Source organism: Python bivittatus, unplaced genomic scaffold (assembly GCF_059951505.1).
Source record: "Python bivittatus isolate LINGU-HERP-01145 unplaced genomic scaffold, Pbiv_v1 ctg000700_np1212, whole genome shotgun sequence".
NCBI classification, from domain to species: Eukaryota; Metazoa; Chordata; class Lepidosauria; order Squamata; family Pythonidae; genus Python; species Python bivittatus.
In genome coordinates, this window is record NW_028277098.1 from 37,552,163 (window position 1) to 37,677,581 (window position 125,419).

General features: G+C 36.6%; 1 protein-coding gene across 1 annotated transcript; it reads right to left on the reverse strand.

Moving 5' to 3' along the window:
• Positions 1–559: 559 nt before the first annotated feature.
• On the reverse strand, positions 560–89,788 carry SGIP1 (SH3GL interacting endocytic adaptor 1; the record flags this gene model as incomplete). The annotated part of the gene is made up of 24 exons (XM_088153400.1): positions 560–1,009; positions 2,055–2,219; positions 3,322–3,386; positions 6,705–6,907; positions 7,081–7,213; positions 7,669–7,824; positions 8,806–8,917; positions 37,144–37,203; positions 43,839–43,965; positions 45,382–45,506; positions 51,949–52,404; positions 54,560–54,634; positions 57,372–57,464; positions 58,385–58,470; positions 60,964–61,015; positions 62,158–62,182; positions 63,195–63,206; positions 65,918–65,929; positions 72,871–73,046; positions 73,559–73,613; positions 76,514–76,570; positions 80,326–80,403; positions 84,452–84,476; positions 89,718–89,788. Coding segments are annotated over 24 exons (2,442 nt in total), but the record flags the coding sequence as incomplete, so codon positions are not given.
• Between the last annotated feature and the right edge of the window lie 35,631 nt (positions 89,789–125,419).

Below are 125,419 nucleotides of genomic sequence, written 5' to 3' on the forward strand. Positions count from 1 at the left end.
TAGTCAGCTTCCTCTTGCACCAACTTTAGTGAAAATAATGGGAAGTGCCGTGTTGCCTTTTCTGTGCTTTCCTTCCTTTCTCTAGGCCAGTCTCCCCCAAACTGGTGCCCACATGGCAGCTGATGTCCAGCATATCTGCAGGGCACCAGGATGGAGAAGGCCGCACAGAGCTTGCATAGCAGGAGGATTTCTAATCCATTGTGCTCTTCCTTTATCTTCATGTTCACTCATGTTAGACTAACAAAAAGAAACAGCTATCTCAGTACAAGCTTTATCTCAGCCAAAGTTTCTAATAGTTATCCAAAACTATTATTTTTTAAATCTTGTTCAGACATAATGGGAATATGTAAAAGTGTTTAAAGTGAAAAAATACATTTGTACCATAAACACCTCAACATTTACTGTGAAATGTTCTGAAGTTAAACCAATTAAATATTTAAAGACAGATCTGTTTATTTATGTAACTATACTTGAATGACATATGCTGTGGACTGAAGAAATAATCAGTGACTTTGCAGGTCAGCTAACTTTTATGTTCTTTTTGAGGCACTCCCTTTCTCACAGCTGTTAGCATTGTGTTCAAATGGTATACATTGACAAAATGCATCTGCCTCTGAAACTTTGTCTCATTCAACATTACTACTGTTAAATTTATATACCACAGTTTAAATTGCGCCCATTTCTTGAACGATAAAATGCTAAAACTCAAGTGTCTAACTGCCAAAATACAGCCTTACTAGAATGAGTACAATTTACAAATACAATAATTACAATTTAAAACATGAACAATATTACATCTAGAAGTAAATACTGTAGGACTGATCAAATGGCATTTTCTGAGGGAGAAATGTTGAATTGCTGATGCTTCCAACAGAAATGTCCTGAATACAGGATTCAATTAGTTTCCCCTCAGCAGCATATAAAAGCCATCCAACCATGGCTGTCCTCAGCTATATGGATTTTGAACATACTTGCATATACTTCGGTTAGTTATCTGCCAGGTATTTTCCTGTAAAATATTAAAGACATGTAAAAATTAAAGTTTATGGCATTTGTAATGCTTAGATTTATTTTTATAAACCCATCGGTGTCAACTAAATATAGTACTAATTAAATTATGAGAATCAAACTGAGGCCTAAATAGTTGATGAGACCATTATGAAATGTGAACTTCATTGCACAGTTTTGTGGTACAAACTGAACAATTATGGATTTAGACTTTTATTTATTTTTTATTTATATGGTTTGGAGGCTGTCCAACTCCAGATATCTCTGGACGTCTTACACTTTAGAAAAGAAAGAAGCAAACAGTAGAAAAGCAGATCATATGTGTCCACTGGGGTGTGTGTGAAATGATACACATCAAGCAAAAAACAATCCAATGATAAAAAGTACATTTTTTGCACTAATAAATGTCTTAAATAAAAATTGCCAAGATGTGACCTAAGTCTGCATTTCTCCATATGGGGTCCTTCCCATGTGCTGTAGCTGACAAAGTTGTAGTGCCCACATAACTGTAACTATAGTGGAGAACATTGGCCTGGTTCTTGATTCAACAAATTATATAAAATTAATCTATTAAACTCCTGGTCATGGTTGAAACATATAATCAACCGTCTAACAATACGTTGTAATTTAAATCTTTAGTTGGCTACTTCACCTGCTTAACAGGCTTGGGACAAAGTGCGCAAGAAGACAAAGTGGAAAATAACCAGGAAAGAGAAGTTGTACTGTTTGCCTGCACATGTGCTCTTCAGTGGAGTTTGGCTGACTTGCTTTTCCTGGTTGAATTATAAACTAAAATATGTGGCTGGCATTATCCCTGAAATCCTTAGTTGGTAGATTGATCATGCATCTTCTAACGCCTGGAAGACTAGGTGCAAATAAGACTGAAACCACATTTGTCACATCTAGTAATCCAGTTCTTCATTTTGTTGATACACAGTATTATTATTATTATTATTATTATTATTATTATTATTATTACTACTACTACTACTACTACTATTACCACCACCACCACCTTAGGAAAAGAGAATTTAGGTTGTCCTTACCTGCTGCAAATCTCTTTTTAATAAGTGAAAAACGATACCCAGCTCCAACAAGTTCAATATCGCAGCTGGACAGAGTGCTCCCTTCGCTGGTGAACTGCACAACCAGGGGTGAAGGTTTACTTGGTCCATCAGATAATTGGAACCGTGCAAGCAAGGAACCCACCCCTTCAGACAGAAAATTCATCAAAGTACATTAATATAGAAAACTATGCAAGCCTGTACTTGTACTATGGAAGGCTCATTATTAGCAAGATACCAGTGTAGCATTTTGTTAGGTTTGGATTGCATCCTATTCCTTTCACATGACAAACTTATACTCTGAGATAACTGAAGTTTGAAAATTTCTGGTAAACTTTTTTTTGAGGGGAAGACATGGGTCACTTAAAGTACTCAGACTTTAAATCAGCTTATTGCATCAGGCTTTAAGTCATCTGAGCCACTATTTGAGAAGTTTAAACTATTCTAAATTGGAAAACGGCAGTATATTCAATTAATGCATCTTTTGGATTCACAATTTGTCCCAGATGTGCTGGCTGAATCTAAAACTTTTGTATTAGTATAACTTTTAGAACATGTTTTAGTTACATCCAAACCTATATCAAATTTTACAATCAATAAAAATTATGTAAATTTAGCTATCTTTGAGAACTATGGAATGAGCTAGAATATTCAGTATCATGGAATCAGTGCATGGTTCAAAAATAATATATCTCCTGTGATGTTATCTGTAATTCAATGAAAGTTTATTTTTCATGTCTATTTAGGCACTCACATAATATTGGCTTGTTCAATTAGGGTTCCATTTTGGTTTAATATTCACAAAATTGTTAATTCATGTTATAAAAATAATTGTTTAAATATGTAAATATGTTCTTTAATTATACAATAACAATTTGGAATCTATTATTATATAATGAACTATGGCTATATTATGCATGAAGTTTGATGTTGGAAAGAGAGTTATTTCAGACTTACAATCTTGCCTTGGAGTTCTGTTCTCCCTTTCCAGTAATGAATTGATCCTCTATGAACACAGTGGAAGGACTGATAAATGTTATTTCATGTGAATACATTTAATGATTTATTGCAAAATTTGTTTGATGTATATTGTTTGTATGTAAAATATATGTTTCTATATTTTCTATTCGAATCTATTTCTAGTTGAATGCCTTAATTACTAGTTGGACCTTGAAAAGATATGTGTGATTATTCAAGGAAAGATGAAAGGGAAGAAAGTTTTACAGGGAATATAAACTTGTATTATTACCTCCATTTTCAGATTTTTGTGAAATATCAGGAATTCTCCACAATATCCTTTGTTGTTCAGCATTCCTAAAAAAATGAAAAAATTGCTCAAGATAAAGAACAATGAGGAACCCAGTGAAATTCTAGAATACACAGTAGGCAAATTTAATGTCACCCATCTAACTCAATTCTATTTATGTCATATCTTTAGTTAATCTTTGCCTGAATAAGAGGATAGGGTAGAGCTATGCAAAATGTTTTGAATGTGAAATGTTTCAAGCTTGAAACTTGATTGTTCTAAGTATTCCGGAAGTGTTCCATGCTCAAAATGGCCCTGTTTCAAACTCAAAATAGAGCTGTTTTCATCTTAAAATATGTCCAGAATGATCAGAGCTACTTATTTAAAACTTAAAACATTTGAACTGTTTAGGAAGCCCATATTCTAAAATGAGTATGTTACACTTCTATACAAATTATTTCCTGTATTTTAAGCTTAATATTAAAATGTTGGATTAAGAATTCAGGAAGTTCCATACCCATTTGCATTCTGTGCATACTATATATCTGAATCAATAACTCCTAATATAAATAGTACCATAGCAGATATGACAATAGACCCATTCTTGCCTATTACTTTCCTGCAATTAAGCCTACAGTGAGATTTGCCAAGAGAAATCTAAAAAGGAAAGAGATGGATAGGCTGATATTCCCTTCGGTTTCCACCCTGGCAAATCCTATCTTATTTCTCTGCAATTTGTCTGCTAATGTGTTTTTTTCCCTTGCTGAGGCATTGAGGGAAGCATTTTTAAAACAGAGACTTGGAAGAAGACTCATCACTGTTACTAACTGTAAACTCTATAAAGCTGGGGAGGAATTTACAAATTCATATTTTTTAAAAATGGGGTTACCATTGGAACCTCTAATTTGGCCCTAAGTTGCCTCATTTACCAACACTGGTGATAATCAAAGTTAAATTATCGTTACTACAGCAGGCAGAAACCCAGCCCCATGTTGCTGAACTGGAGTTCCCAGGAGCCCCAGCCAACAGGCCTAGTCGCAGGATGCTAGGGGTTGCATTTCACCAAATCATGGTTCTGCATCATTCAAATCTAAGGAATGGGAATATCTTGCTTGCTATCTGTACTAAATATTAGGGCAGTCTTCTCATATTGAAGCCTTTTAGAAATATTTGGCTATAGTTCCCATCATTCCTAACTCACAGGCATTTGGACAGATAGGAAAAGTTATATATTTAACACACCTGGAGACCACCAAGTAGGGGACAGCTTTCTCCAAGCGGAGAAAATACTGGTTTTATGATTAAGAATTTGGTGGGAAAAAGCCTATTAACCTAGCTCAGACTTCACTTAGCATTAGTTAGCCATTTAAACCTGGTGATACTTGCTGATGAAATCACTAAGATCACTAAGTGATCTTCGCTTTTAAAATCTTCAGACTTTGATGATGAACATATAAGGCATCACTTCTGAACGTTTGTCCCCCTTTTCATATAAATGTTACATAATTTGTTCTCCTAAGCTTTGCCATATTTAGAGAAAAAAGACATCAGTTTGCTTTTGTAAGATTCTTGCTGTATTTACAAAAAAGGGACTTTCCTGTTTTCTCTTAATTACATTATTTATCCATACAGCAGATACCTACTATTTCTAGACATAGGGGTTATTCAAAAATGAGGAAGCAACTCAACAAGGTAAAGTCCTAAGCAGGACATATGAGTCTCAGGATTTCATGTAATAAGGAAGCACTGATTTATATCCAAATGCAGGGATTTCAGAACAAAGGCCTTTTAAGTTACTACAAGTGCAGAATAAGTGATTTTAAGTGTCCCTTCTATCCCCCCAGCATGCTGACTTGCAGTATATATAATACAGTATTATGAAAGTGTACTCGCTTAGTCTTAGTCTGTCCTGTTTGTTTTAACTGCAGCATTGTAATTTAGCAGTATTTTAAACTTGTAATGTGATGACAGCAATCTATTGACTCATTTACATATAAATTAAGCTAAGTTGCATTATTACCTCATCTGGTGTGGAGTACTGAATAATGTTGAACTGGCAGTGGGGGGCGGGATTCTGGTTCAAATCTCCCTCAGCCACAGAAGATCACTGCCTGACTTTGCACAGTCACGGTAAACCCAACCTATCTCACAGAATTGTTGTGGGGGAAATGGGAGGAGGGAGAGCTACATATTCTGCCTTAAACTCCTGAAGGGAAGGTAGGATATAATAGAACAAGTTCTCATAAAGGTGTCTTGTGTTGAAGGTATCGGTTTTGCCTTATCAGGAAATATTGGAGCCTCTGGCCAAAGATTTCAGTAGACTGGAAACCAGTAGGTGTAGTTGCATAAAATTTTCCACTATAAAGCATCTTTCAATAGGCTGTGCATGCTCTGAGCATGATTTGGAAAAAGTGCCTCAGATCTCACACAAGCATGAGCATGGCATCTCGTTTTTATTCATTAAAGCAGTGTTTCTTAAACTTTTTCTCTCAGGACCCTTTCCCACTTTTAAAAATTATGGAGGATCCCAAAAGACCTTTTGTTTGTATAGGTTATATTTATTCATTTACTGTACTAAAAATTAAAATTGACACATTCACTGCTGCTACCACTTCTCATGATTGTTTGATGGGATTTTAATATGGTATTATTTTTCAACATAGGCCAGCAAATAATTTTTATTTCACGGACCTCTGAGAGGGTCTTGGAGGACTCCTGGGAGTCCTCGGACCACGCTTTGAGAAACACTGCATTAAAGCAACCATGCATCTTTGAGACTTCTGCACAAATCTGAAAAAAAGAGGTGGCTGTTTAAAAGTTGCCTTAAGGAGTTGACTCACTGAAGGGGTAGCATTCCCCCCCCCCCCCCGCTTGTGGAGAAGCCTGAAAAAAGGCATGGCTGCACTAATGAACTGCAGAGAGATGCTGCATTTGCACAAAGTCTGAAGCACTTAATAATTTATTAAATGTATATGCCACCCAATCCCTATTCAGTGGGTGGCTGGGGAATTCTGGGAGTTGAAGTCCATACGTCTTAAAGTTCCCAAGGTTGAGAAACACTGTCCTAGTGACTCTGGGCAGTTTACAATTCTAAAAAAAACATTTAAAACAAGTAATGCAAACAACACATCAAACACATAAACCATCCCCCCCAAAAGGAACAGAGTTATCCTACCTCTCTTTCTCATCACACACAAAAGTATACTTGAAAAGCTAAATACTTATACAAAGTTGTGCCAAGGTTTTAATAAGCATATGGCTCTTAATGGCTATACAGTAGTTTGCTAATACTATTTCAGTCTCTCCAAAGATTTTGCTTAAGCTCAGTTACCAAGAAAGTACATTGATGGAATAAGGAAGGATCAAGGACCACCTCTGGTTCATACCAAATAGCAGGTGGAAGCACAGCTTGTAGTTTTGTCACTCCACCATCAATGGGAACAAGGAACTGCACGTTGTTTAAAGCTACTGGTGTAGTCATTGCCTCTATATTATATTTGTAGTCAATGCGTAAGTCTGTGCTCGTAGGTTCACACCGCCAGTTCACTGCAAGATTCAGTGGAGTAGATTGAATACCCTGGGCTGATACCTTGTAAGACAGAAAGAACATTTAGTATCTGTAAGAGCCAACAGAGAGAGAGAGAAAAAAAGAGTGAAAAAATATCTAACATTTTCATGAACACCTGAAAGGTTTATGATCAAGCTGTGACTATAGACTCTGTATTAGGTTCCCTTTCTGCAAGATTAGAAAGGAGCTTATACCTGGTATTTAAGCATATCCACATTATAGTATGTTGCTTGTGGTTTCTGTTCAGACACTTTCTTCAAGTGAGCCATCAAATTTGGCATGTTTACCCAGAACTCCTTTGTGTTGGCATCGGCTTGGGTGCTGTCACTGCATTCATTTAAAACAGGAGGAACACATGCCATTTTCATCAATATAAAATATTTGTTAGTTATGTATTTAAAATTATACTTAATTCCAGCTGTACAATTTCTCTTTAGGTCAGGGGAGATAAATGCCACAATGTGTGATCCAGTGGTATAAAGAAGATGGGCCTATGTCACAGACTCTTGAGGGGAGAGACTGTTTGTTTTCTTCTGGGTTTTGAAATGGGGTTCATGCTTTTTGAAAACTAGATTTTAACTTATCCTAAGTCTTACTTACTTACTCCCTAGAGCCAGTTTGGTCTAGTAGCCTTTTCAAAGAACAGCAGAAGAAAAAGGGTTAAATACAACTTAAAAATCAATAAATAAATCAGTGATTTAAGTCATAAACATTTCTCATGCAAAAGTTGCACAAATTACTATTTCTTGTAAATTTATAAATATTTTTACAATGATATTTACCAGCAAAGAAGTTGAGGATTTGGCAAAACATGTTCCAATCTGTTGTAATTTGTCACACGAAATGTTAGAACAGCAGGAGCGGGATTATTGGCAAAATGTCTAGTAATTCCCGCAGGAAATGACAGCACCATTTCTCCAGTAATCTTTACTATGCATCTTCAAAATCAAAAGAAAGGCAGACAGAGGAAAAGAGCACACAAGTTATGCACAACTACCCAATTTTGAATCAAATCATATGTATATGTAATTTGATATCTTATTTTCAGCATATTCTATTCCACCTTCAAGCAGCCATATATAATTAATTTATCATGCACTCATTTGGGACCATGAAAAGTGGTGTTCAAACAAAAAATGTTTGTGATATCGTTAAAAAGAATGCAAGGACTTCAAATATGTCAGAAATAGAAACTGAGTTATGTCCACAATTTTCATCTTTAAAACTTGTCTACTACAAAGTGTTTTAGAAAGCAACTTTTAGAAAGCAAGTTCAATGGGTAGGAAAAATGTATGAGGCTATACTCTTTGATTTATTATGTTCCTCTGAATTACATAGCTACCCACCTTAGCATGATGTATTTATGCTGATTTTAGTGATTCTGAAAATGTGGTACAAAATTTAGGAAACTATCTCTGGGTTGAATCTAGAGTTGCATAGAGTAGAATGTCATTAAATATACTTCTGAGGGCAGAAGACAGAAGGAGAAATATGTCACTTATTGACCCCTTCCACTTGCTACTCCTACGCATTATAAATTTGCTCTGGAAGATTTTCTGGAGTCTCTGATAGTATTGGGGGGGGGGGTAAGAGAAAATCTCTAGAACTGTTCATTCTCTCCTTCCACTCATGGGGAACTTCTATAAAGTATATTAGATCCTAATCTGTCATCTCTGGACATTGTTATTGTATATTAAGAATTCTGACACCACGGGTAGCATTAGAAAGAATATAAACACCAATGTCCCATTACCATTCCACATTTATTCACCAACATATGTGTCAGCTGAAAGTAAATATTTTCTCTAGATTTGTTGTTATTTGTTAACACACACTATTGCAGAGGAAATGGATAGTATAAGACCAGTCCTGAATTGCCAACTAAATGGGAAAAGGAGAACAAATGGTACGACACTTACTTGTTAGGATCAGCTCCTTTGAAGTAGGCATTAACAGTTTCGGTGAAAGCTGCAGCTACAGGGAGAGTGTCTTGTGCACCCATTGTTAATGGACTGGGTCCTCGAGAAGAGCCTGCAACCAATGAAACCCAGACAGTCTTTCTCTCACTGAAACCTTTTTTACTTCCTTCAAATCAACATTAAAAAAGATAGAGGTGGAATTGAAAGGTAAAAGCAAACTAGTTGTTTTATCAAAGAAGCAGTCTACAGATACAGACAATACTTACACATTTCTTTAAACAGCAAAAAACAATGTGATTTAAACAATCAAAACGAGGAATGTTTGACTGAAACATTTTAATTAAAACAACGTTTTTTGTGTGGCTGTACAGCATGACTATGAACATTTGGGCCATTCATTTGAGGATCCATGTAATTGCCGTCTAGTGGTAGTTTAATTTAAGATCATAATGATCTACTTATAATGAAGAGTAGAATAGTAAAGCAGTGTTGCTTAAAGGACAATGTATATGGAGGAAAAAAGGGGGAGTCAACAAGAAAAAACTGAAGGGACAAATTGTGTTGATGGCTCAATGTGATTAGCCCAAGAAGACTGGGTGTTTAACTGACCTGATTATGATGTTGCTAAACATGTGAGAATGACAGAAGAAGAACAGGAGGGAACCTTGGCTGGAAGGAGGAACAACCACACTAAGAAAGGTAGCCTTTATTGCCCCTCCTTCCCCCTCCCCCAATTTAATACAAGTGCAGCAGCAAAGAGGCTGAGTTTAGTATATGAGTTCTCTGAAAAAGGGAGAATATATTCCGGGGGAAGTTACTTTGAGGCCTGCAATTGTGCTGGTGTTTGCTATGGTTAGTTTTTGGTTCTGTGAATCTCCGAAATAGCTTGAGAGACATAAAGAGCTCAGAGCTGCCTTCAGCAATCTAGTGTTATTCAGTTTATGGCTAGAAATCTAGAAATTGAAGTCCTAGCATATCTGGAGGGTTTCCAGTTTGGGAAAAGCTGATTAAAGAATTACTCATGTATATTATACTAAAAGGACATGTATCAGAAGCATTATACATATTGTGGAACTTTTTAGTAATAGTGTCTAAGCTATAAGCAATTGTTGGCTCCTAATTCTGGGAGTTGAAGTCCACTCGTCTTAAAGGTGCCAAGGTTGAGAAACACTGGTTTAAACTAAAGCTAGAGGAAGAAGATGTGATGCTTTCTCTAGGTTGAGTTCAGTTAAATTGACATGGCAGAGAAATAGACTTGAATATATTATCCAGTTGTGAGCAGGTGTTTTCTGTGGAAGAGACCACATTTAGTAGTCAAAGAGCTTCGAGATTCAACCCAATATTTAATTGCTCAAGACATTTTAAAAACTATAATAAACTTTAGATTTCAGCAAGCCTAGGCTGCACAGAAAAATGAAAAATCTATATGAATGCCTATAAGAATGAAGAATAAAGCAAGATTGCTCATTTTTCATAGGAATAACTCTTCTCTACAAGTTGGAAATGCTTCATGCTAGCTACCTATTAGAGTTGAGCATCAGATAGCGCTGAGGAGTACTGAGCACAAAAGGGATGCACAGATTATACCTGCGGTTGTGTGAACAGGCCACAGGTATCTCTCAAAGCAACCCTCCAAAATCTGGAAACTATGAATCCTTCAATTTTACACAGTAATGCAGAAAGGCAGTCACTGAAAGCTTTCTAGATCACCATCTGTTTGACAAGCATACAGTTTAAATGAATTCAGAATACTTATTTTTCTTTACCGTTCTCAGATCTATAGGTAGTCCTTGCTTAAGGACCCTAATCAGGATTGGAATTTCCATGGCTAACCAAAGTGGTCATTAGGTGAAACATCACGTGACCGCACCACTTACTAATGGCAGTTCTGGTAGTCCTGGTTGTGGTCGTTTGGCGAGAACCGCACCATCCTTAGGTGAGGATCTCACACTTCTCCTGCCCTGCTGCGCTCACCTCTGCTTCAACTCCCCCCCACCTATCTGCCCCCTATTTCTGCCCTTTTGGCTGCTCTGCAGTCCATTGCCACCGCTTACCCCTGCTGCCCCCCACCGGCCCCTGCTGCCTTTTGTCATCTTCTTCCTCCTATTGTTGACGAAGTATGCCCAGCTGAGGCAGTTGCTGGTCCTTCATGAGGCCTTCACAAGGCTTCATGAGGTCTCCCCAGGTCTCCTTGAGACCTTATGAGGCCTCCGTGACACCATGTGACACCTTGGGGAGGCCTTGTGAGACTTTGTGAAGGGCCAGCAGCTGCCTTGACCAGGCACACCTTGTCAGCAGTTGGAGGAAGGAGACAGTGAAGGTGAGCAGGGGCTGGCAGGGGGCGGTGTTGTTCAGAATAGCCAAAAGATAGGGGGAGATAGGCAGGTGAGGGGAGTTGAAGTGCACACTGTGGTTGTAAATGCGGGAGGGCTGCCAAGCACCCAAATTTTGATCACATGACTACGGTGGCACTGCAACAGCCATAACTTCGAGAACTGGCCATAATACCATTCATTCAGTGCCATCATAACTTTGAGCGGTTGCTGAATGAATGGTAGTTAAGTGTCAGGTTCAGCCCAAAGAACTCCACGAGACAATGCAAATACAGTTCTGTTGCGTTTATTAGCTTCCACCTCAAGACAGAATCTCACCAGACTGAACCCAAGTTCCCAAGCCAGCCAGCCACAACACTGTGAATTCCTTAGGGAGGTGCCAGCCTCATCTTGTTGAACTTCCCATGCTCCTGTTGGGGGCTAAGAACACACTTATCTCCCTGAGCATGGCCTTCATAAGTCCATTCCATCACAGTAAGCAAGGACTATCTGTATACACCTTATAGTCAGCAGAAATATTCCAGGGCCATGCTTTGGAAAAGGATTTGCCTTAAACAAACAGGACATACTAAAAAAAATACATCAAGTGTTCATTGTAATGTATTTGCTCATTCTGAATGGCCAAAGGAAGCCATTGGAGCTATCTGTAAATCAAAATAATTTGCCATAAATGAAGTTCAGCTGGTTTACATTTTTAAGGAACTGTCCTCAAATTAAAATATTTACTTACTGTAAATATTGCTCTTTTCAGCAAAAACCATTTACTTCAGCAAAACCCATCCATTTACTTCTCTAAGCGCATTGTTAAGTAGCTTTGTAGGGCTTCTGCCCATCCCTCTCTAGGAAATCCTGCTTGATGAGTGCTAGGTGCAGGAAAGTAGAAACCCTACTCCACACCTTCTCACAGACTGTCCTTTGGAGATTATACATGTAACTTTTTATACCCCTCAGTTTGTAAGTATCCCATTTTAAAAAAGTGCTTCATCACCCCTGCCTAAAATGTGTATGCCCACTATACAGAGAATAGTCTAAACCTATTTTTTCTAGGCATTCTTCTAAAACAAATAAATACATACATACGTAAATTAAGATATAATTTAAAATAACTTATTCATTCCCTTTTTTATAATAGTAGTAAAAATCATTCTTCCCAAGCTGTCGGTTAGAACCCAAATCATCAGAAAAGACCCAGTCTAAAGACTTTCTTTGTTGGGCAGGTAGATAATAATAATACTGTACTGATTTGTATTGTCATGCAAGTAAATGGAACAACTGGACCTCAACAGGCGTTAAGCCTAAAGTAAAAACCTCTGATTCAGAATTTGGCCAGATCCTTGTCCCATCACAACTAAGGGCCACCCGCTACTTCTTGAAGGCAGGAACAGACATCATCCACCACCAACTCTCAGCCCATCACAAATACATGCCCAGGTTTTGATGCTTTGCTTCAAAGGCACTATTTCTATCCTGAGCAACCTTTAGGTCTTCCAAGTGGTTGGTCCATCACACTTCATTCCAATCTAAGAAATCCCTAGCACCATTTGGCTACAGCATCTTGCATGCTCCCAATCCCCAAGACCTAGTCTCTGCCCTGTGTGGCCATTTCATCCTTCAGCTTTATTCCTGTTCTTCTTCCAGTTGATTCAATGATGGCCCATAAAGGGCATGAAGTCCAGTAAAGTCTTCTGGCCACCATGTTTTCCCTATCTGTGCAAGGTACCTTTGATCCATCCTTACATTTCCAAATGACCATAATTTGGTTTTTGCCCAGGCTGGTTGAATCATACCTTTATTTCTTTCCCACCCTGTGTCTGCTGTATTGCAATGGCTCCCTCCCCCCATCTTTTTAAAAAAAACTCATTAAGTTGCAGTGTAGGATGTTGGAATAAAGCTTCAAAGTTTCAATGAATGGCATTCCTTTCCTTCCATGCATCTGAATCATTGGTTCTTCAACGCCACAAAGTTTATATGGCCCTATATGGAAGGAATCACTTGGTATAGAGAGTCAGGGAGATGACCTTGAGGGAAGTAGGCAGGAACTGTTATATAAGCAAGGAGGGCTGAAACGTTCCTTAAGACTTGAAACAAGATAGTATTTGGAAAAGACTCAGCCAGGCTCCTCCCTGATTCTTTGGGAAATAACAGGGTGGGGTGGAAAAGGACAATCAAGCTTGCACAATTCTGTTATTATAGCCTATCTCAATAAAGTGTTCATGGTTGCTAGGAGTCAAAAATGACTTGATGGACATAATCAATCAAGTGTAATTCTAGTCTTCTTGCAGAGTTGATTTTCTGGTCTGATCTACCCCAAAAGACTGACACTTGTTCCGGTTGCTTATTTACTGTAGCATCAGAGCAACAATGGTACAATAAGGGCAGGGGGAGGAGAGAATAGGTCTGTGTTAGTGTCAACTAACAGAGCATGGAAAGGGTTTTGAAAATATCTGTGTGCAGACATCTGGGAAAGCACAAGAATAGAACAGGGGCCAGTAAAGAGGAAGCAAGGGAAAAGGTACGCACGGGTAGACCCACCCCCAAAGGGCCAGACAGTGAGGCCTTACCTGCACAAATGGAGAGGGCAAGAAGGAGAAGAACAACCAATCAGGTTCTGTGGTACCCCTAGACTGGCCTAAGCACCAGCCTGACCCCATTGCCAAACCGCTGCAATACAGAATGGAATTTGTTAAGCTGGGTTCAGGAATGGCCAGGAGCAGTGCAGGAGACAAGCAGCTTAGACTGCAATGTGGAATTTTGCCTAGTTCATGACAAACTACAGCAAGCAGCGATGGATTGATAGAAGTTGGTACATTATAAATTCATAAACACTTAACACATGCAGCAAGCAAGGAGTTAAACCTTTTCATTTAATTTCCTATGGGTTGTCTTTGTCCTGTTGAATAAACTCCAGTTTACAGATATTCTATATTCAGTTTTCTGAGGGTTTTTTTTAACTTTATTTTTGACTTTAATAATAACGAACATTAAGAATTGTAATAAGTTTTTATTAGCTGAGCACTCTTTTTGTATTATTAAGTGTATTCCTATTTATTGTCTGTATTTTTAATTACATATGAAAAGGAGAGGACATATTTATTCAAGACTTTTATAGAGGACAGAGGAATGTCAGATTATGAAACTGAAATAAGCAGGTCTATACAGGGGAACAGTTCTTTTAAATAAGGGGAAAAATAGCAAATATTGAGGGCTTAAATTATAATAACTCATAGTTCATAAAAAGGTTACAACTGCCTGGGCCAGTCATTTTCTCTCAGCCCTAGGAAGGAGGCAATGACAAACCACTTCTGAAAATCTTGCCAAAAAACCTGCAGGGACTGGTCCAGGCAGTTGCCAGGAGTCAAGACTAACTGGGGGGGGGGGGGGGGGGAATCTTTACCTGCCTAACGGCACATAGTACATTAAATAGAATATATTTATCTTAAGGAGAAAATAGTAATGAAGTTTTGGAATGCACTGAGTTGTGTTGGCTTTGTCCTGACTTGAACATAGTGTGAAAATATGGCATAATTGATTCATGCCATATTTGTTAATGTTTTAATGTTTTTCTTGATACATATGCAGACAACAAATTTTAAATAACATGTATTTAATGCAATACTCATATAAAAACCAACATTCTACCAGTTTATCAACATTTGGATCTAAACACCTTGTTGAATAAGCTACTTGCAAATAGAATCAGGACTTTTTTTTCAGAAGATAAAAATGTTCTGAATATATTTCTGTGTAGAAATCATGAGTAATAGCATATGAATATATCTATTATGTAAATCAGTTTCTAGTCTGTGTCACTCTTCTCACACAGATGCACAGATGTGTCTCAGAAGAGAAAAGCTTCATTTTCCAGAATAAATGCATGCAGAATTGGCATTCAGTTCAGTGCATTTATTTTTCAGGATAAATATTACTGTCTACTTAATTAGCATTAGTACACAAAATATTTTATTATATATCATACTGCAGAGATTTCTTGAGAGCCAGTTTGGTATACAGGTAGTCCTTGCTTAACGACCACTCATTTAACAATGGTTTGAAGTTACGATGGGCTCAGAAAAAGTGCTTTATGACCTGTACTTGCACTTACAACTGTTGCAAACCATTGCACCACCCCTGTGGTCACGTGATCGCGATTTGTGATTTTTTTTACAACAGTCATAAAATGAATCACTATGTCATTAAGCAAATCACATGGTCATTAAGCGAATTACGTGATTGTTAAGCAAATTTCAGCAAAAAAGTCCATTGGGGAAGCTGCATTCACTTAATGACCACATGATTTGCTCAATGTCGATGTGATTCACTTAATGGCTACAATGATTTGCTATGACCATAATAAAAATGGTCATAAAATTGGGTCCGGTCACATGGTGACTTGTTTAACAACTGCCCTGCTTAACCACCAATTTTCCGGTCCCTATTGTGGTTGTTAAGCAAGGACTACCTGTAGTGGTTAAGGCACTCTAGAAACTAGGAGACTATGACTGCTATTCCTGCTTTGGTTATGAAGCCAGCTGCTGACTTTGAGCCAGTCACTTTCTCTCTTAGCCCTAGGAAGAAGGCAATGGCAAACCACTTCTGAAAACTGCAGGAGCTTGTCCAGGAAGTTGCTAGGAATCAAGACTGGCTTAAAGGCACATAAAAAAGAGGGATTTGTTCCTGCTTCTCCCAAACACCTATGAAGCACTGGTGTTAACATAATTTAATAGGCAGTTGGCTATGGGTTATTTATTGCATATGTAAGAGCAAGGAAGCTAGTAATATAAATAATAATAATCCTGATGCTGCAGAGAACAGCTTTTTTCTCAACAATTCTCATTGTGTCATGATCACTCTTGCATTTTAATCAGAAGTGGGCCTGCTTAATTGAAAAATAACATAAAATGGCCGAGTGAATCCTTCATTTCAGCCCTAACAGTCTTGGGAAAAAAATCCATCTTTAGATGCACATGTCTGCAGAGGTGGCTGTATTTATGAGAACTTCAAATTTGCTGATATTACCAAGATAATCATCTCCTAATGTATGATGGAAGCCTTCCTAAGGCAGGAAACACATTCTTATCTCCCCAAGCTCATTCCTGATTGAACCAAACATTTCCTCTTTTCCTATTTCTCATTGTCCTATTTTTTTTTTATTTTTTCCCCCTTGCAAAGTGGAGAGATTGCTTAAACAAGCTATCTCTTCCTGAGTGTGGCTCTGCGCTTCCCGATAAGTGCTAACCACAACTTAACAAGCTCTCCTAATGTGACCTTAGGTAGTTAATCAGTACCCTCTAGTGCAGCTGTGCTGCTACCTGAAATTGACAAGACCTTAGTAAGTTACTTGCTGAGTAGTTCATGGCTCACAACTGCAAGCACACTAAAGCAAACATTCCTTTCCATGTGAAACCTCTACTGTGTGCCTATTTACTCATGTGTAATCCTTTCCTCTTCAATGAATGTACATTCCAACATAAATTTCCTTTTTCTTAATCACCCCAGTGTCAGGATGAGCATTCCAAAGGGGAGTGGGAAAAAGAGCTATAAGTTTTGCTCTGCAAAACTGATTTCCTCATGAGTTGAATTCTGGAGAACATCCTTGCTGCTCAGGCGCACCACGGCAGATCGGGAAGGACCCTTGGCGCAGTAAGTATATTTGGGGACAATTTATTAATGAACTTTCTTCAAAGTTTGTTGCCATCCTGGCATCTCCCTTGGTGTTTTTGTTCTTTGTATCCATCTTGCAAATTCTAAATGAAGCACTGACGCACAACTTAGCGGCAATGCTCATCATGTTCAGTTTTCATTCAACTGTCAGGGAGATGGTACACTAGATTGTACAGGGTGTTTCAACCTTGAAATGTTCTTGCCATTTTAATATTCTGAGCTTGAAATAAAGCATGACTTTGGAACAAAACCTTGGTTATTTTGTGGGTTTCATTTCAAATGTTCTGACTGTTCCAAGTGTTACTGTTGTCTTGTGGTCTGTGATAAGTTTCTATTTTTCTAACCTCTTTTCAGCCTTGATAGTCTATTAGCAGGGGCTGGCTATACCACTGCAACCATTGGCTTAGGAAGAAGGGAACACTGTGGGACTGCAATGCTGAGAGGAAAGCAGCAGTTAAGTGCATAGACAGAAGAAATCATTGTTTGCAGGTATCTGGAAAGTTACTGCTGTTCTTTCAAAAATCATGGCTCTGGGGATACTTTTAATGTATTCACTTGTTAGATTATTATCCTGTTTTTCCTTCAGGAACTCAAGGTAGTTTTTCTATACAAGAACAACCCTGGGAAGGAGAGGAGGTAAGAGACAGTGAAAGGCCCAAAGTACCCTGGAACTTCCATGGCTGAGGGTAGATTTTAATTTGAGTTTCCTGTGGGTCAGGGCAGGTTGAAGTTAGAATTTATCTGGATCAGAGGGTATAATGCATGTGCCACAGTTAATTTTGCAGACAGGTAATACAAAGATATATGTGCATGGGCTTGCTTTAATTATTAATTATTGTTATTGCTTTAATTATTATTAATAAGCTTAATAAACGAGTGTGGCTAATGGTTGAAATAACTTGTCTGATGTTGGTTGATCTGAGTTTTGGTGTGTGCGGGTGCATTCTGACTGCGCTCTTTGGTCTTGTTGACGTTGTTTCAGAGCATGTTTAAAACTGCAAAGTTTCTGTCTTGTTTGTGCTGATTTGATGTGATTTGCGATGTGTTTATGTACCTTGTGCAGGCTTTTGAGGCCAGCCGAGTTTCAAGACTATTCGTTCTATGTTATTTTGGCTCTCTTTTCCCCGTGCTGTGTTCAGCTTCTGTTTTTCAACTTTTGCTGAATCACCTCTGAGTTAGTGGCTTTGCTGCTTTTCTTGCTCACTATTGGCTATATCCATCATTTCTGTTTATTAATACAACCGTTACACCAGAATCGTTAACACTAATACTATTAAATACTAACACTATTTAAAAGCTTATATTTATTAATACAAAATAATTATTAAAAGGAATTTTGCACTGGGGCACGGATGCTTATGCCCCCATGCAAAATTACTTTTAATAATTCTTCGAAAACTGAAAGAAAAGTCCATAGCACAGAGTGTAATTTAGCTGACTTGGCGACTTCTGCTTGTTTTTTTCAGGGAGAGATGCGAATTGCCTGCTCCTGCTAAGTTGTTACAGCTGCGAAGTAAATTGCAATTTAAAATATGTTTGTTAAATAGATTAGCTTTTTTTGTTTGTGTGCCTATATACTGTGTTGGCTAAGTGCCATGGGGATTAATTTAACATACTGAAACACTGTGCTGAGAAAGAGAGGGGGCTTTTCTGATTACTGTTTCAATCAATTCTATCCCTCAATGGATTTTTAAAATGTTTTGAAACAATTTTTTTAAAAAATCAACTAATTGACATTATTATTATTTTGCAATCTGGGCATTGGGTACTAGTCAACATGAACTGTTCCTTATCTATTTTTGCAGTACTGAGGCGAAAAACAAGCTAGCCAATACCTTGTTTTGAGAATCTATTGCTTCCAGTGGTTAGACTATTCAGATATTTCCAAGTTTTGTTCCAGTGTGAGCTATTTTGGTACATTTTGAAGTGGGTCTGTATTGTACTGAGTTCAACAGAAGATCAAAACATTTTATGCTGATCTGTATTCTAGAGATGTTATACCTACTTATTTGGGACAACAGATTTAAAATTAATAATGGTTTCGTGTCCAGAAGGATGGTGCAAAAGAAGAGATTTCTATTTTTCCTGTGTCCAAAACCAGTATTTGCAATTATTTTTCAATTCATCCTGTATAAAATAATTTTGAGCGTAATAATTCTGATGATTTTTTTTTAACTTCTCTTTTCTGGAAATCCTCTTGTCCTTTGATGATTATGGAATATAATGCAACCTGAACAAATCCTCCCACATCTAAGGAAATAGTAGAAGGTATCTTTTTTGTCTTTTTCCTTTCAGATAACTTCCCCAAATGCACACAATGTAATTATTTAGATTGGAATATAGAAATACTGTATGTTTGAAATCTTGAGATTCTTGATCACTTATTATTCTAGATCCAGATTTCTGTTTTATTTCTCTCTCTCTCTCTCAGATTCTGTTCTACTAGAAGTGCAGCTACTGTATGTATTTGTGGATAAATTGAGAATTTTAGGTGCCAAAATACACCCCCCCAAAAAATAAAATAAAATTTAAGATTATTTGGTGCCTCTCCTGTCTGACAAATATGTGATACACTGTTAAACCCATTGTTACAGTGTGATTGACTTTCTTAAACTTTTCTATTGCAAATTTATGTACAAACAGTTGGTATAAAGGACGTTAATGCAGTGGAAAATAGCCCCAAATCAGTTGAACAAATGGCTCATAGCCTTGTTTCAAAATTGATTGAACCAAGAACACCTTTATATATTAAATGTTATTCGGTTCTTGTATGAAATAAATTCTGAACTTATATATAATGTATTTAACTTATATGAACTTACATGTAATTTATTTAACAGCAAAATAATATTTGATTATTCAAATGTTTTAAAAATTAACTTCTATTTTTTAAAATAATAAATTCAAAAACTATTCAAAATCAATACACCACTGCAGATGCTTTAAAATATTATAATAAGATAATAAGATATATTATGGCCAGGTCTGATTTTTTCAAGAACAAATGGAATTGAAATACAAACTTAAGTTGAATAAAAGCATTTATTTGTATAACATCCAAGTACAAACCTGAGTGTGGAAGTACTTCCAGACTGAAAATCTGATTTTTGGGGGAGTACTACCTATCCCAAAGACTCTGGACTTAAATTTCAGAGTCTACCTGAGTATGAGTATTTCTGTCTTGTATTGATTAAATTTCAATTTATTAAATATTATCCAGCCTATTGCTGAGTTCAAGTCATAAAAACTACTTTGAATAATTCATGGGTCATTAGCTACACACACAGGTCTTGGCTCAGTGAAAACAGCACCATTTACACATGCCACATACAGATAATATACAATGTTCTCAAGCCCTTAATGCTGCTTTTGAATAGGGCTTGTAGTTCTATTCTCCAAAATTCTTCTGCTGTGTGTGTATATGTGTTCCTGATTCCAACTCAATGGCTGCTTTGTTTAAAAGTGCTATGCAGAGGCACTCAGAATGTGATTGTATGTCACTGTTAGGGTAAGAAGTGTGTATGTATGTGCATCTGGTGCTGGTGGGAGATAGTGATCATCAGCACAGCATCTGAAAGGTATTTTTACTTCATGGAAATCTACTTAAAATCCATTCATGTAACTTATATACAGTATTTCAGATAAGAAGATGGCAGTCAATATATTTATACCTGCTTTTCTATTAAAACACTCAACGTGATTTACACTGAATAATAAAAGTTTATGATATAACAGTCATGATACAAAGGGATGAGAATGAAAGAGGGGAAAAATAAATATGATTCATTTACCAACTATTTTATACTGTTACATAATGGCAATGTGGAACTATCAGCACAGGAAGAATGTTGGGGAGAGAAAAAGCTAATGGGGGATTTTTCTAGCAGGTTAGATGGAAGAAATCCTCGTAGGCTAATTGCTAAGAGAGGAAGTTCTGGGATAGCATATAGGTATGCCATTTTTTAAATGGGTACCCTGGGTACCTAACTTTCATAATTCCTAGTTAGAGAGGCCAATAAACATGATGGATTCCAACCCATCTGGAAGGCATAATTATGAAATGGTTGGTCCTCTCTCTTTCATTAAAGTAGTTTTTAAGGAGAAGCAATCTGGATAAGCTCCATATATCTCTTTGTAAAAGCCTGATTTTGCCCTGCTTAAGGCATTGCATCTAGTCTGAACACAATTAAGGTAATAGTTATGTCCTGAGTAGTCTTTGAAATTCCAATCTTTTTCATTTTAGGGGATTTCAGTGCTAATTGCCCAGCCATGAGATCTAAATAATCTTTCCAGAGTCTGCTATTGCATCCCCATAACAAAAATTTTCAAAGATTTGACATAGGTAGTAGCTTTTACGATGTTTAATGTTAAAAAGAAATATTTTCAATCTTGGCACAGTCTTGTATGTGACTGAGATAGCTTGGGAAATTTTTATTTTCAGATCCATAGGAGAACTGTTTTCTTGTGTATCTATTGGATCTCTCAGACAGAGATGATATTATTTGTATGCCTTTTAGTTAAAAGCTCTTAGTTTGTCTGGGTAACCCTTTTAATTTCACTTATTTTGGAGAGAGGACAAGCCACAAAGTGTGATTAGTGGGAGTGGCACTTTAGCTTCACAGGATCTGACCTGTGGATATTGCTGCCTCCAGAGAGACAGGCTAGAACCTAATTACTTCACGAATTGATGGATCATGTCTTATGTCTAAACTGGTATATGACAACTGTGGATAAATGTATTTGGAAGCTTCCTTGTTCTGGTAAAAGTCAAATATCTTTACCAGCTGCTCTCTAATTAATGGGAATCTTGTTACAAATGTAGGAATATATATGCTGAGTCAAACCATTGGTTAAATCAAGCACAGTACTGACTACAATGTATAGATTCTACAGAGAATGTGTGTAGTTCTGAAGGATTTTGGAGCCAAAAGTAGCTAACTGAGGATGCCAAGCACTGAATCTGAGACTGTCTGAATAGAAATAAGAACTAAAACAGTAAGCTACTATTCTTCCTTAAATTATTCTGTAACCTTTAAACTACTTCAAGAAATGGGCAGTGTGGGAACCTCCAAAAGCTGAAGTCTGATTCTCATCAGTTTTATGACATGGCATGCTGAGATGGAGAAACTAACTTCTTTGATTAGAGAAAAGACACTATCTACATTTCTTGGTGGCTGGAAACCTCTTATGGATTTTTTGCATAAAAATGAAAAAAATGAACTTGTGGATTTATGGCTTTGATGATTAGACAGGATAGATTATGGAAAAAAGTGTTATGTAACTTTAGGGAGAGAGGTTAAAATATAATGGAACTTATAACTGTTGCGAAGAATATTGGAAGCCACTGCTTTATATCTTTTTTCTTTCTATTTTTCTTTAACTTTTTTCCCTTTTCTTGCACTTTTTGCTTTCTCTTTGCTTTCTTTCTTTTTCTCTTTTCTTCTTTTCCTTTCTTTATATTAGTTTGTATTAGTTTTTATCTTCTCTTTTAAACGTTTAAATGAAAATTATATATACATATAAATTCTATGACGAGGCATGATGGGAGCTGCAATACAACTCTACGTATATATTGCTAATATTGCTCACTGTGATTTAGCACAATGCATTGTATATGATACTGAATGTAATTTATAAGCTGTGGTTTACTCAGTATGTTGCTGCTTTCCTTCTAATGAATGTTGGAAAGTGATGGCACATTCAGACAGCTTTGGGTCACAGCAGCACTGGCTGCCAATGAACTTTTATATTTTTTCAGCTTGGGACTAATGTACTATAGAAAGAGTATATTTATATTGAATTTGGGCCATCATGCTTTTTAGGAGGACCATAAAGGTATTTATTTTGGTTAGCATTTAATCTTTTGTATTAATTGAATGACTTCCAGTATTTTTTTAGAATGCGTTCTATAATTTTAATCATGTTATTCAGTTTGAAGTGTCAGCTACTCATTTACTGTGCTTTACTGTATTTCAAATGAGCTGATTTAGGCATCAGAAAAACAATCTGAAAATAATTTGCATTCAGCATTTGAAATCCATGCATTTTATACATTTAGTGCTTATTTATGGAATATGATTAATTTATTAGAAATTTATCTACTATGCTTAATTAAAAATATAATATTTTCTTTAGAATTTACTACAATTTTAAGTAGATTGCTTTAGGAATACAAAATTCATGATGAAGTTGCTCTCTTGTTTCGTCTCTCTCTTTTGAAAATATCTGAAATATTTGGGTTTTGTTTGTTTTGTTTTGTATGTTGGGGGTGGGTGGATTTTGGCAGAGAATAGAAAGATTGCCACTGGAAATAACAGATACTATTTTGTTAACCTATAGCCTGCAACAAAACCACCAGTGGTTATGCTGCCTGAGAGGAATCCCAGTCCAACAAAAAGGCTGCAATGATTTAGGCATCAGAAAAACAATCTGAAAATAATTCCCATTCAGCATTTGAAATCCACACATTTTATACATTTCTCAACCTTGGCAGTGTTTCTCAACCTTGGCAACTTGAAGATATGTGAACCTCATGCTGGCTGGGGAATTCTGGGAGCTGAAATCCACACATCTTCAGGTTGCCAAGGTTGGGAAACACTGGTGTAAGGAAATGGAAAGGGTCCTCATTTGTCAAATTATTTGGTTTTCCCTCTTTGACTACTGATGATTACCCAACCATTTATTCTACAACATTAATTGCAAAGACAAAATTATCTTCATCATCCCACCAGAGACTGACTTGTCATTGTTTATTGCTCAAGTTCATTCATTCCATTATGCTGCAGTGCATTCTTGAGCATCTCTTCTCTAAGTGTTCAAGCTTAACTGTGCCCAAATAATTGATTTGTTTCCAGTTATGAAAACAGCCCGTCAAATAATTTCATCATGCCTTTAATTCAGCATTTGATCTAAATAGTTTTGGACACTATGGCTTTAAAGAGAGGACCTTCTGGACCATAGAAGAAAGGATCCAGGATATAACCCTCCTCTATTTATTAAGTCAACATCTTCCTCCAAACCTGAAGATGTCAGAATAGCTTAAGTACAGTAGAATAAATTAAGTACTATAGAATTGCCATATATAACTGGAGAAGGCACCTTGATATAATTGTCATTATTATATGTAGCATAAATAAATAATAAAAAATACAAGACTGTAAAGAGAAACAGTGAAAAAATCCCAATCTTAGCAAGACCAAATCTATGCATAACCAGCGATTCCATTACTCTTCCTCTCATTTTTTTTCCTGAATAGAAAGTAGCTTTGGTAAGCTAACACTGGATGAGAAGAGAGAAGTTTATTCTTGCCCAGCCTGACCCTCTCTCTGCATACCCCATACCTGGGCAATAAAGCAGCTGTGGGAAGATTTGAATATATAAATACAGGTAGTCCTCACTTAGTGACCATAATTGTGAATGGCAACTCCATTGCTAAGCGATGTGGTCACTAAGTGAAACATCACACGACTGCGATGGACTTACAACATCACTTCTCATTCAGTTGTTAAGCAAGTCACCGTGGGTTATTAAGCGAGACATCATGTGGTCGCAGCTTGTGATTTTACTGCCAGCTTCTCCATTGACTCAGCATGTTGGAAGCCATCTGTGAAGCACTCAAATGGCGATCATTTGACCGTGGGATGCTGTGACAGTTGTAAATGCCTGCTGGTTGTGAAGCACCCAAATGTCAATCACGTGACCTCAGAGATGCTGTGATGGTCGTAAATGTGAGGACTGGTCATAAATTTACTTTTTCAGCACCGTTGTAACTTCAAACGGTCGCTAAACAGGGCAGTCATTAAGCAAGGTCTACTTGTAATTCAAAAATTAAGACACCCTAAATGTTGCCTATCTGCTATTAACTCCAAGTTCTCATTATCATTGATTAATTTTGGTTTACAACAAAATGTAATTTAAGGAGAAGAATGACAGAACTGTCCATTTACATAGTTTTGACTTTAGGCAACTAACACACAGCATAATATAATCTACTTCTATATATTCTGTTTTTCAGAATATATTATTAACTTCATCTCTGATGATGCTAAAACTTTTATATGTGAACAAATTTAATTAATTATAGCAATCAAAATGTTCTCCTCTAAACCTATCGATATAGAAAGTACGACACCAGTAGCTAGCTAAAACTGAAATAGCTGAACTAAATAGCTCATTAACTACTAACAAATATCATAAACCAAAACTCTCTAAAGAAAGTATTTCAACAAATAAGAAAAAGCAATCAGCTAAATGTACTTTAGGTACACAGTCCGAATCATTCAGCATATCAGCTACTGAAAATGAAGCTAACGAAAAATTTTTTAAAAAAGAAAAACATATTTGAGGCCATGTATTCTTCTAATAACACAAATTTGAAATTTTATTTTTTTACATTAGTATGTTTTCATTGCCAGTGGCCCAACTAATTAAGAAAAAAAATGATAAAATATCACAAGCTAAATTTTAAATACTTTTAAACCTCAAATCATTTTCTTATCATTACTGCTTGAGCTGTGCACAAGGGGAGAAGAACATACCAAATAAGGTTAATTTCTATATCTCCCCAAATCCAAAAATGGAGGATGCTTTTCTCCCAATTTAAAGCTCCTAAACAATTTCTGTACACATCTATTTCCTCTGTACACATCTATTATAATAAGCTTCCTTTAGCTTATTATAAGCTAAAGAAGGCTCCAATTGTTAACTAAAACATATTTTTATCTTGTTTTGAACAAGTACATAAAAAAATGATCTGCAATTACACCAGGATTCTTATTCCTGAGACAAACAATTTCAGTACTTTCATCTATGCAATCAGTGCCAGGTAACACATGTCTATGGATTGAAACTTCTAAATATGAAGAATCAGGAGTGAAAAAAGCACGGAGCTAACATTTTAAACACAAGGAAAACCTGGTTATCATAATTTCTAAAGATTATGGAATTACACACAGCAAATGAAAACCAATATTTCTAAATAAATGAATCAGTAGCTACTTGGTATAAAATGCACCTAATATATAGAAAACTGCCATTTACATTAACAATTTTTGAATAATTTGGATGGTCTAATATCTACATTTAGTAAGATTAACAATCATAGCAAAACAAGAGGTATCAGAAGCATAACTTTTTGAAATGGAGGAATAAAATTCGGATGAAAAAGAAATCCTATAATATACTTTCGGATGATATACAGTAGCATGTGAACAGCCATGCTCCTAATGGATAGAACTGCCAAAATATAAAACTGTTTTTGCACTAGCATGCTATTTACAGTCACAAATAACATAATCTCCATTTAATGGGATTATAATTTAATACTTGTAAGGACTAAGGATTCATGAGGAAGAGAACAAAGATAATTTAAGACAAGATTTTCGAAACCAGCAAAGTAGGCATTCAAAACGGAGAGCAAGCGCTACGACTCACATTTTCTTTAAACCAAATAAAATCCATCTCATCCTATGTATAATAGTGCTTTCTTTCCTGAGAATACACTTTGTACAGAGATTAAAATCATAGTTGTGGATTCTCCCACTCTCTCTTAGCTTCTGTTGAACAGATACTGTTATCTGTTAGTGACAGCAAGTTCTTCCAATGTTGTAATATACATGTAAATAGAATGGAAGAAAATGAAAACTTGTAACAAAGCACAAAAGAACGTGCAAACAATGAAACAAATTCTGTCAATACACTTTTTCCATCATTCCTGATGGGACATATAGGACAATTACAACATGCTACCTCCAGTTCCCAATCTTGTTAGGCTATGCAGAAGATTCCTCTGATCAATGGTGTCAAAGAATGCAAATTATTTAGGAGAATTAAAAGGGGTGTATTCTGATCATCTGTCCTCCAGTATAGCAGATAATGAGAGAAGGCAGCTATAAAAAGAGTTTTATAGTACACTTTATAGTTCTTCTCTCCCCATCGGCTGGCCTCCGAATAAGACTAGGCATAGCCTTCCTTCATGGCCCCCAGTCTCCCACTCAAAGATGCTGAAACCAATAAATCACTTGAACGATGGGAAAGCCCCTGGCAGCCCCCAATACCTCTTGAGTTGCTGAAGGAAAATGCTGACTGGTGGGCTCCTGGCCTGGTCTTCCTTTTTACCCACATCAACAACACATCTCAAAAGCCAAGTGAGTGGAACCAGTCCATAACTATTCCTATTCCTAAGGCAGCCAACAGTACCAGTCCCCTACATTACCGTCCGGTCAGTCTATTGAGGTGTAGCCAACAAGCTATAAGCCTACTGTTTGCATTACAAGCTGCTGGACTGGCTGGAACAGGAGAAATTCCTGGCAGATGAGCAAGTGGGATTTAGAGAGGCCAGATCTAAAATGAAGCAGTGCGCCATCTTACAATTCTTAATAGAAAAATACACACAGGGATAGCAACACTCTTTATACGTTGCTTTTTACTGATCTAAAATTAGCCTTAGAATTCCATCCAAAAAGACAGGCCCTAGTGGAAGATTGCCCTGACATCTATTGACTGATGGCTACTTTCACTAATCAGGATGCTTGCATGAAAACACAGTCACCAAAATTAGGTACAATAAAGCTGGCTATCTTACTGCAGACAACCCAATCTGTCAAGGAGGGAAACAGGGATGCATTTTATCTCCCTGTTGTTTAATATCTATGTAAACTCTGGTCACTGCTCTTTCACTCTAAGCTCAGGGACAGACCTTTGGTGATGCTGCTGTAGACTGACAACACAGCAATTCTCTCACTTATATCACTTATATAGGTAGGCCTTAGGAGAAGTTCACAGACCTTAGCATAATTCTGTGAGGAAGAAAGGCTTACAATTAATTACTCCAAGACTAATATTATGGTTTTCTTGGGAAGACCTAGCTGCCATAAACATCAGTGAGAAATAAGAACTAACAAAATAGACCAAGTTCCAACTTTTCAGTATTTTGGGGTAATTTTTCAAGGCTTTGAAAGTTGGCAGGAAGAATCTAGAGTAATTTCTCCCAAAAGCCAATAATAATGTCAAGGCAATGCTGGGCTGTTTTTATTCTAAGGATGGTAGATGCCTACCTGCTGCCATTGAGCTAATTGATTAATTAATTAAAGCTAATTCTATATACCAAATGGTGCACACTGCAGAGATATGCACCTACAATGATTTAAAGCCCCTGGATACTATTACCTCTTAAGTTTTTGCAAGCGCTCTTCCAGGTCCCATGTTGTGTTCCAGATGTTCTAATTTGCATGGAATCAGGAATGGAGGCTGGAGGCAAGATTTTGTGTTTGCCAACTCTCTTATTGCCTCAAACTTCTATTTCCTCATGGCCCACTGGCCCCACTAATTCTTCTTGATGACTTTCCATCAAGATGGAAGATAAAAATTGCAGCTGACTCTTGTCATTGTGGTCTTTCTATCCACTCTTTGCTAACCCTAGGCCTAGAGAAGGCAAAAGCCAAGATTCGCCAAAGAATCTTTGATATTCCATATCACACAGACTTGAGCGCTACAGGCAATCTGCAACTATGGGTTGTTTCCTGGAAGTCTTTCAGACCTGCAAACTACCTGTTCAATCTGGTTTGCTCAGCACACTGTAGGAAACCCCCCCCCACACCTTTTTTTTTGGACCCACTTTAATGTTTGACCGTCAGCAGTCTTGGAGCAAAAGTTTCATAAAATCCCATTTAATAAGAGAAATTGTCCCTGTGGTCAGAATGAACCCAAGACCTTACTACATTTAGTACTACATTATTTCTTCACTGTCCCTTCTAGGAGAACTTATGTGCTGGTATACCTGTAACACCTCCTAGCAGAGATCAAGCTTTCAACAAGGGAGAGGTGTTTGTTTTCTACTCTCAGATCAGAACCCTGCTATTATGAACAGTGTTGCCGAGTTTTATCGGCAGCTATTGCCATAAGAAGGCTTAATGTGTTTCAATCTAGGAAATATTTATTCTTTATTCTTTATTTTTTAATCTGTTTTGTTTTGTTCTCTTTTGTTTACTTATGCTTGAAAATTTGAACTGGCAGGTCTGTAAGGTGGTTTTATTAATGTATTTGACTCTGCTTTTATGTGTTATTTTTCTTCTTGTAGTTATTTCGCTGCTCATTGTTCGTAGATAAATACAATTTCTATCATTCCCAAATCTAGCCTGGAATTGACTTGATTAAATCACATAATGCCTTCAGCTAAAGAACCACCATTCAATTATGTTACCCAAGTATTTTATAGTAGCAGCCAGCCTATAACAATTAAAAGTAGATGAAATTAACAATGGCTTCTCGGCCATTGTTCAGCTTTCTACAACCTATGCAGCTCATATTCTAGTATTTCCCCTTGAGCCTTATGATACACTCCAGTAGCCTCTATGCACAGAAATGCAGTCCTAGACTATCCTGAGACAGACCTTCTCAAGGGTACTCCCACTGGAGGCCTACACGATTGTCTTCATTATATTTTCAAATATAGTTTTATTAATTCAGGTCTTTTAAATTTCAACTTTACTCTTACTACTGCAACATGGCTTGCTGTTTTAATCTCTGCTGTTTAGTAACTATAAATGTTTGTTTTTCTTTTTGTTTTGTTTGTTTGGATTTTTATACGTGCATTTTAGAAGTAAATTATCCTGAGAGCCATTGCTATAGGGTTAATTACAGAAAAAGAGAGAGGAATAGAGAGAAACGTATAAATATATTCCCATACAATGACCATAAGAAGTCCAATTTATCTGGCTGATACTAGGTCAAGAAGTTGTATCTTGTAGACTGATGTTATTGAAGACCTCCTTCTAGCAACCTTAACAATGGGTCATACCAACTAAAGGTAATGGGCAGTGAATTTCAACAACATGATATTATTTGCCTTCACAATAATTTAAAACATTTAATGTATTTATAACATTTAATCTGAACAGGGTCATGGGTGTGAAGAATCCAAGTTTAAATCTCAAATGAACTTGTGTTCATTTCTGTGCCATAATTTATAAAATTTGTGAACAGTTAAAAGTCAATGCAAGTGACAGCATACAGCTGACCTTGGCTGATGTTGAAAAAAATTCTAAACAGAATCAGAATGCCTGGAGGAACCACTACCAGGAAATCTCAGGGATGTAGACAAGATGGGAAGTAAAAAAAAAAAAAAAGTGACCATGTGGTCACTAGGAGACAAGTCAAAATCATTATATGTATCTGCAGATTAGGTGGTGGCATTGTTCTCAGGATTAACTGGAGAAAAGTAAGAGACAGCTATAGCCAAGGAAAAGTGAAAAGATGCAATAGAAGCAGAAGCTAAGAGAAATAATTGTGTTAGAAATGATCCTGGTTGTGGGAAGAATAAATATTCAATTTTTAATGTTCTATAGTATGTTCTACCCATGAAAATCAGTACTTTTGGCTTAATATTGAACATTTCAAAATATCTGTATATCCTTATCATACATTATGTTAAAAGTTAATTATCAAAGAGATTGCTAAAGGACTTACTGATAAGATTTATACAATCCATGTGAAAGAAAGAGTGTAGATATATATGATGTGTTAAATTTTTCCATATACTAGTAGGCATAAATGGACAGGAATGGGTGAATTTAATTCGGGTGACCATTATATCTACTACTGTGGGCAAGAAACCCTTAGAAGAAATGGAGTTGCACTCATAGTCAATAAGAGAGTGGGAAAGGCAGTAATGGGGTACAACCTCAAAAATGACAGAATGATCTCAGTGCGTATCCAAGGCAAACCATTCAATATCACAGTCATCCAAGTCTATGCCCCAACCACTGATGCTGAAGAAGCTGAGGTTGACCGCTTCTATGAAGACCTACAACATCTTCTAGAACTAGCACCAAAAAAAGATGTCCTTTTCATCATAGGGGATTGGAATGCTAAAGTAGGAAGTCAAGGAGTAATCGGAATAACAGGCAAGTTTGGCCTTGGAGTACAAAATGAAGCAGGGCAAAGGCTAATAGAGTTCTGTCAAGAGAACAAGCTAGTCATAGCAAACACTTTTTTCCAACAACACAAGAGACGACTCTACACATGGACATCACCAGATGGTCAATACCGAAACCAGATTGATTATATACTTTGCAGCCAAAGATGGAGAAGCTCTATACAGACAGCAAAAACAAGACCAGGAGCTGACTGTGGCTCAGATCATGAGCTTCTTACTGCAAAATTTAGGCTTAAATTGAAGAATGTAGGGAAAATCACTAGACCACTCAGGTATGACTTAGATCATATTCCTTGTGAGTACACAGTGAAGGTGATGAATAGATTTAGAGGATTAGATTTGGTAGACAGAGTGCCTGAAGAACTATGGACGGAGGTCCGTAACATTGTACAGGAGGCAGCAACTAAAACCATCCCAAGGAAAAAGAAATGCAAGAAAGCAAAATGGCTGTCTGATGAGGCATTACAAATAGCTGTGGAAAGAAGGAATGCAAAAAGCAAGGGTGAAAGGGAAAAATATAAGCAACTGAATGCAGATTTCCAGAGAATAGCAAGGAGAGATAAGAAGGACTTCTTAAATGAACAATGCAAAGAAATTGAGGAAAACAATAGAATGGGGAAGACTAGAGATCTCTTCAAGAAAATTGGAGATATCAAAGGAACGTTTAGTGCAAAGATGGGCATGATAAAGGACAAAAAGGCAGGGACCTAACAGAAGCAGAAGAGATTAAGAAGAGGTGGCAAGAATACACAGAAGAACTATACAAGAAAGATCTTAATGTCCCTGATGTCCACGCTGGTGTGATTGCTGACCTTGAGCCAGACATCCTAGAGAGTGAAGTCAAGTGGGCCTTAGGAAGCATTGCTAACAACAAAGCTAGTCGAGATGACAGTATTCCAGCTGAGTTATTTAAAATACTAAAAGACGATGGTGTTAAAGTGCTGCACTCAATATGCCAGCAAGTTTGGAAAACGCAACAGTGGCCACGGGATTGGAAAAGGTCAGTTTACGTTCCAATTCCAAAGAAGGGCAATGCCAAAGAATGCTCAAACTATCGCACAATTGCACTCATTTCACATGCTAGCAAGGTTATGCTCAAAATCCTACAAGCTAGGCTTCAGCAATACATGAACCAAGAACTACCGGATGTACAAGCTGGGTTTCGAAGAGGCAGAGGAACTAGAGATCAAATCGCCAACATTCGCTGGATCATGGAGAAAGCACGAGAGTTCCAGAAAAATATCTACTTCTGCTTCATTGACTATGCAAAAGCCTTTGATTGTGTGGATCACAACAAACTGTGGCAAATTCTTAAAGAGATGGGAGTACCAGACCACCTTACCTGTCTCCTGAGAAATCTGTATGCGGGCCAAGAAGCAACAGTTAGAACTGGTCATGGAACAACCGATTGGTTCAAAATAGGGAAAGGTGTACGACAAGGCTGTATACTGTCACCCTGCTTATTTAACCTATATGCAGAGTACATCATGAGAAATGCCAGGCTGGAAGAATCACAAGCCGGAATTAAGATTGCAGGGAGAATCATCAACAACCTCAGATATGCGGACGATACCACCCTAATGGCAGAAAGTGAAGAAGAACTAAAGAGCCTCTTGATGAGGGTGAAAGAGGAGAGTGCAAAAGCTGGCTTGAAACTCAACATTAAAAAAACTAAGATCATGGCATCTGGACCCATCAATTCCTGGCAAATAGAAGGGGTAGAAATGGAAGCAGTAACAGACTTCATTTATTTGGGCTCCAAGATCACCACAGACGGAGACTGCAGCCATGAAATTAAAAGACGCTTGCTCCTTGGGAGGAAAGCTATGGCAAGCCTAGATAGCATATTAAAAAGCAGAGACGTCACCTTGCCGACAAAGATCCGCATAGTCAAAGCTATGGTTTTTCCAGTAGTAATGTATGGCTGTGAGAGCTGGACCATAAAGAAGGCCAAGCGCCGAAGAATTGATGCCTTTGAACTGTGGTGCTGGAGAAGACTTTTGAGAGTCCCCTGGACTGCTAGGAGGTCAAACCAGTCAATCTTAAAGGAAATCAACCCTGATTGCTCATTGGAAGGATCGATAATGAAGCTCAAGCTCAGATATTTTGGTCACCTAATGCGAAGAGAGATCTCTTTGGAGAAGACCCTGATGCTGGGAAAGATTGAAGGCAAAAGGAGAAGAGGACAGCAGAGGATGAGATGGTTAGATAGCATCACTGAAGCAATGAGCATGAAACTGAGCAAACTCAGGGAGGCAGTGAAGGACAGGAAGGCCTGGCGCAATATGGTTCATGGGGTCATGAAGAGTCAGACACGACTTAACGACTAAACAACAACAATGTGCTTCACTGATTATAGAAAGGCCTTCAGTTGTGTTGATCATGTCAACGTACTCAGAAAAATGGGAATCCCAGAACATCTCATTGTCCTCATGAGAAATTTATATACAAGTCACAATACCGACAGAAAATGGTGAAACAGACTGGCTCCAGGTCAGCAAAGGAGTGAGACAAGGCTGCATACTCTCCCCTTATTTATTCAACCTCTATGCTGAATATACAATAAGGGAAGCTGGATTGGAAGAAGGTGAGCATGGTTTTAAAACTGGAGGAAGAAACATCAATAACTTGTGCTATGCTGATGACATTACCATGATAGCCAAAATGCAAAGGAACTGCAAGCTCTAGTAATAAAAGTTAAGCAAAGTGAAAAAAATGTGACTAAAATTAAATATAAAGAAGACCAAATTAATGACAACAGGTACAGCAACCAGCCTTAGAACTGACAATGAAGATACTGAAATGGTAGATAGCTTCTGCCTTTTAGGATCAACCATCAAGAATAAAGGAAAAAGGCTCAAGAAATACAGTGTAGATTAGCACTTGGTAGAATAGCCATGAAGGTCTTGGAAAAGAGATTCAGATGCTGTGATGTGTCTATACCTTCAAAGAATAATGCAGACAACAGTATACCCTGTGACACTTTATGGAAACAAATGTTGGACTTTAAAGAAGCCCGATAGAAAGAATATTGACACTTTTGAACTTTGGTGTTGGAGAAGACTCCTGAGAATACCAACCTAACAAACAAATGGATCATCAAACAAATCCAAACAGAGTTCTCACTTATCATACTTTGGACACATTATGTGAAGACCCAGCTGCTGGAGAAGGATCTAATGCTGGGAAAGGTGGAAGGAAAGAGGAGGACAATCAGCACCAAGGTGGAGTGACATAGTTACAGTTATAGAAACATTCAAACCAGATTCATCCTACCTTTGATTAGTAGATATCCTGGTTACCCAGACTCAGCCTACGCCCAGATGCTGCTCATAAATGAACTGTCTTCTGTTGCATGGTGGCTAGGTTTTGTGCAGCAGCATGGAAGATCTGCTGGACCCTGATGGGCCAATTTTCCACTAGCTAAACACACTCTATTTGAAATTCACTTAAATTTTAGATATCACTTTTCTGTAATTTTAGATGTTATTATATTTTATATAATTTTAGTGTCTATTTTATCATTTAAATATAGACTGTATCAAGGACCTCACTCATAGATGCTAGTTAGACTGTTTTATAAATGTATTTTAACTTTGTCTTAAATTTTATTTTGTTTATTATCTATTTATAAATTTCTAAATATATATATTCACAGCGCACTCTGTACTGGTCTACAACTACAATAAATTGAATTAATTAATTAACAGTTACAGTGGTGATAAGCACACCGTTGGATGACCTGACAGAACAGGTTAGGGACAGATCGTCATGGAGAAAATCTATCAGTGTGGTCACTAAAAGTTGACACCAAGTTGATGGCACAATCTATCAACCAAAGCACCTCAGTTTTTGCCTGGTTGTAAAATTGCTTACTTTTCCATAATGTTCAAGGCAATTAACAACTGTATCATTATATAAAATTCACTTACAGACATTTTCAGATGTGATGTCAAGGACACTGTCCTGTATATTTTATATTGTATTCTACTGTATTTGTAGCACTAACACACTTTATAATTATTAAGCAAGTTGGTGAAATGTTATCAAAATTTCAACAGTTCAGGAAGCTAAGTTATCATCAAGTAACATGTTCTCAGCCCAGCTTCTGTGAAGAGAGTTATAAAGGAAAAGTAAATGAAAATCTTACCCTGAAAGCTATGTGTATATGTGATGCTATTGTTTTGAAAATACAGTAGGAAATCCCAGAAAGAAAGAGCTGATGAGCACAGGGAGAAGAAGGAATACAGTGATATTGTAATTTTTTTAATGATGGTATATGCATTGCAAATTCCTGTTAGAAAATTTAACCCCAATCTTTAGTAAAAAAAAAAAAAAAATGTTTTATGAGAATCTGAGATTGCCTGCAACCACTACTAGCATGAATTATTAAACATAATTCAAGATAAGTGAGGAGGCAAATATGGATACTTGGATATACTCTAATTTGCAAAATGTTGAAACACTCTCAAAAGATCAACCACGCAAATGCACGCACAGGAACCAATTTTTATATTAAGATCAGCTGGAACAAGAATACATGGAACACTGTACCGCTTCTAGCAATCTGTTTCTGCCCCTATCTTGAAGGCTGAAGCCTTGAACATCTGCTAAAACAAAATGAGAATGTGAGCATTTTAAAGTTAGGTAGGGAACAATGTGATGAGAAGCAAAGATATGGGTGCAGATTGACTCAACGTTTGAGTGATTGGGAAAAATGCATGCATTAGGCAACTAAAGTTCCTGTTCCATAGCTGTTTCCTAGATCGGCACAACCACTTTATTCTGAGTGGTTTCCAACCATATAAACTACTGATTGCAGAAGGGATATGACATTTATGGTTAGAATAGCTGTACTATGTCTAGGCCTCTAAAACACTGAGATGGTTTCCTGTAAGTCATAAGACTGAAAGTAAGAAACAGTATCTGCAATCAGCTTGACTTCTTAGGACAAGTTTAGGCAGAGGCTTATTAACTAGGGAAAAAAACTAGGGGGGGAAAAAAAGTACATATGCTATATCCAATGCATAAATGAAAGAGAAAAGTTTTATTCCTAAAGCAATCAAACTGAGTTACTTTTCTTATAAGTGCATCATAAATAGCAAAGTAGATGTAGCACATACATGGAATTACTCAATATTACATTTAATTCATCTTACGTCATGAGTTATTTTTCCTTTATGTCGATATATATTAATTGAATTTTAAAAAGAAAGCACAGAAGAATTACAAGATTTGTCACCAAGGTGACATTCCTCTGTAAAAATTAATTGGCTTGATACTAAAGGTTCATGGAAGCAACTGGATCCAACAGAACTTCTGCAGGCAGTCAAGGGAAAGTAGTTTTGTCAGTTTCCCTTCAGGCAACTTCTTCTATGCCATCTAAGAGAAGCTCCAACATTCTAGAGCAGGGTTTTGTGGAGCTGCAAGATAAAAAAGGATTGGAGATCCACCAGTACCAAATATCATGGGTGAAATCCTGAATTTTGAACTGTGGATCCAACCTACAGTGTACACTTGTCTAAGGTTTTTTTTAGTATAGATTGAGAAAGCACGCAGAGCTAGTATAAATTCCCATAGATATGGTGAGTATATAAGTACAAGATGTCATAGATTAAAGTTAGATGATTCCTATTCCAGCTACAACAAAAAGAAATAGATTCATGAAATGAAATATTTGTTATAGGCAAGATGTAAATCTCATTAACAGCAAAGCTGGAAAAAGTCATACATAGATTAAAATGATGAGACTCATTGGACAATGCTAAAGTATAGATGGGGAATACATGATTTTTATAAACTGAACAACACTTAGATTGCAGTAAAAGAAAAATTTATAATTTTTACTCTCTGAAGAAAATGCTAATGTACAATTCGAGCAGTTAATTAGAATCTGGGGAAATATATATATATATATATATATATATATATATATATATATACACACATATTCATATTATTCTGAAATATTTTATTAATTGTTTGGGAGATTTTCAATATGGTGAGGAAAATTCTACAAGTAGTAATAGAAAAATTATATCTATGTATATATAGTGTAATTAGTATAAAATGCAGAATTGCTTGCAAAGCATACTAGAAGCCCTGGTTGACAGAGTCAAGTTCCTTGGTAATCAGTAACTGAAGGTGTTGTTTTTTTAAAAGAGCTGTATAAATAGCCTCCCTTTTTAACCTTTGTATGAAAATAATTATAACAATTGAATGGACATTGTAGTATAAACCCAATTTAAAAATTATTCTGATTGAGCCTATCATGTCATCTAAGTAGCCATAGCATTAACTATACTGAAAAGTAGAATGGGTTTCTTTACTTGGAAGAAGCCAATGGGCTTCTATTAAATTATAAGAAGAAGGATGTTAAAGTTCCAAGCCAATATGCTATGTACTACTTACCTTCAAAAGTCAAATAAAACTTTCCTCTGTCAAACCAGACGAGAGAAGGCTGTTCATTCTCTGTATGGCCGGGAGTTGAAGCGGAATGGGAAAGGTTAAGGAGAGGGAGAGAGAAGGACATAAGTGTGAGTCACAAAGGCAGGTTATTAATCTCACTACAGGGGAAGAAGAGGTGCTGCAAGTTGTTAATGTGCAAGGAAAATTGGAAAGGATTTTTACTGACAGTGTTCTTGTTTTGTTTTGGGAAGAAACAAAATAAGCAAGAATGGAATCCTACCAGATTGGGATAACTGTGAACTTGAGCCTTTTTTCTCGCTTGGTTAGGGTATAATATCAATGTCTGGTATCAGTTTAATATAGTTTAGTTCCAACAGCTTTGTGTGGAATTTGCCGTTTATGCATCCTTTCCCTTTGAAAGACGTTGCTGTCATCTTAGAAGGTTCTTCAAGCACGAAACATTTGAAAATGCAGCACCAAATAATATTACACACATGACTTAAAGCAAAGATCAATCAAGGGGACACCTAAAGAAGTTTCTGGAGCGACATGCCCAATTCTTGAAGCTAACATACAGTATAATTCTGATATTATGGATCTTCAAAATAAGTGGCTTTTCAAAGGGACATTAATATCTGGCTCAGAGTTTTTCCTTGTAGTGGTGCATAATTGGGATTAAAGCGGTGGGCAGAATTTCTGTAATGCCGGTTAAGTGCATGGTTTTATTCATCCTTTTACTTTATTAAAATTCCAAACTAAGAAACTTTTTAACACTACATGTCAAAAATTAACAGTTTCTTTGATTTACACCATTTAAGGATCCAGGGAACATGACTAACAACTGGAACGACATGATTAATTTCTACTACTGAAGTTAAGGCATATCTGGCCCTGAAATTCCTGGAAACAATATGTCTGTGTGTGTGTGTGTTTGTGTGTGTGTGTGTGTGTGTGTCTGAGCTCTTTGAAAGAAGAGCAGGGTATATATAATTAATTTTTTGTGCATAGTAGTTCTTAATAAGTTTTGTTATTCCTGACATATTAAAATGTTATAATTCAAACAGTATGTCACCACTCATAAACTCATTATGGAGAAACTATCATGCAAAATACTGCATTTTCCTCTATATCAGCTATGCATTTAATGTATTTGACACACATGGCAGTGAGGGTGGTAGTGAAGAAAGCATTCAGATGGTAATGGCTTGCATTTTTAATCCAGTTTAAAAAAAAAAAAACCCAGCTATGCTCGTACAGTACCTGCAGGCGTTTCACAATGCCTTGCAAAAATGGGCAATTTGTCATTTTAAGCATCATCTTCCGAAACCCACAAGCAAAAGAAATGCAAAAGAAAAACAATGAAAACACAAATTCTAATTGAAAATCAAGTAGCTCCTTATTAACCAAATCCACAAATATTGCAATGAAAAAGAAAAGATCTTACATAGAAATGGTGGATATCTCTCTTTTATTATCAAAATAATATTCAATACTACTACCAACACAAAAAACAAATACAGGAAAGGACAAATTAATGAATGAAATCTGTGCTACATTCTTTTGGAGAAAGTGTAAATATATGGGATAATCTTTAGAAACAAAGAGAACAATACTTGAGAAAATAATATAAGATTGATAAGCATAAAGTCTCTGGGTTACTAAATATTACTCTTCATTTCAAATGAATGTGTTGGCAAAACCTTCAATTTTTTAGATTTGTAGAAATTAAAATCTTGCCCTTCCCATCTACTCCGGCCTATTGCAATCATACCTGATGAAGTGTTATTTATTTTTATCCAAAACTTTAATAAAATTGGATTTGTCTGTTTTCATATGTAATGTATTATATTTCATTCAGTGTAATGAAGGAATGTATTATATTTCATTCAATGTAATTGAAGAATGTATTATATTTCATTTAGTCATTCTTACAGTTTGAAGGTATTTCCCAGTGCATATCCCCCCAAATCAGTTTTGCTGTAACTGGGAGTAGCTTGCCTGCTTGTGATCCTACTGTGGTGAAGACCCAGCAAGAGGGGGAACTGCTCCAAGGGACAAGTTCCCAGCATGTACTTTTGAACCCTACATTGATTGTTCAAATGAAAGGCCCAAACTAATCTTTGTACAACCAAGTTTGGCTCAACAGTAATTGCCACTTCATCCCCACAATAGAAGCTGCACATCATGTTTTGCCTTGAGCTAGAAACTATTATATGCTAAGCCATTCAGGATATTCAACACACCTCGTGACATTATATGCAATTGGCTAAGCCCGTCCCACCTCATCCAATACCAGACTGCATTATCAATTTTGACAGCAATTTTGACAGCATCAACAGGCTTTTTGAGTAAATTAAGTTTTCAAACAGACATGGTAAATATATAATCTTGTTTTTAGAAGATAGGGGACTAAATTCCATTTATTTTCTTCCAAAGCCAATACATTCTGAGGAATTCCCTGTTTTTTTCTTCTTCTTCTCATCTTATAGGAAAAATTGAAGGGAGATTGTTAAAATTAGGATACCTGTGGGAAATACGGTCCTTCCCTCCGTCCCTATTCAGGGAGAGCATGGGGAGAACACAGAATTTGAAAATTTAATGATTGTTTTCTTCATTTGTAACAAGGAAACAATTTTTTGAGCATGGTCACAGACATCCAACAATACCAAATGGACAAAACAGCTTGCTTTAATAGAAAGAAAAAACCTTATACGCTTGCATTCAATAACACATTAAAAATAGTCTTAAAAATAGTTTGCCTAGAATGTGATCATTCCTATGGCTCTCTCTAGAAGAGAAATACAGATTCAACATATTTCAAATGTAGAAGTTGAGAAAATAAATTATATTGTGTTAAATATATCTAGTTGGAGTCTTATTTTAATATTCTAAGCATAAACAATGCTTAACTACTTATTCATAACACATAAGTAATCATTAAACACAACAATGATGATGAAATAGAAGCCAATATAATTTCTTAGCCATTTTTCTTGTGTAATATTTCCAGTCATGTGTGCTACAGCCTATCTATATCCCATTATATATTTGACAAAATCTCTAAGTCCATCCATCTACTGTAAATACAACCACTATATTTTGGTAATTTTAATTTCTATAGAAGGTTTCATTAAAGATACCTCAGCAGTTCCACTAAACATAGTAATTACTCTAAGCTAAATTGTATATAATTAATTCATCACGCTTTTGTTTTAACTTTATCAAGGTCCTGCACGTTATTATACAATTAACAACAACAACAACAAAAGTAGCCTTCAGGGAACTCCACATTTTTTACTTATTGTGACTAAAGATTGGAGTTTGCAAGTCCAGTGAAAAGCTTTAAAAGATCAAAAGTGTACAGAGTTTTAAATAGACTGTAAACATTTTGATATTAGACAACCCTTTCAAGTATTGCTTGATTTATATTTTAATTGTTGCTTGAGCAATCAGGATTTTTTCAAGTATGGAACTTACAAGCTGAATAGACTCATAAAAAACTTGTAACTTGAAAAAATGCAGAATATACTTATTTCTGCAGTTTCCATTTCTCCACATAACAATTTAAAAATTAATCAGTTGGGTAACCATGTTCCATAACAGTCCAAGAATCTAATTCTGATATAGAAGATTCATTTTCCCTACAAAAGCTACAATCCAAAATCAGTAGAAACTAAATTATATTTTTTAAAAGTAAAAGTATAACATTTTATGTTATATTTTTCTGAAATGTTTCACCCTATCAGAAATAGAATTTCAAAGAAACATAAGCAGAGCCATACTTCTAATAATAAAAGTATATGACAAACTAAATGTTTTTCTTTAAATGATGTCTGTGTTTAAATAAAGGAAAATAATTATTTCAGTGGAAAATAGGTTCCTTCCTTATAATCTGCTATACTTTCACAGAACAAGACAAATTCCAAATTAGAGTTTTCACAAATCAGTCTGCAAGACTGATTTGCAACTGTAATGTTTAAAATACACTTACTGTCTGAAGATTTGACAGCATGCTCTTTAAAAACTAAGTTGAGTAACATCAGTTTCTGACAAAATGCACTAATCCATGGAACATTCAATTTCACGTACAGTACAAGGATTTGAGTCACTGATGACACAGCCTATTAAAAGACCTGTTTACAACATTACAGCATTAAATGAAATGCTACTCATTCCAGTGATTGATATACATCAATAAAATGCTCGCCATTCTGTTTACCAACAGCAAATAAAAACAAAGGAGATAAATATGAATTAGGAAGGAAGTCAGAAAAGTGCCTCATAGGCCTCCCCAATCTTACATTATACATAATAAGCAGAAGTAAATGAAATTGAATTTCGATTTTTCAGAAAGGCAACAAAGATTTAGAAGCACCTGATTAAATGTTTAACAAGTTATTAGTTGAATGCATGCTCTAGCTGAAAGTAAATTCATTTCCTAATAACAAAAACATATACATAAAATAATATTTTAGAGTTAAAAGATACCCTGATTTCCCTTTTACAGAAATTGTTTATCATATATTCATAATTTAAAGAGAAATACAAACATTTCAGTTCATTCTGATTTCTCATATTGTCAAGTTTGGTTTATTTTGAAAGAATATTCAAACTGTTGCCCTTCTGACTTCAGTCAGAAGAGTCAGGTAGACAATCAGAATGCCTTTTCTGTCCACACAGACTAGAAAATTGTTGAGAGAAAATTGAGATAAGAGGGGCATAACAGGGATGCTGATAAAGCAGTTTAGATTAATAGTAGAACGGGTCCAGAAGTATGTAGTAACAGCAAAGAAAAGGAATCAGCCTAGCAATAAACGAGAATTAAACGTCACAAAATTGATGCATAGAAGAGCCCAAATATTGATGAAATGAGAAGAGCAAATCTGAAATCTGCAGCAGAATGAACTACGTCAGACAGAAGAATTTTTAAAACAGAAAGTTTGCAAACGAAATCAAGCATGGCAGTGGGAATCGGAAGATATGATCCAAGAAGATGAGAATGAAGACAAAGTGAAAGAAGCAGCAGTAGAAGAGGGCAGGAGAACACAAAAAAATGAATACAACAAAAGGAAAGGTTAAGTAGAGTATTTATGATTTCAACAAGTGCAGTCTAGCTTCTACTTAGGGAAGAATAACATTTTTAGTAAAGCTGTTCACATTTCAAATTCTTAGAAGGTTCATATCAGAAATATTTTCAACTGCTTTTAAAGTTTTGTTGTTATTCAGTTTCTGCAGTTTAAAATAAAAAAAAATTGTTCATAACATCACTTTTTGATAATGTTAATATATAGCTACTTCCTGCTTTCTCTACTACTAATAATTATGCATTATATTTTCTTTTTATTGCCTTTATTTAGCATAGTTATATCTAATTTTGCAATGATTCCTACAATTATCAAATGGTCAAGCTGCTGTTCTTCTTTTATAGCCTCTTGAACAAGTATAAGCCTGGCACATTCCAGATGTTTTCAAGTAGAAGTACTACTACTCCTTTGCCATTAAAACTACAATAACTAAGGCAGAGGAGAGATAAAGTCAACAAAAATATCTAGAAGGCACCAAGTTGTCCATCTTTACCATTGCTATCAATCAATGGAACAGATTGTAACCTACACCAAACAAATAAGCTCACTGCTGATGAATTGCTATTTACTTAGATTGGGCTTCCTCTACCTGTGGTCATGATGGTCTATGAAAATGAGGAGTCTCTCCCTGCAGGCAGCAAATAACTGGGCACCCCATGTGGCCATAAGGGGAAATGCCTGGCAACTCCCCACCTGTCAATTTCTACATTTTCAGTAAGGTGGCAGGGTTGAAGGACATGATAAAAAGACCAAAACCAGAAGTAGCCTGCCAAGGTATGTGCCACCATGACGAGATGAGAGACTTCTTTTTTGGTTTTGGGGGTGGGGGGGGAAAGATTTCTTTGATGGCTTACAACTAAGGGCAAGAAAAAGGCTCTTGGATACTGGCCATCATATTGACCAGAACGGGCATGTTCTGATATGCTGTTAGATTTCTGCAAATGCTATAGACCTGTACCAGAGAGGAGCTTATAGCGTGGTAACATTAATAAACAGAACAGCCCTTTCAAGTTCTGTTTCCTTTCAAATGTAAAATCAGAATATTTGGGTGATACAAAGCTAGTTTCCCTTTGTTCCTCCCTCCCTCTCTATTAAATTGCCAAGATATTAAGGGATATACATTGCAGTTCTATACATTTTCTGAACAGCTTATTAGAAAGCATTTCATTCAATCCATAAACAGTTTCTTCAGTTTAAAAGCATGTTGGTTTTTAATGTAAAAATCTGACACTGCATGAGCCTATTCCTCTCCTGCTCTGATTTCTGGAAAAACTCAGACATAATTTAAAATGTAACTTTCTGAACTTAATGTAATTTGTATGTTGTTTAAGAGGATGTTCTGTCTATATAACTAAGAAAAAAATGGATGTGTAAGTAGGATATGACTTTAGATCCTACTGCCATCTAAAGATATGTAAAGAATGTGTGGTCTAAAGAGAATCACAGCTGCAATTCTCTGTTATGGAGAACGTTTTTCTCTGCTTTCGTGCAACACAATCATGACACTGAAACAAAGAAAACATAACCAAAATAAAAGGTTTCAGAAACCAAAGGATTTAAGCCATTCTTCTAATGGAAATTCTAGTTCAAAAGAAAAAAAAAAACTTTTGTTACCAATTGTAGGAGTAGTAGCTGCACTCAAGGAATTGGTGGATGAAATAGAAGAGGTGCTTTCAGCACGTGCTAAAGGTGCTATTGGAGGAGGACTAGATGAGTGAACTGGAGGGCTGAAAGGTCTGGACTATAGATAAACACAAACAACATTAAAAATATATACAATAATCACTTAGTAAACCCCCTGAAAAATATTCATAACTCTACACAGTCTTAGATTTGGGGGATATTGAGAATTAATCCATACATATTAAATAGATGCTTACTCTGATTTCTCAGCAGCCATTTCCTGACTACAATTGATTGCAAGTTTCGTCTTTAATGAGTATAATCTTTCGTTTGCCAGCTCCCAATCTTTGTTGAAGAAGAGTGTGAAGCCACAGATCTGGGCCGCTTTTGAATTTTTTTTGTTTTGAAGCCTGGGGAGAAGGCTGAAGAAGCACAACGGAGGGCAAAACCCTGCATCCATCCTTAAAATCCCTAAACCAACCCCAAAAGCATGTCTGATCTTATCCGCTTATGAGAGGACAATAGCTGACCAAAGTTAGATATTCCAACCTGATCTATAGGTTCTGGATTCAGACCTGCCATTCAGTAAATGGGATTGATAAGGACTCACCTGATAGGAGCTAGGACTAAATTGTTAGGTGATTTCTCTTTTCTCCCACAGACTTAAACCCCATCTCCCAGGTTCTCTAGTCAGAGAACAGTTTTTCAAAGGACCATAGTCTCCCGACCTGCTGACTTTCAGCAAGTTGTAAATTAACTAGGCATTTTCAGTTAATTTGCAAGGCAAGCTGGCAATTTAATTCAATCTAAGTTCAGGCCCAGAGTTCCATCCTAGCAAACTGGATTCAAAGAGCAAGGCAGGAAATGAAGAATTCCAACAGAGAAGAGTAATACACTTAGGGGCCCATGAGAATAGGTTGTAATAGGAAATTGTTACAGCTTTAACTATACTTGGACAAAGCCTTCAGATGCCTATCAGTTCTAATTTGAAGGGCATATATTATTTGAAGGGCATATATTATTTATAAAAAACCTTGCTCATACTATGAGCTTCTCCCCACAGATATGGACTTTTCTGTCTATCTTCTAGCTCTGTGCCCAAAGCTGATGATGCTCCTGTGGGCCAGGTGGTCTCATTTTTGGTGTCTCTGGGCGCAGAGGCTAGAGTAGTACAATCTAAAGTAAACCTTATAACGTACTGAATTCTGAACTCTTTGTATCAGTACTGCTACTTGGGCTGAACTTCTCCGTATTATCTATTAACCAATTAATTAATTAATTAATTACCTAGTCGGGTAATGAAACATCTGCAATCAGACCATCAAGCTCAGAGAGCACCAAGGACTCCACAGTTCGTTATATATTTTATTTACTTACTGAATTATCACACTCATATACTGCATACTCACAATAAAGCCAGCCCACAGTGGTTAATATCGTACTTGTTCACATCTACAGCATTTAGCTGCTCCATAGTAGGCAGAAGACATCCTAATTCAGTGCAGTTAGCAATTTGTAAAAAAGCTGAACATACCACATCAACACCTGGCTTTCCTGGAGGAAACTTTGGACGTGACAGGGGTCGAGGTGGTGGTGGTGGTGGTGTAGTGCTGCTGCAAGTTGTCAGTGGGGTTGCAGGGCGAGCAGGTGATGATGACCCTGGAAGAAATGTCCCTTGTAAGTATGGTATTAAGGTGTTCTCATGGCAGTTCCCTCCTACCTTTGAAGAATATCCCACAGCATGGAGTAGTCAATCAAGCTAAACAACTGCAAAACCAGCTTTGGATTCATATATGGGGACAGAAATTGGATGAAGTCAGAAAGTTGCTAACCAGATAGGTAACCCAGTGCAGTTTTCACAGGTATGTGACAATTAACATACTTTGGCTAAATTTGCTTCTGCATAAACCTTGTGAAGTTTAATTAGAAAGGAACACTGGTTGAACTGCACCCATTTTAGATCAATTGTGGCTACTCAACATTCCAAAATATTGCCTTCTTTCTTTAATATTAACTTGTGGACAATATGTTCTTGTTCTGAAAATATAATAGGGGACACTGCAAAAAGTAACCATGATGAAACTAGATACAGTGCAAAACCTATGTACAGTGGTACCTCGGGTTATGAACGCCTCTGCTTACGAACTTTTCGGGTTGCGACCAGCTCCGGCTGCAAAAATTTACCTTGGTTTGCAAACTCTGCCTCGGGGTACAAACCGGATCCGCGGCCATTTTCTGCCGTGACACGTGGTCCGCGGCCATTTTCTGCCCGTGCCACGTGGTCCGCGGCCATTTTTCCGCCCGTGCACGTGGTCCACGGCCATTTTTCCGCCCATGCCATGTGGTCCGCGGCCGTTTTTCCACCCTGCCGCGTGGTCTGCAGCCGTTTTTCTGCCCTGCCATGCGGTCCGCGGCTGTTTTTCTGCCCTGCTGCATGGTCCGCGGCTGTTTTTCCGCCCTTGACGCGTGGTCCACGGACGCCGGAACGGATTAACAGTAATTACATTGAACCTTATGGGAAAATTTGCTTCGGGCTGTGAACAAATCGGGTTGCGACCAGAGTCACGGAACGGATTAAATTCGTAACCCGAGGTACCACTGTATATTTATTTAGAAATAAATCCAAATGTGTTCAGTTGTATATACTCCCATGTAAATGGATTTGCAACCTTTGTGAATGGTAACTCACAGTGGAAAGGAAGTATAAAAAGCTGGCAAATCAGAAAACAACCAAGGATGACTAAAATTGTGAAAATCTGATGTTACTCTTTGGAGAAAAATGCATGTATTTAAGAAACTGATGTAATTCTTACTCCTTCAAGGTAATTTTTACCAAAATGTTGAACAAGTTGTCTACATTGCCACTGACAATTGTTAAGCAAGCTGTGTCATTTATAAAAGTATAATACTGAAACTGATTAAGTCACATGCCAATGTAAATCCAGCTACCATACAATTTCTTACTTTTTTTTGCCAACAGACTAGAATGTCTTTTTTGAAACTTAAGAATATGAGGGATCTTTAAAAATGGGCCTAACAGAACTACAATACCATGTCCCAGATGTCTGTCAGTGACATCTGAGCTATTACTTGTGTTTGGTAACATCAAAAGTTTATTTTAATTGGAAGAATCCATGCTGTGCCTTCTTTCTACCCTATCAGTATTCTTCCTGGAAACGAGAACAGTTGTAGCCTGGAAGGAATCCACAGCATGGACTCCTTGTCTGCACGGTGAGCAGACAGTACTGATTAGTGAGCATCACAGAAGGAGTTGTGCTGCAGTTGCTCTTATGCTGCTAAAGGGAACAATAAAAACGGCCCATAAAACTTGTAAGTATATATATTATTAGTATACTTATTATATTATCCATTCCAGTGGATAGTACAATCTTTTTCCCCTTTCTGCCAAGATGAAAAACACATACATCAACAATGGCTGAATGATAGGGCTGGGCAAAGCATTTGAAAGGGATGCTTTGTCAAACGTGGTGTGAATGAAGCACCCTTCCTTGGAGAGTTAAAGCAGCCACATCCACCGGAAGGCTTGGAGTAACTGCTCGGAAGGATTTGCCTTCTTGTCTGCATGGATGGTATGTGTGCATGCAATGTCACTTTGGGGCCAGTCTCTCTAGAAGTATTGTCTGTACATGCATGCAAATACACAGGCAGCTAAGAAAGCCTTCAGGAGGAGGAGGAGGAGGTTACTTTAATGCTTTGAGGAGGAATACTTGGCTTATGTAACATACTTTGCAAAGAGCCCATTTTAAATGTTTGGCACAGCCCAATTAAATGGCAAAGATTCAGTTCAAGTGAATAAAGAAAGGAGGTCCAATCAGATTTTAGTTGTGTTGTACTTTCATAAGTCCTAAAGTGAACACTTTAGTGTCAAACAAGACATTCTTGTCAGGAGGGTTGATTTATCTTATCAGTATTAGTGAGACTTATAAGCACTGACTGATCACATGCTTCATGCAGTCAGTAAAACACTCAGCTGCAAGGAGAGGGTGGATGGATGGAGCTTTAAAATACAGCACCAAAAATTATTATGGAATGTTTGTTGCGTTAATAATGTCCCATTTGCTAGGCATGCTCTGAATATTTTGCCTACCCAAGATAAGGTTTTGGAAAAACTTTGACAATTCAGTTTATTTTTAAGTGATCCTGTACTGCTGGAGTAGGACATTCTTTGCTCTGAAACTACCCTCCCTTCCTTCCTTCCTTCCTTCCTTCCTTCCTTCCTTCCTTCCTTCCTTCCTTCCTTCCTTCCTTCCTTCCTTCCTTCCTTCCTTCTCATATCATAAAAAGTATTTCTGAAAAATGATGACACAAATATTAATTCTGTACTGCTGTACAACTCATAATTTCTAATAATTTCTCTATTAGTGATAAATGAAAGAAAGAGGGAATGTATAGTGATGAACTATGCTATGAAACTGATGGAACTTTTGTAAGAATACATCTATCTTCCAGAAGCACCAACAGAGCTTTATATTTAAGGGATGATATACAATGTTGAAAATGTTCTTACAAAATCTTCAGATAGCTCAACAATTTTCTAAAATGTAATATTTAGGGTAGAAATCACTAGATAGCTCTGTCTCAAAATTAGAACAAGAAATTGACACTTTTTAATAGAACTATCAAATCAGTGCCCATGTAATATGTTGAGGTTGATTTGATTGACAACAGAAAAGGCATTATTTTGAAGCTTCTGATCCAATTCCAATCAATACTTATGATAATTTTGGTGGTAACTGGTATTTCAAAGGGCTAGGATGGTCATTCACACATACACACCTTTTTTTTTTTTTTTTTGGTTATACTGGATGTGCTTGGTTCTTTTTTGGGGGGGGGAGGGGGCTTGGCTTTATAGTTGTTTCCTATTTTTAATTGTAAGCTGCCCAGAGTTCTCTGGAGTTGTGCAGCCTCTATATAAAATAAAACAATAAAATAAAATAAATCAATCCCTCTCTTTCCCTCTAATTATTAAGCAAATGTATTCATTCTTTATGAGTTCTTAACATATATTGCAGAATTCAGAATCATTGGATTAAGCTGCATTATTTTTAGTAGGACTGGTGTCTGAAAATGCACTCCTTTTCTCCAATTTAATCCACACATGAAAACTTCATGCAAATCCGTTGTGGTAAGTACACAAGAAGAAACTTCCTTAATAGCCATCAACTGTGTCCTTAAAAGTGTCCAAACAAACAAAAACACAACAGCCCCAAAATATATTGTGAGAATTGATTTTAGTTACACAAGAAATGAATTTTGAGATAGGAAGGAGTATCTGTCTATAGACGCATACTTCCCTTAACTGTATATATAAAAACTGTAAGAAATGCTAAAAGCCTGATTAACTTCAATCTTCCGGTTCCAGTTGCTCGTGGGAATAACAAGCCAAACAGATAATGCAAAATCTACTTTTTCACTTGCTTTTTTAAAAAAATATGAATCCTAGATTGCTGTAAATAGATAATGCTGCAGATATATTGCAAATACATCCCAGGGCTAACTTGTATTTTTCAGAGAGAACAACTTAGTCTGAATCCACTGTCAACCTTCAGGGAAATAAAACAGTTCAAGGGATAAGAGAAGTCTTTTCTCCCAAATGAATTTAACTTTGAAAGGCTGATTACTGATTTTTAGTAAAAAACAGTTTAAATAAAAAAAAATGTATTTCTTTCATCTAGGGCATTTCAAACTTTGCATTACTGTTTTTTTTTTTATTACAATGATAAGCAATATAAAATTGTTTGCACTTAGACCAGTAGTTATTCATTTCATCATCCCTCAGTTGGTAGAGTCTGCAAGCTTTAAACTATTCCATTAGTCATATCTGGAACATACAATGCCATTCCTTGCTTTAAAAGAAAATGATAATTTTAAAGAATAATAATAGCATTTATTTTGTTTGCTAAAAATAGTAATGATGAAATTTGCTATTAAGGAAAAATTTATAACATTGGAGGATAAGTTCTAAGACCTCTATTAATTTTTTTGCCTCAAAATAGGAGTTGAATATACTCCCTCTTTCTGTTCCCCTCTCTAAGATCCCCCTTTTGCCACAAAAGTCATTTTCTTTGAAAATAGGGATTAAGTAAGTATCAGCAGGGAGAGGTTATCTAAGACAAGAGAGAATTGTTCAGTCTCAACTTAGCTGAATACATTGTTGATTTCCTATCAGTAATTTTGCAATATATAGTTTCACTTCCTTCCAAAATTGAATTGGGAGCCAGAGAAAAATACAAAGCATATGTTGCCCAAAAGAAGTTACTGACTTGACATGGTCAAGAAATTATTCCCATATAAGTAGAGACATAGTCTTTTTCAGTCTTTGGACAGTGACCTTTGTTTCTAGTGACAATGGGAGATGAGTTTAGCTTGTTGCTTGTAGAAATAATAGGATGCATGTTTCACTCCCATCCTTCCTTTTTTTTTTTTTTGGTAAGTTACTTAGAGAATACATTAGGAAATATTATAAAGTTTTTAAAGTATTTGCACAAAAGCAGCCCAAAATATATTTTTTTCCCAAGGGAAGCTTGTGCATTGTAGATCTGAAGACTATAGAGGACTGTACCAAGAGTCTGTCATTTGGCTATTACATTCAAACTTAAATGCAGCACCTAAAATTGTATGCATTATTTAAAAAAAAAAAAAGTCACTGTAAGGGAAGCAATTTTCTTTGTGAGGACAAGGGGAGATTTAAATCCTTTTTTGTCCTGATAAATTCCTATGGAGCTCCTATTAATCATAAAATAGTTAAAGGTATTTTCTTGTCATTGCAAAGAACAGGAGTTTTCACTGATGTCATTTGGGGCTCCTTAGAGTCCATGGTACACAACAGCTTCAGAAGTAGTCGAATATGCTACCCATCTTTGTTTCTTAGGCCACTACAATAGTCTGCTATATCCACACTCTTACCTCCAATGAAACAGCATTTTGTAGTATTGCTGTTGGGATCATTAAGATTAAAGTATGATCTCTCTTAAATTGAGCTCAACTCCTGATGACTATATGGACATGTCCATGTTTGTTTGTTTTTCAAATTTCATATCTAGATGCACAGTGGAGCAGGAAAGACAGAACTGGCTCTTTCTCTGTTGATTAACAGTATAACTCTTTCCATATCCCTTAGCTGATGCTTGGGCTACTTTTCATGAAGGGTTTAGTGCTATTCTGGAATAGCACTAAACCCACTTTTTTAAAAAAAGAGCCTATCAGCTGATATAAGCTAATTGCCAGGCTCCTTTTGAATGCCAATCAAAATTTGCATGTTTTTCCATTGGTTGATGATGTTTGATGGGAGGAGAGGAAAACAAAGCCAGGGGAGTCCACCAATCCCTGTTCTTAATATTTCCTGTACCATTTGCTGACACCATTCTGTGATGGGACAAGGATCACTTCAGTGGATATAAGACTTGAGAGAAAGAAATATTCTTTCATTTAAGGGTTTAATAGATACATATGTGCTTATAGTTATGCTTTCCATAAGAAGCACAGGAAGCATTTCCTGGACAAATGTGATCCTTCCTGTTACTGTTTAAGTGATATCAAATTGTTTTTTAATGACGACTGATCATAGAAATAACCAGTCCTGAATCATAGATGAAGGGGGGGGAAAGCTTATTAAACTTCTTTTTTCTGCAAAAAGGTCAAGAAGAATCTGTGGTAACTTGACAAAATATGAGGTATTTTGTTATGCTTTCCTCCTGAGGAAAGATCACCGAGTGAAGTAAAATAAAATACTACATTTCTTGATTCAGAGCTTTGATAAATTTAGAGCATTCCTGATGAAGATAATTTCTACCTTTACCTGGTACTTAAGACATAAAGCTCTCCCATCAACAATTAGACATTCAGCAATGATAGGAAAATAAAACATACTATCAAGGATTCACAGTTAAGTTGGATCACAAGAGCACGGAATTAAAAAAAAAAAAAAGGCCACTGGGCACAGTACAATCAAACAAAAGGGAATGATTGATGCTAAAAGCCAAAAAAAAAAAAAAACTAACAGTAGCTAAAAAGGTTTTTTTGGTTCACACGGCAGCATTCATGGCCACACCGAAGCACACTCAAAGCTGTTTAGACATACCACTGGTGCTTCCTGTGCCACCGCCAGAGCTGGGTCCGGGTGATGACACCACTGTCCTGTAGGTAGGAGGTGGAGGGGGAGGCGGTGTTGCTCTCTGTCCCACCCCAAAATCTTTAGGAGATGCTGCTGGTGCTAAGTTATCATCTTTAACGTGGGTCTGCTCTGAAACTTTCTTCTGAACCTCTTCTAAATTGAGTGGAGATGGAACATTGCGAGAGATTTCAGCCTCTGGAGGCTCATCTGGGATTTCTGATGCCACAGGTGGGGACACCACTTTTTCCCTTGAAGTCACCTCTGGAGTTACGTTTTCCGGGGACTGATCAGAAAAACTGATCCATTTATCCTCCACGTTATCAGCAACAGACGTGGGGGATAATACTGGGCCAAAAATGCTGTCCAAGTCATTGATTGATGGTAGTTTGTCACTTTTGACCTCTGTTGCTGTCTGGTCATTTCCTGTGGTTAAAGTAGTTGATTTCAAACTTTAACATCAACTTGTACAGTTAAGTTGTATTAATGCTCTACTTATGTATGGGGCTTTGAAAATTAGACATTTTGATAACATATTTAAAAGGTGCTTTTGAGAACATAGCTCATGCACAGGTATCCATATAACATGTGAAAAGTATGGTATACTTATCTTTGAAGTACAATCCGTGTAAATTACATTCTTCTTTCAAAATCAAATATTATATATTGATAGAGAAAATTATCTAGACAACTCAACTGACACTGATTTTATTACTAAATATTAGAAGAAAAATGGCAAAAGAATCCATAATTTAAACATGGTGATGTATATGCACATATGAACATGTATACTGAAAATACTTGAATAATGCACTGGATTATGTGATATGCATTGTGACATTATTTTAGCAAATCAAAATATCATTCATAATACATTTCTATTCTTGAGCTGAACAATCATTAATGCCCAATAAATTTTAATAAATGTAGCAGAACATTTCACAACAGATGTGTTATGGGACAGGAAAAGATTCTTGCTGAAAAAGAGTTTTGTAAAACATTTTTTAAATTAATGGATGCTATATTCAATTAATTGTTGCATTACTAATTTGCAGTGTTTTGGATACCCTGAAATTAAATAAACGTTTTCTAAATTCTTTTCCTTCTGTGAAAGAAAATTCAGTATGTGTGTTAAGCTCTGTGATTAGTTGCTATCCAACAAAAGTCAAGCAAATTTAATTTCCAATGACAACAATAGATATCCCCCTCTGTTTTATCTGAAATGGTCAGAATTTTGCAAATCTGCATACATAATAGAAAACAATCCTAGAACTATTTTCTTTTCATAGAAAAGAGGAAGAATATTCCATATGTGCAGAGCTCTAGATCTCAGCTAATATGTTCATTATTGGAACATAACTTTTGCAATTATGACTGTAGGATATATAACCAAAATGCCCAGTTTCTTTAGGAAAGCAAAATTATATTAACTTTTCATTCAATCCCCTAACCCCATTACAGTATTCCAGATTAAAGAAGGCTGCATTTGAGAAACATGATCATTCTATATTTTATTATATTTGTACTCTACCTTTCTATCAAAGTGTGGCACACAAGGGAGGTAACCACCTAACACAGGCCATGGATATATAGATGAAATACTGATGAACACAGAAAAAATTCTAATCCAAAATGTTATATATGTTTATAAAGAAATGTTGAAAAATTGAGTTTGTATGCATGGCAAAAAGTAAACATTATGCTCCTTATGGTATCATGTGTTCAGAAGCCATCTTTGGAATCTATATATAGGTATAAAACTCTACCTGTGAATCCCAGATAATCTCAATTGGCACCCATTGTTTCCCAGTGAGAACATATAGCTAAATGTTCATTTGCAGTATTTCTTTGAGCCACAATGGCTGAGATCCTTAGTTTTTATCTAAGATTCTTATTCATAAAATAGGACTTTCCCATCCTTCTTTTGCTCTGCAGCTTCATGATTTCCCAGGGATGGGGACACTTTGGAAATAGTCTGAGGAAGAATTTGTAAAGATTAGTTCCTCCCTTATGTTATAGAGAAACAGCTTATGATCTTTCTTCTTCCCATCAGATCCCAGTATCTTAATTACGTTCAGATACAGTTTTATATGAACTCCATAATTCAGTGCTATTTCCATCGTACAGCAGGACCTCTTGTTGATAACAGAAGAATCCCTAAATGTATTGAGATTCAAGACAAACTTATTTAAGGCTCCCAACTTCTTTTCTTATACAAACTGAGTCTACTAAACAAAGGCCTACTGATAAAATTATCAAAAAACATTCAAATTAAGTTTAAGACCTTAATACAGCACAGGTAACAGAAGCATTTCAAAATTTCAAGGGTTTTAGAAGATAATCCATAAAGCTTCATCAGATTTTTTTATATCTAAAAAGGAAAATCTGCTTAGACTATTTGGTGAATGGAAATATTAAATGCATAGGATTACATATGCATAATATTATTAAGAAATGGTTATGACATTCAGATTCAGTTCATATTAAAGGTTCATAATATATACTAAAAAAGTTTATCATTATTGTGCAGCATAATATACAGGTATTACACATAGTGACCATTTGGGTCAAATATTCTTACCTACTCCAATTGTTAAAGGAGAACCAGTGTGGGGAGGTGTAGCTGGAATGTTTTTGGGTGGAAGTGGTGGAGGTGCTGAAAGATAAAAGGAATATTTTAAAGAAAAGGATGGACAAAGCTCAACCACAAGTACATTGATAACTCAATCTCATCTAGAGATAGCTGCAATCCAGAGAGTTCATTGTACAAGCAGAACACACTTCCACTTGTGCAAGACCACCAATTGTTACCTTCAGCTTCTGCCCCTTAAAGTACATCCCATAATTTCATACAGACTATCTCTACCATCAGAAGTGGTTCTTTGTGGGGGAACAAGGGGAGCAGATGTGAAGCAAAAAAGTTATGTTCATTAGTAGAGTACTATTCATGCTTCTACATATGAACATTTTTTTTTCTTCCTAGCGTTTTTCCCACAGGTGCAGGGCCTGTTTTTTCTGATCGACCTGACATTGTGGGCTGAGAGAGAGTGACTGGCCAGCCAGCTTTCATGCCTAAGGTGGGACTAGAACTCACAGTCTCCTGGTTTCTAGCCTGGAGCCTTAACCACTAGACTAAACTGGCTCTCCTTCTACATATGAACATAGGGAGTCCATAAAGCTAAGTGTTGTGCAAATTCATTCTTTATGTCTAAGGCAACTTTCTATAATTTAATTGGCATTTAGATCTGCTTGGATCACAACATCTAGAAATCCCAACCTGTATGGTTGAGAATTCTGATGTTGCAGTCCCAACGTGTTGAAGGGCTACCAACTGTGGAAAGCTTTATGAAAGTCAGAAGGAGAGAAGCAATACATTCAACCTGATATCTTTTCAATGAATCCAAGAAGAGAAGTTAAGTCTTGTCCTCTCTGTCATTCTGGGACAGCAGAGTTGGAATTATGGAAATAATAAAGCATATTGGTCTATGAATTTTATTTTGAAAAGAGAAATTAGTTGAATTGTTTTCTTAAATTGGGAATATACATTAATAATGTACAGAACATTATACATTTTACAATGAATATAGCCATTTTTTAAGATAAATTTCTCCTATTTTCCAGTGAATTTATCTTCTGCTTAACTACCTAATACGCAATATTGGTAGTGTATTAAGAAAAAACTTTGATTGAAATTGTACAGTGGCATGGCATGTAGAGATAAAGTCTTAGTGATTTTGCAGTATATGGCAAGAAAGGATAGCCTTATCAGGCACAAATTAAAGAAATTAGGTGGGATTTAAGATTCCTGATCTTCAGTTTCTTCCTTGGTACTTTTTTTATATTACTACTCCACACTCCTTTTAAGGTTTTAATGAATGAATGAATTAACTAGGCTTATATGCAGCTCCAACTGTCAGCTGACTGTGCAATTTACAGTCCTACCATATGTAAAACAATGAAAAATAACCAACCAAATAAATAACATTCCAAAATAAAATATTCCTATGCTGAGGAATCATAAAGACCCATACAAATCATATGCATTTACACAGAAGGAATTTCTCTTGATTCATCTTCCCCTTAAAGGCCTGCTTAAATCGTTAGGTTTTAACTGACATCCTATTCCCAATAATATTGGAGCAAGTGAAATCTCTGGTGAAGATTTAGTTTCAGAAAAGGGGGTTAATAATTGAGAAGCCCTGCCTTCATAATTCTTGTAATAATTTTTAAGTCTTTACAGTAAAAGCTTTTAACCAACAGCATAAAGTGCTTTTTTAAGCACTTCAAAAGGACATACTTAAGTGTGTAATCATAGTCTTATTTATTACAATATTTCTATATTGCCCCCTTCCAAAGCTACTCAAGGCAGGCTTGTGGAAAGAATGAATGCCCCGAAAAGAATTAGCGGATGTCAATCTCACTGTGTGCGCTTGCTGCAATCTAAACGATGCTTAGGATATGTTTGGCTGTGGATTATTTCAACCACAAGTTATATATCCTCTACTTGTATGTAAAAAGAGAATAACTCAATTTTGCATCCATTCATTGTGATATATGAAACACATAGGATAGTTCTCTTTGGAACTGTTGTTATTTGGAATGGAAAAATGGCGTGTATTGGGTTTGCTTACAGTTAACATGGTGTTTAAGCTTTTTTCTCTACAATTACTCTAGAAGTAAGGGATATTTGTGAACTTTTTTTTCAAAGGAGAAATGTTCCCTCTTTGTCATGTTACATTGTAGTTCTTTGTTTACATTAGGATATCGGGACCACTTTATGTCTTTTAAATGTGATTTTACTTACAACTAAGAGTTGAGACGTAGAATGTTGAGTTTTACATTAATTAATGTTATTATTTTAGGGCTCTGTTTGGACTTTTTGCTGACACCTGTATTGGAGCAGATGTTACTTATTGGATTTGCCTATAGTTAGTAGAGGAGTTATGGGAGGAAGAGTTTTATATCTGTTAATTAAGAGGAGGTAAAGAGATTATGAAATTGTTTATACTTGTCATGATGAGGTGGGAAGTTGCTTTCTTAGGGTTTTTTCCCCTCTTTTTTTTTTTTTTTTTTTTGCACCTTTCTTTTCTTTTCTTTAGTTTGTATTACCTTTTACTGTTGTAACTAAAACTTTTAATAAACATTATAACAAATGAAGATAAAAAAGATGGTGTTTGTTCTCTCCTGCAAATAAAAATAATATATTTCCCCATACTGGAAGGTGAGTTTTCACTGCACAATTGAATTAATATCTCTGTTTAAACAACAGTATAATGAACCACAATCCCTAATAGATTTACTGCTATCTTATATTTCTGTATTTTAGAATTTTTGAATTATAAGACCCTAACAAATTAAACTATTTTTTTCTGCCAAGAGTTATTTTAACTTACTTCCAGATGGGAAGGGTCGTGATGGATTTGGAGATTCTACATTTGAATCTTCTGGCTGCACAGAACCCCAAACTTCAGGTTGATCTATGGGAACTGAAGCCACAGATATATAACAAAATGCATATAAATCCAGAAGAACAAAAGAGCTTGATTCTTGTTTTTTTCCAGTAGCAGTTTAATCTAATTGTGAACTTTAGGAATTACTGAATTACAGCAGCTACTTAAGTAAAACAAAAACAGATTCATCCAAATACTTGTAAGTACTATTTTGAGTGTTTTGCCATGAACACGTGCAGTACAATATTGGGGCTAATGGCTTTCTGATGCATGCATTGCTCATTCATCTAATATGGCACACATTTTAAAAAACAACAAAATACTTCTGAATAAAAGGATTCAGATAGGAGCAAAAAAGAAACTTAGCACAGATTCCATGTTTTCTTAGGTTAGCATTTCAGCACCCCACGTGAGCATCGATATACTCACAGTAAGAAAGCAACAATCAGCTGCATCTGCAAGGGGAGCATGGGGACAGCATGATGAAAGCAGCGTTGCAACACAAACCCCACCCTTTCCATACCTGCAGCAAGTTGTTGCATGCATGTACAAAAGGGGCAGAGTTTGGGGTAAAACTCTGTTTTTGTTATTCTGAATAAAGCAGCAAACTCCCATGGACACCCATGGACACAGGTCACCTGCTTTGTATTTATCTTTTTCAGTTTTTGTAATCTATTGCACATCAGACACTTTGGCTAGGTCACAGTATATTAAACAATGCACGTACTGATTATTTCAGGTGAAGCAGCCTGACACAAAGACTGCATAGAGTATGGTGTGGGGTTAAGATATTGAACTGGAACAGGTGAGACCCAAGTTCAAATCAGTCCAAAATAACGTAAGAGATATAGGAACAATTGAAGTAGAGAGATGGCTAGGTATTCCACCTTGAGCTCCTGGAGAAAAGGCAACATATAAATCTAATAAATAAATGCAATTAAATAATTAATATTTACCTTCCAACTTCTCTTCCTCAAATGCAGATTCTAAGGGTGGACCAAATAATGGTGCTAGGATGGCAGGGTCTTCTGAAGCTTTTTTGCTACAGGACAATTAATTACTTGATATCAGTAGACATGACAAATGGATTTTTTTAAAATCTTCTTTTCCAAGACAAGATACCAAACTTTAAAATGTCACCCCATATATTTACATAAGAATTGAGATATATAGCTGTTTTGACATTGCTTTTTATAGATCTGCTAATATATTAAACATTGCCATATCTACATAAGGAAAATATTATGTACAGTAGCAACTGTACAGTTTCAAGGTTATACTGGAATGTTGTCAACGTGGCCATTCAATCTTCAAAATTTTATATATGAACAATTCTATAAAATCTTATATACTAAAAATAAATTGGGTTTTTGAGCGCTAATCCTTAGGGAATCAAAGAATGCCATCCATATTACCAGGACTGAATAGTACCATGATTTGCACAAGTGCAAATATAGCCACTGAAGACTAGGAATGCAGAGTGAAAGAAAAGTCTAAGTGTTGGGAGAATGGAATAGAATATGTCTATAAAAAGTGGCTCCCTGGACAGGAGTACTGTTTACTGCATTTTATTTCATGTTATACATGTTACTTTCTATAGTTGTAAAGGGAAGTTTGGGAACCAGCTTTTGAAGTGCTTAATTTTTAGACAAATGGGGCTCAATTTGCCTGAAAATACCATTGTGACTTTCTGGTTCCTCAACAGAAGCAGAGAATCACTCTGAGATAGTCAAGGATACTTTGAGAAATCTACCTTAATATTTATAAAATTGCGCCCACCTTAGTTTCAATTCTGGAGAGCTTACCCTGAACCTTTGGAATACTGTTCTGTTTCTTTAAACATAAAAACACACATTTACACATACCAACCAAAGATAAAAAAAAGAAATCTTATTATTAGTAAAAACCCAAAGGCTAGAAAAGAAAGAAATACTGGAAGCAGCATTTCACAACTGGTAGTGAAAGTGACTATCTTAAAAAAAGAGAACCCTATTCAGTTTGTTTGTTTGTTTACAACATGACAAATATGATTTGTTATTAAAAAAAATCAGAAATCAGACCACTCAAAACATAACATTCAGATATATGAATATTTTATCCAAATAATATCATGTGCATAATATTCCACCTATCTTTTTGTATGATAATTTCCATCAGGATTACAGACATTAAAAGGCGTTTTGTTACATTTTCCATTTAAGGATATCAGGATGATAGCATAATAGAAGCAAGATATCCTCTAAAATATATCCCAGTATAATCTAATAAAACAAGAAAACATCATAAAACAAATCAAATGCCTTAAACCTCTATAAGATACTAAAGAAATCTGCCTGATATTTAAAAATGCCTGAGTGCAAATAACATTTCAACAGATAATGGCACTAATAACAGTCAAGCTTCAATTCCCACTGATATTGTCACTTCTGCTCTACATAAAAAAGAAATGTTTTACTACCCAAAAAAAAAAAAGATTTCTGCCCAGCTCCTCTACAATGAGCTTATACTGGCAAAAGAATCTGGAACAAAGTCCTCAGAAGATCTACACCCATGGTGGCATAGAAGAGGAATTTAGGGGATAAAAAACTATCCTTACAATTACTATTGCTTAAACTGAAAAATATAGAATTTGAAGGTATAATGCATCGACCACCTGAAAGGATTAAGGCAACTTTTTAAAAAAACCAAGATATATGTTAACAGTTAGTATCAAGTCCCAATGTTTAGCTCTAGTCACTATCTACCTATTGTGGTAGTTTGGGTTAATCATCATCTCTATATATATCTGTGAATTTAAGATTGTTCATGCATTTGGTCTACCACAGCAGACTGGGATAGGACTATTGATCAATAGCACTTTTCCTTTTGTAAAACATTGCTGGTTCTTCTGATGTAATTTATTTCTTCTCTCTCCAATTTTCTGTCTTAATCAATAGTTAATAAATTACACATTTTAGGATAAACAGAAAACATGTACTGTAATCCAGTAAAATAATAGATCAACTATATTTTGAATCCATTTTATTTATTCTATTCGCAGGGATCACCCCAGTGGTACTAGATTTTCAATCTTTGGAGTGTTATGAGTATTAATAATAAACATAAATAGTTGACAAGAACTGGGCCCCATTATGGTAAGTTTTGTGTACACATTTCTACTGATAGACTGTCTTAATTCGATAATATTATCTGGTAATCATGCTATCATATCTGTGTAAATTCACATCTGATACAGGTGGATGTCCTCCCCAGATCTGAAAAAGCTAGAGAAAAAAGTGCATTACAGTATTCTTTTCACATTCTAGAGTCCATACTCCAGATCTTTGTTACAAATAGAAAGGGAATGCCATTCTGCATATAGAGGAATATTCAGAGTTGAAAATTGGTCTTAAATTAGCTGAGAGATTATAATTTTTATATATTTTTTAAAGAAACAAATGTAGAGGCAATCAAGAATAAAGATAATAATCTCTCAGCACATGTCCATTTTGGATATAAGAATTCTGCATCTTTGGGGTCTCAGTTTTACACTAACCTCAGAAGCTCTGGAGTAGGTGTTGAACGCCTGGGTCTTGCTATCTCTTCACCTAGCACAAAATATACATTTAAAATAGTTTTCTCAGAGTACAGTGTAGACAAATTGCCTGCATAATATTAAATAGAGTCAGCTGAACAGTGGGCCCCTGAACATGTGGTGTTTGTGCTGATCTGGGATCAGAGGTATACTCCTTTTCCTATAATGTTGTGGCTTTGGTAACCTTTGTGCAGGTTACCAGTTAATTTTGGCTCAGTTGTGGTGCAGGAGTTATTACTGCAAGAACAGTTTGGCAATGTTAACTCCTGAGCTGTGGGACAATTCTTCTTTCAACGGGAACTCTCGACTTTCCTGCCTCCTGGCTCCCCAGCACTCCTCCTATTCTTCACTCAAGTCGCCCTTCACCCATACCACCTTGCCACCATTTCATTGACTTCAAATTGAACAAAGGGGTGTTTTCTTTCTTTGCTCATAAGGCAAGGCTAAGGATGGGAAGCAGGGACTGAATGAAAGCCAATATGTAGGCCCCATGGTTGGACAACTGGGAGGAGCACTAGTAAAACTGCTGCCTGTGTGAAAGGCTATAATAGCCTTGGAGAATATTATGTTACAATTTAATATCTCTTTTTAAGATATGATCATGTGATCAACATCTGCACAATATAAACATACTAATGAAAAGTTAGGCAATGTACACTTTTCTACTTAATGCATACTAACACATAATAAATCAGGTAGAAACCTAACTGTTATCTCTCAACATAATAAAAGATTTCATAAATCATTTCAAGTGAGATTAATTATGCCCCCAATCTTGGACAGTACTCCATGAGTTCTGATTAATATTTCACTTATATCCAGAGAAGTATATATATTTTTAGGGCCTATTGATCTGGCTTGTGCAATCAGTTAACTGCAAATTCTCCATGTGCATTTTGATTTAAATGCATCATTTTAATGAGACCATCAAAGACTATTAATTATATTTATGCATTCATACAAAATTTCATAACAGCATGTAGAAAAGTGTCCTCAATCTGTTTTGAGGACTATATTACTAACATTGTGAATACAATCTTTCTTGTGAATTAGCTGTTGCAGTTATTTTAGCATGTGAAAATTATGAAAGAATTCCATCCTATCTAATGCATATTCACCAGTTTAAGTCCAACATGTTTTTAAAATGATACTTACTAGATAAGTTCCTCTTAATTGTACCCTAAAATTAAATACAGAAAACTACAGTTTAGAATTAAAGGATTATATTTACATAAATGGAACACTGCTTTGTTTTGAAATACTGAAAAGCCATAGGAAAATAACATTTGTAAAATAAAATATACATTAAATTGGGTTCATACAGTACACTTTGTGTGTTGGTGCAATTCCTTTGCCAGTTTATTCATTCACCCATATTCACACAAACATGCATTTTGAACAGAGGTGAACAGTAAATGTTACAAATGTACTACATAACCATTTCTAGTTGTTTTAGAACAATTACCATACACACTCAATTTGCTAAAAAATCCTGATCCTGGACAACCTGTTTACTGCCCTAGAGCTAGTTGATACATTCACAAAATCTCATTTGCTTGTACATTGGCTTATGTCTAAATTTTTTAAAATAAAAACCTAGACTGTAATACTGAAGAAGATAGAAAGAAACCATCAAAACAGAAAATAGAACACTCTGAAAGTATGAAAAAGAAACCGTGTGTGTGTGTGTGTGTGTGTGTGTGTGTGTGTGTGTGTACTTTTGCATATGCAAAAGGTGTTCTTACATGCCCTTCTGTTACCTTCTGATATCAGGATAAATGGTGACAATGGATTGGATCCAAATTGATTATTCTGTGACACATACTGTACATTCCTGCGTGTGTTTTTCAAGACAGCTCTTTTCTGGCTTCCTATTCTTTTCAAATCATATTCCATGGAATATTTTAACCCCAGAAAATGAGGCAATAACATCACATTTCAAGGAAGAAGGATGATCAAGAAGAACAGAATGACCATGAGTGCAGTAGAGAAAGTTTTAAAGAGAATGAAAATGGGAAATACTATATTTCTTAGCCAACCTGATCTGTAAAGTCTGGCAAGAATTGTTATCTCCCAAACACTCTCTTCAGGATATGGGAGGCATATTCCTCAAATAAATGTAAACTAATCCTATCTTAAATAATCTGTAATCATTTCTGCCATTCATGTTTCAGCATGAATACATGACTTACCGGGCTGCGTCTCTGTGATCAGCAAAAAGGAAGAGAGAACAGATACCTAGTCAGAGAGTGAAAGATCAGTAGTAAAATGGCTTTGGATGATATGAGGTCTTCTAGCTTCACAAAATGACAGTTTCAAAACTATTTTTCCTCAGATAGTTCTCTTCCCAATTCCATTTAAGTTCTTGAGCCTGTCTAAAGTTCATTTTAAAAATAAACCTACACTATAAAGCTGTTTGCAGGAACAACATCAAGAGAAAATCCACATTTGCTTATTTTATTCCACATTTTTATTGTTAAAAGCAGTTACAGATCTTAAATTAATTAAAATTAATTAAAAGTCAGATTAATTAATCAAGAACCATATCTTCATTCTTTACAGAATAGGCCTTTATAGGTCTTGGGAAGCTCAGGAGACTGGCCTTTTGAAATTTGCAATTACTCCAAGTACTTTTTTGGAAATACAAAAATATGTGCATTAACTTAAAAAATGTCTCTGGTTTTTGCTTCCTTTTCATTATCATTGGGGACAGGGAAAAACTTTACTGATGAGGGAGACATATATTTTCAGCTTCTTGTCTTTTTAATAAATTGGCAAGTATTCCTTGTGTTGGAAAAGGCCAAACTATGGAGTTAAATATTCTACCTTTTTCCCCCCCCCGAAAAACAGAGAACACACTTCGGATGCTGGCAATACTCATGTAACCATACTATTTTCTCTGGGCTCCATTTAACAGTATAGTAGCTATGCTCAGTAAATAATTTATATAAAACATTGAATATTTTGAAAAGCTTAAACCTACAGCAAATAATTCTTAGATGACTGATGGTTGGCAACACTGAAACTTTTACTATATTGTTTTCCCTTCAGAAACCCTGTTTCAAAGAAGCTATGTTCTCACTGGAAGGGTAAAGTATCTATTCTTATTTTTCTCTTCCAACAAAGCCATTAACAGGTTCAAGACCGCAGGTTCATTTCTATTTGAAAACTGTAGAATAAGCTTTTTTTTTTCATGCTAGTGAAGGCCATGCAACAATGTCTGAGAATCTGCAAAATTGAAAAGGCTATCAAATCTCATAACTGAATCTTTCCAAAGTGCTTTACCTGATTAAACCAAATTTGAAAATAAGAATGGGGACTGTGTTAATCAAAGTGACTGGAGTGGATGGCTCAGATAATTCTGAGATTTGATAGACTTTTTGATTTTGCAGATGCTCAAACATTGTTGCAGCTTTCTTTCCATATATGATTAAAACTGAGAGGGCTTGCATAGTGGAATTGGGTGCCTAATACCAACAGGAATAATCAGTGAGATTTATACAGAACTATCAGAATGCTTAGGGACTACTGTTCTGCTTTTGATGTGTTCTGTTAGAATTTGTTTAGGCAGGTCCAGGCTTGTTTTGAAGAAGAGAAACAGAAAGAAAGGAGTTTTATTGTAAAACTCAATAAAAGTTGAAATTTAAAAATCTAGGTTGCTCTTTGTTATGTGATTTTTCTTTTCCCCAATACATAACGCTTACATTATCTTTCCTTATGTCTCATTCTATTTATTATATCTGTAGTTAAGTTCTTGTTAGTCTCTATGTCCAGTCTGTCTGTAATTCTTCAGCTCACTGAGACCCCTATTCTCCCAAAATAGGGAGGATCTGTTATTTCTGTTTCTTCACTGTGTGAGTGGTTTGAGACAGTGTGCTTTGCTTTTATATTATTCCATATAATACAAACTATTCTTTATACCATATATGTTATTTACAAAAGAGTGATAATACATATTTCTTATACCTTTTTAATATTGCTGCATAAGCTACATCTAATGTGTTCCTGGAAGAGTCTAACTTTGCCACTGAGGCATGCTAACACGTCTCCTAGTCTAGAAGAGCATGTGTTTACAACAGTAGTAAATTCTTAAATCTTTAGTAACAGCTTTTTTAAAAAAAAAATAATTTGGAATAGGACACTTGATGAATTCAGTGCAATTTCTCTATAGGTTCTTTGCTGGACAATTTTGAAGCTTCTGTGCCTTTTCATTTCCTATCCCTGCTACCTCTGCCTTTAAAGACATTCAGTAAGAATATTTCAACACTTCAGTGTGTTGAACCTTTGAACTTATCTGGTGAAACTTTGCAGGCTTAATATTTTCTAAAACATCTTCTATTTGTGCTATTTTCTCTCATACTCAAAGGGAGACTGATGATTCTTTGATGCTTCCCCATCATACTGAATGATCTTTTATCTTCAAATCTTTTATCAAGCTGAACCTCAAAAGTTCAAAATGAATTTTGTTGCCTTTGAATCTCACATCTCAGATTTGAATCTGATCTTGCCAACTACAAATCTTCCCCAACCTCCAATTTATTCCGACAACTCTATAAGGAGGTTAGCTGGAGAGGTGACACCTGGCCCAAGTGACCAATAGGTCTGCATGGATGACATGGTTCCTGTTTCTTCAGGGAAAGCAAGTGGTTCAAGTAACATGCAGCCATTCTCTACTCTTAAATTCCCATTAGTGCTGCTGACAATGTGTAGGGAAGAACTGTGCTTACTATTCAGAGCCTATCTTCCCAAACCTATCCTTGGTTTCTTCCTTCTTGTGAAATGATGTGAAGATGAACAACCAGACAGCACTACCCTCCCAGATACTACAAAGTCTGTGTGTATGTGTGTGTTCATGTGTATAATATTATTGTTTACATCCAATAAAATTAGAGTATTAGGGAATAAGACTTCTTACCGGACTTTTCCTCTGCAAAATGCATTAAGATAAAGAAGAGAAAAAAATAGGCATTTTCCACTGTACATAAAGCCATGGAAAAAATAATGAAGAGTTCATGAAATGACACATTAAATATTTTACAGATCAGTCCTAAAGACATTTGTTCAGAAATCTTTCAAAATTAATTTTAGTTAAACTTACTTCCAAAATTCCAATGAAGATAAATGTGTAACTATGAAAAAACTAGAAGTTTTATTACCAAATACAAAAGAGAAATTCAAACAGAAATGGGCATTAGTAATATGCATAGACTCTGCATACTTATTCAGAAATACATTGCAATAGGATTAAAGAGGTTTGCTATAAAGTAGCCTTCCCTAGCCTGGACATTTTCTGAATTTATGGTCCTCAACTTCCAGGATGCCCAGCAGTGGCCAAGGTTGCTGGAGAATTGTGTAAGAAGATGTTCACACCTCCGGATAATACCCAGAATGGAGAAGACCATTTTAACATAAGTTTGTATAGAATTATAGCATTAAAACATTGCAAACCCCCAATTTCTCATTACTGACATACACTATAATATTTCTCAATTAATGTGTAATTAATTAGCTTAATTACTAATTAAAAACAAGTAAATGTGATGGACACTAATGATCTTCTGTAACTTATCAAAGAGACTGAACACATTTTCATTATTTTTGTGTTATCTTATTTGCCTCTGATCAATCAGAAAAATTTTAAATTTAAAATGAGTTCCACCATTATCCATGCACATTTTTAAAGAAAAAATGGTGCTATAGCTGCTTTGTTAAACTGCCAATTACTCCAACTTCCTGCTAATATTGTTGACTTGACAAAAGTAAATGTTTAAGAAATACCAGTCATAGGTTATTATCCTGAGCAAGATTTATCCTGGCTAAGAAGTACAATAAAATAGAAGACGTATTGGTTCCAGATAACATGGGATGATAAATATAGTCCTAAATAAAGCTGTCAGATTTTTCTCAGCTTAAGCAGGCTCAGATCTTACGCATATCTACTCAGATGCAAGACGTACTGAATTCAATGAGACTTGCTTGCAAGTAACGCTGCAGTTTGGCAGTCAGAATCTATTACACAATTTAATCGAGAAGAAAACTTACTGATTACGTATTAGAACAGCACATTTCCTTTGGCCATCAAACAGAATCCAATTACAATTCAACAGAAAGCTATAAATACTAATTCCGCCACTAGATACAACAAAATGAAACCTCTGCTGCGGTCTCATTTTCAGTCCACAACTGTTTGCCATCTGCTTAAGCCAGTGTTGTCCAAACTTGGCCACTTTAAGATGAGTGGACTTCAACTCCCAGAATTCCCCAGCCAGCATGGCTGGCTGGGGAATTCTGGGAGTTGAAGTCCACTCATCTTAAAGTGGCCAAGTTTGGACAACACTGGCTTAAGATATGAGAGGAGTTAGTTGAGAAGATAGTTCTTCTTTGCCAAAACACCACAAAAGGGTTTAAACTAAACTGTTCTTTTCTGTCATATTTCAATTCCTAGCTATTTCCCCCATTCTTTTTACTTTTAGATACTGCAGTAGGTTAAAAATGTTACTTGCTCCCAAGTGCAACCTCCTCATATTTTTCTACATTTGAGCAGATGGCCATTGTTTAAAGTAGACTAAGGGGTACAGCAAGGCATTGCTAAGTCTATTAGAGTAAGTAGGAAGAAGGGAGGGAGAGAAGAAGAAATGACTAGCATAGTCACAGGTAAAAATAGGGCACATTGGTCTTTTCTTCTTAATCTATCAGTGTTGAATGAAAAGAATTCTCAATGATGAGGTGATTTTTTTCTAAAGGTTGGCAAGAAGACCCTCTCACAAAGATTATTTTGTTAACAAATCACCTTGAAGAACCTATCCATGCCTCAGATTAAACAAACAAAAAACCCTAAGAACATAAAAATCCACTAATCACGTGAAATACATGAACAGCCCCTCCTCATACACACTCACCACACAGAAACACACCCCATCATCAAGTTTTCTTGGTAGAAGAAATAATACATCCCCTCATCCCATAAGACAAAAATCCAGTTGCTTATAATACATTATTGTTGGGCTAATCCGAATGTGACAAAGGAGAGCAAATAGTTGCTATTATTGCTGTATTTAACAATTTCTTTGGTAACATTTAAAGTAACATAAGGGGACTGGTGAAATATTGAGATGGCTCCTGTGTAATTAACACCTCCTCTTCGCCTAATCTCTTTTTTATTCTGTTTTTAGTTTTGTGCCTTTTATAATTGAAAAGTTTTTAATATTAATATTAATTTGTATATTTTGTTTTTAATTTGTTGTACGCCGCCCAGAGTCACTTGATTGTGAGATGGGCGGCTATATAAATATGATAAATAAAGAAACAAACTGTACAAGTGCTACAGCCAGTGATTCATGATATTACAACAATGTATGTTCGAGGCAAAATTTTAAAATAGGTTATATTTCTTGTAAAATAAATTCAATAGCAAAATGCCTGAAAATGGCTTGAAAATACTGTAGCTCTTCTGCTTTCTTAATGAGGATTAAAGAAAGACATGAAAAAAATCCATTTTAGAAAGATTTACAGCTAACTGATACGATACAACCATCATCCATATGTCCACCCCTAACTCATATAAAGTGGGAATGGCTTCTTGTTTAATAACAAAAGGAATATATAGAAGAAACGCTTTGTACCAGCCTTTCCTTTTAGGTTTAACAGGGCAAATTTTCTCCATTCCTGTCTGGACAAAATACTGGACAAAAGTAGCTGGAGTAATTTCAGTCCTGATGTTGGTTTGGCTCTGCTTCTTTTCAGATGCTGCTTTCCGGCAAGAAACAGAGACTGGCAGTGGGTTTTCAGCTCATGGGCCATCTAAACCCTGGTAGCAGCACTAATAGTCATATATTCAGGAGCAAGAGAAGAAAATGCTAGTTATCTAATCAACATTTCATATTTCCCCTACTGTATTGTTCTTATGCTGGTTTAGATAGCCTTTCAACTCCCTGGAGCAGTTTTAGAGGCGGCTGCAGGGAAAGGAGAAATCAGCAAAAAAGTCTTCCTTTTTCCAAATGTTTGAAATTCTATTTAATGTACACCTGGGTCTAAATTCATTACATATGCAAGCACATTCTCCCATATATATATTCAATAAGTATAATTCTCCCTTGCTAAATCAACTAAAAGTAAGCTGGCTATTAGAGAAGGAGAGAATCTTTAGACCACCATAATAATATTGCAATTACTATTTACTTCTGTAATACTACCTGAGCAAACAAACCTCTTTTGAAATATTTTTTAAAAGATGTCCTTTCTCATGAATTATATTGCAATGGTTAGAATCAACATCTATGCTCATACATCTGTGAAGGAGAAAACTCCTCTAAGAAACAAAACAAGTTTTTGAAAAAGCCAATCATATTCTAACTGAAAATACCAAAAAATATAAGGATTTCAAACGATCATATCAGTTTAGTGCTTGCCACTTTTTCTCATATGATCTAAATTTTAGCCAAGAAACTAAAGGACATTCATCAAAGCGTTATCAGTGATTTGGGGGAGTAACCAATCTAATTATTAATTAATTAATTAATTTGAATTCATTAGCCACCCAACTCCAATGGACTCTAATTATGGATTGATCACATTTTCTTACAAACAGTGCAATAGAAAATGGAAAAAGTGGTGCCAGTCAGAGGATTTCTTATACAGAATGCCCAGTTATGACAATATAATATTGTCACAGTGAATTTTCAGTATGACAAATTCTCTGATCAAGGTAGCATGATGGAGTACAACTCACAGGAACTTTAGAAAAATCCTCTTTTTTGCCAAAAGCAGAATTCCAAAATAAATATACAATGTTTTTGCCCATAAGATTGAATTCAAATGCTGCTAACCAAGGGATGTTACTTCTATTAGTCAAGAGAATGCAGCATTTTATTTAAATGTTCCAGAGATTTTAACTTATCATACAAACAGATATACACACAATACATCTCACCAATATAAAGTGTAGCCCCACTCAATTTAAAGGAATGACATTAGGTTTTCTAGGTTTTCTTTTGCATAGTATAGTTATAAAGCTATTTAAATGATTCTTCTCAGCATCCTGTGTTCATGAAAAGCACTAGAAGTTCCTTAAATTGTATGGCATCAGTTGATGAGGAAGTTGTATTCTCTTAAATGCAACAAAGTCATCATTCTGATTAACAGCTTCCATGTCTTCCACAGTCCAGGAAATGAGTGTTACAAATCACCTCTTGAACTTGATTTCCATATACTACAATATAACACACTGTTGTCTCCAAACCCAGCTGCATTAGCCTGGTGACTTCATAATGACTGCAATACTCATTTATTGAAATAAAGACCAGCACACTACACATATACACAAAGCATAAAAGTTGGACCTTCGTGCAGCAGTAAATTACAAAGGCATAGATGTTATCCCAAACACTAGGTTTCAAACAATTTGCATGATTTGGTTTAGCCAAATTTGTTTCCAGCTCTGTGTTACAAGAATGTTGCTGGATTCCATGTTGTTAAAGTCAAATGATAGAAGAAATGCAACTGCTAAAACAAAGCCATATCTTTTGTTCAACTGGAAATTCAAAAGCTTTATGCAATTATGTCAAGTAGAACACTATTATTTACTACTAATCATTTCTTAAAAATTGTATTAGTAATAGTTACTTGGGGACCATTTGGGGGAATGTTGCAATTATCCTCTTTTTATACTGCAGTATGCATTTTGTCGTGGCTTTTCCACACAGAATGGCAAGGATACTACTATTATGAAAGTGATAAACTTGTAGAGTTGCAATTCATTTACATAATTTTTGAGAAGGGGGAATGATATTAAAATGATTCATGTCTAAAGTAAATATATAAGTATCTACCTGATGAAAAAAATCACCCCAATGAGACACTTTTGAGACAATTAGAAGTTAACTACCTGTATGGGGTGAAAATAAGAACTACTTAGCGTTTAATGAATTAATCATCATACTAAGCAGAAACAAATCCCAATGAAAAATCCTGTGTTGATATACTGTTCTACTAGCTCTATTTGGACAGAGAAACCTTGACTGGCTGTAATATAGTTCATCCTTAGGTATCTGCCAAGAGCAAAGTCTCTGCAAGAGGGTGTTCTGACATAAGACCACTGGACCTACTGTATACCTCCTGTTCACAACTGAATCATACTTATTCACATTGCCTTTTTCCAGGATGTCAGCTATGTGCTACATTGGAGAAAGAGGGCATTACTTTGAGGAAGAGGAAAAATTTCTTAGGATGATAAGCAGATATGCATTTCTGAAGATGGGGTTCTTGGTAGAAATAGAGTTATTACAAATTCAGAAAGCTGGGTTTATGAGGAGCGTGTGGATCACATGGTGACTTGGCTACCCAATGTAAGGGTTGGAAGACTATCATATGTCATCTAGATAACTTGACAGTGTTCAGAAGCAGTGATCATGCTCCACAACTCTATTAATGACACTGACACACCTCCAATGTTTTCACGCAATTCTGGAAGCCAAGCGTGGAGAGGTAATTGCAAGGTGAAAGGCAGGAGCTCTAAAGTTGCTTTCTCTGAAATGCTACTTATTCCACATGCAAGACTAACCAGATTTTTTTTAAAAAATTAAGAAATACCAATGTTTTGATAAGAAAATAATGTATGGTTTTGGATATTAAATTTGTTAGGGACAGAGAACATTGTGGAATAAGCAGTAACTGTGCAAAAGGGACAGTTTTCACCTGCACCAAAATGGAATAAGTTCATTTGTGTTTAACATGAAAAAGGTGACACTGTAGCAGCTTTTAAATTGCCCCCTACAGGGGTGGGGTGGGGTAGAGAGAAATAAATAGCTGCTAAGAAGCATGCAGTCTGAAATGAATCTCTTTGGAATCTAAGGGGGAAAACTGATCACCCACATGGGATCAGTAGGTAATAAGCCACAAACACAAAACACATTAGTCAGACAGATTCCTAAACATACTGAGAGAGAGACAAAGCTAGAATGGGGACACTAATGGTCTCTATCTCAAGCCAAGATGGGAAAACTGAATGCTTAATTTTAAAGGAGAACAGAGATACAGAAATCGTAACAAAAACCACAGAACCCAGTCATCTCTGAACACAGAGGCTACAGAGAGGACCTACTGAGACAGTGCTATAATAGAGAACACCATGTCAGTCTAGACATTTCCAACAAATTGGACTTCTCACAGAATTTCTGTGGCTAAAAATATCAGGTCTTGAGAATTCTTAAATTTGTAGGTTTGCTTTGCACTATTGAGAGTGAAAGGTATTATTGAGTTCCAAGGGACAGAGTGATGCTAATCATCACTCCTGCATCTTATAAAGACTTAGATCTCTTATTCTGACTTCTGGAGATTTCTAATGACGTTCTTCATTTTCCTATCCCTGGATCCCTTTTGGGTTCACCCCTGATTTCCAATAACTGATATAAAAGGGGGAGAGCAAAGAATTCAGCCCAGTGTAAAAAAATTTAAAAATCTCTGAATTGTGGCCATTGCAAGACTATTCTGAATACATAAGTCATTGATAAGTGACCTCTTACTTCTCATGCAAATGCTTTTCAAAATGCTTTTTAAAGTATAGATCACATCCATGTCATTTATTCATTTCAAAAACCATAACAGCAGAATGCATAGAAAATTGCTGCAAGTTCTTTAAAATGTTCTTTAAAAGATCTGTCAAAAATGCCAAGCGGCTGTAGAAGCCATGATGTTTTTTACCGTATCTTAAACCTAAAATAGTTTCTAGGAAGCCCTGATGCTGTGAAATACTTGACAAAACCAAGTTTTGAGGAAATGAATACCATAAATGATTGTATGACCACCTGGAAAATGAGCAAAATACAGTATGGGAATTCTTATGAAGTAACAAATTAAAAATACTCTGCTTACCACTGGAGAAGGTGAAAGTGCAATATTGCCTATAGAAGCTTTCAGTTCATCAACAGTTGCTGCACTCTTAAGAGTATCTTTAGATTGCAAAGGTTTAATCTTAATATTGAATTTCTTGTGTGCCTCCTCTTCCTCTTCAGATTCACTTGAAGAATAAAAGTGCTTTCCTTTGGTAGGTAGATCACAGTTAAAGAGAAATGCAACCAATCCATAGACTACAATGTAAGCTTATTCAGTTTCAAGATAGACCTACAAGGCACAAGTTCTAAATGAATGGCACCATTCCAGAGGTCTTAATATACATTTCAATTCCACCTACTGAAATTGGAAGCAAAGCTCTAAACTTAGAAGGGGAAATCTGACAGTGCTAAGGAGCCCCAGAGAGCCTTGTATATGGCCCATTGTGGAGAGCAGATGGCGGCTGGAATCAGGCAACCTCTTGCCTGTAGCACAATACACATTTGCAGGGAACCCAGGACTAAAAATGATGGTGACATTGGATTCCCACTCTTCTCTCCCTGTTGGCCTTTAAGGTTAATTTTTCTCAATATCAGAGAATTCAGACATTGGGAATATCACATGACTGAGTTTTGAGAAGGAAGGGGCTGGGAATTCTGGAAGTTGTAGCTAGCTCATCTGGGGGCCACAAACCTGAGAAAGGAAATTGCAAATTAAAAATAAAGGATATAACCTGGTTCTTCTGGTCTGATGCTGTAGCCTTCTTCATCAAGTTCAGGTGAGTTCTGGTACAGCAAATACAGTGAAGGAGTTAGAATTTGCAAACATTCTTTTCTTTTTCCCCTTTTTCTCAAAATCTCATTAATGAGGCCATTTATTTATTTATTTATTTATTTATTTATTTATTTATTTATTTCGAGCATTTATAAGGCCACCTAATTCAAACAATTGTGCACAACAAAAATAAACATTATCAGAAAAGAAACCAACCATATATCATTAAAAAGTAGTCCAATATATAAAATGGTGAAGCAATTTTTTCTATTAAACATTTGATGTATGTAATAGCCTCCCTGTAGTGAAAGCTTATCCAGGAAGCTTTTTGTGGCCATATTATAAAATAGCTCTATTAACTGCTCTAGTTTCTGCATGGAAGGAGGAAGGTGAACATGAATCCTTTAATTACATAAAGAATTAATCAATAAAAGAGAATTGCATTTGTAGATTTTGGGGCTACCCAGTTATAGACTTTGCATTTCTAGTTCTTAATGGAATTGCATTTCCCTTGACAGAACTAGAATGCAGTTTGAGGGTCTTCCTAGACTCCTGGCTCCTACTTGAAGAACACCTCTGCACACTTTCTTCTTATGTACTCATTACACCCATTTCTGGTCTAGGACAGTTTACGCACAATCATTCATGCCTTAGTGACTCTTATGTGGACTGTTGCAATGAACTCTATATGAGACTGCCCTTGAAGACCATTCAGAAGCTACAGCTGGTGCAGAATGTGGCAGCAAATAGTTATTGGTCCACCTCAATAAGTCCATGTAACACCACTACTGTGTAAGGTGCACTGGATACCAGTGGGTTTCCAGATGCAAATCAAGTTGTGGTGATTATCTATAAAGCCCTACATGGCACAGGAATTGGCTATTTGAGGGACCATTTGACTCCAATTATTTCTGCCCAACCTACAAGATCTGAGAGGGTTGGCATATTCCAAATCCCATCAATTAAACAACGTCACCTGATGGAACCCAGAAGCCATGTGCTATGGAACAGCATCCCTTCCCTCACCAAGATTTAGCTGGTCCCAACCTTGTTGGTCTTTAAAGACCTGGATCTTCCTCTGGCACTGGACCAGGTAGACATATGAGTCTGCTAGTAATGTAATTTTATTATTCTGTTTTGTTCCCGACAGGGTATTTTATTTCTTTACTATTGTTTTTGTATTATAATTTTTTGAAACCCTGTTAGCCATCCAGAGTCACTCTGTAAGTGACCACATACATTAAATACATACATACACACATACATACATTTTACTATATGTCATTTAGTTTACAGACAGTAAACATAAAAATAATATTTTAATCCAATCACCTAATCTCCTAAAGGATATCTTGCAAAATAGTATTAATATGTATCTATGGTGTTTGTGACACACAGATATTTCTCTACCTAACAAAATAAAGAATACACAGAGGGATAAAGACATACAGTATATGATGAGGGATTAAACAAAGAGACATACTGTATCTTGCCTGATTCAGCTCTGCAAGTACTAAAGCAAAAATTATAAGCATGTGTATATAAATGCTTAACTTCTTTTCAATTTAAGTTAAAATGATTTCAGGGAAAATTTTAATTTCTTCTATGTGGATGTCTTTCATACTAGCAATATAATCTGTCTGAAACTGAGCTCTCTATAATTGCTTTTTAATGTTTTATAGATTTTATTTTCAATTTGTCTGAGACAAATTTGTACAATCTAATTAACGCAATGATGTAAATATATTCTAGCATAGAGATGGAGCCACTGTTCAAAGCAAGGAGGCTTAAACATGCAAGCTCTTCTGCTTCTGCATAAGTGCACAGAATCAAGATAGATTCTCACAGACACTTACAGCAACACAACATGAGTGGAACAATCCAAATGGATGTGAATGGAAAACACCACTTCAGAGCCTTGCTGGTTTACTCCAGCCAGGACAAGGGTGGATGTATGGATTTTCTCTGCATAATTAGGAAAAGGAGCCCAGCTACACAATTGTCAGTACATCAGCATCAGGAATTTGGAGGACAACTGAGGATTGCTGTCATGGTGAGTGGGAAGGCTTTGAAATTTTTCAAGTGCACTTGTTTATAATTTTTAGCAATGCACCTCCCCTCGTGCAGCTTCCCCCCAAACAAATGTTTTGCAGTATTTTTTGTTTCCAAATCAGTGAGTAGTGATCAGTTGGCAGTTTTCTTTGCTCAGCTCTTGGCCAGAGGTGAAGCAACAGTTGGGTGTTGACTCACAAAGATATAAACATGACTGCACTTGTACTGCCCTGATGTCACAATAGATACTAAATCAGTGAATACAGCTCAAATCAACCTTAGGTACATTTTAAACTGAATTGAGTAGGGATGGGAGACAGAAATCTGGTTATCTGGAAAAGTCCTAAATTTTTGCTCAGGTGAAGCCAGATTTATTTATTTATTTGGTAAATATATATAGCTGCCCATCTCACATGTGTGAGTAACTGAACTCTCATTGGCCAGCAGTTTGGGAAAGATAATAAAGTTCATTGTTATTTCTTCACTTCTCAATGTTCCAGGATAATCAGCAGAAATACATTCAGTTCCGCATCCTCTCAGTATGTTAACAAGTGGAGATTATTAGCAAGGGCAAAAATAGACATGGCTGATCTCTTCTGTACATAACCTATTATTTTCATGGGACAAAAATTCAATCCAGGCCAACTGTAGGGATGCATCAGGTAAGTGGATGTCTCAGCAGCATCCTTTATATTCAGGTATCGTTACTAATTTTGTGCTGATATGATAGGATAAGCTAAAAATATAATTCATAGTATCTGTGACACAATAATAAACATGCAAATAAGTAACCAGGTCTCACTGAGAACAAAGAATGTCTTAAAAGACTACTGTCAACAGTTTTTTTTTTTTTACTTACATATCTTTCCCAGTCAATCTCTGAATAAAATCCATTTGGAGCACCATTTGTTCTCTTCTGTAATACACAGTTAAAAAAAAGTTTTTGTTTTTGTTGTTGTTAGAAGAAAAACATCAAAATGCTCTAATTTCCTAGAAGTCATGAAAAAGTCAATGTTTTCAATGGGGGATGCCCCAAGACCTATCACTCCATTATTAATAAATAGAAAGGTAATTCCAGGTTCCTTACTTCTCTTTTGGAAAGTAACTTCCCATACTTGTACTCTTGAATATTCCACAGTTGAGAACCAGAGTAGGAATTGCAAGAAAATACAGTAATTTTCATTGGGAAAGTACAGTATTGTGGTATAAAGACAACTATGCAGGGGATGATAACTCAGTGGCAAAAAACCTAGATTTAATCCCTGGCACCTCCAGTTGTAGGATCATATAGCAGCCTTGTAGATGTCTTAGCCTAAGACACTGAAGAGCTGAAGTCATTGAGAGAAAGAATGCTGTGTTAAATGGACAAATAGCATGGCTTCGAATACAGCAGTTTCCTAGGTAGCAAATAACAAAGTTGAACAGATAAAAGCAAAAAATAAAATGAATATTCTGTATTTAAATTTAAACATTAAATTTTAACATTAAAATAGAAAACTCTTGATGTGTTTTATTTCCAGTGCCTTGAAAAGCAAAGCTGTCATTTGACTTAATCATATCATGAATCATTCACAAAATCCAACAAATCACAAAAATCACAAAATCATTGGGAAAAAAGGCTTCATAATGAAATCATAGAATCACTGATTGGGTGAGTTGGAAGAGATGTGTTGGTTGTTGAATTGTTTCATATATCCCTCTAGTTTGATACAGAACTATTGATGAGCACCCTTTGGATGTAGTGGTTCAATCAGTTGCAAGGCCACTTGACTGAGATAGTGTCTAGCCCATATTCATCTATTTAGCATTGTCAAAGGCACACTGCATCCACAACATTCCCTTGGTCTACCATACTATTCACTATAAAACAAATAAATTTAGTCTGCCCCAGTTTGTTTTTGACAAATCCATGCCGACTACTGGTGATGGTAGCATTCTTCTCTAAGTGGTCACAAAGATGCTGCTTGACAGTCTGTTGTTGTACCTTGCCCAGTACAGATGTAGTTTCCTGGGTCCTCTCTCTACCCCTTTTTGAACATTGGTTTTATCTTGGTTCTTTTCCAGTCTTAAAGCAGTGGTTCTCCAGGAATTAGAGTCAGCAGTTCTCTGCTGTCTTGGCCCTGAGACTTGAATTCACTTAAGTTAGCAGTTCAGATGGGATTCTTATTATGACTTTATTTATCTTAAATTGCATCCTCCCCTCTTTCCCCAATCATATTAGAAATGGCTCTCTCCCTCTTCTGAAGGAAAACAGATGCAGAAAGAAGATATTAAGCAGTTTGCCTTCTTATTCCCATGATTATTTCCCCACCTTTCCCATGAAACAGATCAACAGCTTACTTGACTATTCCTTTAATTCAGACATATCTGGAAAATTCATCTGAGTATATTTTGTATTATTGGCACCCTCATTTCATTCTGAGATTTTGTCTTTCTGGTTTCATCTCTACAGTCTCAAGCTACCACTTGGTACTCCTTTGTTACAAGCCTTAGCTTCCACTTCCTACACATCTCCTTTTTGTTTTTCAGCTTGTCACTGAGCTATTTACCCATAGAGGCCTCTTAAAAATTTCCCATTTTTCTTTTTCATCAGGTTTGTTTGGGTATGTGCTTTCTGTAATTTGCTTTTCAAAATATCCCATCCCTCTTCAACTTGTTAATCCTTTAAGATTTCAAGCCACAATATGTTGTCCACCTTTGCCTGAGTTCATGATAGTCTGCCTTCCAAAAGTCCATTGTATGGACTGACTTCTCTCACATGTTTCTCTCCTAAATGTCTCGTACTCCAATATAAGGTGGTCACTTTTCCCAAGGGGCATGACATCTTTAGTCCACTGACCAATTCCTCTCTATTGGTCAAGCATGCATACAAGATAGTAGAGCCCCTTCCAATTTCCAAAAAATGAAATTCTTAGCAAAAGAGCTCAGAAAAATATTATGTGGAAACTCTATTCCTATACAAGTTAGTTTTCCAGTAAAGATCACAATAGTTGAAGTCTTCCTCTTCTCAGCATTCTCTTCTGAGAACTCAATAAGTTGATCTAAAAAGGTATAATCCACATCTTCTGCCTGGATCAATAGCCCATAGTAAAATCCCATAACAGTGTCACGTTTGTTTGTTATGGAAATATTTTCAACTTCCATATTCAGGGAGATAACTGTCTTCCCAGACCTAGGGTTTCTCACACAGGAAGCCAGTCTGCCTGCTTTCTTTGAACCTATGACTCTTATTTGACCATGTCTCTTTTATACCTATCAAAGAAATATTTGCTTTCCCATGTTAAGATTCCCAGATCCTCCTGTTTGCTACATATCTCTATGCACTATGTACTACATACTGATATACAGACTCTGGAAACCAGGGATGTCTCAGTTCTGTGGTCGTCTTCTTGCCATGTGCTGAAGATTTCTGAGTAGCCTTTCCTGAGTAGTCTGTGCCTGTCTCCTAGTTCCAGTCTAGTTTAAAGCTCTCTTGATAAGGTTAGCAAGGCTTTTGCCAGACAATTTTTCTTGCTCTTCAGAGGTATGGCCCATCCCTTTCCAAGAGTCCCCTAAATTGGTGATATAAAATATGGCCTGGAAATCTAATACTTTTTTTTAACAGCACCATCTTTTTTGTCAGCTTTTCACTTCCAGGATCCTGCTTTCCCTTCTTGTCCCTTGACCTTCAAAAGTGGTTGCAAAGTGATTGCATACTTATACAGATACAGGTAGTCCCTGGGTTAAGAACACCTGGTTTAAGAATGATCCATAGTTAAGAACAGAGTCTTTTGTAGCAAAATTTCAGTTAAATACACAGTGATTCGCAATAAATACACAATGGTTCAAGTTCATTACACAATACTACTTACACAGTATTATACAGCTTACATACAAATTCAACTTAAAGACAGACATTGGTATGAAACTCGTTCTTAAACTGGGGACTACTTGTACATACATTTCAACATGTTGTTATTGTTCAGAGTTTAAGATATAAACTAGATATCCCATAATATTTACAGCACAAGTATCTTTAAGAAATGAGAGCCAGTTTGGTGTAGTAATTAAGGTGCTGGGCTAGAAACTGGGAAACTATGAGCTCTAGGCCAGCCTTAGGCATGAAAACCAGCTGGGTGATTTTAGGCCAGATACTCACTCTCTCACAGCCCAACCCATCTCACAAGGTTGATGTTGTGAGGAAAATAGGTGGGATTAGATAACAACAACAACAACAACAACATCCTATAATACTTAATTTTTTTGCATATAATGTGTGGAATCGACATGCATAATTTCATTTCAGAATATGTATTATTTACATAATATAGCTAGGTTTTTTTTTAATGAATATCATTTTTAAGCCAAGTTTCAGAGAAAAAGATGGTGTACTTGAATCAACATCAGTTAATTCCCCCTTCCCCAAAACACTAATTAGTATCTAAACAAATTAGGTGTGTATATGAACATGCAGTAGAAACACATAAGAACTGTACCTGTGTGTGTGTTTGTGTAAAAGTGAAGAGTTAGGCTTTCTATCTGGAGCACCAGTGGTGAGAGTACATTGAAATAAGTAACGTGAAGAATATCAAACATGCATTTGTGTATTTTAAAGAAAAGCAAAAGTCCTGCAGCTTAAACATTGTTTCAACCAACCCACTCGAAGCTTTAAGCCAATATTCACGTTCTTACCGAAACCGGTTTTCCGCCTTCCTGTGCACATTCTGGTTTGCTATTGAAGGATGGATCATGAGGATGAGGGCTGGGTGGCTGGAATGGATTTTGTTTTTTATAGAAAAAGGGTTAAAGTGTTTGGTGGTTTAACTTAAAAAAAAACACATGAAACTACATGGAGTAAGCAAGCTGAGAATGCACTTTATGAAGGCATTATTTGCCAAATTAATGTGGCTATCAGCAGACTATTTTGGAACATATAGTAGCACTCCATTCAGCAGAAATTAGGCCTTGTAAGGGAATTCAGCTGACAGATACCATGATTTTAAAGACCATCTCATGGACCATTAACAGAACATTATATTGCTATATATTTTAAAACCACACCTCCCCCCCCCCTCTTTTTCATCTGTCAGCAACCTTTTCAAGTTTTGAATTTCAATGCAATATACCTTTTGCAATTAAACTGGGCAGACCAATCTTAAGAATAGTTTAATTAAGCAAAATTTTAACTACCTAAAAGGAATGTGATCCTAAATTTATCCTGTTTTTATACATGAAAAATCAGTGGCATTTTTAAGTTAAATAATTTTGAATAGTTAGTTGCAGGAAAGATGGTATTTGAGGAAATGAAGTCTCTGTTTATTACCCAGTTTCTTATGACTATGATCATAAAAATGTTTTGCAATGGATTGTATTGGGTGACTCCTAGGTGGGATAGAAACTCTCAAAAATGTTGAGAGTTTGTTTTGTAAAAAAACAAAAAACAAAACTTGCTATCCTTACCTAAGGTCTTGCATAATTCTTTCTTATTTTCCTATAGAAATGCCCCACCTGCTCACAGCAGCACTGGGCTCATCATTCATGGGCCACTTCTCCTGCAGTGCTTCTTGGAATGACCATGCAATTACATGATCAATTAGGGAGCACTAAGGGAGAAGCCACCTCCAGAAACTTGCAATTAATCCTTGATTTACAAAATAAACAACCCTCCCTAGATTTAGGATTATGCACAGTATCAAACTTTCAATCTATGGACAAAATTCAGCCTTCCAGGGCTCTCCATCCTGCCACCATGAGCTCTGCAAAGATTCTGTATGTTCAAATAACAGAGCGTTCCTTTGGGGGCCACCCTAAAGACGTCCAACCTCACTTACCATTATATGTAAGTATGTGTGGGTATATGGATGGGTGACAGGAAAGCAGGGAGTCCACTGACTTTGGAATGACTCCATCATTATAGTCAGAGTAAACGTGTCCCACAAAGGAAGAAAAGTTCTTATACCACTTTAAGAGAGCTGACATTTAACACATATTCCATAACCATGGAATAGCAAATAATGTCATTTGAAATTGCAAAATTATTATATGAGAATATTCTTCCATGTCAGTACTAAAAGCCAGAAAAAAATAATTAGGTGTCACAGTGAACACACCAGGCTAAGGGTAGTAATGGTGAAGCCAGAACCAGAAAATAGAAGGCAGAAGTTATAAGGAAGCTGCATACTGTACTTGATAGCTCCCCTTGTTATTTTAAGCTTTCCAAAAATAGGATTTTGCTTGAAAATGGAAAGATGGGAGGAACAGAAAACTATACAAACACATTGTCAGTATGGCTGGTTCAATGGAAACCGTAATTGTGTGAGTCTATGCTGGTCTATGACTGTAATAAAGGTTTGATTTGATTTGAACTGTGTGAGTCAAACTCTAAATCATATGGAAAAACGATGATCAGGTTTCCATTTTTTAATTTTTTTGTTGCTGTTGTTAAAAATCATCTAATAAGCAAAATTGCAGAAAGTGGGAAGGAAAATGGATCAAGACAGCAGAGGAGATTTAATCTTTCCCCCCTTTTATTTCCTTAATATAAACTGCTTCTGCCCCCACGCTGCTAATAAGACATGGAAAGGGCAAAACACAGGTACTAGGGTATGTATCTGTAGGGGGATAAGGAGGGCAAAGACAACATATCTGTCATGACAGCATCATGTAAATGATCTGGCTTATGTATTTGCATCATACATTGAGATCCAAGAACACAACTGTGTCATTTGTGTGACAATGTCGTGCACATGCTATTTTTGATGTCACTATGGATTGTTACAAAGCCTATGGGTTCCACTTTCAGAATGACATAGGCAAGCTGGAATGTGTTTAAAGAAGGAAGGGCTGTATTTTGTCTCTTCCATGTCTAATAGCAGGTCTAGGAAACCAATCAACTCTTCCTTGTGTTTAGACCAGTGATTCTTAAACTGGGGGTAGTTACCCAAGTGGGTAATCTGGCATAGCCTGGGGATAATGGAGCAGTAATTGCTTGTTTGGGAGTTAAGGATTTGGATTGGGACTGCTACTGCTGAGATGGTTGTTTAAAATAACAGAGCCTGGTTTTTGGGGGGAGGCAATGGCATTATTTGAGACTGGGAAAAGGGGTAATTGGGCCAAATAGTTCAGGAACCACACTGGTTTAGACTATCGGTACAGAGTAGACTACCATACAAATGGGATCTGAGGCCTGCAAATTTGGAAAGTCTGTGTCTTTTTTTCTTCTGCTGAACAGAGCTTTGACCAATTTGTTAAACAGAAGTGTTCCAAGTGTGGTCTGCTTTTGTTTAAAAACAAAAAGAAACCAAACAAAAAATTAAAAGCGCTTGACCAGACACAATGGGGATGCAAGAGGGTGTGTAGATGCTAGCATTTTTCAATCTATGGTTGCAACTACAAGCTTTTCTACACAATTCAGTTCTTCTAGAAATCATTGCTACTGGGCTGGAAAGGAATTATGTTAAGGTTGGAGGATTAAGGATCTTGGGTCAGATATTCAAAAAGTTAGGCTAGCAAAAATGTGCATTAGGGCCTTTCCAGAAGACAAAGTTAGCTCTAATCCAAGAGCAGTAGTGTGAAGTGTAGCTGTGAGGGAGCAGAGAGTATCTTGCCTCACAGAAGACACTTTTTAAAAAGCAGTTAGGAGGCATAATTCTTTTAAATTAATAAAACCTTATAAACGAAGAACTAAATTAAAATAAACCCTTTTTATAATAGAACATTACTTGAAAAAATGAAATAAAAACTTTATTTATGTTTACCACTTCTTAAAAAGGCTGAATACATGGAATTATGTAGAAGGGATTACACAAACTTTTTTTTAAAAAGGGGAAAAAAGCTTTCAATCAGAAATCATAATAAAAGAATAGGTGGAATATGCTGGTCATTAATGATGACCCAGATTATATATCACTCAGTCCACAGTTCAACCAATACAGCATTTCCAAAAAAGCAAGAAGGACATGCCAGTTAGAAGAACCCACATTCTCGAGTGACACACAGTATGCTGGAAAACGCTTTTTTCTGGACACCAGTTGGACTTCATGAATCCAGCTTATAACCAGTGTAATAGAAGTTCATTCACTCTTCAAAAAAGTATCATCTGGAAAGGCCCTTATGACTCATAATTTCTGGGTCTTCATTCTATTTGTGAAAATCTATTAAAGAACACTAGTCAACAATTACCCCCATTTTTTCTTAGCTTTTTCACCAGATAAATTTAAGGAAGTCTTCTAAAAGCAGGAATCAATATAAAACAAAGCTAAATTTGTATCTGAGCCCAACATTCTTTATTGCAAACGTAAAGTCTAATAGCCAAGAGGTAAGTTTCTTTCTAAAATTAGTTCTAGCAGAGATGAAAATCCTGAAACCATAAATAAAAGCAACAATAATTTAAGAGCAGCCCATTTCTCCTATTTCTATTTTCTCCTGGTTGTGATTACCTTCAGTTCATTTCCTCAATTGCAGAAACTGATTTTCCAATTTTAAATCTTGATCTGATAAATATTTTGAACTTTTTGTATAGTTGTTCAATGTGGTAATTCTTATTATTTTATATAGGAAGCATTTTGTGAAGAAAAAAAATACTGCAAGAAAAAGATTTGTCTTTTCACAGTCTGTGAGTTTGAGAAGAGGGGGTAAAGGGCTTAGACTGGATTCAAGTAAAATCAGGGATATATTGAAAATGATAATGTTAATATATTCAAAGTATTAAAATAGAAATAGGACAGAGGATTTAAGAATGCTTAAGGCATCTTTCCTGTTGGACACATCTAATTTAAAATTAGGCCTAATTTCAGAAAGAAATATCTTTAAAACTTACAGTTCCATCTCGGTCTGGTGATCCTCTGTAATAAAATGAAAATATATTCCATTACTATAAAGAATCCAAAAACCTACATTAGTTTTTTTTTTAATTACCACCACTGCTTGATAAAATAGCTGCACTCAAAATGAATATACTTCTTAAAATCATATTTTTGTTTCAAATATTTCCAATTTCTTTGCCTATTACTTGGTTCCATACACTATATAAATGAAGATAAAGTGTATATAAAAATTTATAATTGATAAATACTATAAAAAATTAGAATTGAGAAAACCACATAATACAAACAAAAGCATGATAGAGGCTTAGGGGTACCAAATTTGAAATGCTACTTTTAAACTTTTCACTTAAAATGATTAGTTCATATTATTAGGACTTAAATACTATCCAATTCATACAACCCGAATGGATTTTTTTGCATAATTCAACTATCTCTCTTTAACAACATTTTCTAGCTGTTGATACAGATTTTTTCTCTCTCTTCCTTTCAGAGGCATAAGCAATAACATAACCTCACATACAGGCCTTATATGTGCAATACAGTCTGTAGAGTGGATGAATCACAACTAATTCAAAAAATTGTAAGGTTAATCTGATGGAGTGAGCTGCAGCTCATGAAAAGATGATGTCTTTTAATAACTTTTGTTATCAGAAAATGTGCTACCAGATTCCTGATTTTTTTCAGCATTTTATAAAACTCTTACATCAAATATAATAGTCTCTATGGAAAGAGGATTTGGGATCTGAACTCAATGACTGTGTTTAAACAAAGATGCTAATCCCTGAGCTCAGGTTTATGGAATACAACAGCAGTCTTCAAGGAACTTGCTGTGTCTTTCAGAAATCTTTATTTGGTCAATGACCAGGACAAAATAAATGAAGAGATAGGTAAATAAAAAACACAAAGCAATAACCCCAGTCCAAAAACATCTCAAGCAGCAGAGGGAAGTAGCATACATAATAGCATATTATGACATTAAAGTGTATCTCTAAAACTGGAGAAGTTCTTAAGAATGTATATTTTTAACATTTAAACTATAATCTATGAAACTAAAGCATAATGAAACTAAAACCCTTCTAAGATAGTCCCTAAAACCAAAAAGATAGTATTCTAATAGTATCACTATAATCTACAAAAGAACAGCACTATGGAACTGAAAAAAAGGTCAATAAAAATTATCCCCGTCCCAGCTTTTGCCTTATTTCCATTACTGTACAGCAACACAAACTTTAGCTACTGAGCGAGTGATAGATGATTTCAAGTCTTCTAAAAGAAACATCACGTGGTGCTTGCCCAATCTTCCAGCATGTTTGCGTAATGGGGTAAGATAAGATTGGTCCAACCAACCTGCTATGCCCAAACACATAAATCATATTGTCACATAAGGTAATATCTGGATTCCCATGATGCCAATTTAGCTTAATGTTGAACATAGATAAATTTAGCCAATGAGCCATTTTGGAATTCTATATGGCACAGCATTCCCTTTACGTCTATCTCAGTGTGCCATATAAAATGTATTATTTAAAAAATTCATAGATGATAGTACATCCCTTTAAAATTATATTATTTACTATGGCCAGTCCAGCAACCGAAAATCTATTTAGTAGTCTTTTCTGTAAAAATTATGCCAACTGAAATATTTCTAGAATGCGGACTTGTTAAATTAATACATATCACCACTTCTGGTGGCAAAAGTTAAAAATTAATTAATTTTTATCAAATGTTTTGGAGGAAGTTGGTAATTAATTTTGCTGTTTGGTTTATACATATGGTCATTGCAATAGAATATTTTTTTTTTCTAGATGCCAGAGTTACTATTGTAAAATAATGGGTAAGACCAAAGCACATACAGTATTTCCTTCAATTAGTATATGCAAAATCCCTCAACTAAGGACTTGTTTATTCATATCTGGTCTCCCCCTTTGATAAATAAAGACAATCTGTTAGAAAATACTTTACTGACCTAACTAAAAAGTCCTCCTAGACAGAAATACTAAATATGAGTGGTTAAGATAATTGTATCTTTCTTAAGATTACAAACATATTTTATATACTCTGAAATTATGCAATTTCTTTAACATTTGCTTCTGCATAGTTGTTTGATCTGGTCTGTTTTCCGTCCCCCTGGATTTTTAAAAATATCTCTGTTGCTAATGAAACACTATTCTAAGAAAGAAAAGAAGCAACAAACAACCAAAAGAAAATCAAATTATTAGGCTGTATAGCTCCTTCCATGCATAAATCACATGAAAGGATATCAACATAGGATTCTTCCACACTGCCATCTTAACATGCGTTCCTCCCATCCTTAATTGGCAAAAAAGTATACCAACATAAATTCTGCCATACGTGCCTTAGCATCTTCACTAAGTCCATATCAGCCTTGTTCAACCTGAACCTTTCCAGTGGACATCAGCTTCCAGAATTTCCACTGAATGTCAACACTGTTAGGAGGTCTGTGTAGGTGAGTGTGACCATTAGGCAAACATCTTGATAACTGATAACACAAGCTGACTCGTGTTTACATCTTCTATCTAGATGTTTTCCTGTTCAGGTATAGTCCACATTCCCCTTTAACATAGTTCAACCAAATCCAATTTGGTTCCCTGCCAGATCTTGGATTACAATTTCAACAATTCTCAGTGAGCATGGCCACTGTTGGTGAATATGTCAGCTAAAGGACTTTTCATGGCCACATCAATATGTATTCTTCCAGCCCTTGAAAAAACATATACCAGCATAACTTGCACTGCCCTGAAGTCTGAACTCTAATCTGTCTCACTAAGGCTTGTAAATGGATCTATCCTTACAGGGTTTCTCTAAGATAATTGAAGGGCAGTGATTGGTCAGTTCCATTGGCTTTGTTTCTCATCCCATCTAGTGTCAGCAGCCACCAGGAAAGAACACCAAAATTGCTCTCCTTTAAGTGTGACAGGCAGGCATGGGTGAGTGTGGGCAGTGACCAGGATGGAGACTTTGCCTTTCAAGTTGCGTCAATGCCAGGTCACTGGTGCAGAGATGTTCTGAGTTGGTAACTTGTCACCTATGCTGGTGCTGAGCACAGATCTACCAGACTTCTGGAAAAGTGGTTGATGTCCAAAACTAGCCCAGCTGACAAGTTGGTGGGACAAGGGACATTTAAATAATGAATATTTACATTCATTACAGACATTCATTTAGATAATTTCAGCTGAGTGCCCCAGGCCACAATCTGTATTAGGGATGCAGATAACCTTCAATTCAATTCAAACCTTTATTGGCATTACAGATAACCTGTCCCCAACTGTTTTGTGAGCCTCCCAAAAGTGATGCTAAGAAATGGCCTGTGTCCTAACCCCAACTGGACATTTGACTTCTGAGTTGATTTCCCCCCATTGGTTTCCTTTTCGAGTTCACATTCATACACATGCAAACATACAAACACATACCCACTTTCTGTCTCTAACTTACTGCCCCGTATGTTCAGTAAGCTGGAAAGTATAGAAGTTTCAGTGCACTGAATGGGGCTCCTTGTCACTTTAAGTGGATCTTATGAAGAGCTGCAAGCATCTTCCTCTAGCCTATTACTATTACTAAGGAACCCAGTAGAGCCAAGTCTGTGGCAGAGTATTACCTCTTAGGTGAAACTTGGCTTCACATTTTGGGCAGGACATAAAAGTACTGCTGGTAAATGATCTGCTTTTTTCTCTTTGTCTTTAAACTTCTTCTGCTTCCTGCTTCCTTTCTTCTCCTTCCAGTTTAGTTTGCACTCAGCACATTCCCAGTCAATCCCTTTATCCAGATCAGAGCAAGCACATCTGCCACTCAGTTCAGCTAGCAAAAATATAGCTTGAGATATATGTATATACACTAGCAAACATCTAAAACAGTTAACTGGCAAAAAGGCAGGCAAAAGCAAGGAGGGAAGGAGAGAAATGAACTATAGGCAAGAATTTACATTATCTATAGCTATCCATCTCTAAATCAAAAAGTCATAGAACTTTCCAGAGCCATTGAAAACAATACTGTGGGTGGTTAGCATGGACAGTCCTAAAGGGATTATTCCAGCCTTTGGTTATTCCAGCTTTAACCCTTGTATGTACTTAACATAGCAGAATTGAGATGGAAAGTAGCACACCAGGTGATTCCTTCTCTATTCTTCACGTGAAAGAAACAATTTAGTGGGTGGGGGTGATGTATCCAACAGACCTGATAAGCTACTTCACAGTTCAAATCTACAGAAATTACTTTATTTTAAACATTCAAGTACATTATTTAAATTCTCTCAAATAAACACAATTTAAAGGAGAGGCACTTGATCAGCAGTAATCACAAGCACCCCAAAAGGTTAGTATAGGGTGATCAAAGTCATTTTCACACATGTCAAAAGTTCTTGTACATTTCGTTGACCTCCCCACTTTCCAATTTTTTAGCTTTTCTGATGCTGATATTTGCTATGAAACTTTCCAGGGAAGAAAAAAGGAATTCTACTTATATGGGGGGAAAGGTCTCCCAGAAACAGAAAGCAGCAAGATACTTAAAATATTTTTTCTCACACATCATCCAGGAACTGTTAAGCACCTCATCTTGGAAAATAGTTTCATTTCAATAATCGTTCACCAATTCCATTACGTTCTAAACCAACAATGAAATCCTGACACTGTGAAGTATAACTGAAAAACCAAGACAATTCTTGACGGACATCTAACATCAGAAAAGCTTTCGTTTTTGAAGATTTGAACTCCACCTCCAGTGAGTCTCTGTATTCACACGGAGTTGAATGAGTTCAATCAAACCTGCAAGCCCCATCTCTCTGGCAGTTTAGACAAAATATTCCATTTTCATCCTAACAGAGAATCAGCTTTTTGAGAAATGAGCCACTGATTTTTCATTGCTTGTGTAAAACAGCATCGTTCATGAAACAGCTTTATTTATGTATTTGTTTGTTTGTTTATAAATCATATTTATAGGGCATCTGACACAAAATGACTGGGTGACAAACAATTAAAAACAAATCCAGTACAATATAATCCCAAAAAGAAAAGAACAACCAGCAACTAAAATAACCCATACCATAATAAAACTCCCATCAAGGGACATACTCCCAGCCCAGCACCCTGGGTCAGCTCAAATACTGTTCCTGTGGCCAGGTACCACGCGAGAGAAGGCACCCCACCAAGGTCCCATCAGATGGCACTGTTTTAAGGATGGGACTGGAATCAGGCCGAATCTCTCTGACTAAATCTTCAGCCTTTTCATTCACTTGTACATACTTACGTGGAATCGGTATCCTTTTCTTTCTTCCGTATTCCAAAGGCTTTCCTTGTACGTTTTTTCAATCCTGTGGAGACAGAAGGAAAAAAAATAAAAGATTGGGTACATCAGGCAGCTTTAAACTGGTAATAATTGGGTTAAGTAATGCAGTAGACAGCTTAGGGGCAATCCAATAAAACATACTTGGAAGTAAGTCTCACTGAACCATATAGAGAGTTGTGTTTTAAAAAATAAACAATATTGTCATATAATGAATAAAGAACTACAGAAGGCTTTATATTCCAATGTACAATTAAAGCTTAGAATATAAAAGATTTCCCCCCCACAAATGGAATTACGGTATAGTTTATTGTTACTAGCTTAATAGACAACTACAAGTGAATAATGGTTCTTTTAGGACTACATTATAAATGACAAACTCTCCCAGCAGAATAAAAAAACCCTAAATATTTCAAGAGATATAAAAGATATATTTTTGCTATGTTTTTACAAGCTGTTTAGAAAATGTTATTTTGATATACCTGTCATAATTTTCTACAGTAATAAATTCTGACACACAACCACACATCCATTACAAAGGCAAACAGTTTTGATTCATTGACATATGCTTTAAATCGGGGTTCCTCAACCTTGGCAACTTTAAGACAGGTGGACTTCAACTCCCAGAATTCCCTAGCCAGCCTTGCTGGCTGGGAAATTCTGGGAGTTGAAGTCCACCTGTCTTAAAGTTGCCAAGGTTGAGGAACCCTGCCTTAAATGCTGAAGAGAACAATATCCAATACCTCTCCTCAAAGAAGGTAGGAAAATACATAAAATGGGCAATAGGAGAAGGAAATCTATAAGTGGTATATCCTAGACAAATTTGGGGGGAAATTCTTGTATTTCTCAGCATTCTAAAACAGTTCCATCTACTGCATTGGACTCAATTTCAGCTGTACACCAATTTCTGCTTGCAGAACAAGGCATACGAAGAGCACAAGGGAAGTAAGCTCTGCTACAACTATCTCTTTATGCACTGACACCAATAGTGATCCTATTACTACAGAGGAGACAGTCTCCTTTTTAAACCATGCTGAAGTTTTTGTCTATTTCCTAAGACAACAAAGGGAAAAGTTATTACCATGAGTAATGTATATGCAGGACCTTTCAGAAACTGGTTACATATGCCCCAAAATACTTTGTTCCATTTCCTGAAGGTTTTCTTCCCCCACAAATGGGGTGTCAACTTTTTTTTTAACTTCATCTTCAGTATGCTTTAGGTTCTTTGATTATGATAAATCCAAGAAGCAAGAACCACACAGAATTCAGAAAGGCATCTTTAACATTAGTCAGAGATAAAAGCATCATCTTGAAAACTCTAAAAGTCAGTCCCCAGGCAGCTTTATAGCAAGTAAATTAAGGCAGAGTCTCTTGGAAACATGTCCTTCCCATGGTCCCTGAATCTGGGCTGGGCTGCTTCTTCTCACACCGGTCTAGCTTCCTCACCTGCTTCTCACAGCTACTTACATGTTGTGAGGTGGGAGGTTTCTGTTCGATCCCTCTCTAACACCCTGCAGCCTCCACGGCTGTCCCTGTTTTACGATCTGGAAAAGGCCCCTGAGAAGAAATCCTGTGTGCCTTTCTTAGGATTTAAGAAAAATGTTGAAAGCCAGGGAGGCTGCAGTTCTGCATAGTGGCATCTGTGGGATGTGTGTATGTGTGGGTCTGGGTCTGTGGGTGTGTCTAAAAACTCAAGATGGTGGTTGCAGCCATGCAATTGAAACCTTGCCCCTTGATCTATGTACAAAAGGAGTGGACCTTTCATTATACAGTCACACCACCAACTTGACTTTTTAAAACCTACCCCCAAACACCCCTAGTTTTAGTTCTGGGTAGAAATCATCCACTTGACTGTAATAAACTTTATCTGCCTATCAACCAAGTTTGTGGGCAGAGGAATTGGGTGGATGATTGCACTGACTTTTTCCACAGGAAAGACAATTCTCTAACTATTTTTCAAAAGTAGGACTCCCTCTGATCATACTATTACTGAGAAAGCCACCGGAAGAGATTGCTAAGATCTTCCCTTGGGGTTTAATTGAAACTTGGGTACTCAAAGAGGCTGTAGATGGTTGGAGAGATTATTGTACAATTAAAGACAGGATATTCGGGCATACCCTTTTGGCAGCCTCAACCACTGAGAGTCCTTTGGGACTGTGTTGGTCTATAAATGTGATTAATAAATGAATAACAGATAATTAAAGAAGTGCATGAGTATTTCTTGAATTTCTATACTCCTGGGAAATAATTTCTAAAACAAATTCCTTCCTCAGCAAGTAACTAGCAAGAAAAAATGCAGAAGAATTTCTTGGCCTGGTATTAATTATACAATGAAAGATAGGATGCTCTCTTTTAAAAAAAAGATAAACAATCGGATAAGAATAATACAAACAAAATACAGAAGACATCCTCAGCATGTCACTCTCCTACAGCTAAAAAGTTTCATAGATCTGTAATGCTGTAGGTTTTTTTAAAAAAAATCTGCCTGTAGCAGATTGTTAGTTAGTCCCTTTTCCTATAGATCTATTTAGCTACTATCTGTACTGCTTTCATTGCAAGACAAGGCTGGGAGAAGAAACATTTCACCTGTCTCCACAGAGTTTAGGACTGCAAGCTATGCTGTACGCTTTCCCTGTGGTACAATCCATCTTCTATTTCAATCCTTAGATGCAAATGGAAGCCCTAACCGAAGCCCCCTTAAGCATGATTATATGAACATTACATACGTCTGAATAGGATGGCTCTTATGCTTTCCCGAACTAGCTCACAACTTGTTGCTACAGTGATGTCCACCCGTTGAACCTCCAGAGGCCAAACTAATAATTGTCTTGCTACAAAAACACACCTTCATTTCCTGATAGTATCTTTAGAGAGTAGAGTCTGCACAGCTATGTTATTTTGCTGGGGCAACAGAGTCATCAGAAGGACAGATACCTGAGGACTGAGAGGTGAGGCCGAGAAAATACATTTGATATCCTAGGCATTGCATAAACAGGCCAGGCTGCTGCAAAAGTAAAACGGAAATACGCATTTTGAACAGTCCTTCCTTCCAGCTACAGGCTACATCACAGATTATGAGGAGACAAATCTGTCTGCGTAGAATTGGCTATTCATGGCAGCCAGCAACAGCAGTTCTGAGTCTTTGGTATATAATAAGTGTTTACACACTTGTCACAGTCACACTAAGCATATTTAGGATGAATAACAACAACAACAATAATTACATCTAAATATAAGGGAGAGTCGTATTCCATATGAGATCTTTTACTATAAAATGCAGTTGCATGACAAATTCCTACTAGAAACCTAATATATAATAATAGTCTCTCTCACATACTTCCATTCATTAAGGATACTTAAATGACAATCCTAAGCTTGCAGTAAGATAGGCAGTCTAGGTAGAAAATACATCAGAAGCCAGAAGGAAAGCTTAAGACTAAAACTGAAAATTCTAAAATAAAAATTATCTTGTCAAAAAGAATCCTGAAATGTCTGTACTTCTCTGTTTTATATGTAAGGTATTGATGTGTAAATAGGCAGAAACACGTGTGTATGTTCTACACACCATGTTAGTATCCACAGTTAAAATTAAACAAACTAATATATGATCCCATCATTCCCAGTCATCTCTGGCGCTACCGTTGGGGAAAGCTGATGGAATTTTACAAGAATCTTTCCACCCACATAATCGAGAGCTGCCCTTCGTTATAGAGTCTTATCAGCCTTTTTATCTTAACAGAGAACAGTAGTTATATGAATTTATACACATTTTCTGTTCTGCCCATTTTGAAAGATAAAACTGGAGAAAGCCGAGTATGTCCTGTATAATTCATTCGTCTTTTTAGGAATAAAAATCACTGAGTTTCAATCTCCATTGCACAAGGTGAAAATATACATGGAATGCTTTTTACTCTTTGAAAACATCACTGTAGATGCTGATCATTCAGCTTAGGAAAGTCTGAAAAAGATAACAAAAGGTTTTTAGAGTAAATGATTTCTGATTCCAAAGAGCACTCTAACATTATGTGCCTACACGAAATAGTTCCATTTATGCCATTCTGTATGGCATAATAATAGTGGCATAGCTACTGTAACCCCAACAGAGTTTTATGGTCTTGAAAGCACATTGATTATAGTTATTACTTTGAATATCCACAGTTAACTATAAACAGGAAGCAGAAATTAACCATACTAATTCTGGAATAAGCTTTGGACACATGGGCACTTTTTTCCCCCTTCACTTTTATCTATAGTGCAATTTCATTCTTCCTTACCTTGTGTGACAAACAACACTTTGCAGTTATCACGGTTTGCTAGTTCAGTAACATTAAACTTTGCTGCAACCCAGAAAGGAGACGATGGAGAATATCTGGCCCATTTCACCTTATTAATTAAATATATTTTACCTTTTGTACAAGGTACTATATCAGCTTGAATTGCATACAGTAATCCAGGTATTGAAAGCGTTCCCAACGTTTTTAGAACTTGAATGACACAAATTTCTTGATGAAAATTTAATGTGAAATCTAATAATGCTTTGTATTTTTCTGACTTCTTCAATATATTTCACTGTTGGAAAAGGAGGAGGAAAGAGAAATATCTTCAAAGATACAAGAACAATTTGATTGGTTGGCATGACAATTTGATATGCTCATCAATATTTTACTGAATTCATTTTCAAGAAAGAATTGCAGGTGTCACACAGAGGGAACCAAAACTAAAATGATTAGAAATGCTGGCATGAGACAATCGCTTTCCTAGCATAAAGTATAAGGTACATAACTCTGAATTTAGGTTAGAATATTGGAAAGCATGGGTAACTGGATGGCAAGTAGTTTAAATATTGAGATCAGGGATTTTAAAAAATTGTAAGTAAACGCAACGAGAGCCAGGTTGGTGTAGTGGTTAAGGTACCAGGCTAGAAACTGGGAGAATGTGAGTTCTAGTCCCACCTTAGGTACAAAGCCAGCTGGGTGACCTTGGGCCAGTCATTTTCTCCCAGCCCTAGGAAGCAGGCAATGGCAAGCCACTTCCAAAATCTTGCCAAGAAAACTGCAGGGACTTGTCCAAGCAGTCGCCAGCAATCAACACTGACTTGAAGGTACCAAAAAAAAAAACCCTAACAAAAACAAAAAACAGTAGAGACAACATATTTGCAATAGAACATTCAAATTAATCACAAGTATCATACCCCCTCCAGACCTATCAGATAATTTATTTGATATTATCAAGTTGTCAAAGATACTATCAATAGTGAGACATTATCACTATCTCTGTGTTTCCATAAAGCAGATGGTCAATTTGCAATGGATTCTCACTTGCTTATAAGAGGAAAATTGTTAGACTGAAAATTATTTGAAAGAAAAGTGATAAATTATTATTTTTAAGTTATCAGGCAACCACTCCTCAACTAAAATATTGTAGCAGAGCTGTAAAATACAGAAAAAAGAAGTACAGATGTTCAAAAATTCTCCCAAACAGTGATTTGCAACCCACTCATGATGGATTGCAGCAATATTGCCACATTTTTCTTTAGAGTCAGAAAAAGCTAGGACAGCTAATTTGTAGGCAGCTTATTATTATTATTATTATTTTTACTGTATTATGCAGTTGTAGGTCCACATTAATTATTCCATATTATTTCAGGCTGGAGATAGAGGAAAACATTTTTATGATATTCAAGTGAAAGCATTAAAAGAGATACCATGGTTTACAGTACATATAGTTATTAGTCTGTTCTCTGCAGACTGTTTTACATTTTTATATTGCTTCCAGAACTGCTGAATAAGAGATGAGATATGGAAATAACCTCTCCCCTCAGAAGGGTATCCCTCTCTCTTGTGATTCAATTCCAGAACGTACAGGTTGAACTCTCTGGAAGACCTGTCATTGTTCAGGGCAACTGGAGGTATAGAAAATGCATATCTTAATTTTCTATCTTTTCCTCTGCAGATGCTGTACAAATCATGCATTTTTTAAAGAAGCTGTCTTACCTTCCCAATCAATTGAAAGGCAATGAATACATTGCCTTTTTCAGGATTAATTTATCTTTACTGCACTGCTTTGTAGTTTTTCTTATAATATGCATACACAGATTACTCATCTTGCTAAATATTTGCTAGGTCTATGATAGACACACCAGTAATTGTCTGAGGCAATTTTCTCTGCAGAACATAGAATTATGGCCTTTTCTGATCAAGTAAACCAGAGCTTTCATGCTTGCTGATTAAATACAATTATACAAGAGAAATAACACTTGACTTGATAGCTACATATCACAGCATTAGACTTCAGACTGGTTTCCTCCGATACTGATGTGTTGGGTAGTGTAGACAGTAAAGAAGATGACCTTGATGCAGATATGCAGGATTTGTTGCCTAGGCAAAAGGGGCTGAAACATTTTAAAGTCCAGAGTGAAATAACATTTCATTAGGTTTGAAGTAACATTTCAGGCAGACACCTCCTTAATTTACTGAACTATAAGGAGGAAGAGGAGGAGCACAATCAGACTTGCAATATTATTTTATTATAGACAATTTCAATAAAAGTAGTTTTAGTTTTCCTATGGAGTTGATTTCCTGGTTTGGCTTACCTAGTGGAGCTGACAAGTAGCTTATACTCATAGCTCTATATCAGATAAATAAAATATACCTTGAGCTATAAAGTCACCAATTCAAACCTTAGCTCAGCTCAGCCTCATAAAGATATTATATACCAAAGGGCATCTCATTTTCAATCAAATCTCCTCCATCTGATTTATGAACAAGATACAAAACAATCCAAAGAAGTATAAACAGCCCCAATGTTAAATTAGCACATATTTAGAATTGTTCTTATAAGGGCAGTGGTGCTCTTATAGAAATGGTACAAGCGCATGCAACACGTAACTTGAAAGCTTGGCTTTCGTTCAAGATGGCCCTGTAGTCAGATGGTCAATGGCTTGTACTTCCAGGAGATTTATTAATAACATCGTAATACTGTAAATGGATGATTATCTTTTGTTATTGGAGGGAATCTCTGTGTTGAGTGCTTAAATAGCTCCTGAGAAAGTGCTGGCACAAAGGTGACAGCCACAGACATTGAGAAAGATGTAAAATCTGTCCATATAGAGCAGAGGGGGATAAACAACAAATGAAAACTATCATTAACTTTGTAAGAACCAAACTGGAGGTGGCTGAGAACTGACTATCTCAGCTGCAAGATCACAAGAAACCTGTTAACACAGCTATAAGTGATTTAATGAAGTCTAATAATATCTTTCAGGACACGTCAAATACTTAAAATGTCTTGAGTCCAATATATGCATGGTAGGAATTCACAAACAAGAGAAGAGTTATTTTGCCTTTTTTATGGAAGCACTACTGTGTGAAGTATTAGTTTTGTCAGATTATTAGATAGAAACTGGGAAGGGCCGTCCTGTTCTAGCTTTTCTTTTTCTTTAGTAGGTGAAATATCTTGGCTATTTATTGTGAAGTTTCTCAATTTTGCTGTGAAAGAGTCAATCTTAAATCCAATCTATGGTCACTGAGCAAGGAAAGAATAAATCTCACATTCTCTTTTCCCTAGATACCAAACATATATATATGTTCAATTACTCAATACTATAATGTGATTATTTTGTACACACAGTGCTAATGTACACTGTGTTTAAAGTGGACTAGCTATTGAATCATCAAACCACAGAGTTGGAAAGTATCATTTAGGTCACTGAATCCAACGCCCTGACAGGGCCTAGCTGAACATATTATCTTCCTCACAAGATGAACAAGCTGATGAACCTATTAACTCATAAACTGAAGAACTGAGCTGCAGTGCCAGTGGAGGAAAGGTAAATGTAGGCTTTGCTCTTCCTGACCCAAGATAAAGTATTCTGACCTCAAACTGGAGGCAAGGACACTGGATTGGAGCCAAAGCTTTGCAGAATCTGACATAACTAAATCTGCACTGCTCAGCTTCAGTGGTCCCTAGATAGAAAATTAACGAACCTTGGCTATTTGCGGACCTCTCAGAAAAAGTTCCTCTACTGGAAGTTGTGACAGTTTACTTAGCGGCTATATTTGTCAACTGTGATTGAATCTCACTAGAATCTGGCCATTGTATTTGGACAGTTTGTTGAAATTTTGATTCTCACATTGAATCTAACTCTGCTACTGCCTGATACACAGCTTTGGGAGCAAGGACAACCGTAAGATGACCTATCCTCATTTATAATTAGCCTATTAGTATCTGCTGGAGTCTAATTAGATTGTGAAAACATCTGCAGGGTGCAGGGTTCAAAAAAATTTTTTTTGGGATTTTTTTTATCCTGCCTTTATTATTTTTTATAAATAACTCAAGGCTGTGATCATTCCTTCCTCCTCCTATTTTCACCACAACAACAACCCTGTGAGGTAAGTTGGGCTGAGACAGAGTGACTGGCCCAAAGTCACCCTGCCAGCTTTCTTGCTTATGGCGGGACTAGAACTCACAGTCTCCTGCTTTCTACCCTGGTGCCAAACTGGTTCTCTTATTTGAGATTGAAATTGAAACACCTCTAACAGATGATGTCCAGATTTTGCTTGCATGCACCCAGCAAAGAAAAACTCATCACCTTTCTCCATTACAGGTTCTACTATAAAATTACTGTTACTGTTAGAATTTTTTTCCCTAACATTCAGTTGGAATCTATCTTCCTATAACTTAAGAATTTGAATACAAATTCTGTGCCTGAATTTTGAATGCCCAGCAATGTAACAGAACTCTGTGTGTGTGTGTGTGTGTGTGTGTGTGTGTGCGTGCACGCACGCGCATACCTTTGAGTCAGTGTTGACTCCTGGCAGCTGCCTGGACAAGTCCCTGCAGTTTTCTTAGCAAGATTTCAGAAGTACGTAACACAAAGTAAGCATCAAATATTACATCTACAGCAGTTTTAAGCACACAAAAAGATTTGTTATTTAATCTACACTGATGTGCCTTATAAAACATTTATAAAAAGAACATTTTAACTTAAGACCAGCCAGGAACCAACCTAAAAGGTAAGCTATAATTTGTATGTTGATATTTAGATTTTTGTTGACCACTGTGTCCACTGGATTATAAATAATATTTCTTACAGATGGAGGATTATTCAGTTAAAACCCAAGTAATGCTATAAACTTGCATGGAGACCATGGCAATCCTTACAGTGATATGGATGTCCAAATTCCTTAATCAAATAAAAAAATGCAGTCTTTTATATGTCAGAGATTGCTGTTGAAAGGACATGCATCTTTAAACCCACTCTGCCATCCATATTTGAAAATATTCACTTTGCTGGCTTAAGCTTTTTATTCACTTATGAAGTATAATACTGAACAAAGAACACTGCAATCAAGCTGCCATTTAGCCTCCAGAAAATATTATCCACACTTGGTATTTTTAAAATACATGTTGCAAAGCATCAGCCTTTATATAGTTTGAAAAGTCACAGCTTTAGCAGTTTGTAAGTAGAATTTGGAATGGTGCCAGTTCATCACAAATAAACCTACAGAATGGAGGTAGGATCGGAAGCACAAAATAAATCTCCAAAAATAAACAGAGCCTTCACTACCTATCTATAATAATTATTATGCCATCTAAAATATGGTTAAATGTTTCCAGACTATCCTGTTGTTGCTGTTATTTTTCATATCTCCTTTCTAAGCATTTGGCTCCTTATTTCTATATGGCCTGTTGGGGCAAATGCTTAGAGGTAAAACAGCAAGTAGCTGACTTTGGCTAATCTTGAAAAATTTTAAGCAGGGTCAGCCCTGATTAGTACTTGGATGGGAAACCACCAGAAGATCACAAATCTGAGGACTGGATTTAAAAGTAAAAACAAACAAAAAAAAGTCATCCTGGTAGAAGCCATGGGCAAACATCCCTTGAGATTATTGCTAAGAAAACAGTACGTGACCATGCAGCCATCATGCACTGAGTTGAAGACTCAAAAGTCCAAGAGGATTTTCAAAACAAAAAAGCCATTCAGAACAATGGATAAGATCTAGCCAAACTTAGTCATCTGGAAAATTAGACAAAGAACTAATTCATTTGGGTAGATTAAAACAAAAGAAGCCTTAGCAGTGAGCAAGTTAATTGTATCAGTTCATCAACGGGACAGGTTACTTGCAACACACAAGCCCTATTAATTCCAACAGGGTTTGTGTGGCTACTTTAAGATTAGGAGTAAAGAAAATGAAGACCAGCAAGGCAGAACCCTTGTCAGTTTTACACAGTTAAAAGAGAAAAGCACAGGAAGGGCCAGCATTTTCTTCTGCTGAACTTGTTTTAAAAACAACACAAACAGCCAACATGTCACTGCTGACCCTGGAAAACCAAAGGGCCAACTTTTCCTCCGTGATCCAAGGACTGGAACAAGGCCCATTTGTGGGAGGATTACAACTCTACTGCTTTTTTGCCTAGAAACATGGTGAATAAAGTGGGGAAGGCTGTAATATAGAAGTATATAAAATGATTTAGAGTATGGGGAATATGCCTCTCCCCCCAAAACAGTGAATGACAAGACTTTCAAGGCATAAGAAAGCTGTGAAGATATAGTGAGGGCCACACAATTATTTTTAAAAAGTATTAGACAAATTCACTGAGGATAAGGTTATCAATGGTGTCTACATACACCACACAAACATACACTTTTTTTTTGTGTGTGTGTGCCTTTGAATCAGTTTTTGACTCCTGGCAACTGCCTGGACAAATCTGCATTTTTTGGAAGTGATTTGCCTTCCTAAGGGAGAGAGAGAGGGTCACCCAGCTGGCTTTGTGGCTAAGGTGGGACTAGAATTCATGGTTCGCCGGTTTCTGAACCACTACACCGAACTGTTTCATAATACACAAATAGACATATACATATACATATACATCTCCTCCAGTATCAGAAGAAGCATGCTTTTGAATGGCAGATGCTATTGAACATGAGTGAGACACTCTTGCATTCGTTTTGTGTTATGGACTATCCTAGCCATCTGGCTAACAGCTGTGAGAAAGAATGCTAGAATAGATTAACTTTCCACAAAATTCTGAATTCTTAGAACATTTTATCCCAGAGAAGCAATCCATAGATGACATTTACGAGTTAACTGTTGAATACACCCAGGATCTGACCATTTGGGTGGTTCATTAACAATTCTGCTATGATCCACTTGCAATTAATGACTGAAAATAATATCTACATTAATATATTTTGACCATCCAAGGGCAAAAGTCCATATTTGGTCCTAAACCCACCCAATTCATAGACAGGTTCTAAGGAATTTTTTGCCCCAGTGCTAAATTAGCATCTTTATGAAAATTCAGTACCAACTTTAACATCTGGGTAAACTTTTGAACACAATGCCAATTTAGCATTTTAAAATTTTATATCATCCCCTTTAAGTTAGCATCAAAATCCTTTTTCTTTGCAGACTCCAGTGATACATCATTTCACATAAAAAGCTGAAGGTGCAGACTACAGATTTTTTAACATGTAGTCTGTACTAAGTCTTACTGAATTCAGTGAGATTTATTTTAATATTTATAGGATTATGCTGGTAGTGCATCAAATATACATGCCAAAAGGCAAATGGAAACCAAAACAGTGCACAATATTACTGTGAAATAAAACAGTACTCATAAGTGAACAAAAATAATTTCTGTAGGGACTGAAATATCCTTCAAATCTCTTGTCAGTTTGAAAAAAAACCCAGAAAATTAACTTGTGCTTCTTCTTCCTTTTTACTGTATTTCTTTAAGTACCTTATGATTTTGGCTGTTTAACATGCATCAGATTTAGCAATAGGAATATGTTTTATATAAAATCTTCACAAATGTAAAAAAAATCTTATCTATTTGCTGGCTCTATGTATGAATGTATTTAAAGAAAAAATAAATACAGTAATGATAAACTCTTGCTTATAAAAACAAGAAAAATATGATTTTTCTTTAAGTCTTTTCAATGTCAGGAAGAATCAATGCTATAAAAACCTTTTCAAAATGGCATCAGAAATTTAGAAGAATAGGACAAACTTTCCGTAAGATATTTCCACATAACCAGTAGGTGCCATTCCCAGTTTGGTGATGTATAACTGGATTTCTACACTGTCAGTATAGAACTGAGCTGATAATTTCCAGGTCATCTGTGGCAAAGAAGGAATTGTAGCAAGAACACTTTGCAGCAGTAATGCTAGAACTTGGTGATAGGACCTTTCCCGCTGGTAAGAATGTTCAATTCAGCCCACATACCAGCTCCTTGGCTCTCCTTCCCTCCTTTTTGAGGCTAGCACACATTGAAACCCTGCTACTCTTAGGAATGGGGCTGGCAAAACAGGAACCAGCAGTCCCCAGGTCACAGGGACCCATTATGTCAGTACTACCAGTGAAGGAAATGGCCACATTTCCATTGATTGAGAAAGGTGAGAGGAAAAGGGCTAGAATTTAAATCCTGGAGCATAGGCACATCTGTACATGTATGTATATATATATGTATACATAGACACACACACACGCATACTTACACACAAAGAGAGAGAGAGGTTTTGATTTATGCGTACTGCAGTAGACATATCTTGTCCTGTCTATGGCTTCATGCTATCTGTAATAAAGAAACTAATCAAGCCATGTTGTCTCTGTGAGGCTTCTGCCAAATAACCTGTTCTAGAATTTGAGATTAGTGTTTGGAGAACTGAGATTTACAGCTGTGCCTGGGAGAGGCAGTGACCAGTCATGCTTTTTGAAATGCAGGGCTAGTTAAAGGAAGGGAGGAGAAGGCAGCCCTTTCTTGATGTGTGTTCCCCTATCGGCCACCAGGAGTACTGACTGGATCATCCAGCAACACAGTAGTGAAGCTGACCATGGTCAATAATTTGTTATGTGGAGGTTTGTGGAATGAAAGCAGTACGGAAGTTCCCTTAGTATCCTGAGTATTGTAGGAAGAGCTCTTGATGAAGAGAACTCTAGGTTCCAAAATATTCAGACATTAAAAATCACAGACTGAATCCAGAAACAGGCTAGCAGCAGCAAATTGACAAGATTCTATACTTCACATGTGATGGCATTAATCAAACTGAATATAGAAATATAATTTTGTAAAACTGTTTCAGGCCCTATTTTAGCAAACAAAGTTGGAGTGGCTTTGAATGCCACACTGATATGGCAAGGGAAACGGATACATGGGAAAATATGAGAAACACAAAATTAGTCTCTCCTTTTCAGTTCTGACATTTGGCCTCTGGTTTTAGCATTAGGGTAGTCTATAAATATCCAATTATTGATTCTTTATAAAACATGTCACAGCTACCTTGGTATATCCTCTAAACAATCTACCTAGACTCTTTACCCTCTCCATTCACCCTGCTGTTTATATGAAAATAATAACCATGCTATTATTTTAAGATCTATTTAAGCTATCACTATGGGCAATGGGCCGTAAATTAATAAGGAAGACATTAGAGTACATATCACAGCTAATTAAATACCCAGTGTATCAAACAGATCAAGATAATAACCAGGAAAAACATAACTAAATTTCCTGTTTCAAATAACAGCTAATAAAGAAAGCACTAAAACATCCGGTGAGATGTTTTCTTTTAAATTAAATTATTGTGTGCATTCTCTAGTAGTCAAGGGGACAAATTGGGTAGGAATGTTTTATACGTGGTTCTTCTTGTCTCTGGCAATGCCAGAAGTGGTGACCTGGCAGGGTTTATTAGCTTGGTCTCAGCTGTGGTATGGAACAAAAAGGAACTCCGTGTATTGAAGTTACATACCAATACATGCCTATTACATTGGTAGGGTCAGCTTTGGGTAAAAACCAACTTCCTCACACTCTTGGTTTGACGCCAGTTATTTTGGTTATACCTTTATGTATTGACAGACAGCAAAAGAAGCTTCAGGCCAGAGTCAGATTTAAATGTCAAAATGCTTTACTTTCAGTTGCTAAAGCCCTTGCACCCTGCATAATATATTCATAAAATAATGTTCTGCACCTTCATTCCATTCCAAAGGATCCTCAGACTGATGAATCTATCATCATAGAACAATAAAAATCACTGTCACAAAACAGAAATAGCTGCCAAAGTCAGCCACAGACAAATCAAATGTAAAGTATGGCTTTACTTACGGAAGTCATCTGTAGGTCTCACTGTGAAGACAATCAGCATTTTAAATACTTCTGATAAAGAGGTCCCGTAATATGCCACTATTTTCTACTTTGTGGCAAATACAGTAATACCTCGGTTCATGAACGCTTCTGTTCACGAACAATTCGGTTCACAAACAGCACCGTTCGCAAAATTTTGCTTCCGTTCGTGAACTCCACATCAGGTGATGAACACGACCTGCGGCCATCTTCCCTGCTCTGACACGTGGTCGTGGCTTCCTGTAGGGAGGGGGACTCTCCCTCCAAACAATAACTGCCTCCCCACCCGCCTTCCTCTCCTCCACGCCAGAAGTCACCTCAAGCAAGGTTAGTGTTCTCTCTCTTCATACTCTACTGTACTGTACTTTGTTTCATATTTTTGTGGTTTAAAAAAAAAAACATATGGTTCAGAACAGATTAACCTTATTTACATTGAACCTTATGGGGAAATTTGATTCGGTTCGCGACCAATTCGGTTCGTGACCAGAATTGTGGAACGAATTAAGTTCGTGAACCGAGGTACCACTGTAGTAGCACTTGGGAAAAGATTTCCCCTTAGTTACTATGTTTGCAGGCAGGGTCATGGAAAAAAAAGCAAGCCCTGAAACATTCATTCATTTATTCATTCATTCAATTTGCATACTGTTGCATCAATGTAGGCCTGCACTGGTTAATGAAACAACCAACAGAAACATCCCTAATAGTTAAATAGAAATATATTAAGTAGAAAATATATTAAAACAACCAGTAACAAATCAAAGTTACAAAATGCAAGGGTAATAATAGTGGTAATGAAAAATAAACAAAACCAAATAAAATTTCAGGAAATAAATCTATTTAAGTAATTCAAAATGAAATAAATGAAAGAAGGCAATAATAAACTATTCAAATGCTATTCAGAAAAGTTCTATCTTCAGTAGTTTTCCAGAATGTTAGAAAAGATGCAGAAAGTCTTACTCCTAAGAGGAGAGTTTTCTATAAGTCCAGAGCAGCAACACCTCCTGGCTTCCATTACCTTTACTTCATGAAAGTAGGGCATGACCAAAAGCTTCTCCCGGGAAGAATGTTCAGATAGCAAAATGCAGTCTTATAGGTACCTGGGCTCCAAGCCATATTCAGATCTCAAATAACTAATACATTTTAAAAGAAAGAAGCATCTCTGATAAAATACAGATATTTTTCAAGGAAGCCCTGATAAAGTACATTATAAACATCATATCTCAATATAAACAGGGGCCATGGGAAAAAAATCAGCTTTTTTCAGGGAGGCTGTGACTTATTCATCAGATTAAACTGTACAAAAAGTGGTTCTAATTAAAACCAGAAACAAAGCTGCATTAAAAGACACTTCCTAAATATGAATGTGAAAGACTGAAGGTCTCCTTCCGGATTACTTGACAGTCTTACAAAACAGTGGATTTAGTTTCAGGGTTTTTTTAGGCCATATCCAGATCTTCCCTGAGAGAATCCTTATAACCTCCTTGGAATCAGTGAAAAGGTTTAAAAAAGCAGTAGCTGCTCTGTAACAAAAAAAACAACAACAAAAAAGGCATTTCTTATCATGGTTCTGGTTTCTCCTCTACTGGTTTTAGCACATGACTTTGAGTTCTAACACTGAGAGAGACAAACAGCTATCTACATTTACTTTACTTTCAACTTTATTGATTAGTCTTACAACCATATCAACAAGAATAAGAAACATCAGCAAAGGTGAAACAAATGACTAATACATGATCTGTACCATCCGTGATTTGATGTCTCTAGCATGTCTCCCCCTGTTCTTCACTCCAAGCTAGAGACCCCTGAAGCCTTTCCTTACAGTGAGCAGTCCCAGCCCCCTCTCACCACTTTGGTTGCTCCTTTTTGTCTATTTGCATATCTGAACAATTCTCATATAAGAAGAGAAACAAATTGTATGTGAAACAGACTGTATCTTTTGATCTGAGAAAGAGGATAGGTAAAATAAAGACATTGTGCAGAGCTTGAGTAATTTAGGAGAAAGATAAAAACAAGCGTTTTTAATTATGGAATCTTTGTGAGTCTACCCATTAATTGTGGCTGAAAGCACCTCCTGCATGACAGTTTAAGGAACGTACTTAGAACAATCCATTCAGTACTGTAGACTGTGATCAATCAACATTTTGGCTTCTTTTCTTTCTGCCTTTTTTTTTTTTTAAAGCTTTACTATATTGCTAAAGTCATTAATCAGCCTAGCCGTAAATGCTTCAGAAGCAGCATCATGGCTGTGTCTTCCTTCACTGCATGAAGCAATAGTAAAACTGCATTGACTAATTAGAATAGATGGCTCTACTATGCTGCATTCCGGACTCTTTCTCGTCCTTGTTTTAAGCACAGGCTTAATACAAGGGATAACTAGATGGGCAGCTGTCAGACTCAGACCACAGGGATTCATGCCATCCACAAGGAAAAGGTTTTCCTGTTAAGGTTAATAAAGGTTAATAAAGGTTAATAAAAACATGATTCAACACAGGCAAGAGTGAGAGTCTTTTTGAACAAGGAAGACACAGTTCTTATACACTTTCTTATCAATCCCAGAAGAAAATAGAAGTTTCAATATTTGCATGAAGGTTTAGAAATGATTCTTTAACTTAACAGTTTGCTTTTCCTTGCTGATACAATTCTAGAAATATTAGAAACACATCTCATGGGTAATGCTTCTACGTTACAGTAATATAGGGGAGTTATAGTACTTTAAAACATTAGGATTTTGATACAAGAAAGATGATTATTTTCCACCATAGTTAACATGTCTGTTATAGCTCTAATGCACAACTATAATGACCCTTGTGGTTATTGAACATCACTAATGATAAGCAATATAGCTCTCCCTACCATCAGATGTTATGATGTTACTATTAGTATTAGTATATCTAGGTATCCTGCTACTGGCATTGGACTAGGACTAATAGAATTCAGTGCTCTGGAAATAATCCCTACAAAGAAAAACCTCCGAAGGTACTAAAAGTTTTATATACATAACAATTACAAGAATCAAAGCTTCACTTAGCTGAAAAGTACCAAAATTCTGTTTTGGACTGCAACTGTTAATGTTCAGAAATCCGTGTCCTTGCCATAAGGCCAGGAAGGGAAGAAAATCAAAATGGCATCCGATGGTTTTAGAAACTACAAATGGTTCGTGTTTAATCTGCAGCTTATTTGAGGGCTCCTCATCTTTTTTTATACTTATTTCCTCCACAAAATATATTTTGTTCAACTGAGTTTAGTGGGTGGCTGGAACTATATTCAGTTCCTTTTGGTTTTTTGCTTTTGGAAGCCTAAGAAGAGAAATCACATCCATCTCTCTCCGTCTGGAACTTACGTTCATTTCTATTAGATAATGAGCCATCATTTCCTTTCTTTTCATTGCTGCACTGAAGCCTTGCAGTCCTTGTATTGTATGAGGTATCATCAGCTGGCCCTTCCATCTTCACTTTTGATTGTAGGGATCATATAAAGAGTACCGCTACCCTCTGAATCTAGAGTATTCAGAGAGTAGGGAATGACTTTAAGCCATTAGCAGTAGTGCCCATCTTCCCCATCTTTCTTGGAAATAGGAGAATAAAATCTCCCTCTTTAACTGACTGCAGTGAATGCATCTCTGACAGCACCATGGCAACCAGATTATGGGAAGTGATGTCTCAGAAGTCTATTATGACTGAAAAAGTGAATTGCCAATAAATAGTCCTCAGTTTACCTAAACTCTCCTTATCTAACTTGAACTGGGGTTAGTGTCATTCTTCTGCGGGTTCCTAAGAGGCAAAGAGAAATTCAGTCCCACATAGCAACCCACAATTAAGATCATAGATGCTTCTACATCATCATCCCTTCCATTCACCAATCCTTCAAAAGCAGTGTGAAGACTTTTTAGGGTAAGCCTCCCAAAGTCATTGTGGAGTTGGGCAGCCTCCAAACTGATATATTAATTTAAGGCAATCCATCTTCAAAGTTGCCAGCTTTAATATGCTAGAGGCAGGGAGAAAAACTCACTGCCCAACTGAGCTTCCAGACATCCTGAAATAACATAAATGCCCTTGTCTCCCCTTTGTGCAAAAGGGTTGTCAAATTAATTGCTCGTACATCTGTTCCCCATCCATGACCTTATTTCCTGTATTTTGTGCATTTCTCTGGTCAAATGCAAAGAAAATGTCAGCACTTCCTATGAGGGAGAGCTAGAAAGACATCAAACCACCTTTCTCGTGAAAGACCTGAGATCTAGAGGTGAGGAGTTCCTGCAAATGGGAGAATAGATTGCCCACAACTCACCAGAATGGCAGTAAACTGGCTTATTGTCAGTTTCTCCCTGGCAAACTTGACTGGAACCAATTAACAGGCAGGAACTTCTGATAAGGATCTTTATTGAATATTTTTTTAGAAAAAAAGTCTAAAAAACCATTTCAGAGAATTCCAAAGACTGCTGTACTGTATATCAAAACGGAGTCCTGTACTGTATATAAAATGTTCTCCATGTTAAATTTTTGTGCCTCTTTCTCCCTCCTGCACTATGCGTTGGATTGGATGGTCCTCTCTTTTGGCCAGGAGGCTGGGTTTCCATCTATCTCTTGTTTTAATAAAATGTTGCTTTCCATTTACTATGTGAGAACTAACTCTCACACTCATCTCTCAGCATAGCTGAAATTGTATAATCACAGAAGTCCTGTGGAATCACAGTGCTTTCAGACTGGCATCGAATCCTTATGTGGAACTACCCTTAATGGACTTATGGGAACCCCTTTTAAGTGATCACATGTTACTTCACTATGATGTAAAACCAGTCTATTGTGTCAGGGTATGTGTGTGTGTATGTGTGTTACTACTCTTTCTGTGGATACTCATCTGTATGTCACCACAAATGCCATACTTTCTTATAGGTCCAATTAACACTGCTTTATGCAAGTTGGACCCCATTGAGTAACACTGCTTTCTGCAAGTTGCATGTCACCTAACCCTTCACTACTATCTTCCTCTACAGCATAAATGCCTGGGAAGTAGTGGCTTTTGTGCCTGAATTACTGTATTCAGAAGACTCCCTATGACCCAGAATCTTGGGCTACCACACACAGCTATAAATACCAAAGTCCAGTCTCTGCAGATACACACTTTGTATTAGCCATATTAATAGTACCTTCATACATTTGTATTGATTATGTCTAATAAGGCTCTCAAAAACAGGAGAATCTTATCCACATTAGATGAGAAGTGGCTAAGATTTTCTAGCTTCAGAGGGTCTGAATTTGATGTGCCTTCTTAATGTAAGAATGTATAGAATTAAGCATCTATTTGTCTAAAATGGCCTCTGGAAAGTCAAAATAGGTTTCTTTCAGGCAGCTGCCAGTAGAAGCACTAAGTACTGTATCTGAAGCATATTTCTCACACTCACATACAATTTGCCTTGTCCTCTTCGATAAGAAAGCAGCCTTACTTCTTTTACTCCCAAGATAAAATAGTCAGATGTAGACATCATGCTGCACAGCTGCATTAATTGTTATACTTTGAAATGCACCCAAGGAACCACTTTGCATGGCCCAAAAGAATCTAGCTGCTGGGTTGCACAGGTTATTGATACACACAAAGACCAACTCACAGTCTATTCCTTGCTGCCAGGAGGATCCTTTGACTATAGGTGGCCTATAAATCTTTCAAACAAAGACATAAATAATTCTGTAGCATTAACAAACATCCCTGGCACTTTATAGTGTAATATAACAAGAGGAAGAAAGAAAAGAGAAAAGGCACCATTGAAGTGGTTGGGGGAAGAGATAAAGTGTCAAAGGATAATGGTTGAAGATCATATGGGCCACAAAGGATGGTGGAACTAAAAGAGCAAAAATGACAGGCAGAAACATATCCCAACACGAGGACAAAAAGCTAAGCCTAGGACGAAGACAAGAGGACCTTCTACTTCATATGCAACATTATCTTCTTTTGGCACTTGCAGAAAAGGACCTTTCTTCCTCGCTGACTTCATACATGAAATTTATCATGGCATTGGCAGCAAAGCAACTATGTTTTTAATCCTGAAAACCTTTAAGAATAATTTTAGGAGTTCCATTCGTTTAACAACTATGCAATGTTCTCCCATTTGTAAGACTACAACCACCACTTCTGGGTTAAGAGTATTAAAAAAAATGCTGTGCTGCTAAATACAATGGCTGCTGTTCATCAAAAATGCTCTTTCTGGCAATATGTAGACAATATGTAACACAAGGAGAAGCCATACTAAGAGTACATCCCATAAAGAAAGATTGATACAGAAAAGCTCCTTAAGGTGAAGTATAAACTTTGGAACACCTCTGAGATCTGGCAGGGCCCTACCCTCTAACCCTTTCAGAAAGCCTTGAAGAACTGGCTTTTCCCACAAGTGGGGGTACAGTGAGGCTGGAGCCCAGTAAAACTGGTTGTTGATGTGCAGAGAGGGGTGTTGTTTTGGGGGGCTCTCGGAGTTTTGCAGTGGTTTTATGATTTTTTGCTTATTTGTTTGCTGTTTTTATTGCTGTTTATAAACCACCCAGGATTATGGTCCATAAGATGGGCAGTTATATAAGTTTTTTAAATAAATACAGTAAAAAAAAAGACCCAACTATGCAAATTATAAACAACATACTGAGAACTACACCACTGTACAATCGCAAATTCTAATTGAATTTAATAGACAGTAGCATCAACATTTAGCTTAAGTCAATGAAATCTAAATACATTACTAAAAAGAAATTGAAAAGTGGATCTCCATAACTTTAAAATGTTCTGGGCACTCTACTCAACTTTTGTGCAAAGTACTACCCAACAAACAAAGAAGATAGATAGATAGAGATAGACAGATAGATAGATAGATAGATAGATAGATAGATAGATAGATAGATGATTTAGATTTAGATTTAGATTTAGATTTAGATTTAGACTTAGATTTTAATTGGAGTTTTAAAGTTAATATTACAGTGATCCAAGGCTATACTCCACCAGAGATGCAGAGGAACAATTCTATGGCAACTTGTGGCACCTTGTTGACACAACACACACACACACACACACACACACACACAAGACAGCATACTAATTATAGAAGACTATAATGCTGAAGTTTGAAGTAAGATAGTATCTGGAATAATAGAAATAATTGTACAAAATAAAGCAGAAAACAGACTAATAGAATTTTGCTGAGATAAATTCATGTTTACAGGAAATGACTTCTTCCAACAACTTAAATGAATTTCTATCTGGAACTTACAAGATGAGAAACCCAAAATCAAATTGACTATATATTATCCTGGCAAAAATGGAGAAGCTCTATTCAGTCAGCCCAAAAAAGATGTGATGCTACCTGCTGCTCAGGTCACAAACGCCTTACAAAATTACAACTTAAGCCCAAGAAAACAAAATGATCAACTAACAAGATATAATCTCAGGAATATTTCATATGATTATGTGATGAAGGTGAAGAATAGATTTAATATCTGATGAGGAGAGTGCTTGCAGAACTCTGAACTGGAAATCATGGAAGCAAACAAAAATATCTTGACATACAAGTAAAAGATGACAAAATGGCTGGCTGCTGATACATTAAAAACAGCTGAAGAAAGGAAAAGGCAACAGAGACATAGAAAAATTGTTCTGGTAAACAATGAGCAGGAAGAGACAAGCAGTGACAATGAAAATAGGCTCATTCACTTACCCATAAAGCAGTGTTTCTCAACCTTGGCAACTTGAAGATGTGTGGACTTGGCTAGCTGGGGAATTCTGGGAGTTGAAGTCCACACACACATCTTCAAGCTGCCAAGGTTGGGAAACGCTGCCATAAAGTGAAAGTTTGCTGATGTGTAATTGATGCCCATTGATAACACTTTGGAATATACCTCTTAGTCTTATCTCTTGCACTGAAGTACCTCTAGTTGGCAAGAATTTGTTTTTTCACTTCAAATCACTTCTACTTGTGGTGACTTTAAATTTTGAGTACTATTTGTAATGTATCCAGAGTACAGTGAGTAATAAACCAGAGGGATAAAGCTAAAGATTTGCAGAGATATAAAATGTCTTTGAAATAAAATCCTGAGGGGTACCTAACCGAACTGCAGCCCATAATGGATGAGCGCTTTTAATGGCCATGGAATGCATGAACAGAGAAGAAAAAATGGAAGTCTGTGGGAGAATATACTGAAATATTCTGGAAGAAGGTACCTGCCCACAAAAGAAACTGTTTTAATACACCAGAACATCCAAATATTACTACTAAATAGGAACAAATGTGTATTGAGATCAATGCATGAAGATCCAGGTGCAACCTAAGGTATTGGTGATCTCCTATAGAGTCCTTCCTGGCTGGGGCCTGACCATCCAAGACCACATGCTCCAAATAGAATCTGCTTGCTCAAGGCACACCTTGCTTGCTGAGTCCCCACCCCTTCTGTGGTCTCACAGGAGGAGACTCAGAAGCAAGGATTCTCTGCAGGAGCTCCCCTACCATGGAATGGTCTCCCGCCAGACATAAGAACCATGCCTTCACTTTTAGTTTTTAGGAAGTTTTCAAAAACATGCCTTATTCAATTTGCATTTGGAGAAAGAGGTGAGAATGGGCAAGGTACCTGATTAGTCTGGCTGTTTTGAAGATACTGTATAAGGTGTCATGGCTTTAATGACTGTAACATGATTCATGTGGCTTGTGTTTATACATTGCTGTGTGTTAATTTTGATAATTACTGTAATGTTATGCACGATATGTTGCTACTGTATGCCATTTAGTATTAGAGGACCAAAGTAGCATAAAAACATTTGTAATAAATAAATAAATAAATAAAGGCACAATCTGTGTGCCATAAAACAAAATGTTCAGATGGTGTGGTTGAAGCTTATGTGTATAAGGCTAGTAGATCCTGTTGATATCCTCACCATATGCAAAAAACAAATGTCTATCCAGAGTACATATGGGAATATGCTTCAAAGATAGCACTTTTATGTCAAAATCTCTTCAAATAGCTGCATTTATCAACACAGAAGTCTTGACATATGCTCTCAGCCTTTTAGACTGGACATATATTTTCTGCTTCTCAGATCAATCATAGTTCCCAAAGCTTAAACAAAGTTAGGGTTTGGCACAAACATTCATCCAAAAGACGTTTCAGCAGTACAGACTTAGCTTAGCCATTTCAAAGAATACCCCCCAGGCTATCACATTTATGAACAGCGTTCAGACATTTATAGATTCCATTGTGTCTCAGCCAGTACTACATAAAAGTGCACCAATATTTTGGCAATATTTTGACCTACTGTGCTTCAGACCACTTTTCATCTTCTGCCACATTTGCTTTATTTTATTTGGTCTTAAAATGTTCTTAAATGGATGAAAATGGATTACCAGCAGCCCAAGACTATTTATTTTAAAGCAATATGTGGTCCTGGCCACTTTTAGTTCATTATTTTACTCATCATTTTATTCTCAGCTTTCCTGTACTCTAATGTTCTTTTAGATTATTTTTCTCCCAAGACATATTTTTCCTTAAACCTTCCTATTTCCCCTAACTCCTGCTTACCTAGGTCTGAATTTCTCCTGCTTCTTTCTTCTAGAGCTGTTTCAAAATATTTTATTTCCTTCTAGCATTAGAGCAGCTAGGTTAAAATGAGAGAAAGATGTTTCAGTCTGCTTCTCCATCAATTAAAGGAAACCAGTTCTGGTAGGAAGTTTGGTATCTCTTAAGACACTAGCACATAAAGAGGCTTCATAGTCAAATGAAGGTTCATTCAGACTGACTATTCATGGTTAGCTGACCAATGCCGACATTGATGAAGATCACTACTGTACTATTTTTTTAAGTACTGTAATTTTAATTGTATGTCCAACACAGGTTTTAAATGTTTCTAGCAAGGGTTATATTACTTAACTATATTTTGCTAGTATTTTGCCTTTTCAATAAGTTGATAGAATAATAAAACCTTAAAAACGGATTAATCACAATGCTCAATTAGCTTAAAATGTTTAAGTTATTTTGGGCTGACAAGTTTCACAGGCTTATTTTGTTGTATGTTTAAAATTATTCTGAAATATATCATGACATATACCATGGTACCAGTCTCTGGTACTAATTAAAGAAAAAAAACAAGGCAGAATCTACATTACCTGTCCATTGATTTCATAGGCTAAGTCTATGAATGACTGTATATGATTTTAACCACAATACTTTTTAATATTATTTAAAATACAGAAAACATTATAAAGTAACTCTGATGCTTCCCAAGTCTTAGATTTGGAGACCTATTTGAAGAGAATTTGGAAAGCAATTCCTGTTTTTCTGAGGTAGTGAACTTCAGTTCATCAATCCCACCCTGACGGTCTTAGAAAATTGAAGATTAGTATTAGAACATTTTTGGGATTTTTTTTTTTTTAATCCTAATAGAGTTCAACCTGCTCAGTAGCAATCAGTCTGGATATTAACATTATCTTTTCATTCTTTGATGTTCTGGGCCTCCCTAAAGCATTATGCTAATTAAAAGCCAAGTAACCAATTATCAAAACATGTCTTAATGCAAGTATGCATACGTGTATCTTTTTCACAGCAAATACAACATTCTTTGATTTTCTCCAAGAACATCAATTGAATGACCCCAGATTTCTGTAGATCCTTGGAATTACACACCACAAAAATTACTGTGCATTTAGTTAATTCACATATTTTAAATTTAGTACAGTGGTAATTACTCTTAATATTATATAAGGAACTCATGTCTGTCATGAAAAAAAATTGTAAAAGAAAAATGAAACCAAGGTTTTCTATTAATAAGATATATAAAAAATATCAACAGTTCCTCCTCCCATCCATCCCTCCTGAAAAACCATAATTTGGCTTCAATTTATCTGTACTCATCTTGCAAGTTAGGTAAGAAACTTAAAACACACCCAGAGAGAAACACCATAAAAAGAAATGAATGTAAATGTATTCAAATCATTCAACTCCAGGCAATATATCCTGTTATAGAAAAGACTGATCAATTTCAGGAAATGATAGGTTTTAATCCTTAAATAAGTAATTTCCATTCTTGGAAATTCCTGACTTTATAAAATGGTAAACCACAATCTAATCTCATTAAGATCAGTGAAAGATTTGGCATGGTTAAGAATAGGCTGTAGGTAGCATTCATATGATTAGATTAAAGGAACAACATACAAGCAGATGTTCAAACAGGGTTTGCGGGGGGAACATTGAAATGACAAATCTGGAATCAATATGCATCATGGATGCAGTTTTCAGGTTTGAGGTGCGTGGTATTCAGGACTTTACAAGTGTCACTCAGTTTTTGCCAACACGACTATCTCCGCATCTTCGATGGCATGGAGGCCAGAAGAAATAGAGACTTAGTGCTCCTGCTATGGAAGTCATAAACCTCATCACTGAGTCTATTGTTGTATCAGAGATTGGAATACATTTCAGAATTTTTATCATAACTTCACAATGTGATTTCTTTGGCCTGTACTTGAAGTGCTTAGAACAGATGAAACCAAAACATACCCCTCATCTCCATAAAATTCTGTTCTAGAAACCAATCAGACTGTATTACTTTCAATTACATGTTTAAATGTAAGTACTTCAGTGTTTTATGTACAGTCTCATCTATTTCACTACAGTAAACCTTTGGGCAAATCTTTCATCCCCAAATTACTTGCCCATTAAAATAGTGAGAACTTCTGTCCTGATTCCTGGGGATGGTGTCCCCAAGCTGCCCACAAGACCAGCAGCAGTGGCCTCAGGGCACTCTCTTTAGGGTGGAAGTGGCTTCACCACTAAGCAGTTACCAAATCTGAAAAAATCTAGACAACCACTAGATGACAGCGAAGAGTGAGAGATGTCTTTATTTCTTTGCTGCCATCTGGTGCTTTCCCTAGTCAAAATGCCCTGGCTAGTTGCAATGCTTGCCCACAGCCCGCTTCCACCCACTGCTCTGCTCCCACCCATCGTGCTGCCCTAGCAAATGCCCAGGTTCCATTAGGGGTGTGCAGTGGCCTTGCAGCAGATCAGGGCCCAGTTGGGTTGTTTTAAAGCCTGAAGGCCCAACTGGCCTACTTTATACCTGCAGGTCCAAGGTGGCTCCACCTCTGCCTTGACTACTCGTACTACTGCCTATAAGCACCATAACCTATGGCTACAACTGCTGCACATACAAGGAACGATTGCCACGTTGAGGCTTCAAACCACAAATCTTATACAGGCAGATAAAAATCAAAAGGCTATTGATCTTCCATTACTTATTCCCATTATCTGAAGGGCATATCTTGAAAAGTCTTATATTATGTAAAATAAAACCTTTCACTTGGAAAGAATTCAGAAAATCTCATTTGAATTATATTTGATAGCACCCAATTTTTTTCCTCTCTCTCCCTCTCCCTTTTTAAAGTGACAATATTCTCTCAAGCGTCAATTGCCGGGGGGGGGCGCGGGGGGGGGGCAGACACAGACCAAAGCAAAAACATTTCGATGCTTTTGGGCAAACACTTCTTCATTGGGCTGAGACTATTTCTACAGGCCACAGACTGCTGGGTTTTATTTCCCATCCTGAAAAAAAAAATGCTGCATGAATAATAATAATCATATCAACCATCATCATCATCATAAAATTACAGATCCTCAGCTGCATCAACAGAGCTGAGAATTCGATCACTGCAAAGGGTATCTGGAAAGACAGTTTTCCTCATAGTCCAAGCTGGGCTTTTAAAAGATCAGTACTCATAAGTGAGAATAAATGATACAGCGTCAAGCATCATCACTATCTGCCCTCCAAATGCTGCCCTGACGAACAGCAGTAGAAACCCTGAGCTAGAATCAGAGGAGAACCTACCTTCCATCATGGTGGCGGAATTGCATTCCTCAGTTTCCACAGAGGCTGAAAAAATACGGGAAATTATGACTCCAGTTGAACAGATGCTTCATGTAAGCTCTCAGTGCCAGTGCCTCAGATGCATCGCTGGTGAAGCTGTCAGAGCAAAAAAAAAGAAAAAAGAAAAAAGTGTGGAATAAAAACAGAAGGAGAGTGGGCTAAGGCAAAAGGCAGGCCATGGATGCTGCCGTGACAGTATCACCTACAGAATCACAGAAAGATGCTGCGAGCGAGCGAGAACGAGTGAGCGAGAGAGAGAGAGAGAGAGAGAGAGCAGGGAGGAGAGAAAGGGAGGGAGGGGTGAAGGGAGCCAGCTTAGCTCACACACTTGCTGCTAGTATCTCAACCAATCCCTCCAGCTTTCTAACTCGTCACATGGTAGCTTGCTTGCATCTCCTGACACAATACCCCTGGAGAACACAGGAACCAATTTTTCCCTCTTCTTCTCCCTCAGTTTCAACATGCATGCACAGCCCCTCTGTGTCTCTATTTTGTGATGTATTTCCCATCTCTATCATCTTGCACTAGCCTCTGGAGCAGCAAGTTTGATCAACAGATCCTGTCAGGAGGGGGAAGAAAGAAATGGAAATTAAAAAAAAAAAAAATCAGATAGCAAAAGACCAGCCTGAGAATTATCCTGCAAGGCAGGCTACAATTCAGTCATCGTGCTTGGGAAACCAGGATGTCAGGTTCTGTTAATCTCATAAGACACAGAAGCCGTAAATCTGGTTTCACATTTGTGTCGGCTGATGAGCTCCTCTCTCTCTGCTCTTCCCTCCCTGCCAATCCCCCCCACCCCGCCAACCATTCAGGAGAACAATCAATTCGTATGACGTCACATCACAATTATCCCCAGGAGGAGGATGCAGGGGGAATTTCATCAAGGCCATCTTCCACGAGAGCCTTGAAATGAATTTTGCTTGTAGCGCATCCGTGCCAAAGGGCAGGGAATTGCCGTGAAAAAGGAAACAAAGGGCCCAGGGACCATGCGAGGGACTTTCAGATCAGCAGCCTTAGAAATGCATACATGTCTCTGCAATGTCAGGGCAGAGGAAGGGGAAAAAACCCCACTCTTCATTCTCTACTCCAAAACATTAAAAAACTGGGATTTCCAGCTCAGCTTTTTATGACTCCCAGCTCTTATCCTGCAAACACTCCAACAGAGCCACTACAGTCTCCTCTAATTTGGAAAAATCGGCACATGCAAGGGAACAACAAACAGGTGATTGTTTTCCTTCTGACAAGCCAAACTGTTTTCAATTACCTCTTTGATTTCATACAAGGCTGAATGTATGAAACATTTAGGGAGGGGAGGAGAGACGTAGAGCTGCCTATAACCATCTCCAGTTTCTCTTCTACCTCCTTCCATGACATCCATATTTAATCAAGCCTGATAAAATTTCTGTAAGCCTTGCTATTTTTTTTTCCTTATGGAAATTTTTGGGTAGGGCAGGGGTACTGTTGCCCTGGGCAGCAGCTAGAAGAAGTTAACATTTGGTTCAGTGAGATTTTGACTGAGATGCTCATAATGTTTTGGAAAAGCAAACAATCTATGCTTCCACACGATATCAGGATTAGAAGAACTTGGTGAAGCTGACACAGACGTATCTTTCTTCCATTTGCTTAACCATCTGCATTTTATTAGGGGATCTATTCTGGCAAACCTGATCCTACATGTTTTCCCGTGACCTGCGTTGTACAAAGGTTTTGAGGTTTTTTGCCCTTTATCTGCAGATGTCCTTTTAAAAAACAGTTGGATAAGCAGGTAATTATTTTGTGTTTGAAAATTCAGGTGCATGGAGTTTGAGTTTGCAAATACTCATTCAGGACAAGATGTGACAACACAAAAGAAATTTCAGATGAACAATCTTCCGATTAATTAATTTATCCTCAGACTCAATCCAGTTGTCAGATATTAAATGAAGGATCCAAGTCTTTACATTTAAAATGCAACACTCCTTCTTAGCACATTACCTAGAATAGTAACTTTGGTATGTGATTTTGGCTTTGAACGTGATGGCTAAAGGGATAAAGGAAGATTATCCAAATGGAATATGCAGGGTCACAGGACATTCTGCAACTATATACCATATATGTAGAACATAGTGGATGCCAGACCAATATTTCTCTAAGATAGAATCAGTAAAATATTCAGTTGGGATAGCATATACTAAAACTATATTTTTTAAAAAGTATACCAGTGCTTCTCAACGTTTCCATACATTGGCAGTTGTTCTCCTAAATTACAAATGGAGAGATAATTTACACATACGCACACACACACACACACAGGTTGGGCTGCAAGATGCAGCAGCAGCAGAATATGCCTATTAATATAATCTTCACAGAAGATTTTTTTTTTCGAGTTCAGGGTTTGGTTGTTTGGTTGTTTGGTTGGTTTATTATCCCATCACACACTCACAATTCTCAGTAGTTTACAGATATATGCAAAAATTAAAACATCCATAGTGTGATTAACAACAACAATAAAAAAGAAAACATGAACTCGTAAAAAAGAAAACATGAACTTGTGATTTATGGTTTTGATTATTAGACAGGATAGATTATAGAAAGAAGAGAGTCATGGTGTAGACTTAGAGAGAGAGGTTAAAATATAAATGTACTTATAACTGCTGTGAAGAAGATTGGGAGTCACCTCTTTATATCTTTTTTGCATCTTTCTTTCTACTTTTCTTCTACTTTTTCTTTTGTGCATTTTTAGCTTTTTCTTTTATTTCTCCCTTTCTCTTTCTTCCTTCTCATTCTACTTTAGTTTGTATTAGCTCTTACTATTGTTGTTAACACTTTCAATCAAAATTATATTTTAAAAAAATCAACAAAAATAAACTAAATCATAACATTAATGACCAACATAGAGCATAACAAAAATAGAAAGTGAAAAGAGTTCAAGGTGGTGCAGCAGGTAGACTGTCACTGGAACCTTTCTGGAAAAGCTCAGTTTTTAACAATCTTCTGGAAGCCATCCAGGAGGGCGCTAGCCTGATCTCCATGGTGAGACTTGCATGGCCACTGAGAACCCGTGCCTTCTACCATTCTACCATTCTGCTTTTCACCTCCTAGATGTGTGAGCCTACAAGGAGCTTCTCCCTCAATGCTCTAGTAGGTCAGGCTGATACAGGCTGGAGAAGATGGTCTTGCAGGTATCCAGGATTTGCAGATGGTGTTGAGTTCTCCTAGCAACAGTGGTAGACCCATGGTGCTTCTATCACTTAAAAAAATCCCCATTTACAGTATCTTTTTACAGTATTAACATTACAGTATTAACATTACAGTATCTTCAGTGGAAGGGTGATACCATTAAAGCTGTGTATTCCAAGAATTACCGCTTAATAGCTATTGCCCCTTAGTAGCTGTCTCCATACTGCTCTCACAGTATACTTATTTGGGAATTACTATGTTTACACAAATTCAGGAATTCTTATAACATAGGATGATGAGTTTTGTCCTTCACTCACTGGTATATCTTTCCATCTTCTTGCTCAGATATTAATGTATGACAAGTATGATAGAAGGTGGCTCAATGCTGTGCAAATTGTACCCAGCATGAGTGTGATGCTGTCCATACACTCTATATAATAGACAAATGTCTGTAACTTTATTGCTTCCTTTAAAAAAAAAAAAATTGTATTGAAGAAGTTTTTCAATAGAATTAAAATCAGTACAATTTTTTAATTAAGGGAAAATAAAGAAAAGTAATGAAGAAGTGAAAAAGAAATATAGAAAAAGAAGGAGGAGAGGAGAGGAGAGGAGAGGAAAGGAAAGGAAAGGAAAGGAAAGGAAAGGAAAGGAAAGGAAAGGAAAGGAAAGGAAAGGAAAGGAAAGGAAAGGAAAGGAAAGGAAAGGAAAGGAAAGGAAAGGAAAGGAAAAAGAAAGATTCTAAAGAAGCAACTTCCAATCTTCTTGACAGCAGTTATAGATACATTTATATTTTACCCTCTCTAAGTTTACATCATGATTTCCTTCTTTCCATAACCTACCCTTTCTAATCTTCGAACCCATAAATCACAAGTTCATTTTTCTCTTTTTTCAGCAAAAAGTCCATAAAGGGTTTCCAGTCACTGATAAATGTAGTTGTTGATCTTTCTCTAATCAAATAAGTTAATTTTGCCATCTCTGTTCGTTCAGTCATCTTCACCAACCATTCTTCCATTGTGGGTATTTCTTTCCATTTTTGTGCATATAATAGTCTCGCAGCAGTAAATTACAGATAATCTTCCATGACTCTTTTCTAATTGACTGTCCATTAATCCCTTAATAAAGTTCTGTAAGTTCACAATATCTTAAGATCATGATTTTTAAGATTCTAGGTTACTACCAAATATTTCTTGGTCATGTTTGAGCATGATCCAGAGATGGATGCCAGGAACTGGCCTTGGTATTAAGCAGCAATTCTGTGATGAGAGCATCCAACCAGGGGGTCGACTCCTGCCAAGATATCCAAGATCTGGAAAAATCTGCAAGGCTGGCAGTTGCAGAGGGAGAGCTAGATTACTCTGGTGGTATGGAGAGTTTCTCATGTACAGGAAACTGAAGTATTGTAAGGTTGTATCTTGCCCTCCCTTCAGTACTTTTCAGAGGAGAAAAGTCAAAGTTTGTACACAAATGGAGAGCCAGTTTGGTGTAGTGGTTAAGGCACTAGGCTAGAAACCAGGAGATCATGAGTTCTAGTCCCACCTTAGGCACAAAGCCAGCTGGGTGACCTCACTCTCCAGCCAGTCATTCTCCCTCAGCCCTAGGAAGAGGCAATGGCAAACCACTTCTGAAGAACCTTGCCAAGAAAACTGTAGGGACTAGTCCAGGCAGTTGCCAGGAGTCAACACTGACTCGAAGGCACAAAATAAAAAACACAAATGTAGAGAGTTCCAAAAGTTATCATTTTGAAGGACACTGAATGTGTTACAAAATAAATACAATGTTGGCAGTAGCTATGTCCTGCTACCTCTTTAGCATAGCAGACTCAGTTTCCTGCTGCAGTTCTTTGATTTTTCTTTTAATTTCTTCTCAACTCACTCAAAAGTCTCTTGGCTAAACACTTGTTTTGCTAAAGACTCCCTACATAACAACCTCCTATTCAACAGAGTTAAGGGTCTTGTTTCAAATGAATTATAGAACAGAAGGCATTTTAGTAGGAGAAGAGAAGACACGTTGAGGAAGTCTAGATGCCCAGTGGAAGCAAAGGAACTTTGAGAAATGTGTCTTATGCAGTCTTTAACAGCAGAATCACCCCGCCCCTGTCTCTCCATGAATTTCTAATTTATATTCCAAGTCCTTCATAGAAAGATGTAATTGATGTTAACTGTACTAAACTCTGAGACAGGTAAGTTATATGTCAACGTTATTACATGATGCATTTTTCAAATATACATATAAATATATATAGTTACCCAGAAAAATTTATATTTCATGCAGTATATCTTAAACAAATTAAAAGAACCAATTTCTTTCCTTGCTGAGCAATCATGCAATAAATTCTCTAAGAGCTATAAGAGCAAACAGGGGGATCAGATAATAATTTCTGTAAATGAAAAGGGAAGAGGATAACAACCAGCTTTTTAAAAATGTAGTTGTTTAAGACTTAATATCCAATATTTGGGGAAGGAGATAAAGGAAAAATCAAAATGTTAAAGAATCTGTAAAAAAAACAACCCTCAACGATTTGATGAAGTGTGTATCCAATTTCTCAGCAATGGCAATGGCAATGGCAATGGCAATGGCAATGGCAATGGCAATGGCAATGGCAATGAAAAGACATATTTGTTTTTAAGCTAAATTGAGTTATCTGATGGAATACTATCAGAATAGGCATGAAGTTAATTGTATCTCATTTGGGGATTTGGGTCCCATAGAAAGGACTAGGAAAGAGAAAGCAGGATTGATTGTGCTGTTGTAATGATATGTGGGAATGACGTTGGGAGACAGGGAGAAGAAACAGCCAAGGTAATGGTCAGACAAAAAGCAACTTTGTCTGCAGCAGGTATGTGGGCAGGGCAAGCGATATGTAAGGAGGATAGGGGGAGAAATGTTCTTTCAGACTTGCAAGACTGTATTAATGTAACCTTACAATAAAGTAGAATTAGCTCATCTGGCCATGCTTCCTGTCTGGTCTACCTCACAAGGCTGACATCTAAGTTATCTTTTATCTGACCATTCTCTTGGCTACGTCTCTTCTCCCTGTCTCCCATGGTCATTTCTGCATACCATTACAGCTCTTGGGCTACTATACACTTTGAAGAGTTTTGGCAGAGAAAAAGAAACATCCCTGCCTAAGCTTGTGCCTTGGCATAGTTAATTCCTTTTACCTTTGTGGACACAGGGTAGGATGAATGTTCTCCAGCCACTAGCTTGTTACTGTTACACTGGACATCTTTAAAAACAGATAGGATATTATATGTCAGAGCACAGACAATGCAGTTTCCACCAAGCAAGCCAGGAGCATGACTGGTTGGTTTCTAACTAATTCATTAGAAAATGTTCTATGAGTACAGATACATGCACCATTCACATGCACTCAATACACATACCCAAGGAGAAGGAAAGTAGAAAGAGAGTGCCCTTCTCTTCCACCAGTCACGTGGATGAAAGGGAGATGGGAGATTCCTCAGAGCTCTTTGCGGGAGAATCTCAGCTATTCCAGTGCCATGCTTCCAACCTGTATAAGTTACAGATGCTCATGCTCACAGGTTTTCACACCTTGTTCTGGCCTTGTAATTTCCCTTTTTGTTTTAATGTAACAGTTCCTTTCTTAAGGGGGAACCCTCCCCCCTTTTTATTAGTACCAGCCATGCAATCATATTTAATGTTTCAACTCATCATCATGCCAGTAAATTACATAGACTGGATCCTTCTTTCCTTCTTTCTTTCTTTCTTTCTTTCCTTCTTTCCTTCCTTCCTTCTTTCTCTCTCTCTCTCTCCCCCCCCCACATTGCCTGACTCCAGAGTCAGCTCACAAGAGCAAACGGTATTAAAAAATATGAGATAAATAGGAACAAGGTAAAAAAAGAATAATTACGACAACAAAAAACCTAACTAAAAAAAGAGAACAAGGTGGCAAATCAGACCAACACAAAAAACATGTAACCATGAGGGGCTCCAGCCACCCTAGTCCAGGGCTTTGGAGGAGAACTGGGTTTTTAGGGCCTTCAGAATGTGATCAGGGTGGGAGCCACCTGGATCTTGAGGAAAACCTCATTCCAGAGGTCTTTAGTATAACCACGTGACATCCCTGCTCTGCGAGCTGCACTGATTGCCAGAGGGGTTGCCTATCTCCCATACCAGCTGACAGGGTTGGCATACTCTGGGTTTCTTTGATTAGACAGTATCATCTATTGGGACTCAGGATGCAGTCACCCACATAACCAGGTTCTATGCCATGTAGGACTTTATAAGTCATAACCAGTTCCTTGAATTGCACCCAGAAGCAAACTGTCAACACTGATTTGAACTGGCCCTGAAGGAAGGAGGAGAACCACCATAAAATGGTGCCCTCAATTCCCAACTCCTGGAGCTGGTCCAGAAGGATACCGTGGTTGACAGTATTGAAATTCACTGAGAGATCAAGGAGCCCAAAGATGGATGCACCACCTCCATCCTGGCTCTGCCACAGGTCACCAATAAGTCTGACTGAGGCTGCTCTGTATTGAATCCTGGCCTGAAGCCTGATTAAAATGGATCTAGATAACCTGATTCCTCCAGGAGGGGCAAACAAGTGGCTGAACTAACAGGGCAGAGAATGCTGTCCACTTCCTCAGGTGTCACTGGTTCCAACTCATCCCAGATCACACCATAAGACTAAGCCCCGGGCACCTCATCCAGACTTTCCCAATCAGAGTTCAAGTAGGAGTGGATATGAGTGTCTTTATTCACCAGATAGCCAGAATATTCCTCAGATTGGCTCTGCAGATGTCCTTTAATTCCTTCTACATTTAATTTGATATTAAAACCACTGGCCTGTCGTAAATGCAGTCAAAAAAAATTCTGAGCTCAGAAGCAGATTGAGTTGAACACAAATTATTATTATATGCTGATGATATATTATGTCCTATTGATAATGAGGAGACCTGAAAGAACAGGTTAGGGATAGAGCACCATGGAGAAAATCTATGTAGTCACTAGGAGTTGAAAATTATTTGATGGCACTTAATCAATCAGTTGATAATTATGAATGTTCTACACCAATAGAATATAGCACAAATGTTTGGGAAATTGTCAGGTTACTCAATTAATTGGAGTAAAGTTTTGTATATTTCCTATAAGCCCTCATGTATCTATGGAAATCTGTAAAAATTTGGGCTTTACTTGGTGTTTGAATTCTCTTAAATATCTTGGAATAATTATCTATGGAAAATGCTTTATTTGTAGATGCAATTATTTCAAATTGTGTATCTCATAATAACATTGAAATAAATATATGATTAAAAACCCCAACGAGTTCACAGGGAAAGATAAAGGTTATAAATATTTAATGAACCATCCTGACTATGGGTACCTGTTTTTAATAGAAAGGCGGAATAAAAATATTGGAATACAATTAAAACATGCTCTGCTTCTGAGCTATATCCATCCTTATTATTCCCACTTGTCATTTAGAATTTAGGATGTTCACAGCAATTTAAACAGTACTGACATAAGAAGATGCACAGCAAAATCC